Here is a 138018-nt window from a genome sequence, read left to right on the forward strand (position 1 = left end):
GAAATGGAGACGGTTTAATGAGACCAAACAGAGGAAAACACAAGGAGGGAGGGGGTTGTTCCTCGGTCTGATCTTCTCCAAATACAGCCAGCCATGCTATGCAGCATTTGCTGAAAGGGTACAGACACGGTTATGTGAGTCTTTCTCGGCGATCAAGACTCCACGAGAGTCATAGTGCCTCCTGAACTCGACTTTGCCCAAACTACCAGAGTCAGAAGGTCAGCTGTTGGCGTGTCAGGACCATGGATGGATGAGTGAACGGGCTCGTTGGCAAACAAACACTAAAAAATGCTAAAAAATAGGGATAGGATAAAAAAGGGATGCAAAACAACCGTGAAGGGATGCAGAACGGCCACCGAGAGAAGGAAAAAAGCCTCAAATGACACAAAAAAAATCACCTCGACGAGAAAGACCACGAACAGCTGGAAAAGAAAAGAAAAGAAATGACCACAAAGAGACGAGCAACGTCTGCGTTGAAGTGTTGACAATCTAATCTTATCATAATAATCCCCTCATGGCTATTTGGAGCGAAACAGCAGCTGCTTATCGGTATTATTTCATTAGTACATCTACAGTTGTTTATGTGGCATTCATCCATTCATTGGGATGAATGAACAATGTGGCTATTAATAATGTTCTGTTTATTATCACCAAGCCGCCGCCATCGCCATTGTAAAGTTCCTCCACGCGGCCCTGAGGGCGGCAGGGTGAATGTCCTCTAGAGTTACAGGACGCCGCGCGTCCGCTACGAGCTGTCGAGTCATCCCTCCAGAGAGGCAAAGTCACTGTTTCACCCCGCTGTGTTTTTTTCAAACCGTCTTGTTTTGCAACGCGCGGAACAAGAGCGACATTGTGGTGCGCGGCCGTCACATGGGGGCCGGACAGCGGCGGCCGCTCGGGGGCCCGCAGACACACACACACACACACACACACACACACACACACAGAGGACAGTTGTGTGAAAGTCTCGTCAGCTGATACCTCTAGTTGGGGCGGCTGAGTTAATCCCATTGTCTGGCTTACATAATTCACCCCGAGCGACCTGCGGCTGACCCACTTTCTTTTTGAAGCACCGAACGTCAGCTTTTGAACAGTCGGGCCTTTTTTTTTTTAGCCCCCCCCCCCCCCCCTGGGGTTGCGATCAGGTGGCCGTTGGCTCCGGCCGTGCAGCCGTGCATCAGAGGGAAGATTGACCTCTTTGTACCCAGAATGCACGGAGGAAAAGAGACGGGGAGCGCCACCGAGACACACTGGTGTGCGTCTCTTAATCACACGTACACACTTTACGCTTCACGGTCAGACTCCGGGGCTTTTAACGCTGGCAAGGCAGCATGCACATGGTTTTTGGCTGTACGCCTGATCCAGCATCTTGGCTCACCTTTCCATAGCTTCTGCTTTGTGTATACGCCTGTGTGTGTGCGTGTGTGTGCGTGTGTGTGTGTGTTTGCACTGCTGAAGATGGATTACTCAGTATGCTCAGCTAATCATTGCTTAGATATTGGGACAAATAAAAAACAGTGTCAACTAATATCTACCAACAGGTTTTTACTTACCAGATCTTTGTGTGTGTGTGTGTGTGTGTGTGTGTGTGTGTGTGTGTGTGTGTGTGTGTGTGTGTGCAGGATGCTCCTGTTGTTTTCAATACCTCATGTTCATGCTCAGTAAAGCCTTCACCTCCATGAGAGCAACAGTGTTGTGCGTGCAGCACGTTGAGCTTGTGACTCTGCACTCTTCAGTCAAACGAGTATTTTTGGTGACAAAGATGAAAACTGAAGTTTTCTCCGTCTTTAACCGACACGCACGCCTGACTGCGTCCTCTCTCTCTCTCTCTCTCTCTCTCTCTTCAGAGTCAATCGAGCACACCGGAGAGAAGGGTAAGCCTTGAACGCCGTTCGACATCAAACCACGGGGCGTCTCCGGCCGCTGGTGAATGTATTCAACCGAGTGGCAAACGACCTGTTTTCCTCTGTTTCCCTGCCTCCAGTGCTGTACCTGCTGGTGTATCATGTCATCTTCCTCATGTTCGTGTGGGCGTACTGGCAGACCATCTTCACCCGGCCCTCCAACCCCCTGAAGGAGGTGAGTGGTGTCCGTCAGGCTTTTCCTCCATCACGGGGAGGATGAGGCAGATGTAGGTTTGACTGAACGCTGCGTTTAGACTAAAGGCTGAGAGTAACATGGCGGCGCTCTGCCGCTTCGCCTGCTGGGGCAGAAAGGACCGAAACCAAATGGAAGATGCAGAAATTCGCTGCATTACTGATACCGACGCGGCTTGCGAGGGGAACAACTTGCACTCCATCAGGATCCGCTCGCAGGTTGATCTCCTGCTACGTCACGTTGTTGTTTGTCTTCCCCTCTGTGTTTCCTTTCGACATAGTTCCACCTGTCCTACTCTGACAAAGAGCTGCTGGAGCGTGAAGACCGGGGGGAGTCTCAGCAGGAGATCTTGAGGAGGATAGCCAGGGATCTACCCATCTACACTCGCACCAACTCTGGAGGTAAAGCACAACACACACCCTTACATTGTTACGTCTGTGGTCAAGTGTTGGAGCTGCTGCTGAGGGCCGTGTGATTGAAATGGCGGTGTCCGCCCCCCCTCTCTCTCCTCCAACAGCGATCCGTTTCTGTGACCGCTGCCAGCTGCTGAAGCCCGATCGATGCCACCATTGTTCCGTGTGTGATAAGTACGACTCTCTGCTCCTCTTCCTCGCGCCCCATACCTAGAGAGAACAGACTCGCACCATGCACTGACTTCTGGCAGGCCAGAGTAAGATTCAATGACACTGACGCCTTCACCCTGCTGCGTTACAGATGCATCCTGAAGATGGACCACCACTGCCCATGGTACGTAGCGGCAACGGGGCGCTAAATCACTCACACGGTGGCGTTAGTTTACTTTCCTTTTTCATGAAAAGGCCTCGCAGGCCTTCGGGGGTGTCATTATCATTCTCGTAAACACACATCACATTGAGGGCACAAAGAGCTCGTTCACTTTGTGACCTCGCGTTCCCCGTCAGATGACACACTTTGGCAAATATGGAGTCGGAGTCCAAGCGGCGACGTGATCGTCTGCGCCACGAGCTCATGACGCTCATCATCTCCCTGACAGGCTGAGAATAGCAGGTCCTCTGATAATATCACATGAAACGAAACCTGCTGATTAAAGGGTGTTCTTGCCAAACATTTGTGCTGCACTTCCCTGTTTTTCAGCCCCAAAAACAGGCTGGAAAATGGGTCATCTTATCGTGCACAAACACCCAAATGTTTACTGCTCTTCTGCTCCAATGTTTGAAACAATCTCCTCACCTCTTCAACGCGCACTAACGACGACGTTCCCCGCGCTGACCTTGTCGCAGGGTGAACAACTGCGTGGGGTTCTCCAACTACAAGTTCTTCATGCTGTTCTTGGCGTATTCGCTGCTCTACTGCCTTTTTATAACTGCGACGGATCTGCAGTACTTCATCAAGTTTTGGATGGTGAGTACACGGGTTCACCCGCACTTTTGCATTGTGTAATGCGTTGTCTTCACGTTTGAAGACAACGCATTCTGTCTTCAATACATATTTGATCTTGTATTTTTGTGTTCACAAGGCTGGAGGTAGAGCACATTTCCGTCTGAGGGAATATCTGGTACGCACCAAACCGACTGCTGTAGTTAGTGTCGCTGGGATAGATCCTGCTTCGTCAGCTCTAACCGTAGAACCCGAGCAGCGTCCCTCTCTCTCTTGGTTTCCTCTCTTGGTTTTTCGGTGGTGTTGATTGTCTGGTTGTGTTGATTGTCGAGCCGCTGTCTCCTCCTCCCTTTCAGAACGGCCTCCCGGACACTCAGGCCAAGTTCCACATCCTCTTCCTCTTCTTCTCGGCCTCCATGTTCTCAGTCAGCCTGGCGTCGCTTTTAACCTACCACTGCTGGCTGGTGTGCAAGAACAGATCCACCCTCGGTAGGTGGCGTGCGCTTCATGTGTGTGTGTGTGTGTGTGTGTGTGTGTGTGTGTGTGTGTGTTCTGTTCGCCTAAACATCCCTCTGTTCTGCAGCACAGTCTCACGACGCAGGCTGCATTTTTTTCCTCCCACCATCAGTCACCGGCATTCCTCATCATCATCATCATCATCATCATCATCATCATTTGATGAGCCGCTCCGGGGCCCGGTTATCAGACGGCAGCGGTTTCTCATTACGGTGGCACACTTTGTCCGAGCGGGATTATCCATAGGTAGTGTGTTACAGCGTAACGCAGAGACACAAGGGCTCAGAGTGGTAAGCAGCTTAGGAACAGACACCGCGAGGAAGAGGAAGTCACACACGGAGGCGCAGTCTCAGATCGGCGTCGCCCCCGTGCAACAAAGACACTTCAGAGTCGAACACGGACGCGGAAAAAGCTCCCGCTAATAGTCTGAATAATAGATCATGTCGAGACTGAGTGCTGCACTTATTCATCCTCCGTGTGTGTGTGTGTGTGTGTGTGTGTCCTCTCAGAGGCTGTGCGTGCTCCAGTGTTTCGCCACGGCACCGATAAGAGCGGCTTCAGTCTGGGCCTGAGTAAGAACTTCCGCCAGGTCTTTGGGGATGAAGTTAAATACTGGCCCGTTCCTGTGTTCTCCGGGTGAGTTCTCCCGTCCGCGCACGACTCGCAAACTTGAAGAGAGGCCGATGACACAAGTCGGAGCCTTCAGCAATGAGAATATTCCCTGTCAGCTCGTTCAGGAGACGATCACCTCTCACTTTGAGTCTAGACTGAAGGTCAAAGACCTCCGGCTCTGTTCCTCCAACCACAACTAAGTGCAACTGCAGTGCGACTAAAAGTGAGATCAGTCGAGCTTGTAAGTTATATATCATACATAGCATACATTAAAATGCAACGCTGAAGTGTTTAAAAGCCTTAATTGCATCTTCAACTCGGCGAGGGCTCGGCCAGGTGTGTCTGCTGTGTTACCTCACCGCCCATCCACACTACAGGACTGAAACGCACTTCATTCAAAGTCAAAAACAAGCTGCGACGGATGCAGACAGCCGGTTCTAAGTCGTAGTTTCAGACGCGTCGTACAATCTTTGCCACAAACTCAATGAACCAGGCCTTGTGGCGAGCTACTCAACTGTGCAAATCATCTGGTGAAACAGTCAGAGAAGTGCAGAATGAATGAAGTCACACAGGGATGAGAGAGCGCTGTCACTAATTTTGAAACAAAGTGGTTTCAGAAGAGGGGGAAGTCCCCGAGGAGACGAGCGAGCGTCGGCTCCAGTGAACAACAACATCGCCACAACAGTGAACTCAAGCAGAAGCTCTTGCTTCTCGTGTAATTCATGCCGACATGAGGAATACTATGATAAAGACACAGCTTTCAGGCTATCACAGTCCAATTATTAAAATATAAACGCACATTTTCTAATGTTGAAACAAAACGCTGCTGACGTGAAGAACACGTTTCAGACCCAGAAGCCTTTTGTTCCATTATTTGCTGGTTTCTATGACTTTATGTAGCTTTAAATAGTGACATTAAAGTGAGACTAACTTATACAAAATAAATAAAAAAAGAACACAATCCTAATTTAAATGAAAAGCTAAATTCATAAGCAATCGATCGCATCTTTGCTCAGTTGAAGGTCTCGCTGCTCCGGCCTTAATACTTAACACTTAAGACTGTTTATGACTCTTCTTTATATATTTAGTGCGTACGCTATGTTTTAGCATTTGCCACTATCTTATAATTGCCACCGGCAGGCTCACTTTAACATAATTTCCACATACAATTTAAACATCAAGCTCGTTCTTTAAAAATGTGTTTTTCTTTTCCAGTCTAGGTGACGGCTGCTCGTTCCCAACCTGCCTGGTGAACGCGGACCCGGAGCAGGCCTCCACATCGCCCACCGGCTGCAACGCCGCCAACAAGAGGTGAGTAAAGACACGCGGCTGTGAGTTTAAGGATGCAGGAGAATCCGTCTTTCATTCAAAGTATAAATGCTTGCTCATGAAGTGTACCTGTGTGTTTCCAGTGCAGCTGAGGGCCGCCAGTTCCCCTCCAAGCCACTGACGGAGTCTCAGAGTCGACTGCTCACCAGCACCCCCTCCTGGTCGGAGAACGACAGTGCAACGGACCGGAAGGGTGAAATAGCGTCGTCATACTGCTCATAACGCTTACATACACAGCTTTAAAGTATTATTCAGAGTTAAAACTGATTTATGATGCCTTAAGTGAGACATATTAGGCTCATTCATCCTTGTATTTGGGGGTTTCTTCGAGATTAGAGCATGTTTAGATGCTTTAATGGGAAAAAAAAAAATTCTCAAACTGAACAGAGCTGTTTTTTTCCTGAATATTATTAATAACAATACTTTTATATATATTTTCGAAGTACTCAAAGACGCTGAGCCACGAATACTTCCCCTGTATAGAACTTGAACCCACTATACACATGTATATAAACATCTTTTTTTCAATATACATGGGAACTGACATGTGTTTGTGTTTGTCCAGGTGCCAACAATCCGGGGCTGACCATTGAAAATGAGGCGTAATGGAACCAGAGACAGAGGTGACGTCTTCCACCCAGAGAAAGTGAGTCGACAGTCATGTAAGAAACTCTCCACATCTGGATACAAGTCAACATTACCATGTTTTCCTCCGTGCAGCTCCTCGCTGCTTCCGGGAGAGGCTTACCAAACATCGCCTACAAGGCAGAGGAAGAAAAAAACAATCATCATCGTCAGTGTTACTCTCGGAAACAACTCCCGCTGCCATCCGAGAGCATTTGGGCTTCAGGAGAAATGAGAATTGCATTCCGACGATCACGTTTCCTCTTGTTTGTGTAGGAAAAAGCAGCGATGGAAGAGACTGCACTTCACATACGAGGAGATGAACCTGAGTGTGTTACAGCTCATGTAACAGGAAGCTCTCTGAATTATTTACTTATTTCTTGTTTTTAAATTGTTTTCGCGGCTTTAGCACATTAATAACTGTTGTTACGAGGTTTGCCAAATGTTTTGCACATTCAGTATCGGTTAGTGGTGGCGATGATGTGATGTAACTGATGTTCCTTTAGCCATTTTCTTTTTCAGTGAAGGAGCTTTTATTTGTGCCGTTCTCCATCCTCCACGCTGAGTGATGCATGCTCTCACCTCAGGATGTCAACACACACACACACACACACACACACACACACACACACACACACACACACACACACACAGACACACACATACATCTTGGTGTAGTGAACTGTCCACAAGATGCTCTGTCCTTTGCTTGGTTAAAGAAAAGAAGAAACAAAAGTGTAGTGATTAGTAATGTCATTTGAATAAGGGCTCTTCTGATATAGCATGAGTGAGGATGTTGCTGTCACACTGAAACACCTGGTGGTGGTGGTGGTGGTGGTGGTGTTGGTGGGGGGGTGAGGAGGCGCATCAGACTCTGCGATGCTGTGGATCTGCTCCCCATCAGACAAGCAGACACAAGCGAGTGGTTTTCTAACTCGCAACACAAAAAAAAAACCCCAGAGAAAACGGCTCCAGCTGCTTCTGAACTGTATATTTTCAACCCGTCACTGACAACTACTTGGTACAGAATGTATGCTTGTTACAAGAAAAGAAAAAGCTTCTTTGTGACAGCTGGTGTCTATCTATATTTTTCTATTCCTCCGTCTGTGTGACTCCAGAGACACGATGGATGTGTGAGGCCATGTGCTGTACAGTTGTGCTGCCTTATGAGAATAAATGAGCTCATATTCAACTCTTAAAGGCCATTTTTTTTTTAATGGTAGAAAAGGTTCAAGCTTTTATTTACAAAATAATCTAAAAACAATCCTCTTGTATATTGCATATTCTTCCTCGACCCCCGTTACAGTGTGAAAGATGTGCCGCGGAAAGAAAAAGTGCTTTGGTTGTCGGTCCTTGCAGCTCCGGGCGAGGTCCAATAAATCTTGTCGCTACGATTCAACACACACCTATGGAAGTTCAGGATACTGCTATTAACAACACAGCATTTATTCACACAGTCTAGCACATGCTACGCAGCATGAATGACCTGTCGGGGAAGTACAAAAAATATATATATATATATGCACGTAGATATATGCATGTTGAGTCAAAGTTTAGTCATCTTTTATCACAACACTAAAACCCATAACCTCAATTTGAATTGAAGGAGTTTACTCTCAACAGGGTAACCACTGCACGTCTTACTGCAAGAGAGGTTTTAAACTTTTTAAATGTTTTTTTCAAGGTCCGGTGAAGTTGCCTGAATTCATTGCAAGACCATGTAGAAGTTTCTACGTGTGCTTGTGTCAACGACGGTGTTTACATGCACAAATAATCCATATTCCTAACAAACAATGCGTATGCATCGATACATGTTGTGTATATTTATATATATATCTATATCTATATATATATATATCCATGTATGTGAGCAATCTTAGCATTATTATGAATACAAACAGTAAAAAAAACAGTAACTAAAAGTGCTTTTTAGTGTCCCATACATACTGTATAAGCAGAAAACACCAGCGTCGTTAGTTTGGGGCTCATCGCAGCGGGATCAGAGCGCCTTCAGGGCGCTTACAAACATCTTTGTATGAACGAATGAGGAAAACAGAAGAAATATTCACGTGTGCGTGAAAACACACTGACTCGAGAGCTCGCTCTCTCGTTAGCAGACAGGAGCTCCAACGGGCAGACGGCGAGCGCGCCGACGCGCGGCGCCTCGATGTCAGATAGCCGGCGCAATAAATTAGAGGTTAAAAGAGAAGAAAGCAGCGAATATTAAGGCCGAGCGTGCAGATGTTCTTGTGCGACGTCCACAAAAAAAAGGTAAATGGGGGACGTGGAGAAGGCAACAAAGACAATGAAAACTTGTGTTCAGCTTTCCATATAAAAATCAGGTGAAGGGTTTTAAAGTGCAAAACATTTCTACAGAACATTGTTGGGAAACTAAAAAGGGGCGGGGTCGGGAGTGATGTCATGACGGCTGCTTGTTGGCCTCCTCTTCGTACGCGTTGCCGGTTCCGTTCTGGACGTAGGTGGAGCCGGAGCCCAGCCCGTACAGGTGACCGCAGTACTTTGCATCGTCGATGTGATCCTCGAAGAACATCTGCGGGAGAGGTTGAAGAACACAGGCGGCTGAGAACGGACCCGGGCAACATCAGACGCGTCAGCGCTTTTTAAAATCGTCTTTTCGTCTGCGAGCATCGTGTGAAAAACCGGCGTTGGTGCGTTTCTTCCCAGCTATTTAACGTTATATTAAGCTGACGCTTTTATCCAAAGCGACAATAAGTGAATTCAACCGTGAGAACAAAGTCAGAACAACAAGAATCAGGAAAGTACAGTTTCTTCAATAAAGTCAAACTACAAAGTGCTATCAGTAAGAGACATTTAAGTGCTAATAAAGTGCAACTACTGCTACATGAGCTATTGAATCTTTTAAATCTGTCAACTGTAATTAGGTTTTTTCATCTTTTTCAGCCTTACAAAGCATTTATAATGTAATTATGCATTAATTATGAGTAATGTAACATTTCAGTGCGTCGTTTTTACAAAAGAGAACAAAGAAACAAGAGAGAGGTCCATTAGTCTAATGCATCAATTTATCATGTTATCTATAAAAAATAAAAAAAAACAGTCAGCTGAATGTTTAGTTTGCTGATCTCAGAACGGGAGGATTTGCTGCAGAGTGTTTGGAGGTTTGACCTGTTGGCAGAACAATCGACAAATAAATTTAAATGGTTTCGCAAAGCAGATCGTTTGGACTCATCAGGTGGATGAGAGCTGATGAGAACCTGGTCCACTGAGGATGCTCCTTCCTCAAGAAACCACTCGTCCCTCCTCTCAGACGTTGCTTTCATCAGTGTAACATATTTCCATTCAGGCACCGGCGGCTTAATGTTTCTCACGGCTTCATTCAGACTCGAGAGCACACTTCTGGAAAGAGCCGCATGCTCATATTCGCAATAAGACAAGTGTGAAATGTTACAGCGGGGAAGAAGAACGTTTTCCCGTCTCTCTCTCTCTCCCTCAAAGTTATTTGGCTGTTGAAGCCCTAATGACCATCGTGAGCGTGAGGGAAGCTCGACGCCTCTCATGTTGAATCCACTCAAACTGTCTCGCATCACTTTCTTCATTTAACGTTGACGGAGTTCATTCTGCTGCCGGCACAAACACTGAATAACGACCCAAAGCTGGGACTCATTCATTCTTATTTGCTCACATCGAGTGTGTAAAACCCGTTGCTGCGTATTCGACAACGAGAACTGAGTCTGTGTGAGCGTTTTTGTTGTCGTCTTTATGCGTAAAACATCCTAACAAGCAGCGGTCCCCAACTTTTTTTTAAGCCACGCACCGGTTTCGTGTAAGACGATATTTTCACGGACCGGCCTTCACGTTGTGAGCAATAAATATGAAGTAATACAGTGATACGACCGGCATAAAGACAATGTCGAGTGCATAAAAATACCCTGAGCTTGTTTCTCTGCAACACACCGGTCCTATCTTTGGGCGATGGGAGACAATAACACCCAACGTTATGTCCAGTCTACTCTCTAACTTAAGACCTTCATGTCCAGTCTACTGCTCAACTTAAACCCTGCTTCACAAAGACAGGATGTTGCAAATGGAGGCAGTTTTAACAAGGTTTTTTTTGGCGATCTCAGGATATTCTTCCTTAATTTTAATCCAGAACACCGGCAGAGTTCAACGGACTTTTAAGTTTTGATTTGAGGGTCACCTATAGACGGATGTATCCGGTCATTTTTCAAAATAAAACATATTTCCGACCGGTTCCAGGCTGCGGACCGGTGGTTGGGAACAACTGCTCAAGAACTCTTTTACAGCAATGAGTCGATTGCTACGACAAATTTGCTGAAGTGAATCGCTCGCTGCACGTTTTACCTGAATCCACTGTCCCCTCGTAATGTGAAAGCGTGACCGCGGTGCTTATCCAGACATGAGTCCTGCACGTGAGGCCTCACCTCTCTCATCTTGAAGAAAGCCATGCCTGTGAGTAGAGAGTCAGAGCCGGCCTGATGCTGCGGGCCGATCCTCTCCAGCTCCAGCTGCTCGGCGACTTCCTGCAGCCCGCCCTGAACGCAGAAGAAACAGAAGAAAAACGCCGGCGTCAGTAACTGGAGACGCACGCTTCCAGTCAAAGTAAAACCTGAGGGCAGCACTCGCAGCAGACATCAAGGTGTGAGGCTTCACATTAATAAAACAGGAGATACTCCGTGCTACCTGCTGAAATATTTATTCAGGTACCTTCAGGTTTTTACAACTCTTCATGAGGTACTTGACATCATAAATGACTGGAAAGTACAAGCGAAGAATCTCAAAGAAGTCCACCTCCTCCTCAGGCAGGTTAGCGTTGGACAGAATCTTGATCAGGTATCCAAAGTCATAGCCGCTACAAAACACATATACACAAACACATGCACACCTTTTAACTAGGTTTCGTTGTTTTAAAAACAATACACAATCAGAACATAGCAGGAGGCTTCAGGAGATTTTGTCTCTTCCAATCTGCCGCGACACAAAGATAAATAATAGACGTTGTTCTTACGCCTGTATCTGCACATGCACCGGCAATTAAACTACACAGAACCACTGCTTGTTTGTGTACAACGGACCAATTATCCAGTGCGATTAATAGTTCATTCACGAGAAACAATTGAAAATTAGGTTGACAAAAAAACAGAAGAACCACAATAACAACAACAAAAAAAGGAACATAAATTAAAAACAACATGACATTGAAGCCTAAAGGTGTGTTCTAAATACCTGAAAGATGACAGTGGTGTTTCAAACCTAAGCTTTCTTTTATTTTCCAAAGCCTGGTTATCTTTAGCCTCAGTTTGCCATGGAGACACAGTGGGAAACTGAGTATGAAATGAAGATGTTAAGCAGCAGACTGCAGGGGAAAAAATGGTTAAAAAAAACAAAAACTGCTACTCACTAGAGATCAATATAAAAAGTGTTCATTGCACTTGAGCGGCAAATTTAAAAAGCATATTTCAACAGGATATTTACGTGTGTGTGTGTAGCAAAACGACCACAGTTCTGCGTAACATCTTACTTCGCACTAACACACAAAGAAAGACAAAAAACAAACCCAACATTTTTTTTTTAACGACAACATTAGTAAACATTTAAAAACACTTTGGGATGTCTGCGTGCAGACTTAACACAGTAACCCAAACAGAGAAACAACATGCATCCTGTCAGAAAAGAGCTCGTTTATCAAGCGACTGATGTGCAAAGTAGGAGATGTTGTACAAACTTGTGCTTTCTGTGCATACTGTGGCCAAAACGAATAGGATTCCTGTTGCTATTGCAGCCGTCTACAGCATGCAACTGACTGCACACCCTAAAAGAAAACCAAGCTACTGCTGCAAAATAGCTGAATACCTGTGAAAAGACAGCCACCTGACCCCATCGCAGAGCACCACCCCCGATGTCATCAGCAGCTCGGCGAAGTAGAGCGTCTCGATGCCTTCGTCCTCGTGCTTCTTGAACTGGATCCCTGAAGTGGTGAGGAGCTCGATGGAGTCCTGCGCGTACATGTCTTCTCTGGAGACAAGAGGACACGTCACGGGAATCACCGCCGCCCACGAGACAGACACGAGTCGGAGGAGGTGTACGAGACGGTTGAAAGATATCTAAACTTCGCCCTCGAGCACGTGCAACTCACTCCAGCGTCTCATCCGTGTGTGCTTCATTATAAACGTGCCGAGATACTCTTCCCTCCTCCCCGCCCCCAAAAAAGACGCACTTGAACGCCACACGAGAAGAAAAAGCCATCTTACGTGAGGTTAAACTTAAAATTGAACTGCCAAGTCGACGTCCCCGGGGGGTACTCCCCCTGCTCGTTCATAAAAGTGAGGCCCAGCTGGATTATCTTCAGCAAATCCACATTGCAGCGCAGCAGCTGGTACTGGTAGTCGGCGTTGCTCCTGAACTCTCCGATCGGTCTGGCCACCACGCCTGGAAACTCTGTGTCCTGCAGGAGGGGGAGAGAGGACAAGACAAGCGAGGCGCTTTAACGCCGGACAGACGGACATGAGGGCCGTCCGCAGAGCATCACTCACCATGGCGATGTAGTTGTATTTTCGGATGATATGGCGGATCCTCTTCAGCTCCTCCTCCAGGTTGTTGGCCCAAACCTCACATATCTTTTGGTTGTGATCCACAGTAGCAGCGGGCATAGTGCCACTTTGTGTGAGGAGATGGATGCAAGAAGACAAACAAACAAACAAAAGGACAGCTGGTTCACAGACTTACTGCAACCTGCTGACCTGTGACAGACCACATGATGAGCAACACAACTCATGAGGCCAATAAACACGTTATAAAATAAAACTGCACGAGAAGACAACCTGCTTTAAGGAGGGGGGGGGGGGGGTCAAATCACACATCTCAACATGAAGGAAGCCAGCCTGCGCCTCCACTCATCCGGGGTACTTCACATGCATGCGGACATACATGTTCACACGGTCATGGGGACGTGTGCAGGTAACATTAGCTCGTCGCAGGCAGCACTTTGAGCTAGCTAGGGGTGACTTGTAGCGGCTAGCTGAGCTAACGCGAGCCGGGCGGAGGAGGCGGCGCGCGGGGTCAGCGCACCTGCAGAGGAGCGTGTGCAAAACATGGAAGAGACGCGTGACCAGAGCCCCGCACACCAACACACACACATACTCTGTCACACACACGCTCACTCACCGCAGCTCGTGCACTCACCGTGTCCCCGGACCGGGCCGGTGTGTGTGTGTGTGTGTGTGCGTGTGTGTGCGCGTGTATGTGTGTGTGTTGCTATGTGAAAGCGGTTTGTTTTGTTCTACGTTATTGTGTCGGCTTTTCCGCGAACTTTTTAAAGAGTTTATATGCAGTAATGTGGCGATGTCAACCCACGGGTGCCATCGTAGTTGACGACTTGAGCCGACGACACGACGTCATCGCGTAAAACGGAAACGTCACGTGCGCGGGCATACAAGCGTGGCGGGCGCGCGCAGCGTCCTATTTGATCAACGGAAAAAAAAAAACCAACGTAATTTAGTACATTTCTAATGAAATGTACTAATGAAATGTACTAATGAATTATAACTAAAAAAATATTTTTTTAGACTTTAAAAAAATTAGACCAGCCGACAACCTCAATTCTACTTCTCATCAAATGGTCAAAATATTTTACTGGAACTACTTTCTATTAAAAAAGTAATCCTTATGAATTGTATGTATTCTGTAAATCATCCAGAAATCTCGGATATGGATTTTTCTGAGGACACAATCACGATGATCGTCAATAATGGATTTTTTTATTTATTTCAAATGACAATTGACACAAATTACACACACATTTGGCTCTTATTCCACATTGAACACAAACGCAGCAACACAAAGCTCTTTCTTTTACTCTGAATTCTTTACGCCTGGACATTTTCAGCCCCTCTCATACACATAAAAACAACATGCGCTGAAACAAAGTACTCAAAAACATACGTCATAGTACAAAAACATGCTTTTCTTGATACCCTTGGCATTGTTCAATTGCAGTTTTGGAGCACACCTATTGTGTTTTAATATTAATGCTACTTTTACAGTTGAGTTGGCGCCAATAGTCAAGAAGTCAGTGGTTAACCTGCCGCCCAAAGCAGCGGTGTGTTTGTGTTCACATGTTCTCTTCTGCTGGTCTTTTTTTTTTTTTTTAGGGTCGATTCCCTTTGGTAAGACTTTTGGTTCGATCACAGCAAATCTGGCGTTGAAATATTGTGGACAGAAATGTAATGAGTTGCTTGTTTGAGAACATTTCAAAGCAAAGACATTGCATATCAAGTTGAAAAACCCAGGCGTGTGTGTGTGTGTGTGCACCCCAAGGTGTCAATCAACTACACCCACTGGTCATTGTAGTGTAATGACTCCCTGTGGTTCAGTCCCTATAAATGCCCTTTGGGGGTCGAGGCAGCGCTACATTGCTAGTTTGACTCCAGACTGCCTGTGATTGAGAAGCAGTGATCATAAGGTGAGACAGCGTTTAAATTAGGTATTTTGAAATTCACCAAAACCCTTTACAGAAAAAGGAAAGAACACATTTTTTGCTATGGAGGAGAGTCATTCTGAATGCCAATTAAGCAATTTGAATTATGAGTCAAACAGCCTGTATTCTGTACATGTTTGTCATTTAGTTGTTGAGGCGCTACAACTTGAGTCTGCTGTTGTCATTGTCATCCCCCCCTTATTATTATCATCATCATGATTATCATTTTTGATCTTTAAGCACAAGCAATGCAACTAAAAGTGAGGATTATGTCTCTTTGGAGCTTGTTGTTGTTTCGTGTTGCTTTGAAAACTTAAAACATATGTTCATATGCTTACAAGGATTACAGCTACATGGCTCATTATTAACTTGATGTGATGACACTGAAGTGACTTGAATTGTTCGTAACTCACTCTTGACTTTGTTCAACAACAAAGAAATGGGTTCAAATCCTGAAACATCTCCAACATGAAACTGGTTATTGTGTATTATTGTATTATCTTGTCTCACTCTCTGTCTTCAACAACGGACGTGACCGTGAGCAATATCCAGTGTTGCTCATCACCAGGGAAAAAGAGGTGGAACGAGGTGGCTATAGTAAACGACGATCAACTCGTATGTGGAAACAGGGAGATGTAAACAAAAGTGCAAGCCACTCAAGTCACCCGAAATAACACTTTTCACTGGAGTTCAGCCAATAACTGAGTTGCACGGGGGGGTCGTAGAGGTCGCGTCGCTGCTACACCTTCCACCGACGGCTGCAACTGCGCCTCAGGCAGCGGAGTAGGCGGCCTCATCCGAGTCGGGGTCCCTGGCGCTGTCCTCGCTGAGAGGCGAGCGACAGCTCACGTCCGCGATGCCGGACTCCTGGTCGCTGCCGTTGGACAGGTTGGAGTCCAGGTCCGGTGCCTTCAGCTGACAGGGGCTGCTGGGCACGAAGCCCCCGGTGTAGTCCTGAGGCGTGTTGGCCAGACCCAGGTCCCTACCGAGAGCCCACGCTGTGGGGCTCTTATCAAAGCAGACGGCTTCCTGGGTAACACTCCCCTCCTGCTGCAGCTCCAGCTGAGCGATTTTCTATGGAAAATGCAAGACATGAAGACAGGATAGTACACCTTCTATAGCCATGAAAAAAAAAATAGATTGTGTTTTCTCACAAGACACGTAGAACGCATTTGTTTTATAGCCCTGTCGTACCTGTTTGTGTGAAGCCAGCTGCTCCTCCAGCTGCTGCGTCTCCTCCTGGATGGCACTCAGGTAATCCTCCACAGACTGCCGAGGATGCATCCCTTGGTCAAACCGGTTGTACAGCCCCCTCCAAGACCTGTGCCGAGCATTCACCAATAATATAGATCCATCACTAAACAGTCCAATAGCTCTGACTGTGTAACATACCAGGAAAACACATCGGAGGTATTTTAAAAAAACAAGTTTTGATGGGTTGATACTGTGTGTCAGGACCTACTTGAAGCAGTAGGGGGCAGTAGAGGGCCGCAGGAGCCCCTGAGTCTGGCTGTGGTCCGGTCGGTACAGAGGGTTGATGTAGTCGCTCTGGTTCTTCCACAGATAACTCCACAAAGAGTGAGTCCTCTCGCGCAACCTGCATGAAAGGCAACAGATAAAGACAAAGTGAAAACAAGATTGATGATGAAAGGAAACTCATTGATTTAGAATAGCCTGTTTTTTCCCGCACGGACTCCCCTCTATTTGCATAAAACGGGGCGATGCAATAAACTTCTAGCTGTCACTTCCCCCCGGCAAGATGTCTCTGCGCTGTGAAAAAAAAGAGTCTAAATCTCACCCCAGCTCCACCCTCTCGCGCTGGTTGTTGCCAATGAAGTTGCCGTACTGGCAGGAGTAGATGTGGCTGTGAATGGTGATGAGGAACCTGGCGTTGAACTCAAAGGCACAGGGGAACTGCTCCATGAGCTGCCAGACGCACTCCAGGAACTGATCGATGACTGGGGACACCTCCTTCGGGTCGCCGACCAGGTGGTTGCACCTGGAGGAGAGGAGAGGACGCGTTGGATCAACAGCAAGAGGGAGATCTGAACATCGAAAGCTGCTATAATTTAAAAAAAGTTGTCAAACCTGTGAGAGAACTTGTGTCCAAATGAGACCCAGTCTTTCTCAATGAGAACCTAAGAGCAGAAATATGAAGTAAAAATCATATTAGTTTGCCGAGGCAGCCAGCAGGAGGACCGCTGATTCTGTACAATTTCCGCATGCCATGATTAAAAGGTTCAGACGAAGAGCAGAGTTAATCCCTGCAGAATAACTGAGCCTCTTCACCCTCTGTGGGGGGGCATTTTCCTTTTGACTCGAGGGGACAATTCCCTAAAAAAGCAGGCTTATAATTATTTTCTATAGTGTTTTCTAAATCCTTACGATCAAAGAAACAAGCCTCATTGCCGACTGCTATCAGCGAAAGATGCTTAATATTTAGATATATAAATATGATAAGAGTGGAGGGGACTGTGACGTTCACAATTCTGCTGAAAACATGCAACTCTGCGACTTAAAGACACTCCAAAAAAAAAGGTAAAAGCTTGCTTATCTTACCATGAGTCCTCTGAGGGTCCTGTAGTGAGGATCCAGCAGCACAGAGGCCACCGAGCACACCTGGGCAGTGCGGTCCCAACCGTCTGAACAGTGAACCAGGACACTGACGCCCTCCTCTGCAACCGCCTGCACACACACACACACACACACACACACACACACACACACACACACACACACACACACAAATAAATAAATACAAAGTCTGTGCAGTCCCACAAAAATCCCTCTGCCGTCATCAAAGTGTAAATATTATCATTGATCGGTGCCAGAGTTGTAGCCAGGGAACTTCTGTTGCCAACAATGAAGTCGTGCGGACACATTTCTGAAGCCAGCAAACTTTTGGTGAACTTGCTTTTCTGCCAGTTATGCATTAAAATATACCAACAGAAGAATTAAACTCAGGGAGGCCGAGTAGCCACTAGCGCCATTGATTTGAGATGGAATTTACCTCAAAACCTCCAGACTGAAGTACAACAGGTACCCTGTGGAGGTTTAGACCAAGAACTAAGTCCATTACATGTCCTAAGGGTGCTACATTATCCAGCTTTACAAACAACTTTAAACACACATCACAGGGAGAGCAAACTCAGGATCAGACACTTCATTATATCCGGGCGATCATCCGATGTGCACATCACGAATTTCTGCCACCGGTTTCGTGCTTTTGCTACGGATCCGACGTCAAACAACTGGTTTCATCAAGTTCCTCTTTTCCTCCGTTTTAAGCAGATGAAGAAGAAGCTGCCTGAGCCATTTCATCAATAACTCAAAGCTCTCTGGTAAATGACAGTTTTGAGAAGGGAAACTGACAAGTCATCAGATCACTTATGTTCCTTCATCTGCACCTTTCAGACACTACTTCCTGTTTAACAGTGCAGATTGTTAAGAAGCTGTAAGAGCAAGTGTTGTCTCAAGTGCGATGTCAGAGGGAAGTGATCTGATTAACTCCTTTTGGGATGCAGTTGAATTGTTTTGCATTATACTGATGGGTGTTTCTATCATTTTGTCCAGCCCATGTACAGTATATAGTATATCTGTGAGGTCACACATACAGGATACAACAACACACACACACACCTAAGCTAATATTGAGTGGCGCGGTGAGGCAGACAGCAGGGATTAACCTCCAGACTGACCTTGGCGATGAAGATGCCTGCATCCAAAACAGCTTTGATGTGCTTCAGCCAGCCTGAGCTCTCCAGACCTTCCAGGAAGTCGGACATGGAGGGGGATCGCAGCTCACACACTGAAAGCACAACACAGCTGTCTCACTGGCAGGAAACACGGAGCATACCTGATCACTGGACTTTATTAAACCCCTCGCTCGCCTTCACATCACCGACAGCATCCGCGACAAGAGATTTCTAGGGAATCTGAGCTCGGCCTGAGAAAATATGGGTCACGTTGGTTCGTTTTTTGTTTTTTTGCACAAACAGATTTCCTTCAGCTTGGCTCGAGGAATGGCAATGTCCGGACATGAACAGTTGGACATAATGGATCGTCAACACATACTCATGTTCCCCAGAGGATGTATCAGACTGATTTTGGTGACCCCCGTTGACTTTTCCTCCAGACGCATTAGCCGGTCAAAGTTTTCACTTGTGAAATATCTACGACAGGGATTGGCACAACATTTTGTACATACATATATGTAGATATATATATATTCATAGTTCCCAGATGATGATCCTCAAGACTTTGGAGGTGCCAGACTTTTCTTTTTGCGCCACCTTTTGTGGTTTTGAGTGAAATGCCTCTTCAACTTCACAAAGAGTCGACGTGTTATTTAGCGCAGACGTCTACGTTCCTCTCAGGATGAACCTCAAAATCACTTCGGCGACTCCCTTGACTCAACAGGTAAACATGTGTACACCGATTTGTGTACATTTGGAAACATCTACTGTGGTTGTTGACCAGAATACCTGCAAACCACCATCTTGTGTCTAATACTAATTAGCAAACGTTAGCATGCTGAGTTCAGCCTCACATAGCCGCTAACATTGCTGGAGACTCTTCCTCTTGATAGTGTGTATTACAAAGTCATACTCAACCACAAATAACACAAAACAGACCATGACATATGGATCCATTTTTGTGCCATAAAGCTTCCTGTATTCTGTTTGTTTATCTTGTAAAACTGAAACCTAAAAATTCTCCTTTCCTCCCCCACCTCCCCGTCTTCAGGGTTCAACACAAATATTTGCAAGTTGACCGAGGGGCCGAGCGACTCGGACCCCGTTTCTCCTCAGCTGACATTCGATTGGCTCGGGGCGATTGTATCGCATCACCTCGGCGGTTCAGACACACTTTACCAGAGCTGTGTGCAAACATCTGCTCGCTCATTAAGCAGCGACGGAGGTGACGAAAGGACTTTTTTGCTGACAGCGCGTCAGTGTGTTGACCTGAGAGAGAGACCGCTCTGAGGCCACTGATAGCAGAGCAAGCAGGTGACTGGGTTCATTCAACCTTTTGTAACACTGGCTTTCCACTCGGAGGAAATGTTTGAGGTAATACAGCCGGGCGGGGAGCGGGGGGGGGGTCTCTGAGATCTCACTCAAGTGTGTAATCGGGTAGAGAGGGAGTCAGGCAGGCTCAGAAGGGCAGTTGCTGTCTCCGTTTTTCTTCTTCTTCTTCTTCTTCTTCTTCTTAAAGACTTCCCCTGTGCTGCCAGGGGGCAAAGAGTTATCACAACTTAGAACAGCTATAACTTTTTCGGACTTGAAATCACATCATTCTCACGCCCTGGGTCTCTCTTTGGGGGATAAGGTCCCGGATCGTCCGCTCCGGGAAACCAAAATAGCTCAGAAATAAAATCCAGATGGATTCAAAGTCTTTCCGAGGAGCACCCCTGCACAATACCCAGAAATTCTCCTGCGGGCTCATTTGAGGCCTGATTGTAGCACAGTACAGTCCGCATGAGTGCATATGAAAGCCACGAGGAGGGGGGGGGGGGTGAGGGAGAGGGAGGGCCAGGAGGGGGTCCCGCTCTGCTTCAGTAATGGGAAGAAGCAGCGGGCTTTAAAGCCGACGATGCCCGAAAACAATACGTCTCGTTATGCAAACACCGACGCGGTGGAAAGCTCTCCGACACTGCTGTGACCAGCAAACTGTTTCTGCGGTGAATAAGATCGAGAACCCCGGTACGAGAAACACGGTCGCGGGGGAAGCATCTACCTTCCAGCATCTTCTGCTGGCTGTTCCTCATGACGTGGATGTTCTCGATGCCGATGAACTGGAATTTGATGTTGGAGTAGTTGTCCTCGTTCTCGTAGCCTTTCCCTGCGGCTCGGTTCGCGATCGCGTTCAGCTGGAAAGAGACGCAAATGAATGCGAGACATGCAAAAAAAAAAAATACTCATCAAACATGCGAGTTACACAATATTGATCGTGATTCAACGGGAACGCGGTCTGGATGTTTTTTCAAGGCTTTCGCTGTGAGCGCGTCCAGCTGGTCGGAAGCGCAGCGTGGAAAATAAAGCCCACCTGAACACACAGCATCGGACCGTGACGCTCTGTATTTTTCGGGCTCTCACCTTGGGCCTGGTGTCCACCACATACATGAAGTCGCTGCGGGGATTGGACCTCAAGATGGCCTCCAGCATCTGTTCGTCCTCCAGGCAGCGAGCGCTGAAACCCGACAGCGGCTGGCTGCTGCGGCAGATGGCGGCCTGGGAGGAGGCAAGAGGCGCTCAGGCTTCACACGGGGACGTTCGCTCGTCTGGCATTTTTATTTTTTAAAAAGGAAATTAATGCACGCTCTCGGTCACATTTAGATTAAAAAAAAAAATCGGATATGTGAGAATGTGGGCGTTGACACATTCACAGTGCTTTCTCTTTTTTCCTGCATGTTCAATATCAATTTCTCATATCTCCTTTTTTTAAGTATCCACGAGGGAGATGGGCGGCTCGTGAGCCAGAGTGGAGGAACGTTGTAGGAACTGAGCTCCACACACTGGACCCTCAGGCCTGGGAAGATGACCTCACACACATAAAGCACTCCCAACTGTCCAGTCCAGGATTAATAGAAGAGATTATGATTCAGATGGAATCGTAATGACTCACGCTTTGATTTAAAGAGAGCATGGACCTCTCCTCGTGGGATTTTTTTTTTTTTTAAACTTGACAAAGTGTCGGTTTAAATGTCACTTCTACAAATCTCAGTGTCCTACTTTTGTGTTCCTTATTTTTATTGATCTATTTTCACTCTTTATATAAATATATATACATTTTAAAATCAGTAAAAAACTGAAATGGCAAACTGAATGAGCATCAGCTCGGCTGTGTTGTAGCAGACAAACAGACAATCAGACGAAATTACACCAAAATAAATAAAGAATCTGAAGGTTACTGTGCCGCCATCAGAGCATCATCAATTTCATGTATTTATTTAAAGGCACAGTACATATTATCAGGTGTAAAAATCCAGCAGCAGTGACTTAACGGTCACTTTGAGGTTTTGCGACATTTAAAACTTTCCGGCTCCGCCTTCTTTTGTGAAACAAACACTTTTGGCTGCTTGAAGAGAGAGAAGACGCTGCCAACGGTCAATTCGGCCAAACATAGCAAGTAAAAATACATTTTAAAAAAAGCACTGTGATAATTTTTCATCTTCACATATACGATCTCTTCTCGACATCGTGATGTCTGTGACCAAATATCTGCTCTGACATGCAGTAAGTCTAACAAGCTTGTGCAGGGCCTCAGTCAGGGATCGGATCCTTCAGTGTGTGCGTCACATGTCGCATGTGGAGGGAGAAAAGGGCACACGCCTGCAACTTACATGGTTCTCTTTGGAGTAGTACGATAGAGTGGGAAATCGGCCTCTGCTCCTGAACTTGGAGCTCCCCACGATGACGGGCGGTGAGGCGGACTGAGGCACGAACAGGTCAGCGGGGTACGTGTCGCTCACCTTTTGAAAAAAAAAAAAAGCAACAGAACAGGAGGCTTAAGCTCCTGCCATGCCCATATTCGGGAAAAAAACAGCCCAACTGATCGTAGATGTCGGCTCACTGACCTTATAGTGTTGGTTGACAGGGGAGAGTTTCCACAGGGAGTTCGGGAGTCCCATTCTGCTGTAGTCAGCCTTGGAGTCCAAAAAGGCCCATTCCTGCCGCCTCTCCGCCTCATCGACGTTGGGTTTGTAGGAGAAGCAATACAGCTCCTCGCAACGCTCTGCAAGACACGGCAGCGGCTAAAGTTTGACACAACACCGACAACGTGCAGGAGCTCGATAGACCAAAGTGCTGCGAAAGCAGAGGAAATAAACCGATAACCAACTTTGAAGCTGCCACATTTCTTTCACGAAATGTGTCAGATGTCATTTATTGTGTCTGTTCTTGCACACTTTGAGCGGTACAGCGTCACCAATATGATGCTTCACCTGGCTGGGAGAGACGCTGCAGGGACAGGTGAACATCCTGGCACTCCCGCTCCCGGGGTACGACGAAGTGAAGGACCTGGAAGTTCTTGCAGCGAACGAGCAGGGAGCACCCCGAGGCCGCGGCGGCTTGCTTCTCCACGCTGCACACCAAACTGTGAAGCACCTGGTAGGAATGATGGGAACACGTTGCAACCACAGCACTGGATGCATACAGTGACATGCCCCAACCTGACTGACGTGTGGCGCCTTACCCATGTTTCATTGCGCACTCCAGCCTCGTTCTCCACGAAGATGGTGTGCGTGGCCGTCAGATAGAGGGTGCCCACCCTGCTTCTTCTGGGGGAGACTCTGTCAAGCAGCCTGACGTTCTCCACCTGCAGCAGGAAGAGGAAGAGGAAGATCGACCTTCAAGCAGCCTCATCCTCAAACACTCGTGTGTTAACTGCAGTGATAAGCAAACACAGCTGATAGCGGCAGGAGGACCATGACCCGCAGACGTGGCCACGGTCCCGCGACACTAAACCTGTACATTTGTACACAATTCATTGTCTGCATTACATCTCTGCAGTCGCCGTGAGCGCGCATGACGGTTTTTTTTTTGTGTTGAGGTGACATGTTGGGGGGTGCACAGTGCGGAAACTGGAGCTAATCGCTGCAACCCGACCCTCGGTTTACCTTCGGTAGTCGGATGTGCTCCATCTGCAAGAGCTGAGCGACGCGCAGCCGCTTCCTGCGATCACTGGACGTGTCCCAATAGCAGCTAGCGGCTAGCAGCAGCTCAGCATGTGTGCAGGAGTGTTAATATATAGCTTAAGAGATCACGGCTGTGCGCTCAGTAGCGCGCAGGTAACCGCTGCCATAACATTGCGGCTGCCTAAAGGTCCACACACGAGCTGCGCCGCTGGGTCCTAACGCCCGCCGTGTACCGGGGGCCGAGGCGGCCCGAGTGAGACGTCAAAGGGCGTTTCAGGCCGCCGGTGACCAGACGTTACGTAACTGACGTGTTGACGTCATTCAAGACCTTTACTGACCTCAAGTCGTTTCAGACACACGCTTCAGACAGACGCAGTTAATGATATTGATGTGTAAAACGTGTTTAATGAAGTAGCTTAGTGGTTTATTGATGATGAGATTGCTTAAAATGGAGATAATTAACTAATGAGTGTCACATTAGCATTGTTCAGAAAAACGTTTTCGTAGCAAAACAGGATAATTAACAAAGTTAAAGGTGAAGGTGAATCAAATTTGCGATGGTGTATTAAAGATTTCTGTTGAGCGGTTTTCTCAACACGGCTCTCTACTCCCAACACTAACCTTGAATCCAAGTAATCTCTAAAAAAAAAACATGACTGACCAATAGATACAAATTAAAGCTGCATGTCCTGTTCTTTTCAGAACAGTGAGAACTTTGTTTCTGTAATTGAGGGCAAAGAAAGGTTGCTGGTTTTGTTTAAAAGCATTCCGTTCTGCGGTAACTTTGTGTCCGAGTGCGTTCTACGAAGTATCAAAACTCGCCGGTTAGATTCCAGCTGGGGATCTTTATTGCATGCCATACCTCCCCCTCGCTTCTTTGCTGTCACTGTACAATTAAGGCAACAAAAAATGACAAACTAAATCATTTTAAAAGCTTTCTCGTAAGCTGTAGGAGACATTCAGACACACAGCGCTTCGTTGTGAGATAAAGCTGCCCGTAAATGAGTCCCTCTGTGTTTTTTTTTTGTTTTTTTAAGAAACCTCCTTATTTGCTCGACACTATTCTGAGACGGATATCATTTGTGCAACCAACACTAAATGGTCACAAAGTAGGCACTTTAAAATGTTATTTAAAGATCACAGTGATACAATGTTGTACAATGTTGGCCCTAAAATATGTTATTGCGCCACTGTTGAACAAAGCGTGAAGCTATCTGAAGAAGCTCCCAGACTGATCCCATCTGATGTTTTCAGTTTATCAAGTTCTCCTGACGTCTTTCGTTTGGGCAAGTCGTCCCAAATTTCAAACGTCTTCTTATATTGGGCAGTATTTTGCACACCAGTGAGCAGAGCGGCCATCTGTTAGAGAACAGTAGGCAGAAAAAAAACAATAAAAGTAGTTAGTTAAACTAAGCAGAAGTGATGGACTTACTGACGCCTGACGGCCTCGCTGCTCACACACTCATCCTGCGCCGCGGTCCTGTTTGAGGAACCAAAAAAAGGCTTGATTGTCCAATGATTAAATACTTTTTTTTCTCTTCAGTGATTCAGTTGTGATAACATCACACGGATCAGATCGCTCGCCTGCGTTTAGATGAGCAATCGTGTTAATGTGCATTGAGCTAATTAGGACAATCCAAGCCTTGATGACTGAACTCATGTTCAATTTGTTCGTGGTTGGTGTCTGTTTTATGACTGGTGCACGAGGGACATCGCCTCGTATGAAAGGCCCAACAAGATATGGAATGATAAGGATATGACAGAGGGCGGGTTTGTAAAGTTTACGTTTTAGCCTTCTCACTGCAGATTCATATTTGGAAGTCGTTGTATCCTGAGGGACTCGGAGAAAAAGTCAGACATGGACATCGCAGATCACATCTAAAGGGATCTCTCACTGCGGCCAAATGTTTCAAGACAAAAGATTGACGGCATTAAACACAAACCTCCAAACCTTTGACTAGCGTGGTTTCCTTAATCATTTCAAAGATATTTTTTATTTGAATTTGATCAAATCTACTTTTTTTTGTTGTTCCACTACACAAAAACAAGTGCTGTGTGTAGGAGGCTTGTACTCTGACCTAGATAGAGACAGGAAATCACTTTTAGCAGAGAGAGGTAGTCTCCAGTGAGGATGAATACATCCATAGATAATACTCCGCCCTCCTACCTAATAAAAAGAGTATTAAGTCAAACTAAGACCAGGTAATGTCTCCGGGCTTCAGTCCCCAGACTGTTCTTAAAATGCAATATGAAGAGACTTTGTGCCCTTCCATTAGGTTCAACTTGTAAACCAGAGCTAATACTGGCCTCCTAAACAAACGTCTAACCTATTTTTACACTTTGATTTACATTTTTTCTCTCCCAGTGAGCTACACTGAAACCTGTGTTATCTGCGGTCCTGTGTCTTATTCGACTCTCATGGTAAACACACACCGGTAACATTCTCGTCACATCGAGGTCAGAGTATCTTTCTGCCTCCAAGATGCTGTTTTTCGGTCTGCAGGCCACTCTCCCTTGTCTTGCCTCTTCTCGTGGCCTTATCAGTAATTGTTCACTCTAACATTTCCTGGCGACACCAGTGTTAACTGGAGCGAACGACGCGCAGGGCAAACACCACTCAATCTGTTGACCATATCCACGTTTTTGAAGCTGGGTCACTCAGCCATCGGAGGGCAAGTGCATTCAATTGGCTTCACAGAATTAGCGCATGTCAACAGCGAGACACACGGCGGGCCGGTGACTCCTTTCCATCCTTTCCATGGTTACAGCGACCAGCTGCACGCACCAACGCATCACGCACACCCCGCCAGCGAGTCCTCCTGAGGACATCAGTCAGTGCAGCTTGTTTGTGGCTGTATTTGCGTTGAATGTGATGAATGCATTCAGGTTCACTTTGTACAACAGATCAATGTGTGTGTGTGTGTGTGTGTTTAAGACAGTAGTGTCTCCAGCCTGCCCACCAACCAAGGAAAACATTGACTTTCCCATCAGCATGCAGGTCAGATAATCAACCCCGCAGCCAGGGTTTGGTGGGCGCTGGGCCATGATATTTGACTGCTTGGCTGGATGGACAAACTCAAGGGAGTGTTGGCTGTTGTCATGCCGGATTGCGCGGCGTTCCTCGCTGCCAGCTGCCACCTTCCCACTGAGGTCTTGAGCTGGTTTGAGCCGGTCTTGGCAGAAACGATCACCGCTGCAAACTCAACCTTAGCGGGCAGTGTTTTGATGGAAAAAAATGTGCCTCTTTCTTCTTCTTCTTCTTCTTTGAATTCCTGCAAGAGCTCAAGTGAAGTTGCCTTGGAGATGCCAGGCTCCTGGTGGCGTACCACAGGGCGCTGTGTGCTATTGATTTTGTTATGTCCATGGGTCCAATAGCTCAGGGGACATTGAGCAATACCTGCCTTCCATTAGGAGGACTTAACCCCCCCCTCAGGTACTGTAGCTCCTCCACCCTTCATTGACCAATCAGCACCCATGCTTTTAGCAGCACTCCTGTGGACCGCACTGGGTAAACACAAGTGTCTGCCTCAATGTTTGTCCACGCCAGTTGCCTAACCATTTATCAGCAGCCTGTAAGCATCTGGGCAGCTTGGGCTCTCTAAGTGCGCTGGAAATTACAAATACTACCATCAAGACTCCTTCCTTTCTCTTCCCTGTCCCCGCTGTGTGTGTGTGTGTGTGTGTGTGCGAGCTGACACAGTTTTACTCCCCCAAAAACCTCATGCATGGAGGTGGAGCACCCCTCCCACCCTGACCATTCCCCAGGGCCCCCAACCTCCTCCTCCTCCTCCTCCTCCTCCCCTTCTTGCCTCCCCTTGCTCAGGGGACGTCACTCCACTGTCAGCGGTGGGACTGGAGGCTGGAGTGCAGAGAGGCAAGGCCAGGGCACAGCGTATGAAGGAGCACTGTGGCCAGAGGGGCGGCGTGAAAGCACCGCTGCACTCAGTGCACATGCCAGCGTATGAATAAGTGTCCAGAGCAGAGTTTCTGCAGCAGTCCACAGGGAGAGCAGTGGATCTAACGTGACATTTACCTGCGCTGAGCTGCCGTGCAAAGAAGGAGGAGGACGCAGCGACACTTCTGACTTTCTCTCAGACTCCACATCCACACACTGTCAGTCTAACGAGGTAGGTGCATGCGTCAAATTAAATACAGTGTCGGGTTTTAATAGTCAGACTGCTGCAAGAGCTGGAAATCTTTGCAGAGAAATTGAACATTATGTGTAAGATATGACCCGTTGGGGTTATTGTGCAATGTAAAACACACATGGAATAATAGTGCAGGGGATGTCTTACCTAGATTACTTTATTTTGTAGGTTTAAAAACAGAAATTTCACGTGCTTGAATCAGATTTTTTTTCTTTGCAAGCTTCACTTTTTTCATTCACTGCATCCTTGGAGATGCTGCATTGTAATGCTAATGAGCCGTCACATCCAAAACTCATGTCCCACCACACTTAAATGGAGATCAATGCATATCTGGACGGTCGTCAGTGTTCATTTATGGTCAAGAAAATAAAAGTGTTGGGTTCAAAGCTGAAAGCTTAATCTTCAAAAGCAAGCTGGACGCTATTGTTTTCATTCTTTTATCTTTTATCTTATTATATTCATGCGTGTACTGTATGTTTGGCAGGATCCCCGGCAAGCTCGCTGATGAAAAGAGACATCTTTAGAGAAAAGACAATGAAAAACAAAGGAAACTTTACAGTTTGTCTTTTTTTTTTCCCCCACGTAATTAGTAACGACAGATACTGGAACGGCTGCATTCACGGCCCCGTTTCATGAATGCAGCTCTTTGAGAGCTTAGATCTGCACGCTAATTCTAAACAATGAACTTTAATGAGACATTTACTGTACAAACCTCCCCACACTTGGCAGCGTTCCCATCATCCTCCATAGCTTTAGGGCTTAACGTCCCTCTCGACAGTCCCCATCCTGCGCTCGTGTCGCCCTGACGCGTTATGCAACTCGCTCTTCGGCGTTCTCGCCAGGAGAACGAGCCGTCGGCGCCGCTCCGGACGCAGAAGTTGCCGCAGTTCAAACTGCTCCCAGACCCGACCTTTGCTTTTCACAATACAAATATTGATGCTGAGATAAGGGAATGGGTGATCGGGTGAGAGGAAATCATCTTCTTCACGTGCGTCACCGTCGAGGGCCTTCATGCTGCGTGCACACCTTCTGGTTCACGCACATGATCTCACGCACGCTCATTGCATGTGAAATGTCTCCAGCTCAGACTGAGGCTGCACAGGTATTTTCAGTTTCCCCCCCCCCACCTCCCGCCCAGGCGCCAACATGCTGGAGCAGGTCCTGTCGTTCAGCCGCTCCCTGGTGCGCAGGAAAGTGGTCGACATGAGCCTGGAGGACTCCAAGCTGTGCCGCTGCCTGGGAACCGTGGACCTCATCGCCCTGGGAGTCGGCAGCACGCTGGGCGCCGGCGTCTACGTCCTGGCCGGCGAGGTGGCCAAAGGGAACTCGGGCCCCAGCATCGTCATCTCCTTCCTGATCGCCGCGCTGGCCTCCGTCATGGCCGGCCTGTGCTACGCCGAGTTCGGCGCGCGCGTCCCCAAGACCGGCTCGGCTTACCTGTACAGCTACGTGACCGTGGGGGAGATCTGGGCCTTCATCACCGGCTGGAACCTCATCCTCTCCTACGTGATAGGTGAGCTATAGGTGACTGTGTTTGAATCATGGGGTTGTTTTAAAGAAGATGCTCATTTCTCTCCACCCCCCCCCCCCCCCTCCAGGTACCTCCTCAGTCGCCCGGGCTTGGAGCGGCACATTTGATGAAATGATAGGAGGGCACATTGAGGTGTTCTGTAAGACCTACTTCAGCATGAACTCTCCCGGTCTGGCGCAGTATCCTGACTTCTTTGCCGTGTGTCTGATTCTGCTGCTTTCTGGTAAGGCAGCGAGTAAAGGCTGAAAACGATATGTTGCATCAGGGGCTGGTGAGAAAGAACAGAAACCAGGATTGGTACTTATCAACTTTCACGAGCCCCAGATGGCACAATCCAATAAAGAGATGGCACGACATAGTGCCTCATAGGCAGTGTGAGTACACTGGGAGACCACGACCCCCCCAACCCTCGCTCCCCTCCCTGAAACCCTGCTAGTCCTCAGCAGCACCCTGCTTCTCTTTCCCACAGTCACACACAATCACAATCTGGGATCTGCCCGTACGACTACGGTTTCTCCACAACCTCAGGTCACTGACGAGCTCCGCTGTCGCAGCCGAGGACACATCATGGCCAGTAGCTGTTGATGACTTCCTCCATTTTCATTTCCCGTGGTCAGATTCATGACAGTCCCGGGATTTAAATCGCACATGACGCACATGACACGCTAAGGCTGAAAGTGAAGACATAGTATGTGTTGTGCATTGGCCTGCCAGAGCAACAATTATGTCGACCACTAGTGTTTGGTTATTTTGAATAACCAGAGATGTGTAGACCTGATGCAATATATTTAATCCAAACCAGATGAATGCAAGATCGAGAATCCCATCGTGAATGTATTTATTTCCCGGCAAATTTGCCCTTTTTGCTCCTCGAAGGACTCCTGTCGTTTGGTGTGAAGGAGTCGGCCTGGGTGAATAAAGTCTTCACCTCCGTCAACGTGCTGGTGCTCTTGTTCGTCATCATCTCCGGCTTCGTCAAAGGAGACACGGACAACTGGAAGATAACCGAGGAATCCCTCATAAATGTCACCGTAGTAACAAGGTGACGAATGCAGATTGTAAAAAGGCCACGAGGTGTATTTCATGGGCTCATATTTCGTCATATTCTCATCCTCATTTCGTCCAATTGTTGCTGTGAATTGACAGTCGATACGTTTCAGGAACTTGTCGGCGACGGCCAACGTTAGCAGCGACTACGGAGTCGGGGGATTCATGCCCTTCGGCTTCAGCGGGACCCTGGCCGGCGCCGCCACCTGCTTCTACGCCTTCGTCGGCTTCGACTGCATCGCCACCACAGGTGAGCCGGTCGGTCGATCGGGCCGCGAAGGCGGCGCCATCGCGGTCGTAGAGACGCGGAAAAATGTCGTCGACACGTCGGGTGTGTTTGTGCGCGACAGGCGAGGAGGTGAGGAACCCCCAGAGGGCCATCCCCATCGGCATCGTGGTGTCGCTGACCGTGTGTTTCCTGGCGTACTTCGGCGTGTCCGCCGCGCTCACGCTGATGATGCCCTACTACCTGCTGGACGAGAAGAGCCCTCTGCCCATGGCCTTCGAGTACGTGGGCTGGAGCCCGGCCAAATACGTGGTCGCCGCTGGGTCACTGTGTGCTCTCTCCACCAGGTAAACACTGGATCTGCTTTCATCAAATAAGCTCAGGACACAGTGTCAGATTCCACTGGGGGACGAAAAGCGTTCAGATTGTGTTTACACTACGACGAGTATCGACGTGCATGCTTACACATGGGTGATAATGGTGAAGGAGAACGGGTCGAACGTTCTGACCACACGTCTCTGTCTGTCTGTCTTATGACCGGATTGATTCCTGGCGCTCAGTGGGACATAGCGGGTGCAGTGCTTAATTCTCTCTGCATGTTTTTGTCATGTACTAGTTTGCAGTATCACAACAAAAAAGATGGGCAGGTTTGTCTGTAAACAATATGTCGGTGTGACTTCTGTCTTTCTTCCCTGAGCGGTTTCTCTATCAGTAATGTGCTTTCAATTTGGTGTTCAGGCTGTTACTTTGGGGGATCCGCCCCTCTGGCAATTGTTGTTTTCACGATTGCGAAATCCCTCTGACACACATTTTAGTGCTCTCACATGTTTGAACTTACTCACGGTCACATGACATCCCTTGAAGTTCAACTCTAAACTCTTAAAACTAGAAACCAAACAAGGACAATCTACTCTCAAACATGACATCATAACATTTGGCATTAGTGACACAACTACAATAGATCTATTGTTTTCCATCGATTGAAGTTGATGGAAGTTAACGGCTGGTGTGAAACGCGCCAACAGGAAAGAAAGACACTTGTTTAACTTAAAAAAGTACAGTTCACCCCAAAATATAAAAACATATTGGTCCTCCGCAAGCCGACCGTCACACAGTCACAATTAAATTGACGATAAGGCCGACGTGCCTCTTTGATTTTGCGGTGAACTGTCCCTTTAATTTGAAGCAGCATGCTCTGGAGCTTCGACGATGTGATTGTTGGTGTAAATGTGTGTCTCTGTGTTTGGGGCTTTTGAACTAACGTGTTGGTCTTTGCATGTCTCTGCCGTCTCATGCAGCCTGCTGGGCTCCATTTTCCCCATGCCTCGCGTAATCTATGCTATGGCGCAGGATGGGGTGCTTTTCAAAGGCTTAGCCCGAATCAATCCAAAGACGAAGACCCCGCTTATTGCCACTATGACCTCCGGTGTAGTAGCAGGTGAGAGCCAGGGAGCGGTCAGTGAGATGACTCCTGCTAATCGTCCTCCACCAATCAAATGTGAAAGACAGACACAGACACAGATGATCATTTGGCTTTTTCTTCTTCTTCTGGAAACTCACCCACACTTCAACATGCTCCTTAAAAAAGTCAAGTTTTCAGGAGGTTCCCTCCTCCTGCGTTCACTCACACACATGCTCGTCTTTCACAGTTGTGCAGGTGTCATGTTGTTGCCTCAACTTTAACCATGAACCCTCTTCTCCCTAGCCTGTTGGGCTCCATGTTCCCTCTGCCGCGCATTCTCTTTGCCATGGCGCGAGACGGTATTCTGTTCAAATTTATGTCCAAAGTGAGTAAGCGCCAGTCTCCTGTGGCCGCCACCATGGCGGCGGGTACCACCGCGGGTAAGCTCCCGGGACCAGGACCCGTCCTGTGGTGGGGTTGTGTCGTGGACTTAGTTTGGGGATCTCATCAGTGCACGTGGTGGCGGTGGTGGTGGTGGTTGGTGGCTGCATGTTTAAACGTGGCGATGGTGTTTCCACAAGCATGAGAGGAAACATCACACACTTTGCAGAGGCTGTAAATTACTGGAAATCATTTTTGTTCACCACTTCAGTCCAGGAAATAACCCCACGTATGACCCCCAAAGTACATTAGCTTTGTTTCCATTCAGATGTTAAGCTAGTTTGACGCAAACGTTTGAAACGGTGCAAAAAGATAGGCGCGTTTTCCGTCAGCTGGTTTGGAGCTAACACACTTTGCTCCATAGTCCAATTGATGGGAGTCCTATCACATTTTTTCCTGTTTCCATACAGCTTTTCTAACGCATTCAACATGCACATGGAAACACGGCTAACACCACAGGCGGTTAGCTTATCTTAGCTCAACGTCCGCAAACCAAGCGGTCGCAGTCGTAAAAGAGCACAATTCTGACCGCACAGTGAAACTTTCTACCGGAGAGGACATTGAAACTCCTGATATGAGAGAATAAAGAAGAAATACAAACAGATGGGCCTTTTGGGGGATTGTTGTGGTGCTCATAGATTATTAAAAAAGGCTCTGCTGTGAGGTGTGGTGTGCGGTTGCATCGTGCTCACTGTGCTCAGGTGCTGGGGCTTTGACCTTTAAGCTGATGGACCTGGGGAAGTGACCGGCAGATGTGAACCCTGGGAAGGAACCCAAGCACCCAGGCCACGTCCAGAGCCACTGGTAGACCTGGGCGAGGGCGGGTGGGGGAGCTTCCTTTGTTTTCTTTTTTTATTTGCTTTAATACAATGTTCCGGGGAGCAGCTCCGTGTTTGTGCCGCGGCGCTGAGATCCGCTCCATGCAGGAGTCTGGTGCTGAGATACAAGAGAGCGGGCTGCACCGCGGTGCATCTCACATCAAACGGCACTCGGCACGGACGCGATCGCAGCTGCCGGTCCGGGGGAAAACATCTGCATGAAGTTTAATTTGCATCTGACGATGTGCACATCTGTGGGATGGGGCGGGGGCATCTGAAGAAAACTGCTTTTCAAACTATAATTGTGGGTGTAAATGTTTCCCTGTCATTTGAGATCCTGTTGAATGAATACATTTTCTCTGGAAGAGGAAAGTGTTGCCGTTAATTGCGTTGTTTTCTTGTGCCCGCCGTAGCCATCATGGCTTTCCTGTTTGACCTCAAAGCGCTGGTGGACATGATGTCCATCGGGACGCTGCTGGCGTACTCGCTGGTTGCCGCCTGCGTGCTGATTCTCAGGTGGGTACATTTGCAAAAAGAAACAACCAAGAAGTCTTAAATTTGTGTAACATTGTGAAACAGCTCCCCTTTTAGCTTTTCTAAAAAAGCCCCACAGGCACGATTACACACGCCTCGTGGTGTTGCATCACTCTGGTGATGTAAGAACCGTGAATGCATCCTTTGTGTGGCTGATGGAGTGAATGAAAGTGTTTACTCAGCCTCCTTGTACCTTTAAACTCTGGACACACTGTACACCTCTGCCGGTTGCGCCGAGGTGACTCATCACCACGGCGGCGTGAACACAAACCCAGTGTTTCCATCACCGGTTTCAACTGGATTCAGAGGCCGCGGTTGTAAAGTAAAACCGAGCACGTGTTTGACAATGAAAGTGCTTTTGTCGCCGCGTAAAAGGAGGCTGCATGCAAAAACAGGTCGCGAAATGCAAACGCAGACTCGTGACCTTTAAATCTTTGACTGGCTCAGATACCAGCCAGATGGCGCCATGGAGCGGCGGCCCGGCCCCGGTGAGAGCCACTACCTGTCCTCCGAGGTCGGGGAGTCTGACCTGACGGAGTCCGAGTCCCACCTGAACATGCTGAACGCCGGCGGCTCCGCCCTGCAGGCCGTCCTGCACCCTCCCGCCTCGCCCTCGGAGAATTCCTCCAGTGTGGTCAACATGACCATCTGCGTGCTCGGTAAGCAGGCCGGGTTCACATCTTATTGTTCTTTCTTTAATGATGTGAAAAAAAGACGTCAGATTTAATGCGTGTGTGTTTTCACACCGCAGTGCTGGTCGTGTGCGTGGTCAGCTACCTCACAACGTACCACATCTACGCCATCGTGTGCATGGAGGTGTGGATCCTGGTGCTCCTGACCGCGTGCCTGCTGGTCTTCAGCAGCTGCGTCTTCATGGTCTGCCGGCAGCCTCAGACCACCAAGAAGGTCTCCTTCATGGTGCGTGGCAGAGCGACAAGTGCACCGCTTTCACGACGCGGCAGCACAAACACACTGATGCTAGATTTTTTTGTTTGTTGCTTGTTTGCGTCGCAGGTTCCCCTTCTGCCTTTTCTGCCCATTCTGAGCATCTTCGTCAATATTTACCTCATGGTTCAGCTGAGTGGAGACACCTGGATACGTTTCTCCGTGTGGATGGCCGTGGGTGAGTGACGCCTCGTGGAAAATATGCTTATTCGCTTTGTTTTGGTCAAGAGTTCAAGCTCAGTACACCCTCTCAAGTGTATGTCAAGCATGAAGCTAGAGCGTCTACGGTTAGCTTAGCTTAGGGCCGCTAGTTAAATCAGCTTAAGTCACTGCTGCGAAATAGTTTGGCACACAATCCCTCACACTTTTAACCCTCAGTTAAACAAAGAAAATACATATATATCGTGTTAATGAGCTCTAGAGGTGATAGTAGACGGATTTTGTCATTCGTTCAAGCTAAGCTAAGCTAAGCTTAGCTAAGATGTAGCTTTGTATTTAGCAAACAGCTATCAAAGTGGTATTGATCTCATCCAACTCTCATCAAGACAGCAAACATTGCCCTTCACAATCAATTTTCTCTCAGGTTTCCTGATCTACTTCGGTTACGGCATTTGGCACAGCGAGGAGCGCCAGCGCAGGCTTCGCGGCGGCCCGGTCAAGGGCAGCGGCAGCGGCAGCGCCGCCCAGGAACACGGCGACACCGGCGGGGAGAAGCCATCCGGCGCAGGTGCGGCTGGAAAAGACCAAAAGGGTTTCACCTGCCCGGAGAAGACCAGCCAGTGTTAAAGCGACGGGACTCTGCGAATGCGACAGATGCACGGAAGCACAATGCAGCGCTGCCTTGATGCACCTGTTCACACGGGCGGCGTCAGATCTCTGGACCACGCGATGCGGACTCGCATCCCTGTAGGTCACACTGCGCTTTACGGACAGCACGGAGACTCACAAAAAAGGACAGGTAACACACTGGAGGGTGATGTTCCTTTAACACTGAAGCAGTCTACGCAAGACTGCATCAACGCCGTTCTCTCATTATTGACTTTTCCTTTTTCTGGTATTCTTTACACTTTAGGCAGGTTTGTACAAGTGTTTTTTTTTGTATATGTAATGTCTTGGGAATCTGTGCTTTCCATTTTATTCCTCCAGAGTATTATTAGTTTTGGATAAACCAATTATGTACTACTATAAAAAAAAGTAATATTAGCTTGTAGTAGAAGCACTCATTGTTCTTTCTTTAGGTTAGAGGGATGCTGTCGTTCGTCAAGTTGAAATATGTCTCATGGGAGGAAATAACCTGTCATTTTTTAGACCAATATTCAATATGTCCAATAGATTTGTAGGCGCTTAGCATGTCATGACTCAACTAATGGAAGTTCACTAAGTGCAGGTGGAGAAAGTCCGGCTTGAGGTATCTGGAGCTGTCGAGGTGGCGGCTTTAAAGTCAGCACAGGTTTACTTTTGTACTTTTGCTAGAGGGTGTGTTTTATCTATGAACTGTTACAATCTGAATATGCAGATCCTTATTTGTTACGGAGCTCTGCTCAAGAAGTATTTTTAGTGGTAGTGTTGTTTTATTCACCGTCAGATAAATGACTGTTGTAGTGTCACGCTGATATCTTGTGCTATTGTGATACAGACCTTCATGAAATGATATTCTCTCAACCAGAGCACGTTGACACCTAACAGGAAGCACAAAAATGCATTACAAGTCTTACTGCAGATACAGCACATGTATATATCTGTCTCGCCGCATCATTGAAGTCCTTTTCCAGCTTTCTTCTCTTGTGGTGGACGTCCTACTTTAAGCACTCGGTGTTGCTTCATCTCCGGGTTGAAGAGACATCTTGTGCTGAACGTAAAGATTCGGTGCTTTCAGGGGGATCCCTGTCCGTTTCAGTGAGCTCTAGGTAACAGTAGAAACTTCTGGATGTTGGTGATTCAGGGGGATTTAATGTGCGAGGCTCGACAGTAACATGGCCAGGTTGCCAGGTTGGGCGAGCATTTTAAGGAACTGGCAACCACGTCCTGGCCTCAGAGGCGAAAAAAACAGCAGCGTTTCATGTTTGTTGCATCGGCTGCATGCGTCAGGGCGTTGTGGTGTTTACTGTTTCACAGACAACGTGGAAGCAACTGTGGTTTGACTTTGAGGTGAAACGTTCAACCAACCTGTCGACTTCACAAAGAATGCACAAAATGATTCGTCTGACCGACAAAAAGCAGCTGAACCCGAACGAGAAACAGAAAAAAAGGGAAGCTCGACGTAAAAATGATGCTGCAGAGCTTTTGTTTGGTTTCCGTAATAAAGCTTTTACTCTTTTGTGTCACATTGTGTTTATCAAGCGGACGTGTAGCTGCGTAGCATCTTCATTACTGGCACTGCCTTTTAAAAAGAAGTTATGGTGTTGAGCCCCGACGTGTGCAGTGCAGCGGTTTGAATGAACGTGGAACAAAAGCTCAGAAGAAGCTCGTCTCAGAAGCAGATTGGAGGCACTGAGCCTCCACATGAACAGTGTGGAGTCCTCCAGTGAGGTCACAGGGTCGCAGCAAACACAGGGTCATGATACACGGTCACTTTTAACAGCTGCACAAGTACAATAAATGTATTTTCCAGTAAGACGGCGTTTGGTGTTTTCTTTTCTTTCTTTTTTTGTATGACCACTTCCTCAAGGTGGTTGTGTTTAAGTCGCTTTTTGTCTGTTTTAATGAAATCTGAAAGTTGTGCCATAAATGAAAGAACTTAATCATTTTATAATGTAGATGTCGCCCCCGTGTGGCCATTTATGCAAAGCTTTTGGTTCAGGACAAACATACAATCCTCACAGCGGTGGAACAAGTACTCAGATGTTTTACTGCAGTAATGTGAAAATACTCCACGACATGAAGTAAAAACCCTGCATTCAACACCCTATTGAAGCAAAAATACAGAAGTAATATCTGCAAAATATACAAAAAAGAAACCTATTCAACATAAACACAATCAAATACACGGCTCCTACACCCATACTCTCATATTATACTATGCCAGAACAATATTTAGTATAAACTACATCACCTGTTAAAGCAGTTTGCCAGAAAATAACAAGATGTTCTGCTACATTCGAAAACATGCTTTTCTGACTCGTCCACTCCTCTGCACAGCGAACATAAGCAAGAGGGGTCAAAGTTCAGGGTGCCATGTTATGAGGAAGTAGCTCGTCTTAAATTGTATGTATAAAATAAGATTATATAATCCTTTATTAGTCCCTCAGTGGGGAAATTACAGGATTACAGCAGCACTGCTCACAAGTAAATAAAAAAATCAATATAAACAGTAGAAGAGTAATAAAACAAAATAAAAAAATTAAACAGTAAGACAAACATTAAATGAACAGATGGAATAAAAAACACAAGTGTATAAAAGTACTTGCACGTAAACGTAGCATGCACGCTGCATTGTTGCGGCGGCTGCAGTGTGTGCAGACAGTACACATGACAAAGGATGGGGAACACACTGCGCGTGTTGAAACATCCCTTTGAGTGACATCACAGCCGGTGACAGTAATCTTCAAGATGTGAGGAAGAGCTTCAAGAGAAGCCTTGAAGGGGTTTTACACTGCGGTTCCAGCAGAGGGCCTCAGAGTTCGTGCTTCTGCTCCTGTGGTCTGAGGACAGAGGGGAGTAAACAGAAAGGGCTCGGAGCTTATTTTCCTCCCCATTCCTCTCATTCTGTGAGGAGGATGGAGCTGGAAATCTAGGCAGGGCAGCCGGAGCCTGCAGAGTTCCTACTGAAAAAACTCGTCCCGACTCTCTCCGTCCCAGCAGAGCTCGCCATCCCGTCGGCACACAGCAGCATGAAGCTCTGGGTCCTGCTTTGCCTGGCGCTGCTCGGGCTGGAGCTCCAAAACGGTGAGTGCAGTCTCCACGCGTCTGTCTCGTGGACTTAGCGGTTGAAGCTAAAGCAACTGTTGGTCCTGAGAACATTGAGTGCAAGCTGGAGGTAGAGAGGAGGATGAAATAATCTGAAGTTGTGTAGGTTGGCAGAGGGCACCCGGTCTTCTTTGACCGGGTGCAGAATGGGAGACAGATCTCCTTCACACTTGAGTCTTTTTTTCGTCTCTCACTGCAACTAATCTGCTCCGTCTGAATTGTATATAATGCATGTTAATTGTTCAAAGTTTGCATCAGAGTTGTGTGAAGTTTTTCTTCCTGCAAAGTACTTCTGCAAAGTACTTCTGCAGACCAACTCAAACCAGCTGCATCTGAGGCACGCAGCAGGCGTTTCTAATTAAACAAGCCTCCTCCGCTGACCTCTGCTCCAAGTTCTCATCAAGTCTGCTCGCAGGAATGGAACAACACCCTGGAAGTCCACACGGCGCTAAAGACGGATTTGTTTTTGGTCTTCAATGCTTCACGTGTCCAGAGGTCCTGGACATTGTGTGCCAGTAATAAGGAATCCACACTTCCTGCTCAACTGTTGTCACAGCTGGGAGGGAAGGGGGGGGGGGGGACACGAGAGCAGCTTAGATGGGCAAACTGAACACCGTGTCTGGGCTTATCTTCATCATCTCTTGGCTCTCACTCCCCCTCCTCCTCCTCCCTCTCCTCTGTGTACCCAGGGGCCTGCCAGCAGGTCAAGCGGAGAAAAGACGTAGGAGAGAACCGCATCCGCCCGGGCGGGAAGCGGGTGAAGGTGCGACTGCCCAAACCGAAAGACGGCGGCGGGAAAGGCCAGTCCCTGCTGACCCAGGTTTTAGACAAGGGCCGCTTCCTGCGCCTGGCACCGAGCACCAATCTCCCCCCCGGGAGGAACATGGAACTGCGCTGCAAGGGCAACTCCATCGGGTGGTCGTACCCGTCCTACCTGGACACCTTCAACGACTCGCGCCTCAGGTTTGAAACACTTGTAGCCGTCTTCTTGTCGCGCTACGAGCTGACGCCGAGTGTGAGAAAGTCTCATTTCTGTTTGTTTTTTGTGTGTGTTGGTTTCCCGCCTTTTCAGCATCAAGCCCAGCGACAAGTACAGCCAGCTGATCCTGACGTCGCCCTCTGCAGCCGACACGGGGCCCTACAGCTGCTGGGTGATCGTGTGCGACGGCGCCGAGTGCGAGAGGGACCATGAGCGCACCTACGTCTCATACATCTATTTCACAGGTGAGGCAAAGCAACCCCGCAAGCCCCACCGAGCACATGATGTCACTTTCATGACATGGATTCATTGTAGTGTGTGTCTAACATGAAGCAATGCTTTGGTATCATTCATATGAGCAGTAGAAACGACCCCTCGCTGCATCAAACACACCCATAAGAGTCAATGGTCTTCATTCAGGTGTGTGTTTTGGTCGCAGAGCCCAACCTCACACCTGTCCCCTCCTCCCCCTCTTAAAACAGACAAAGACAACCTCTTCGTCCCCTCCGCCATCCACTTCGAGATCGTGTACCTGCGCCCGGACCGGCCCGCCGTGGTGCCGTGCCGCGTGACCGACCCGCAGGCCAAGGTGTCCCTGCACAGAGAGGTGCCGCCGGAGGAGATCCCGGCCAACGGGACGCAGGTGACCTACGACCCCACCAAGGGGTTCGTCCTGCAGAGCCCCAGCCCGGAGCTGCAGGGGGTCTTCTACTGCAAGGCCGTGACCAAGGGCACCCCGCAGATCTCCACCAAGTACCAGCTGCTCTACGTGGAGGGTGAGGAGTCTCAGGGTGCGGGACCGGGCACCCTTTTTATTTTTTCTCCTGTGTGTTTAACTGCCAAACACAAACGCTTGAATTATGGTTTCATTGCATTTTTATTCAATAAAACTATAATTCAAGCGTTTGTGTGACAGTGAGAGGCGTTTTTTTTCAGCCTCCAGGTAGAGGTTGTATTTCTCAGCTGTTAAAAATCGCCCTCGCTCCTCTCTGCTGAGCTCAATTCATGTGGACGGTTTCCAACTGAAATGGAAACAGTCGAGCTTTTGCAAATGGGAGGAAGAGAGGTGAATTTATGGAATGGAAAGTGTGTGTGTGTATGTGTGTGTGTGTGCACGGAGGAGGGGGTTTTAGGTCAAATTAAGCTCCCGTGGCATGTTTGACTGGCAGGTGGAGAGAGAGAGAGAGAGAAACTGCACTGCTGGAGGTTTTAACGCTTCAGTCCATAAATGTGACACGTTTTTAACGTCGTTAACCCGTTCCTCGTCACCAGTTCCCAGTGGGCCGCCGTTCGTGGGCCTCGAAGTCTCTCCGGGGTCAGTCGGTGGAGGCGACAACGTCAACGTGACCTGCACCGTGTTGGGCGAGCCGGAGGCCGACGTGAGCTTCACCTGGTCTTATCCTGGTCAGGTGAGACGGCACGAAGCCCGACCTTGATGCAGGACCAAAGACATCAGCAACCTGAGTTCATCATGTCGGGTCGCTTTGATTAAACTGTCCACTCAGACATTTTTATATTGTGAACAGTGAATTTATTGTCAGTGGGTCATAATAACCCAATATGAGTCCTGTTTGTTCGTCAGGGTCGTCGCCCGGTTCACACGCAGACCTCCTGGAGGCTGGTCAACAGAGGAATGAGCCACACCACGAGGATCTCCCAGAGCGTCTTGACTTTAGAGGACATGGAGACCATCGACTTCGGAAAGTACATCTGCAAAGCCAAGAACCGGAACGGCGAGACCATCGTGACGACCGACGTCGTGTCCAACTAGCGGCGGGTTACCGAGCTGGAACGCAGCAACCGGGGGAAACCCGATGGAGTCGACGTGTATATACATGAAAATGGATGTATTTTTAGATTGCAGTTTGCGATGACATAATAAAAAGATTTGCTCCAGCTGCTGTTGACGAGTTCATTTCTTAAAACCGGACCCTTTACTGTACGTTTGCAGCTGGAGAGCTCGTGCGACCGCACATGCAAGGTTGACGCAAATGTGCATGAAGCCACCGGCCAAAACACAGAAGCCAAAAGTGTTTCACTCAACATGCGCCGCTCTGCATGGAGCGTTTCACATGTAGATTCTTAAACGACGCTCCGAAAACGAGAGCGGCGGCCGTCGGAGACTCGCTTCGGCTTTGCAGCATGTTGTCGATTGGAAAATCTGGTTTAAAGCGGAGCCGTGTGGCCGACTGACGTCCTTAATGCACTCCGTATGTGGAATGTGAGCTGCAAGGCCCAGAACTAAACTTCGATCCAACGCAACACTTGCTGCAGTTTCCACTTTGCTGAATAGCTATTTTGGCGATTATGATTTTTGGAATATGCTTCAGTTTAGGATATGCAGGTTTGTGGTTGAGAAAACATTTAAGGAGATTTGATACCCTGGACCGATACCTGCTGAGTTCAAAGGAAAACCTGAATTCCTTTCATGTAACCCTGAATCTGAACCCTGATATGCTGTATAACTCAGCTACATGTTTAATACAAGGCTTTATTATTTGCATATTTCAACAAACCAATATATATAAATTCCACACAATACTATTTGAGACATTGCAGTGACATGTACAAGCGGAGCCTCTTCAGGTCAACTCTTTGCAAAGACTCCATCTTTAAAGCTGCGTCAGGAGGGTTCAAAACGAGGAGATTACCAAGACGGGAACACATGCACAAAGACTCGGATTGGTCCCGTGGTCAAACAAACGCGTGTGGAAAAACAAAAACAATGTTCAAGGCAACAGATGATACTTAAAAACTGACAAACTAGGTGTAACCCCTCCAACCCCCTCATAACCTTTTAAAAAAACCTTCAAGAAATTCTGAACATAGAATGAGACTTGCGCAGCCCTGGTGTGATGACTAGCAGCGGTGTGTTAGTGGCGTGACAGTTAGCTGTGAGAAACGATGAGGAATCCAACACAAGCAATTCCACATTTCATATAAAATGTTCCCCGGAGGAGGGACGACGTCGTCTGTAGTCGCATCTATTCTCAAATCAGACTTTCCACGGCTGATCTCTAGAGACAGAAGGAACAAGTGCTGCATCTGCACGTGTTGACAAACGCATTTGTGTATCTCTTACTGCATGTACTGAGTGTGTGTGTGTGTGTGTGTGTGTGTGTGTGTGTGTGTGTGTGTATGTGTGTGTGTGAACAAAGAGCTTAGGGCAGACAAGTCTCAGTCAACAAATACCAAAAATAGTGTATCATAACATAGAAGTCCTGAGATTTCCTTCACCCCCCCCCCCCTCCCACCTCCATAGTACCAGACGTGAAAGGCAAGAAAACAAGGCGACCTTGCTTATTAAGTGCATCTGTGCAACTATATTTAAATGTTTTTTTACACAGCCTGCAGTGTCTGTACAGAAAAGTGTCAGAGTTCATCCAATCCCGAAGGCGCCATTGTCAGGCTGTTGCGTTGCCGAAAAAAGAACAGGGGAAACAAACATGGCTCTTAATTCCAGAGGGCTCTGACCTCCAAACAACAGGGTGCGCTTGCTGGAAGCGGGTCTCCGTCGTTATCTGGGCGAGACGGGGGGGCTGGAGATGGCGCCCGAGCTGCGAGGGGACTGGAGGCTGAAGGACCGGGACGGCGAGGTGGAGGTCGGGGACACCCTGCGGGGGCTGCTCGGGTCGCCGTTGTGGAGCTTCCACATCAGCTCCTCGTTCTCCATGGACAGACGCTTGTTCACCTTGGACTCCTTCTGAAGGGACTCCTGCAGCGCCGCCTGCTCGGTGGACAGCTGCCTGCGAGTCAGCGACACAACGGATTATGAACGACCATTGAGATATTTAACAAGTGGAACCGAAGCCAAATATAAGTACTGGTATGTAGTCGTTATGAGACGCTCACTTTGTCATCAATGAATACCAAAAGATGATAAATACATTCATCCGTCTCAATCCTTTCTGACTTCCTGCTTGTTTGTTGCTTTTCTACTGAAGATGTAAAGCAGACTTCATTTAAATTGTGTTGGGGACAACTGTCCCTCTCACACAATTAGGTCGCACTAAACTTATACAGGGTTCATACATTTTGACCAATGGATTTCCATGATCAAACATTTCGTGAAATCTTGGTGTAAACATGAAAAAGTGCTAAAATGTTGTATTTAAACTAACAATGAGGATTTACAGTAAACCTTAAATGACACAAATGGATGAGACAATCATTTTCTTTAAAGAATAAACATTTATATAGATGCCCGTATGTGTGCCTGCTTATATTATGAGCATCTTTATTTTAAAAGCATTTTAATTATTTAAAACTCAGCGTAAATGAATACAACACATTTACATGACCCGTTATATTGTAGGAACCAGTTCAACTGCGTGGCTCATTGATTAATGGTTTGTGTTGAATAATGAAGGTATAACAATATTAAATAAATGCAGAGACGCATCTAACCCCCGTCTCAGTTCAACGTCTGCTTTCTATCTCTATATAATAATAGGAGTTCATATGGGACCTCTTACCTCGACAGGGCATAATGTCTTTCCATGCGGGCTTTGAGGTCCTCATTCTCCTGCTGGACCTTCGTATGACTCTCATCCAGCTTCACCTTTTTCTCTGTCTGGAAACATTAAAAAAAAGAAGCAAACCAACGCATGAATCCCTCAGTGTTGCTCGTCTTGATGCCCAGCGATCGTGAGCTTCGGGTCTCACCAGTGCGTCTATCTCCATCAGCTTCTTCTCCTGCTGGTGGAGCTGTTTGTTTTTGATATCCAGCACCACCTTCAGGCTCTCCAGCTCCTGCTCCAGATACAGCGTGTGCGAGTCCTTCTGAAAAAGGGGGACAACACGAGGAGCGCCAAGATGTTCAGGGACCGTCAAAGACTTCCAAAAATGAGTTCATCCAGCCTCGTAAAAGTCACGTGGCCATGAATCCAGAACCACACGACAGAGGGCGCCGCGCATCACTAACACATCAACGCTAAGGAAACGCTGACGGCTCACAGGGGAAATTAAGCTCTGGATGTTTTATCCGTCACACACAATGACATAAACATAGTGTGCTCTGCTAAAGGTAGTGTTTTAAAGTCCTCCTGGTCCCTTTTTAACAGGTGGTTAGTACATTCTGAGCTTCTGCTGTTCTTATTATCCATCTATTCATAGTCGATGTGGAGCGAGGTAGTTACCTTAATGACTCTACTGAGCCAAGGCAGAATGCTGAGCACATGAGGAAGCCACTAAACACTGACAACAGCACTCAGGGAAAATTAAAAATCTACACTGTGGGCAGAGAGGGAGAGCAGAGTTTAACCCACTCAAACCAGTTCATGTGGTAAAGAACGGTTCTTATTTTCTTAAGATAACGTGAAATGTGTTTTGTTTCCGTTGGTAGTTTATCTCGTCTAATCATTGGCTTCAGGGTTGCCACCTTTTACACTTAAAAAAAAAGGCAAACACTAGAGTCACAAGACGATTCTCAAGTGGAGCGGCGCTATAAAAAGCACACAGATAAGAGTACCTGATTCTTTTCGGCCAGCTGTTTCCTCCTGTTCTCCACCGCGGTGAGCTTCTCAATCAGGGCATTGTTCTCCACTGTGAGCGCTTGGATCTGTTCCTGTGGATGTACGCAGCACAACAGAGTTACTGAGCACACACACACACACGTCCATCAATACAGAACTGATGACACGTTATAATTTGTGTGGATTTCTTTGATCAAAAGGAAGAAACAAAAGTCAAGCTTACAGACAGAGCGGCTCCCTCTTCTTTCAGAGTTTTTTCCAAAGACTGCAGCTCCTGAGTGTGGACTTTACTGACCTCTTAAGAGTTTTATGACAAAGAATTTTTTTCAGATAATTTCAACCGCACAACAAAAGTTCGAGGCCAAATCACAATTCTATGTTATGATGCAATACAAAAAATTCACACACTCATTTGGGAATAGACTCAGTTTGAAAGAAATTTATAAAATGCACCTCTAGATGTTTCATTAATTTGGTGAAATACTGTTCACTCACCTTCCAGTGACGCGTCATACTGCTGTTTAACGGACAGCAGCTGTTCTGCGTGGCTGCTCTCCAGCTCCAGCTTCATGGCCTCATGATTGGCTTTAAGCTCTGCCATCTTTAAAAAGAACAAAAGGAGACATTACAGATCACAAGCCATTAGGATGTTTTGTGTTTACCTCTGGATAATCAAGAGGCAATAGTGAATCTTCCTGTTTAAATGCTTATAGAAATCATTATTAAAAGGGGGAGTAGGGTGAACACCTGTTGTTGCATGAGAGTCTTGCACTTGTCAGTCTCCTCCTGGTAGGTGAGGTGGACCTTGTCCCACTCGGCCTGGTAGAAGACCTGAAGTCTCTGCTCCAGCTCGACCAGGTCGTCCTGGTGCTGCTCCTGCAGTTTGTGCAGCGCATCCTGCAGAACGACGCGCAACTCATCCTTCTCCTTCTCCAGACGTTCAGATGAATGTTCGGAGCAAACTGGAAACACAAGAACAGAAAAGCTAGCATCTTGTGTTTTGGGTTGAAAAGAAAAAAAGGTGACGGGACATTTGCCTGGCATTCAGTGACCATCTGCAGCTGTGTCGACTGCAATATTCATTAAACAGAGCAGAGGAAAACTTGCATTAGTAACTACTTGTGTCAGAAATACAATACGTCCACTGGAAGGAACTCTGCTTTGCAAAGTTCTCCCTTGGTGTAAATGTGCGACACTCAAAGCGCTCCAAAAAGGAATGGAAAAACTGACTTTCAATGGGAGGTTCCTCTTGCACTCGAGTGCATACGCCCACACTGCAGTTATTTATAGGCAGATGAAGATATGGTAACAACTTGTCTCTCAATTCTTTCACAATATCTAGAAATCAGTAACAGGAGTCACAGATTTCTTAAAATCAGTCTCGTCCCCTCCACAGCTGGTAATTTCCCATTTTTGAGTGCAATTGGTGGCTTTTGTTTTTTGTTCAGTAAACCAGGCTCACCCTATTCCAACCGTTTCCATCGGCATGTGTTTATATCTGCTCTAGAAGTGGGTGACAGTGACCGACTCCATGACCTGTCTCTGGTTTAAGTGCCTGTGCACAAAACACCGTTTTTGACCAGCGGGCCCACGAGAACTTCAAGTCAGTGGTGAAGTCACGCTGACAGCGTGCAATAAAGAAGACAGATGTGCAGAACAAGAACCTCTGCCGACGCGGTCAGCAGGTGATTCTCTTTCAAACATTTGGTATTGAATGCGGTGAAAGACAATAAACCACAACTATTCAGAACTCAAAACTGAACCCAGATGTCGCTCCGCTGTGCTACAACACCTTACAATTTATATCCTGTTCTAAAAAAAAACAGATTTGGCAGGATAATGCCACCTTAAAGGATTCATGAAAGGCCCATTTCAACATCTTTTGAACGTATGGAGATTTCTCTGTTAGCCAAGAGGGACATGTGCTGTATTTAAGGTTTTTTACTGGTTCACACATCTGTATTGAAGGTTGCAAATTCAGTCATGTTGAAAAACGTTGTCACAGACTAATAGTCTCAAATGATGTGTATTCCTGATGCCGTCTGGATGCATACAAAGTCCCAGAGTCTGTTTTTGCACAGTTACAACTGAGCTACAGTATAAACACTGCACTAATGTGAAGATTCACCTTACCAAGAGTGGAATAACAGCAGCGGCTCCAGGAACAGAGGCCAAGCTAACAGAGGGACTATCTATCAGGCTTTGGCATGGACAGCTCATCCAACAGAGCCAAGCACCCCACCACCATGTGCAATAGAGATCTGGTCATATGAGCCTTTCTTGTCCAAACCCACATCACAAAAAAAAAAAAAAGAAAACACCTCATGGCTCATACGACGGGAGGAGGGCCCAGTTGATCTAAAGTTAGCTGCATTCTGGCAAACAGACAGCAGGGTGACGGGTGTTTGGAAGTGTCACAGATCGTACAGATCCCTCTTAGATATCCTTTTACGTGGGCTGGATGATAAAAAGGGGTGTATCACAATTTTGGCTGCGGCCCAAGACTGTAATGCATTGCTGTGCGAGGAGTGAGATCACTGGACGCAGGCGGCGACACAGTCCGGGGAGGAATTTAACTCAAAGCAAACCTATAATAACGAGACAGGACTTAGAAACAGCTTTCACTACACACAATACAAAAAAAGAGATCAGTGTAGGTTTTACAGCCTCCATGACGCGAAGAATGTGGTAAAGCGCAGATATAACGGCGCTCAGCATATAAGAGCAGTCATGTGGAAGTCCCGAGGTTGTGAGGGAGGGGAGGAGCCCCGAAACTACTGCTGCCGCCTCGAGTAAAAGAGATGAAAGCTGGTGAGCGAGCGTCTGTACACACAAGGCTGTGTGACAGCACACAGGCTGGATAAAAAGCACGGGTCATTGTCCCCAAGCCCTCAGGTGGCGTGGCATTCCACCACTTGGAGACCTGCCTGTGTGGGGTCAGAGGTCATCCTGCCACTCCCTGGGGAACGGGCTGACCAGTCTACTCAGCAACACTTAAACACACATGCCTTGACAGATAGGCAGTGTGAGATTTTCAGCCGAGGACAAAGCAATCAACGAGTGGGGAAAGAACCCCTGGAGGCATCTATTTGTTGGGCAAAAGCAAACAAGACGTCCCCTTGCATGAAGAGATGGTAATATTTCATTCATGAATACTATTGTCATACTAGCTCCCTCAAATCAGAGTGCATTATTATTATGTAAAATAAAGATCACATTGAACTGCAGGAGTAAAAAGGAGTGGGCGATGCAGTGGATGGCGTAGAATAATGCCTATCGACTTTAAAGCACCATTAAAATCAGATCAATAACCGCATTAGATCACAGCTACAAAATAAGTGAACCAAGAACTAGATAGTCAGTGACATTTTTTTTTTAATTAAATGGAAAAACTTTATTGTCCCTAAGAACATGACCGTACATGTTTCCTTATCATCTAAACTGAACAATCAACCGGGATAAAAACACCAGAAAGGGGAACTAAAAGCAAACCCTGTACCAGACGTGTGCGCGCGTGCATGTGTGTGCTTTGGTGATAACAACTTTAAAACACAGCTGGTGTGTGACCAAGGTGACCCAACTTACCCAGCTCTCCTCGAAGGCTGACCAGCTCCTGGGACAGATCCCTGCACTGCCTTGTGGCTTCATCACGCTGCAGAGAGAAAACACATGTAGACAGTCACGCACGTGCTCGCGAAGACGCCACTGCAATGTTTTGAGCTGAAATCATCACAAATAACAAAATGTATTCGTCAGTTTGAATGTACATTAATCATGTTATAAGGCACTGCCAAGGCAACACCCTTGACACATACCCATCAGCTATCCTGTCCAGGATATTGTGTTTAACTGCATCAATAGCAGTCCATGAGTAAAGCAGGGAGATTAAGGAAAAATAGACATTCCTCTTGCACATGCATGCTGTCAGTCTAACTCTTCTACTTGTTCCTGTCTGACTCAGTTTTGCAGTAAAGAGGAGGCTGTCGCTGCAGTGCTCTGCAGCCGGCTCGTCCAAATCCCAAAAAGTGTTTACATCTTGTGTAACACCTTTCTGTGAATAAGCCGGTTTACATAAACATCCTGACACTAAACAGTACATCACACAGCCTGCGTGATTCAATTATGAACCCCGGAGACATTATGACCAAGTAATACAAGTCAAATTTTACTTCAATGATCAGTTCACAAAAGGAAATACAGTCCACCCTGTCCTGCTACATCCAAAATCTGCATCAATTCCTCACTGCAGAGTAGAACAATGTAGAAGCCAGTTACCCTCTCTGCAGCATAGGGAGCACTAAGGCACGCTCTGCTGCCAGAACAGCCCATGATCCAGCTTCAGCCCGGGGGCTCGCTAGCTGGAGTCTCCCCCTCCAGCTATGGAGACCCAGTACTCCAGGACAAACAGTGGTCCAGGTGGACGCACCACCTCCACGCACCTCCTCTCAGACTGCTCTGACAACATCTGAGGCAGCACTGAAAAAGCCGCTCTGCTGGCTGAGGAGAGTGACTGCAGAGTGCATTACCGTATTACACCTAAAAAAAAAACCCTAAAGGGGGCAGGCTACAGTGTGCATAAGAACTGCCTCCTCATCCGCGAGGCGAGGTCACTTTAAGACCGCACTAAAAAGGCAGCTGTAGAGGAGCAAACAGATAAATTGCACAGGGTTGCCTGACATCAGGCTGATGGAGAAGGACTTGTGCCGAGCAGTGACCTTCCCATGGGATACATGGAGAGGCTTCATTACCACCATCCCCCACCACTCATCCAAACCTACATTCAATCATCCCCCACCCCGCTGCACCACTACCTTACACTCCGCTGCAAGGCTTCACGGGTACACTCGACACAAAATGATAACATGCTGAGACGCGTCACATTTCCAGCTTCTCTGTGAGCACATCGGCTTTACAGTCGATGTATAGCGTTATAGAAAATGATGTCATTTTATCGACTTTGGTTATCACTCAGACTGCATTAGAAACCCTCTTACAAACTCGGCTATAAAGCCTCTGCAAGTCTAAAGGGACATCTATGGAGTTGGGTGCAAAAGAGTAGACATGTCCCCGGTGTGCATCAATATGATACCATGTCAGGCGTCGAATAACACTTGATGGCAGACTAAGATCAATAAATAATTGCTTCAGATCATGTTCCAAGAAATATCAGAAAGCAAATGAAATAGTCGGGACTCAAAATCCTTTATCTGTTTTTTTTTGTTGGGGGGGGGGGGGGGGGGGGGGGGCAATGTGCATGCAATCTACACTAAAACAGCATTTGCCCTCTGAAGAAAGGCATGTCAAACCAGGTCCAGTGCTCACACATTCCATCCAAACAGATGATAAGAGAGCTCGGGCCTCGCCCAGAGTTTGGCTGCTGTTCATAACCATATCAAGTCAACAGCTGGGACATTCTCACACCATGCTGGTGAAGACCTGTCTCCTATTCTTGGTCTGATAAATTGCCACCAAATTCCATTGCACACTGCATCAACACAGACCATTAACACACACATATGTTATTCTTGTCTACTGACTTGATGGTTTTCATATTAAATGCAAATTATGTGTGTGTGATGAACGTGCTCACTGGAATCACTAGTTTCAGTGCTGCTGCAGCTTTTGTACAACCACATACCTCCATCGGGCAATGCTCTCTACATGTCGCTGAAAAAAATATATAATACTGACTTTGTAATGACTGGAATGAGCACTCGTGTTAGAACATGCAAAAATGTTGAAGGTTCATGGCTGATGGTGTGGAAGGCTCATAAATATCCGTGGAGCAAATGTCAAAATAATTCAATACCTGTATTTTGTTAATGCAGTCAAATGTTTTGTGTTAATGCAGTCAACTAGTGGCAGTAATCTAGGCCAAAGAAGTGCACGAGTCACTATCACAACATATTACTTACACTGAAGGTTCGCTGGCTCAACACTTTGGTGGCGGAGAAAAACAAAAACTTTCTATGTGAGAAAAGATCCATTTCATCTGAATAAGTCTGTGCTGCAGTCATGCCAGAGGCCTGTTTACACACCTCTGCATCCGGATGTGCAGTCCACCTCAAACTAGTTTCTCAGTGGCCTCCGAGTCTCAGAGCTAAAGTCAACTGTTGCAGCCTTCAAAACAAACAGACACACACCTTACTGTACCATTGAAAATAATTTCAGAATGTTTTGGCCTCTAATGCTTTACTTTGGTGAACACTAATTTTCTGACGGAAATCGGGACGAAGATCATTCAAGAGCGGAAAAACTAATTTCCATCTCAATGTCTTGGCTGCACGCTTCAAACTAAAAACACCTGTATTTTGTTTTCAGATTTTTTGGCAGAAGCCTCAATGAAAAATTGGACTGACATGGACTCGCATGTCACAACTGCAACTACCCAGAGTGCTGCCAATTGGGATCCGTCTGGTGTTGAAATGTGGAGTAAAGAGAATTGCAGTAAATTAGGCCAAAGGAAATGCATGCGTGACTTTCTGTGTTAAGATTTGAGAGTAGCAGTGGTTTTATTTCAGCTGCAGAGAGCTCAAGTGCACAACCTCGTTAACACATTTGTTCAATTCTCGTCAACAAACATCCCCTTGTTCCTCGGCCACATGTTTCATGTGAGAAGCTAAGACACCTCTTAGCTTTCCTCCAGAGTCCCTTTCGCTTGTTAATACACAACTTCTGGAACACACCAATAAGCTCTGGTGCCCTGCAAACCTACTGCATCTGCAGGACAGAGATGATAAGCCGAATGAAGATGTGTTCCAGCAGGTTAACGTTTTTCACAACATACATGTGCGATTCATGCATTTGGCCTCAACTCCCTGTGCTGATGTGTCAAAGGAGCAGCAACAATGTCAGATAAGGTCCAGTGGATTGCAAAGGAATGATGGCAAGCTCCCAGCGGCCTCTAGAGGAAGGTCCTGGCAGACCTGATGTCTGCCCTTTGTGCCACTGAATCAGGCCTCAAGTATTTACACACACAAAAAACAGAAGAAAAGATATGATGTATGAAGGTTTGTAATTATAACTTAGAGGGTTGAGTGATTTAATCATATGAAGTAAAGACAGGGTTATACAAGTTAATGAGCCACTAAATATCATCTCGTCTTGAATAAATAACACATTGTGGGTCGGTGGTACATTCCATAAATCAACACATGTGCCGTCAAAACATTTGACAAGGACACTCGTAAAGTTAACCAGAGGGACTGAAATAGCTTGTGACATTTCATTAAACAGGGCAACAGATCAGATTTTATCCTCTAAGATTGATATCCATGTTGTCCTGTAAACATAACTGCGTCGGTCTAATTTAATTGAATAATTTACTCATATTAGACTGTAGAGTGAATAAATTTACTTAACACAGACACTGAATCATTTTGCTATGACAACTAGTAAATTAGGGAGTAGATGGTTGCGGTTGGGTGGAGAGTAGCTGAAAGGATAAGTCTGTTTACACTGACTGTGCGTAGATTAATCCCTTAGGGCATCCAGTTCCTGGAAGCTAATCACATGGCACCACTATTTAAACAGATCCAAAACCAACAGCAAGTTTAAAACTTCCATTTTTCTACCTGGATGACCTATGAACGACACAACTGAATGACGAACAAGCTTTAAGAGAGAAGCGACCATAAGTTCAGCTTTTCTCTTTGATCCAGGATAGCCTCAGTTGTTCAGTGGATGACAACAGGAGGGCTGTTTTGTGTTGGACAGCTTCCAAGTATGTCTGTGTGTGCAGCCCCGCACACCCTTACAATCACCCCCCCCCCCCACACCCAGCATGCTGTTTCTGTAAATAGCAATGCCATTTGGTTTGCCTTGTATCAACACAGGATTTGATGTTGCAACACTTGTTATGTCATGAAGATATATTCAGACTTGGCGTGTACTACTAAACCACAAACTAAAATTAAGAGATGGTATCTGAACACAGTCTGGGATAAAAGGAGATCTCAGCGTTCGATAAAATAAAGCAAAACGGGATGAATAATGCAGTGAAAATATCTGATAAAAGATCAGTGACACTTGAAAAATATAAAATAACTTAAAATATCCTTACCTCAGCCAAAGTTTGCTGCAAGACGATGGCGATGGCCTGAAACCTGCAGTTACTCGCTGCCAGGAGTCCACTCAGCTTCTGGACGCTCTGGTCCTTCGCCCCGCCCTCGGCGACGCTCGCTGGCACCACATCCGGAGGTCCGCTATGCTGGTTCGGTTGGGACGCAGTCCGCTGGTGGGAGTTGGCCTTGGGTTTGCTCTTGTCCACTGTGAAAGAACACGCGTTGAGTGTTGTGACAACGTTGATAGTCATCACGCCCCCTTCCATAGCCTTTTTACCGCTGTGCCCCGACAGCAGCGCCACCCACCCAGTACCGACCCGTCCGGGTCGCAGCGAGCTCCTGTGTCAAAGCCTTGTTCTGTCCAATGAGCCAGTGATGAGTCCCAGTGCTGCTCCTCCAACAGCCAGACATACAAATGCATCCCCTATGAATGCAATTAGTTTTCCATATCCTAATTCAATCTAGTGCTGTGCAGACAGTCGTGACCAAGGACAACTTATCTTAGCGAGGCCGTGCTACTGTAGCTTTGATTTACATCAGCTGTATAAATACATCACCACCGTAAAAAAAAAAAATGCTACCATCAATCCCGCTAATGAAGAACGCTTTTGTTTACTCCTCTACGACGGCGAGACATCACAACAGAGGGACACAAACCCGACAAACTCACTACCGCGAATGTTAAAGTCGACAAGAGGGAAAAAAAAGGACACCTGTGCGTTTCTTTTGAAAGCACTGTTTATTTATGAAACTGGAGTGAGCGTTATGCAAAACAGCAGTGAGAATGGCCTGATAGGGGATATCAGTGAGGGGACTCCATTGTACCGCCTGTGAGGAGACTCACTCGGCCTGCTGATTTATTTAAATATAAAAAACTAGACATTGCAAGTGAATTTGTAAAAAGTAAAAAAAAAAAAATTGTACGCAAGTAGACTAAGTGTGCTCCCGTAATACTATCAGGCACAACTCCAGTTTAAGTGTTTATTATAATCATGCTCTTTATGAACCACAAGGCCTGGAGTATATTCAAGCTAAATTTAGATGCACTCAGCAGCGTACCATTCTGAAGCATCATAACATCCCAGAATAACACCAGCATGTAACGGTGGGATGTGGATATATTTCAGAGCAAAGTAATGCTGCTTTTAGTGAGATGCCTTTTTAAAAATAAATGAGACTCCATCGTTTCTATTGGCAGTGAGGAGAAGGTGTTAAATCTAACCAGAGGAAATATCTTCCCTGCCTACAGTAGACAGCTGATCCAGGATCTAGTCAACATACAACTGCAGGAGAGAATAACACTGAAGGTCTGGTGGCTCAACACTTTGGTGATTGAGAAAAAGAAAAACCTTCCATGTGAGAAAAGGATAGATAGATCTATTTCATCTGAATAATTATTTTCTGCAGTCATGCCAGAAGCTTGTTTACACAGCTTTGCATCCGGATGTACAGTTTCAACCTGTTCAGCATAAAAGACAGGCGCAGCCTTCAAGACCCACACCGAACTGTACCCTTTAAATTCATTTCAGACTGTCCTGGCACCCAATGCTTTAATTTGGGGAACAGTTTTCACACGCTCTAAAACATGTGTAAATCTTCTGACTGAAATTGGGACGAAGATCATTCAAGAGCAGAAAAACTGATTTTAATCTCGGTATCCTGGCTGCATTCCCCCCCAAATATTTCTACAGCATGAGAAATGTAAAAAAAAGAAAATGCTTTTTCTGATCCAGATCCATGCGGACAGTAAACTGTGCAGCTCAGCTTCTGCTCAGCTTTCAATCATTTTGATGATGCTGCAGTTCACGAACAACCAGAAACCCTACAAGGGTTTCTTTAAATGAGAGTGCCCTCTGCTGGCTGAGCAAAGAGCACAGAGGAAAAGATTTGTTTATGTGATAATGTAAACCAGTAGTTAGTGAATGGCATGCGAGTCTCATATATTGTTGAAATGCGATGGTTGTTTGTAAGTGCTTTCTTTTTCTCTGGAAAACAACATGCAGATAAGACGCTTTTGCTTTCACTCCTGATAATCTTAAAATAAAAAAAATAGTGGGATTATAGCTAAATTAGCTGATGCCCATGTAAAGAGGAACTGGCAGTAAAATACTCCCATTTGAGTTTATTTTCCACAGGAAGTAAATTATGCTCGTTTCCAAGACTAGTGGACATTATGCAACACATTTCTGCAAATAAAAAAAAACAAACGCCCTCACCTCTTTGAATAATTCAAAATGGTAAAAAAAAAAGTAAAAAAAAAAGGGAGGAGTTTCAGAGAATCACATCAACAACATTATTCAGGTTGATTTTCAAGATCCAAACAAGAATCCTGTATTCGTCTTCCTCAAAAATACATTTCCTCTGAGGTCTGTCCAGTGTAATTCTCATATGTAGTCACAAAACAGAAAAAAATATATATATATTCACACATGAGCAAACATATAGTGTAGAGTTGGTATCATTTCAGGCTTTATCACTATAGTTATACGTTTGAGTTTTCTGATACAACAAAGATTCAATTTTAAAATTTGACACATAGGCCATCGCTCCTGACTGCTGCTCCATGGCAACAGAGGATCTGCAGCTATTTTCATCAAAGTGTCTGAACTCAGCTGATGACACATGTTGCCCTCATTTTTGTACCATTTCAACATGTACACTTCACATTAAATACCGAGGGATTTAGTGACTCCACAGCGCTGTGCTGCTGTATAGAGATAGCACAGCATAGCACAACGCATGATGGGTGACCCCTCACAATCAGGCTCTTGTCAAAGTGCTCTGTTGACACAACACAATAATGGTCAGTACAACATTCACTGGACAATTGCCCAAGATAAAATAAATCAGTGTGTTTTAACTGACTTGATTTATGGGATACCTTGTACATACCAAAACCTGTGATTTTGGAGTGAACTGATAATCATTTTCAATGTTTAATAATTAATAGTTGCTGTAATTGCAGTGAGTCATTAAAACCTTTGAGATTTTACCACTAAATTACCATATTTAGTCATAACGCAAAACGTGAGAAGAATACTTTAAATAATGTGGGAACCACAGGAAGCTACCGTTTCCCACCGACGTGTTCAACGGGGTTCAACCTAGAGACCAAGAACCAAAATAACTTTGGTAAATCTCAGGGTGAAAGAGGAGAACTCGATGTCTAAGTCAGCGAAACGAAGTGCATCGCGTAATAAGGTGGCCTCAAAAACAAAAGTAATTCTGAAAATAGAATATAAAAATTATGATATTTGTTGAAATACAATTACTAGTGAATTAAGATGCATATCCTATAACATTTCTGCTCAGGGCTGCATGTGTTTGTGACCAAGGTGGGTCACAGAAAGATGAACCTCTTGCTTTGCCAGCTAGTAAACAGCCATCTAAAAATAGATTCCAGCAACAGCCAACTGCACAGGTCTACATCTACGAGAAGCAAACACTGGTAGGATTGGAAAAATAATATAGTAAAGAGGCACAAAAACCACAACAACGTTGGTAGAAATATTCAATAACGGAATAAGTGACAAACCTGCTTGGAAAACCACAGTGTTCTTCCTACATCCTGACAGCAGCTGAATGTTTCGCAGTAAACCCTTGGCTGTCAGACGCACGTGGATGTTCGACAGGGAGAGCTTCGGCGACCATAACATCTCTCCAAAACAAGTAAGACAGCCAATGGTTTTAGCCAACAATTACTTCAAAAAAAAAAAAAAAAGAAGAAAAAACTGTTTCCAAATGCAGAAGCTTGATGCTGGCTATGAACCACATGCCATGGCGTGCCTCAGTGCATCACGCCTCAGGTAAAAGCAGACTTGACCGCCAAAAAATACATACAAAAACACTAGTAAGTGTTACACCGCTGAAAGAGCCATGGAAAACGGAAAAGGCACCCAGTTCAGCATGGCAGATCTCCCAACTCAAAATGTAATTCCAAGCTGGAAAATACAGAGCAGAGTAAATGGTGGCCAGTGGTTTGAGGTGCAGCCTAATAGATGAGATAGAGGGGAAAAAAATAAAAATCCCTTAATCCTCTTGGTAAAGCCAGGCTTCAGCTTTTTCACCAAACGCATGAATCTGTCACAGCAGAGCAAAGCAGCATCTCCAGGCTTAATGATGGCGGTGCTGTAGCAGAGCCAGGATGCTAGGAGGAGAGCAGAGGGGGTGGGGTGGGAGGAGCTAACGGCATACAAGCAGCCAATGGGAGTTTAAACCCGTTCCCCTCACTCTCTCTCATCTACGCTCTTGCCTTGTGTCATCGGCAGGAGGATGGCAACAGACTTCTCATGTCATGAGCTTGGCTGGCACAGCTCTGTGTAAACGTGTCCTCCATGGCGAAGGACACATTTACTGAAACATATTCAATCTAAGACTGAGCCAATTCATTTAGTGTTTAATTATCCTATCTAGTTTATGTAAAACTAAGCTTAATACTGGCGTGACACATGAATAGTATGAACGTGTGCATCCAGTATTGTGTCTGCGCTGCAAAGAACGAAACACACATTACTGCTTTAAAAATGTTTTTCATAGCACTGAGCAGCATTGAAATTTAAAATACTAGTTGCAACCACAATATCTAAATGAGTTGACAAAAATATTGATTTACTTCGATTGAGTCACATTATTATTTATATTACTATTATTAGTATCATCATCATCATGTTTTGTAAATTTTAACAAGCTTTTCTAACTTTTCAGCTTCCCCCCCATTCATGTAAAAAAAAAAAAAAAAAAAGAATGCATAATATTGTCTGAAAACAAACCCGCCTAAATATTTTTTGGCGACACTGACAAACATAAAGAACAAATCTGATGATACAGTTGAAATCTTACCAGTTCCACTTGAAGATGGACGAACAAGTCTTGCAGAAGCGGTCCTTTTCAGAGGACTGACTGTAGAATTGGAAGTTGCTTTGCTGGTGGAAGCGGCAGGTTTGCACGCGGTGGCCAAAGCTGTTACGAGCAGAAGATCCAGGTGAGACAAGCGGCCGGAGTTAGTCGACTCATAATAGAGCACAAACTGGCTACAGACTACAACCGCTGAGAGCGTTTTGGCTTAAAATAATTTACAAGGTTTGAACGAACAAACAAACAAACAAACAAACAAATATTCTGTTCAACTGAAAAGCAACGACACAGCTAATTTAATTAAATCAACATCAAAAAGGCCCTCATCAGATGGGATTACTACAAAAGATAAGTCAATAGCTTTTTGTGCTTTGGGAGGGTTTAATCTGTTCAACACAAATCAGACTAACAGGGCCGTTTTCTCATCATAGTGTGATAATTTGCCAGTGTTTAACATCACATTGTTTTAGTTTCAATGCATTTAATTCACATTAACTCCACAAATGGAAATTCTGAAACTTAAAATCAGACCAATATTCAAGCTCAATGGCTTCAACTTTAAATAAAAACCATTGGAAAGGAAAACAAGTTTGAAACGTAAGATAAAGTGTGTGTGTTTATCTAGAGATTTATTCTCACATGGTCCAGTGTTTTTCCTCTGGGTGGTGAAGAGTCTGGCTTTCAGCGCAGTTTTGAAAGGGGATGGTTTATGCGATGGTGCTCCTGAAACTTTAGAACGCTAGTTAATACGAATCAGCACATGTTTTTCCAAACTCATTTGAAATTCACAGCTCAATACCTCTTTGCTTTCAAATGTAGTGCTGATGTAATCACCACTAACATGCCAGTCAACTTAGAGGATGTGGATGGACCAAAATTATTCTTTGCTATTTTAAGGATGTGCTTATGGCCAAATATAATGAATCAGATAAACAATGTGTCATTTGAATCTGACCAATATGACAAAAATGTACCATAGCAGAGATAGATATGGAATGAAATTTATGAACAATGACATCTTGCGTGCAAAACAAAATATTTATTTCCTCTCTGAATACAACAATTAGGATTCAACTTCCAGTCTCACTTACTTCTCCAGAGCTTTCTATCTTTTCCATTAAACGCAGCTAACAAAGGGATGATGCAAAAACGATAGGATCCAATGAGCAGGCATGTCAAGAGGGTGAGATCGAAGTTGGATGCTGCGCTGTGCTGCGATATCAAAGATGTGCTATTGAAGACGCGGGATGGAAATTCAGTCCAAGTGCAGCTTCGAAGTCCCGTGTAACCAGCCATCGGTTTTTTAAGAAAAACAAGGAAACCTGCTGCTTTTCTTCACCTCAGACAACATCGGTTGTAGTGTGTCTGTCTGCTCTCTTTCCTCCAGGCAACACACTGTGTGTGTGAGAGAGTGTGTGTGTGTGTGTGTGTGAACTAGAGTGGAATAGAACCCGTTGCCTGACAACCACAAGGAAGGTGGAGGGGGGTCCCCCAGTGTGGAATACAGGTCCTCTCAGCCAATCATAGACCTGCATGCTGTTGAAGATGCTTGTAGTAAGAGAGCCTGCTGTCTAGCACCATCCTCTCTCCTAATACAACATAACCAGCAGGAATATAAAATGCCATCAGAGCCACTTGAAGCTCAGCAGCAACACATGAGGATGTGTGGCATTGGACTGGAGTTCACCCCTCCCATGTGCAAATTTTAAAATTAAGAAATCTAAATGAAAATCATGTTAAAATTAATGATTTAAGACGCCATGTTCCAGCATATTGGCAGATGTGGAGGTATTAAATCAGACGGATTTGCCCCAGGGAGATTTGCATCCAAACCCGATTCCTGAAGTGGGTCACCAATCAGAACAGAGGCTCCTCCCCCCGCCATGTCCAGATGTGTTAAAAAAGGCACAATGAACACCTGCATTAAACTGAATGTATACCTTGATGAAATAGCCTGTGGGGACTGAACACCCTCCATTTCTAAAAACTAATGTCAATCCTTGTTAGGTTTACCTTGTGTGCTCCCAGCACCGTCACTCGGCTCAGTGTGAACACCGGCCTCAGCGAGGGCCCCGGATGGCCCCGGGGTCCTGCGTGGTAATCTGGAAGTAGGAGTAGGGGGAGGGCCCATAAGAGAAGGCCGAGTGGGAGTATGAGGAGGTCGGGATCGGAGCAGTTGAGGCTTAATACTGGGTGTTGAGGCAGTTCCAAGGGACGGCTCTCCTGTTGCCTGCACTCCCTGACCGCCTGGGATGCAATGAGGCACAAATAAACATTAAGGTCAGCGGCATGAACCGCTTCATTCAGGACAAATGCACAGACTAAGCAACCAATGCGATGGTCAGGAGTACAAACATTGGCAGTAGAAATGTCCACAGAGCTTTCAGATTGGCCAAGTCTAGCAGCCAATATTTTTCTCATAATGGGTATTAACACAATAAGTCATTTTCATGAGAGAATTTAGAGACATTTGTCAATAAGTAAAACTAGTTACATTTTTTTTGGGTGAAAAATACATTTCTGAACAAATAAAATTCTCCCCAGCAGCTCACCTATATCTCGTTACATTTATCATAGAAATGGTACAAAACTTACCTGCATGTATCTTACTCACAACAGCAAGCATGTCGAACGTGATTTAATCAAAATTTAAAAAAAAGTATTGTTAAACAAATTAATGCATCTCAGTAAAGCGTCTGTTAAAGTTAATGCTTCGCTATGGTGCTCGTTTTAAACATTGTGTTCTCACTTTGAGACTATTGGTGAGCTCAAAACCTCCCTTTCCTTCCCCTGCTTTTTCCACGCATACAGATGGCTTCCCATCAGAGGAAGAGTCCCCCTCCTTCCCTAGAATTTTTACTATGATAAGCAAAAGGCCAGAGGGTGTTAGCCCCCCCCAAAGACTTGGACAAGAGACCGGAGGTGACATCTGTATCCAACACTGTTCCTGTGGAACATGGCTGAGCTCATGAGGACAACAGTAGGTGTATTAAAACAGCTCAATGTCACCCTCTGATGGAGAGAATGCTTTACTACAACCTAAATAATTTCAGGGCTCAGGATCTTTGCCGAGGGAGCGAAACAAGTAAAAACCTAAAAAAAAAAAACGAACAAATTGTTTTTGTCCAAACCATGTACCTCTAGTGCCGCCTTTAATCTCACATGACCCTTCAAGTACAGTCCAAGTCAACTTCTCTACGGTGAGCGTTTTAAGTACAAACAGGGTTTAACGGGCATGTTAAGAGAGTTCTCTTGGGTTACACAACAAAGGACATGGTTCAGATATCATTAGCTTAGTCAAAGCCAGGTCACAAGACTCATGGAGGGTTGATTGTGACCTACTGTCAATATTTATTTACTGACTGACAGGTCAACGTTTGCCATTTGTGAAACAAATGAAGGAAAACTCAATGACAGCATTGATTAGTTTCACACAGTAAAGTTAAGTTATCGTAGGCTCAGCTTAATGCAAAACGTGTATAATATTTAACATTGGTCAGTTTTTGAGAACCTTACCTGTGATGTTCTTCCGCTTGGACTGCGATGTCCCTACAGCGTTGGAAGTCTTGTTTTCATCACGCAATTGGGCTCCCTGCCACTGTCTGGTTGACAGAGTGGCTGATCTCGGACTGGCAGCTGGAGGTTGTGAAAAAGGTGCTCCTCTTGATTCTCTCGGAGATGGCCGTCCTCGAAATCTGTTCCTACTCTCATCCGAGGAGGCTCCCGCTGCTGTTGATTTGCTGGACTCCGCCTGCGAAGAGATCAATGTATCATTCATTTCCCAGTTCTGTGCAATTGGCCCCCAAAAGATTCATAAAAAAAACAAAAAAAACATTTTCCCTGCGAGCGCCAACCAAATTTGTGTCCAAAATATTTGGATTTAATATGGCTTACAGAATAAGCTGCAAGAGCATGAATATTAATAGTACTGAAAGTAAGTAAAAAAAATATTACTGATGTTTTTATTGATAACAAATAGACACAAGTCTATACTCACCACCAGGCTGATCCTCTTAACCTCTCTTGGGGAGATTTTAGCAGGAACGTTTGTGGCCTCAGTCTGTACGGCCTGTTTATTCAGGGAAGAGCAGTTCAGGTTCCCTGGTTTGTTCTGGCCCAGGTGGGCTTTTGGAACGGTAAAGCTAGTTGACAACCTTAAAGTTGTTCTCTTATCCTTGGACTGCCTGGATGACAATGATACACTGTCCGACGAGCAGCGGGCCCGCGACTTCAGCGCAGGAGGCTTGTCCTGGCCTAAAGCTGAGCCCGACCTGACCTCAATTTTATTCAACACGCCCTTTTTTGGAGTTTGTTTGGGATCTATTTGGCCACTTCCATTGGGTTTTTTTTCCGATGATGAGACGCAAAGGGTCTGGTTGCCAGAATGCAGCACTGCGGCGTCTGCTACTTGGCTCGAGGCTACTTGGCTCGAGGCTGCCTGTCCCTCGTCAGAGCTGACGCTGCTGCATTGGACTGTTGAAGCATGTTTATTTGCAGCTGGGAGTTGATCGAGTGGGGATGCGCTGCTCTTCCCTCGTCCATTCACAGCAGAATTCCCAGACAAATGTATATTTGTTTGGCCCGAATTAGCAGCCCCTGTATGCATTTGTCCTTGATCATCATTGACCATTTTAGGGGTGGTAGAGAGAACTGCAGCGCTACTCTTACAGTTAGCAGGACTACTCTTGATGATAGGTGCTTTGCTTTGTGCTTCAGTGTGTTTATTGTTCACTTGTTTGGGCAGTGAAACGGGGCCCGACACTGACTTTTGAGGCACAATTCTAGTCAAAACTTTAGATTTTACGCTGCTGAAATTTAACCTTGGAAACTTCTTAATTTCGATTTTCTTGGCTTTGCTGGCTGAAGGTGGCAGTCCTGCAACTAAACAGTTAGCAGTCGCAGAGATTTGCTGCTGTTTAACCGGGTGAAGCCCTGCGTTTCCAGTGCAGGGAGACTCAGAAAAGGAGGGGAGGCTGGGCATCAAGTTTCCAATGTTTTGCAGCGGAGTGGAAGTATGAATATCGATATCAGTGGGTTGTATTGCTAACGGAGTGGAAAAAAAGGTCTTGCCTTGTTCTGGTGTAAATTCTCCTTCTGCTTTAGCACAAGCATACGGAGCCTCTTCTCCACAACCTGCAGGAGATGATTGGCAGAGAAAAGTCATCAAAAGATCTCCTTCTTTCTCATTTGGTAGAGCTACAAGAGAGTTGGATGCTGCCATATCGTTTTCATCAGAGGAAAGGCCTGCCTGAGTGAAAGTCATGCCAAGACGCGGGGCATCCACATTCTCGTCAGTGACTCCTGTGGAGCTTTCAAGGACATCTGGTAAAGTATTTGATAGCAGGTTAGATTCAGCAGGGAATGCTGGATGGCCTGCAACCAGCGAGATAAAAGACTCCTCCAGGGAAGAGACTACCAAGACCGAGTGATCATCTTGACAAAAACTGTTGCTCCTCATTACCATTTCCGCAGAGCTCAGGGAGCAGCAGTCGTTCTCAGTGGATCCTCGACGGGAAATCTCACTTGAACTCAGTTGGCTTTGCCTCCCGGCAGAGTCTGGAGACATCACTGCACTGCTACTTCCAGTCTCTGCGTCTTTACTGAAAGACTGGTACTCATCTAATCCCATCTCATGGTTGCTCATCAGACTTAAGGTTTCATTCCAGAAATTCACACTGCCATCAACAGGTGTGGCGATAAAAGTTTGGTTCAAGTTCAGGCCACAGAATTCGTCATCCCGTGGGAAGGTGGCCTTGTAGGAAATATCCACAAAGGAGCCGTCGGTGGGGCAACAGTCCAGTATGTTGACGTCAGGGGAGCGGTTGGCTTCTCTGTCACTCAGGTTTGAAACACTACTGTTGAAGTCGGGTGAAGGCGACAGTGACAAGTTGCTGTACTGACTCTCAGGGGAAAGGGCATCTCTGTGGGGCAGATGAACTGTGCCCTCAACTTGGTCGGTGGACATGTTGAATGTCGTGTGAGACATTTTGGAGTTCAGACAGGAGTTTTGCCTACTTCTGTAGCTTTAAATACCTTCACAGTCGGTTAGCAGCGCAGTAATCCATCAATTGTGTTGATCAGGAATGAATATCTGTAAAGAGAAGGAAAAGGTATTTTTTTATAGCAATATTACTATGCACAGTTTGTGCTGACGTCTTTTTTAAATTTCACTGAACGTTAACAGAAGCCCCTCAAACTGATATCCCAGTGTAACGTTTTGCTCAGGACTCTCAAAAAGGCCTTGGTTGGCTTGCCCTGGTGAGTCTTTGAAGTCGTCGGTCATTGTAACAGTATCTAGATACTCAAATTATTCATGACTTAGCTCAATGAAAAATGCAAAACTCATTAGGATCACGCTTAGGGCATACTGTAGTGCAGGTTTGTTGAAACAATGTCCTCGTTGTGCCAAGTGATGCACATGACCTGAGCATCTAGACTTTCTGAAGAAATGTTTTACCAGACACATGCAGTCTCTCCTGAAGCATAGTTTCATTAAAATATCAAATGTGAGGCTGGCCAAGCGGTTACAAGACAGACATCTTCTAAAACAAGCCAGCATGAGTTTGGTATGAGAAGTAAACAGCAGTCTTAACTTCTTTTTTGAGGTACTGTTGTGTTTATTTAAGCCGACTGACCGCTTGCCTGCTACTACGACAACAAAAGCACCATTGTGGTATGTACAACCGGAGAGTGAGATATCAAGTCACCAACAGCCTGAACGTGTTCCAGTATGCAGAGCCCAGACATCCTGGTGCATAGAAGAAAATTCCTGAGGTAAACTTAAGCACGATAAGAAATAATCAGATTCATGTTTTGTCCTAATGTTGCAAAAAGTTGACCGAGACCATCTTTCCAGGTGGTAATCACCCACTAATAGGGAATGAAACGGTAGTCAAAGAGGGAAGAGAGAATACTGGTTGAGGAAGAAAGGGCAGAGTGAGTGAGGCTGCATGACTTTCCCCAGGAAGCGCACACCAACATGCAGAAAACATACACACAACTTAGTTTAACCTCATGCTTTTAGTTTAAAGTGGCAGCCTGCTTGCCTTTGGCTCATCTGTTTGAAATTATGCTATGGAAGTTTCCAGTTCCAGTTTCTTTTTTTCTAGTAGCAATATCAAAATGTACTCCAGCAGGTCAATGTTAATTCACTGTGTATAGAGGGACAAACAAGGCTCTAAAAGAGCGAGAGAGAGTGATGCAACTAAAAAGTTAAAGAGTCAATGGCACCTGTAGTCACTATGTACCTGCTATACTCCAACCTGCAGCAAAGCTTGAGGACGGGTGTCATTGACAGTTCAGCAAAGGTATCGATATGATTTTCATTTTTAACGAGACACTGTTAGAAATCAAGAATGCATAGTCAAGCATAATTTTGATATACACTTGTCTACAAAAATGTTATTCGAAAAACATTTGACCTTAAAAGCAACCTTAAAGTCTGTAAAGACGACAACCACACCATAAATAAAAGTCCCCCGCTGAATATCTGAGTGCTGCTCACTTCCTTAAAGTAATCATTAGCCTAACCATTTTGGGGAAATCACAAAAGATATACACTTGCCACAATACAACTCAGTGTTAATTTTTTTTATTTTTAATCTGCCTTACTGCTAATAAGATATATCAAAGCAGCTCTGCTTTTATCAATACAACCAACAGTCCAAATCTGGATGATTACGATGTTTGTTTAACAGGCAAAGAAACAACACACCTTACATCAAATACAACATACAGCCATGGCAAACTGCTGTGCACATTGAACCTTGGCAAGAACAGCACCTCTTCGCCCACAATATAACAATGCAGAAGTGATTTTGCCTGTTAAAAACCATGACTAAGCATGACATTGTTACTATGTTAAGTAAAACTGCACCTGAGACAAACCATGAACTGAACCACCAAAATAGGTGACATAATAGAGAGCAAACAAATAGAAATAAACAATGAGGAAACAGATTTTATGTCAACACTTACCGCAGACAAAATAAAAATTGATTAACGATTGTATGAACTAAGTCGACAACATTCTTGTCGTCTCCATTTAATGATAACAGTGGAAAGAAAATGCCTCCACAGTCAGCTGCATCAGATCTCTGGGTTTTTGCAGGTTCATCCGGCTCATTTTACTCACTCAGAGACAATCCCGTTACTGCTTTCCTTGCAAAGCGTTAAATCCAGCCGACTGGGCAGGCAGTGGTGTGCGAGTGTGCTTCCACTAGATACGAACAGCCCCTGTCCCACAACTCCTCCTTCCTCGTGTTCAGCAGAGTCAACCGTGCATCAGTAACATCACAGCGTGAATGAGGGTGCTCCCTCTGCAGGGATTAGATTCTGCCTTTTCCTCCCCTCCCTGAGGTAACATGACCAGTCCGGCAGGCCTACTGCAGCAGTGGATCAGCGATCTCTCCGACAAGCCAATCTGTGTCAGACAAATCATTGACTTCCCTTCACACTGCGCCCCGGTGCAGGCAAGTCAAGGTCCAGCTAAGGACTGTGCTCAGTGAAGTGTTCCACTCTCGAGTTTACAGAGGGAGCAAGCAAGGAAGAAAGCATAAACATGTTACTTTATCCACACAGTGCTGGGGGAGTGGCCATGGCTAGCCAGACTGAGTTGGCATTCAATGTTGCTAAGCAGCCAAAGTCCTTTTATGAGGGAATGGATCAGGCTGCTTTTTAGCACGGGACAAGTGAAAAAGGGGAGGTCCGTGTTCCTCGAGGAATGTTTCCCCTCGTACAATTCCCAATCAGAATTTGCATAGAAACTTACTTACACCAAGATGGCAAGGCGCATTACAAAGTCGGTTATTATGGCTGGTTAAGTTCTTCAAAGTTCCACACTGATAATCTGATGACACAGACTCATGTTGTACACAACTGACCAGACACTTGATCCTGACACCACAGCAGTGGTGTGACAGAGTCCAAGACCAAAGCTATTTCTACCTAATCTATACAAGCCCACAGTCTAATCTTAACTAGAGACATGTAAATCATGTTCTATGGTTGGTTTATTATCTCCTCAGAGTTCTCAGAATTAAACTTGTATCTGGTTAAGTGGTTAACCAGAGGTTCTAGTTATGAAATCTAGGGCTTTTGACATTGGTCCTCAAGTGTTGTAAACAAGAATGCAAGTAATGTAGTAATGATCATTTTTAAATATAATTTAAAAATACATTTAGACTCTCCAGTCAAAGATTTAAACATAGAACCTCAGTTATGCATATTGCCAACCTAAACCATACACATTCTGATAGCGGAATTTTTTTTTTTTTAAACCAATAGGAACACTCACATTACACTATCAACTACTGTCTGGTCTCCACATACATTTTGAGAGTCAATTCAATCCAAGTTACAGCCTAAAAAACAGTGATATGAAGAGAACAATGATTTTCAATGTCTGAAGCCTCTAAGGCACTGTGCAGAAAGACTCAAATGGCCTTTCCTTGCATTGCATGGGTGGCTGGACACATCAGTATAATACAGTGAGCAGTTATGAGGAGCAGAGACAGCCATCAAAAACCCAGGCGCAGAGCCGCACCACACTACAGCAGGGCAGCAGGTCAAGCTGGGGGATTCCTGTCAGCATACCACAGGGACAACGCTGTCCTCTGTCAAGCGGGGAACAAAACCACACCAACGGGCCTGGTTAGGCGCATAGCGTGGCACTGTCTTTCAACAGCCAGAATATTAGTCAGTCTGCTCCAGCAAAAAAAGGAAAACAAAAACACTCATGTTGAAGCTGTCGGCCTGTGCCATCTAGTGACAAACAGATACAAGTCAAATGTCTCAGCAGCCGTGCAACTGCATCTTGGTTAGCTCTTCATTCAGTCAGCCTAAACTGTGATGCTTGTACCAACTACCCATGACCTTTTCAAGGGGTGGACAACAACAACAACCAATACAAACAAACATTAAGTTAAACATTGTATTAAGATTTTTTTTCACAAGTTGCAGGTAAAGAATGAACATTCACGCTCAAGCTAAGATATTGTGTAAGATATTAAACTATATGCTGCACTGTTCTATTACTTGTCCCTGCTGAGCAAAATCATGTCACCTTAAATTGCTCTTAAAGTTATCACAGTTTAATCAATGTGCAGATACACATAAGAAGTACAATAATCAGAGGTGAGCATTTAAAGCAAACATAACCTAAAATATAAACTAAATGTACTGCATGCGTTAGGAATAGTGTTACCTCATTCCTCTCTGGCTCCTGTACTGTTTATGATCAAAACAACTGCCCCTTGCCCCCGCATCTGATTGACAGATTATCCTGTGCGAGTGGTCTTCCAGCAGCCAAGTCTATAATTAGACCAGGAGTAAACATAGTATCCGTCTACGAATAGCAAGGAAAATACTCTTTCAAGTCCATAAATGGTTTAAAACACTGCACGTCTGAGGCTCATGTACAATATAATTGGGAAGGAGCTAACGTTAGCGAGTAGCTAACTAATACGTTAGCAGGCTTGAACATAGCTACAAACATGGCGCCATAGAATTAATTAACGTTAACTAAAGTTATCAGCGCTACCGTTAATTTCGGTTGACCGGTTAGGAACAGTTAAGCTAATTTATGCAACTGAAAGTAGTTTAAGAAACATAAAAAAAACGACTTACCACTTGGCCAGCAATTAAGACAAACAGTTGTCAATTAAGTAGATATTTAAACATTTAAAAAAACAAACCACTGTATCAGATATTTAACTTCTGACGTTCCCTGGTTCGGGCACGAGCAGCACCAGCGGGAGCGCGCCGCTAACGAGGTCTTAATTACAAATTATGTTCACCTGGTCGCTTCCCTTTTTCTAGAGTATCCTAAAACCAACAAACGTCTTTAGCTATTAGTAGCTTTGTTTAATTCTTATTTTTTGTTTTGTTCGTTAGATAGAATAGTTATTCAGAAATCTGCACAGTAGGTGTGCAGAAGAACAAACGTCTCACCGTCATCTGTCATCCAGAAATACAGGCAGCTCGGACCAGAGGTCAGCTCCTTGTGTCCAGCAGGTAAACAAGGGGCGTTTGCATGACCTTTGACACAGTGTGATGAGTTGCCAGACTTTTAACAAGTTCAAGAATCAGTTAATCTCTTATCAATGTAATTAGGTCAGGTGTCAATGATGAAAGCCACAAATGTCCAAACATTTCTTTTTGGTTTTCCATCTGAAGAGATCACCAACTTTAACAGGTTTTATTATTTAAAATCTGGATGTACAATAATTAAATAATTACATGATTATAAACCACATAATGCTAATAAGCAAACCTATGTACAATGTAAAAAGTGCACTGTGTTAACAGAAAGAACATGTGGGCATACTGAACATCCTTGCCAAGGTAAACAGGTGAAAGGGAGCCTCCTGTAAAAGGTGGGGAAAGACATCAGGATTTGCTCAAACGTCAGGCTTGATTTAAAAGAACCGTTACATCTTTTGAGTCAGTAATATTAATACAATTTACAATATTTATTTGTGTGATCATATCTGCTATTTTACAACATCCATTTTAGAATATATGTCTGTGCTTGGCGATAAAACACGAAGGAAATCAGGAAATCTGTGATTCCTAGCAAATTCATGAGACACCAACATGTTTCAATAGACACTTGCCACTTAAGACATACTACTAACCGTGTTTGGTTTATGTCAAAGATTAGTTTTCCACTGTATAGTGGAATTCCTTCTCGATGGATCTGCAACATGCTACTTATACTTGCAGGTCCCATATGTCACTTTCAAAGGAAAAGCAGGACGATAAGAAAGCTATCTCTGCTATCTGTATGGTTCAATACGGTATCAGCCTGAATGGATGAAATACATAGACGTGAAGGGCAGTATCACAAACTGATACATCAGGCCACTAAGTGCATGAGACAGAATGAATGTACCAGACTAGAATAAGACAAGATTGTGGTTCCACATTAGTTTTAGGCCACATGGCTGCTGTCCGTTAGTGCGGGTATGAGGTGGGACTCCCTGTCCAGAAGGCAAGTCATTGTGCACACTATCAAAGAAGGGCAGAGGAAGAAGGCAGGAGGAGGAGGAGCAGCGTGTGTCTGCCGGCGATGTTTTAAGCTCGAGGAGTAGGGGAACGAAGCTTTCCTTTTGTGTCCACTGCCAGGCGGGGATGAACAGGTGGATCCCCACCCCATTCCTTCCCCTCCTTTCTCCTCTCATTTGACACATGTGGGCCAGCTGAGGCCTCCACATGAAGCAGAAATGATAATGTAAAGCACCACCTGAAAGTAGGGCAGAAACCAAGTTTAGTTCCTTTTGATTAATCCCACTGTGAGCCAGGCATTTGCAACACACATGAGGAAATCTCTCAGTCGATGTTGAACCATGCTAAAAGGGCAAAATTAATCTTAAACTCAAATTTCTTAGAAAATCAGAGTTTTTCCCGTTGGAAAAACAGCTGTAGTAGCTAAGTAATCTGGGTCATTTTCCATGTTAATGGAACAAAACAAATTGAATATATTATCATAACCCACTAAATTGGCTCGAGAACAATTACATTGCTTCCCAAGAAAAACTCAAAGTACTCACCAGGCACACCAGCACAATGACAACAGTCAGCTTGAGGTTCTTCATACACATGGCTCGTGCCAGGTTACGACTCGTGGTTTTGAATGTGACCGACTGAATGGAGTGAAGAGAGAAAGTAACAACATTCGTGGATAAGTAGCTTGATAGATTATTGTCAAACGATAAAAAATGTACACTGACATTTGCCAAAGATCATGTGCTAAAAAACAAGTATGATAAATAGGGGGGAAAGCAAAACAAAACAATGGGCTTTAAACTCACAGAATCAACCAGATTTTCTGTCTTGTCAATCAGCAACTCCAGCTTCTCTCCTCTCTGAGCTACCAAGTCTGTAAAAAGACACAAAGAGAGCCAGAGTTAAATCGGGAGACCTAAAAGGTCCATTGTAATGAGATTCAAACCAAACGTTTGGTGAAAGAAAAAGTAAAGAAACAACACTTTGTAATTATTATTATTCTCTTATAGATAATATATAGATACATGAAGTCCTTTCAGGGCCTCTCTGCTGTGGGGAAACTCATGAAAAGCTCACCTATGTCGCGGACCATAATGCCTTTCAGGTCATCCACCTGCATCTGAGTCTCAGTGACACGATCTGATCCTCGTGGGTCAGAGTGGTGTTTCTACAAAGACAAAACGTAGAGGGAATGGAGCAGAGATCCAAGCGTATATTTATTGATCACTAAATCTGCATGTGTGCCTGCAGAAGTAAAAAGCCGCCACAGAGCCGTCACAAGAAGACGTTGCTCTGTGGGGCTCCCGTTCATTTCATACTCACCATCTGAGCGGCCAGTGTTGAGGAGAACTCACTGTTCATGGCATAAGGCAGGGCCGTTTGTGCTCGCGATCCGTACGTTGTCTGGAAGCGCTTCTTGACTTCACTGAGAAAGCTGAATGCACGCGACCTCTCAAAATCCTTCAGTACAAAAAAATTAAATTTAGGTGTTGTTACTGTCAAACTCAGTACATTAAATCAAAGACGTCGGTTGAAGATGCATTTGGGCACAATACCGTTACTTTCTCTTTCTGCTTTATATTCAACTATTTACATGAAGTGCATTTTAAGGGACTTTAAATAGCTATCCCTTAACATTCCACTCACCCCCACACAAATAACTACACAGATAGATGAGCCAATTCTATACTTACGTCATCGGTGATACACAGGTATATGATTCTGTCATGGCAGATGTAATGAAAGAGATAGCTAAAAAAGAAAAAATACAAATAATGTTCACGTTACATGTACACAATTGAAAGCACACAGCTTAATACAGTACACTACGTGCTCTGTAAAATATGTGTCAGAAAACATTAACGACACATAAAGCGCATTAAAGGGGCTGTAACTCGAAATTACATTTCCCAACCATTCACATTGCACTGCATGTGACACCACTTTTGATTCAGGTTGGGGTTTCCTGGTGTGTCACTTTCTGTATCTTTAGAGGTTGTCACATGCTGAAATTATCAAAGTCCACACTGAGCATACAAAATATTACATTACTTATACTGTAAGAAAACACTTTAATTCTGTAGGCATTACATTTAAACAAAGCTGTATTTCTGCTTTAAAATCCTGATTACTTGTCTGCTTTCCTTTTCTATAGTGTGCCAATGTGCATAAAAATGACCCTTAGCAATGAAGGCATAGTGATATAGATGATGGTGTACAGTATAGTAAGAATAATGATGTTGGGTGGAGTTCATCATGTTCAGCTCCTGTTGGCAACAACACATTGCCAGACCCAAGTTGCTGCTGAAGATGTGATGTGCATGGACAATTAGTTATACATGACTGCTGTCATTTTCAACAAGTGCATGGCTGCCTTTTTACATTTGTCTTTAACTAATGACAAGTATAGCCTGTTTTGTGTATGTGCATATTAATAGTTGACGAACGTGTACACCATACTTCACAACTTGTCTGTCCAATAATAGTCATTTATTACAGCCCTCAAGACAAGTGTGCCACTGTTTAGTTTCGGTCCATCACGTCTACCACGTGTAGATATGAGTAGGATGAGACGTGCAGAGCGATGTAGCCACACAGCAGAGAGCCGGTGCCTGCTGTGAGACAAGAGGCAGGAGCAAGTGTGTCAATCCTACCTGCCGTGGCTGTAGGTCAATTTGTTATTCTCCGAAGGGATTTTGGCTAAAATCTGTTCAGTCACTTCCAGGAAGTTGCCACCGCACCAGGCGTGCTTGGCCAGGATGGTGGTCCCACGAGCCACCACTGCAAACAGGATCGCCATGGCAACAGCTGGGGTTTTAGCTCTATCAGCCAGCTAGCTGCAACACACGAAACCAGAACACATGACAGTGACAGTGTGTTTAGTGTCACAGTACAGATAATACAGAAAGAGAGGCGTGTGTGTGTCACTACCGTTAATGATAACGTCAGCCTAAACGAGCTCACGAGCGTTGCGTGATCCAGTTGTCACGAGAAATGAAAGAGAAAGCCAGCTTAATGCTTAATGGTGGCAGGAAAACAACAGGCTCGCTAGCTCATAACGTTGTTGACCAAAGTATTATGACGGCGGTTGGCGGCTGACGTTAGCGTTACTCGTCTCCGGCAACAGCGCAGACGCAATGGACGGTGTCTTATATGAACGAACCCGTTACCTCTGTGTGTCGTTCAAAGTGGCCAAGTGTGGCGCAAATCCCAACATCTAAAGGAAGTTCATCTGCTAGCAAGCGAGCTAGCTAATCCCTTTCGAGTGACTTCTGCTTTGCAAACCGCCCGGACCTTACAGACAGGAAAACAAATCCACTCCTATGTTATGTTGTTAATGTAGTTCTTACCACATCACGGAGGCCACGCACTCAATTGAATCGTTTGGTTTTAAGAACTACATTCTTAACTTCCGGTTATGCAATGAATCGTCACATGACGTAAAGATCTTGCGACAGGCTAGCGGTTCACGCGGTTCCTAAGCCTTTGTCGAAGTCTTACAGGCAACTTAACTGCTGCTGCAAAGTATACACCACACTATTGCTATTCTTTAATATAACATGTAACATAACAAAGCAGGTAGGATATCTTGGTAAAAATAAGTAAATGCACTATATACATACCATATACACTACATTAAGATGCCCACTAAATGCAGCGCGACAAACCCTGAATCTTCTTACTTGCCTGTCAGACGGAGTTCAGGGCTCAAACATCACATGGCGCTGTATTGACGTCCAGAACCGGAATGTGAAGCATGGCTGTTGAAAGCGAAAAGAAACCTGTGCTGGAGATGGTATGATGCTTAAACTCTGTATGATTTCTGACATCGTTAATAACTACATGTATCTGTCATCGTAAAACTCTGTTTGTAAGAAGATATTAAAACGCATAAGTGTATTACAGCGCTTGGACCGTCCGTAAACGCCTCACGTGGGTAGTAGCCGCGGAAGCTAGCAGTGAGAAACAATGATTTTACCCGAAACACAAACTACATTAAACTCTGTTCTGTTTAGTGCAACATAGGTTGTTTAGTGGACCGTAATTGAGAGTGGCGTTGTGTAAAGCTAAGCGAAGGTTACCTGAACGTAATTAACTCTACCGACTTTACATCTCGCAGTCCTTAGCTGAGTCTGGGTTTCTCCACTGGGGGGCAGTAGAGATAGATAGTTAGTTACTTTATGCATCCTGCAAGGCAGCATTTATACATTCATGTATCTTCATATAAAAAGCAGAGTACATACACAAATAGCATAATAAGAAAAATGCACAATGTAGAGAAAAAGGAAACATAATACTAAATGAAAGTAACTAACAAAGCAAACACAACTATAGTGCAAAGATGTCGACAAACAAACAGTGCAACTGTGTTATAGTTATTTGGCCAAATATAAAGAAACAGAACCAAGTGTTCCTCACTTTCACGTACAATATGTTGAACTCATGCTTGTCAATGTGATAATAGCTAATGGATGTATTGGAAAAGCACAATAGTCCCATCTCTGTGTTTCTGATTGCGCCATTCTGAAAACTTCAAGGAGGTAATGTTTCTGTTTTGTGTCTGTATGTGTGCCTGTGTGTGATGTTGGGGGTATTCCAGAAAGCAGGTTGTGTGGAAACTCAGAGTAAGTTAACGATGAGATAAGGGAAAATCTGAGTTATCCGTTCCAGAAAGAGAGGTAACTGAAACTCTGAGTCAATCACCATCTCACATAGTGTGTGAACATAACCTGCTCGCTGGCAGGTTTTCTACAAGAAACCAGAGTTTCTACCTGTCTCCTCCCACATGAAGAAAGCTGGTAGACATGGATTGGCCATTCCTACCAAATCCGATTGACATTGATGCCTTCGTGATTTAAAATGCTTTACGTCACGAGAGAGTCTTCCGACCAGATGAGACGTGTTATCATTTCCAGAGGAAGATCTGTTAGAAAGCTACGGCTGTTCCTCTGGACGTGCACTGACATCAGAGCACATTTTATGCATCGCACTAGGTTTTTTTTGCAAACGGTAGTTTTCTTTACAACATCGGAGATGCAGAGCACTTCGGATAGGCAACAGTTTGTAGAGCTGTGAGGAAAAGTAACCTCAACACTTTAATTAATATTTTAAAGTGTGTTGGTGTCGGCGACAGCGTCACATTTTAAATGACTTCAATAGGTATGAAATAAAATGTGGAAGTGTCTCCTATGTGGGGTATTAAGTGAGACGACGTGTAAAAACAACATTTTATTAGGGGATTAATTTACTATTTCACGTAGCCACTGAATTAATATTAACTTTGTTTAATAGCCTCAGTCAATTATAAAAAATTGAATTAAAATTAAAGTCAGGCGCAATCATAGCCGAGCAATATATGCCTTACCTTTTTGAAGTATGTTTTTAGATTTCAATTTTAGCTGCTTCCAGGTCCTTTTTACCCTGTTGGATTGCACCTACATGAAAATCAGATTTCATTGCTACTTGTATTCATAACTATAGGCTGCTACGATCTTACGGTTAATTGTTACGTCAGTGGAATAGTACATTCAAACTTCCTCGTTGACTCGGGCAGCAGTCTTTCCGCATGCCGTCTCTCTCTCCTTCGGTGCTGCAACTGTTTTGCCTTTGTGGTGAAATACCTGCTCATATTCACCGTGGGCCTGCAGGAGCACCTCCAACTCCATCGCTGTGAAATATGTTGATGTGTTATTTACTATTGTCATGGTGACTCGCGATATCGGGGCTCCATTGATGATGCTTTTCATAACACTAATGCACGCGCTTAACTCTGGGTGAACATACTCACAGTTGATTGAACTAACGCAGATCAGCTGTTCTGGAGGCGGAGACTCAGAGTTTCTTATATCAGAGTAAGTCAACTCAGAGTTCAGGGATGGACTCAGAGTTTGTTGAACCTCCTTTCTGGAATACCCCCCGTTGTAATAAATACTTATTATTATTTTGTTCTAGGTCCAGACAGATGGGGCTGATGAGGGGTGTGTGACGTTTGTGCTGCATGAGGAAGACCATACGCTGGGCAATTCCCTCAGATATATGATCATGAAGACGTACGTCGTGTTTTACCGCTTTCAACTCAGCATGTCGTCAAGGGTTTGACCTTTTTGTATTAAAACAGATTTGACCTCTCTACTCCCATGGGGCATGTTTGAAGAACAAAGATTATGACGGATGGTTCATTTGTGTCATTTTTTTCCTTACAACTCATACAAGCCATTCTGGCAATTATGTGCGATCACAATCAAGTTGATGTTCCAAAGGGACTCTTCTTGGTGCGTATGTGTTTTTGTTCCCAGTGTTTTTGGGTGTCAGCTGGGATGAGTCAATGGTAGAGAAATTGTAATAACACTGACAGGCCTCCACCCATTTTAAGCAAAAACATCGATAACAACCACAAATATTGCTTCCACTTCCCTGTTTTCCATCAGCGTGGACGTGGACTTTTGCGGCTACACCATCACCCATCCGTCTGAGAGCAAGATCAACTTTCGCATTCAAACCCAAGGTGAGAGGCTTCAGCCCCACGGCACCCCAGCTTCAGTTTCTTCTTCTTCTTGTAATCTATGTTAATTTCCGTGTGCAAACATGCGTAGGAAAACAAGAGAGGAAATGTTTTGCGGCTGTGTTGTAGAGTAAACACATTGATTGAAGTCTGGTGCATTCACTTGTGTGTGTTTACACACACACACACACACACTCTTGTCTACACAAAGTGCCTACAGATAACAGGAGCCTGCCCATCACAGGAAAGGACTCTGTGAGACATAGGAAACAACGTAGTTTTTGTTGTCGAGCAAAGTATCAGGTTCTTTCCTCTACGGCACAGCACACATTCACCTCTCAGGCATCAGGGGAAAAACTAGTTTCCATTGCGCTTATTTCTATTCTTGTTTTTTTTAATTATTATTTCTCCACAATGTAAACCTCACATCAATCCTGGAGAAGAGGACCGCCACGGGGCCGCAAACCAAACGATTCTTTCCATTATTTTTGTCTTCAGTAAAAATCAAATAGATAACCACAACAAGACACTCGAGTATAGACTCATGTTTGAAGAAAAAAAAAAATCCAATTAAAACAAACATACTCAGTTTATAAAGATGAGAAACATGTCAAAGCTGGGAACATTGTTTCATTGTGTTTCATAAATGGAACACGCTGTGAGAGATTTACTAAATTTAATCGTGGCTGCAGTCACCGTCGGCAAAATCATGTTATCATGTAAAAAACAATCGGTCCAACTTTCGCCAGACGATTGACTCCCAAAATGTGTTGTTTATTTCTACTGGTTGTAGTGTTCTTGTTTTTCACGGCGTCCTCCGTCTGTTTCAGGAGGGATCCCGGCCACGGAGCCGCTGCGGAGAGGCCTGAACGAGCTCACCGACGTTTGTCAACATGTCCTCAACACCTTCCAGGTGAGCCGGGGGTTCAGCGTTGATCCGCTTACGTGGGTGCAAGTGGAATACAGTCCAAACTCAAAAATTTGGCCGGCTCACGGATAACAAATAACTCACATGTGCACATTTCCTGTCGACTGGTTCCCAAAACTCGGATGTCAGCTGATTTATATTGAAAGCGTGTGCACTGAGCAAGGGAGCGTTGTACGTCACCTTCCTGTCAGCTGCTCGACCTGCTGAAGCGTCGCTGGAGCCTGTACCGAAGCCGACCCGGTGTTGTGACTCCTCTCTACGGGGAGCCTTACAGAGTCCACACATGGAATGATAATATTTACATGTGTGCTGATAGAATAAGAAGAAACCTCCGGGCTGTGTGTTTGTCTCTCTACGTTAGTGAAAAGGAAAGCCATACCCTGCGCTGCGTTAACTCCAATCCTGACGACGTTTTCTTTCATTTTGTTCCAGGCCAGAGTCAACGAGTTCAAAGAGAGTCAGGAGCAGCCGATGGAATGAAGAGCTTCATCGTATGTTTGACTGTGAAGCTGCCAGACCCAGTTCCCACAAACAAGCTAAAGATGTGTGATCTAGATTTGCCTCTTTTTTTAAATTATATTTCGAAGGCTAACTTACACACACACACACACACACACACACACACAGGTGTGTCTATAAGTTAGCTTTCAAAATAAGTTGATCAAGTCGCATTCAAGCACTTGTACAGTTTTCTTTTCCCCCATTATGTTTGGAATAAATGTGCCGCATGTGTTCATGCATTTTTGAAACAATTGGTGGAATAAATTAAAGACATCAATCTTTGTCAAACTATATAATTTTCCTTTTTTTTCGTTGGTGTATTCTGACACAAACCCTAAATTGCTCTCGTCTGTCCTTTGAGGCCGTGTTTGTCAAGTGAAGGACGGAAGTGGGAAATATATGTGCTTATTAGTAGAGGAATGTGTGTGTAGCGTCAGGTCAGCTGTTTCTCCTTGCTTCCATTTTTTTCATGCTAAGCTAACGGTGTTCTGGGCTCAGCTTCAATTTTTGTGTCACTCAATGAGAAGACGAGTAAAGAAAAGCTGGTGAAAGCCAAGTGTAACATAAGCACAAGTAGACGGCCCATAAAGGTTAGCTGACCGTATCCTGAGGGGCCTTTTCATTGCAAACAAATTACACTATAATTGTGAAATAGAAGGAATGTGTTTCACTGTGGCCCCGTAGATGTTGACAGGACTCAAACTGCCAACGCTAATCTCACAGAGTGAGTTCAATTTCAACTTTTTGCAACGGCGCAGCACAATTTAATGCGCACGCTGTGGAAGGGGAAATTCCCCCTAAAACCTCACATGTCACATGTTCAAGACCACATCAAGGCCGAGCGCAAGGCTTGAAATATTGTTTGTGCAGAAAACAATTGGCCGACGGGGACACTGGGAGACTGAATAAACGTTTCTCTAGGCACTGTTTATTTATTCGCTTTTGTCCGATAGACAGGATGAGGGCGGGGGGGGGGTTAATGTGGTTTTGGTAAAAAATCCTCACTCATACCGAGTTTCATCTGAAACACATTCTGACATTTTTGATTCACAATTAATAAGAATTTTTTTGTTATGCATTCTTGTTTTTTAAATATCTATTAATGCAACGCTTATAAAGTTGTCATTATGAGATTTGTTGCATTCATGATTAAATTTCATGCAGTTATTTTCGCTTAGTGTTTATCCTTCATTGAGGAGTTTGTGTGTGTGTGTGTGTGTGTGTGTGTGTGTGTGTGTGTGTGTGTGTGTGTGTGCGGGCGGGTCCTCAGTGTTTGTTGACTGCAACCAGGCCTGTGTGGTTTCTGAGATGTCAAGGAAATAGAATAAAATGAAATAAACACACAATGATTTTCTTCGGTATTGTTTTATTAGTTTTTTCTCTCAAACGTGGGCATTGAAACCTTTAAAGCAAAACCTTTTTTTTAGATCACTCCGAGGCAAAATTGGAAAAAATAAAGTAACGGTTGAGATACGCTGCCTTGTGGAACTTGCGGCCGATTCCAAGAAATGGTTTTGCCACATGAGAAGAAACCCTGAAGAAGATCTGGCTAATGTGAAAGATCCTGGTCTAGTCTTCAAAAGCAATCTGCTCAAACCAGCGACAGTTTGAAGATGTAATGTCTAACACATTTGACATGGTTTCCTTTGACGTCCCTTTCTTAAATGAGATGTAAACAAAATGGAACCTGCCCTTAAGAAACACAGCCAAAGACACGGAGCGCGTGACGAGATATGTTACCTCTGAGGCGCCGTTGTAACAGAGATGATTGTTTATGTTAACTCCTGTCAAGAGCGCACCGCTGTGTCATACCACAGCTGTGGCGAGGAATCGTAAAAAAAAAAAGGATTTTGTGGAAGCGCTCCCATGGTCAAGCAGCATGATACATGGATCAAAACACAGTCGAGTTTCATATGACACTCAATGTGCGACAAAAGAAAGGAAAGTATTTCTATCATGGAGTTCAGTAAAATCTTGAGAACAGAAAGGCAAAAATTTAGCTGGCTAACTGAAATGATTGACCGACTCTTCCCCCTCGAAGTCAAGGAAGACAAATTAAATCAGAATGTGACCAGGGGCAGCGAACACATGGAGCGTCTTGTGACTCGCTTTAATCCGGGAACGCGTCCGGTCATCCGAGCGTCACGGAACACAAATATGAAAATGTTCTGCCGACATCCAGAGTGGCCTTTGGAGTCATCCTGGATCAAAGCCTTCAGAAAGACACATGCCAAGAGTGTGATTATTACGAGGAGGCCCGGACGTGCAGAGGTTCACAGTGTTAAGAACAAAAGTCCTGGCGGGTCGGCAGAGTGCAGAAGAATCCCCTCTCTGCAAGGCGAATGACTCCTGTCCTCGTCCTTGGCAGTGGCTGCAGCGTACCAGTTGGTGATCAATGATGGCAACCATTGTTTTCTTGGGCAGGTTGAACTTCTTCTGCAGGAAGTACATCCTCTGTTTGTGATTATTCGTGCTCGTGGCCCTCATGATGGACGCCAGGAAGTGGAAGAACTTGACTGAGTCACCGAGGCCGACGGGAACGAGCGCGGGGTGAGCTTCCTCCTTAAAATCCACAACCACCTCCGCTGTCTTCTGCAGCGTCGAACTCCCAAGTTGATCTGACTGCACCCCGGTCACCAGATGGTCAGATGAGTCCAGACAGGGCGGTGTCGTCCGCGAACTTCAGGAGCTCGAGCTGGTGCCTCGTGGCGCACAGGGAGTAGAGCAACATGAGCTTCAGATGAAAAATCCCCAAAAAGAAGATAAGAAGCCTTGGAGCACGGTGAACTGTGAGCACTCGTCAGGGAGATACTAATCGGATTATTCTGAAGTAGTGGAAGAACCAAAACAAGACGCTTTTACATGACAACATATCCGGAGAACACCCTTCTTCTTTGAGCCGGTACAAATTACACGGAAAAGCTTCAATCAGTTCTTGGCAGAAAGCTCGGTCGGTGCCCGTCGGCGTCTGATTCCAACGCCAAATTTTCAGCGATGTACGCATGGGTCAAACTAACCAGGTGCGTCGTTTGTCACTCGGTGGCCACGCTCTTTTTTTACCCAACCTTGACCAAGTAGCTTTGTTCCCTGAACCGATTCTCTTCTGGAGACTTTTATTTTGAAAAGACACTGTGCGCACTGTGAGCGTACATCGGCACGCCGCCAAAGTCAAGAGTCAAAAGCTGTAAACTTGGATGGGTTAACTCTTCTGTTTCCTGTCTATTCGGACGCACACGCCGTCGGCTGTGTCCACGGTTGATTAGTCCAAACGTAAAGTTTCAGATGAGGTCATATCCTGCAGCAGAACACAAGTTTTTCTTAACCAGCGGAGAGAACAAATGCGGTGGATTAATTTCCTTCCCCATAAAAAAACATTTTCGAATGAACTGTAAGGATTCAGAGTCCATCAACGTTTACGCCCTCGTTAACTTTCTGGCAATCTTCTTGTTCCGCGGATTGGAGCTTGAGTTGATGCGTGACAGTCACTTGTCAATAAGTGGAATAATAACAAGCCCCATATCTCAACTAGAGGTCGACAACTCCATGAACCTTCAGTGTGTTCAGTTGAATCGCCTCTGAGACGCTGCATCACTACTGACCCGGAAATGACCCGAAATACATGCATGCCGCTCCGGTAAATAACTCAAACAACACAAATGCTATAAAATTATATTTATTACAGCGTACTCTCAACAAATAAGTATAAAGTATAAATGTCATTTGAAAAACACCAGGGCCAATATTCACATTGCATTTGATCTTCAACCTCAAATTACTTATAAAAGTCGTAGCTTAGTCGCACTTTCCGGTACACAGTCGCCTCCAGATGCAGCTGAAAACAGGGAGAACTATAAATCCATATGAATTCATGACCACTTGGTCGGTAACGTCCGGCATCCTCAGTCAATTGGATCACTCTCTGGCAGCGGAAATGAAAAATACTCTGACTGAACATGAATCAAATCCATTTCAACTTGTCCGGTTCCTCAGCACAGATTATCTTTGCAAGAGGACACATTTACCTGGATTACATTTAAAAAGGAAGCGACTAATACATCTAAATATTTCCGAAGACCATCACACGGTTAATAAAATGTCATCGCCGCTAAAACAACTCGCATCATGTTCACTTTCTGGAGAGTTTTTGTTTTTCCGCCAGCTGCTCTCGGAAGTCATTTTTCCGGCCAGATGGAAAAACCGCTGCAACATGACCGCTCACTGGAAGGGGGAAATATTTTGAAAATAATAAATGGACACCTCATGCGAGGAGATTAAATAGGCCTCACATCCTTTGTGCTATACTTCTTAGAAAAAAATAGAAACGCATCATTGAAGGAGAGGTTAAGACCGACAGCTACACGCGTACGACAGCGCCGCCGCCGCGAGAATAAAAGCGCTCGTAGACGATCTCCTCAGCGTCGCATGACAGGAATCATCTGGTGTTTTCCAGCGGACAACAGCTGGCCTCCACATGACTCAGAGAGGCGATGATTTCCAGATAAAAAGATATCCGATGATTGGTTATCAACATGACAGTGGGGCCCCCTTCCCCCCTCCCCCCCCTCCCTCTGGTATGATGTCACCGGGCACATGGGTGTTGCACAGCATGTAACGGATCGTCAGATTATTAGCTTTCGTCGTGGATTTTTATTTTAAAAAAGAGGAAGAAAAAGAGTCACAGTTTCCTCTCTCTCTCTCCTCTTCCCCTGTGAGCTATCAAAGCCTCAACAGGAGCAGGTTTAATGCGCCGGCTCGGCATGATCATCATCGGCCTGCTCGTAAATATCCCTGTACATATATTTACATGCGGCTTTAATAAACATTCTTTTATAAATGTGTCGACCACGTTGGTCCACCGAGGAAGCGTCCAGTCCTCTGCGTAGAGGAGCCTGATCCCGTTCATCACACGTTGCTTTTTGCAGTCAGTGTGACGGCCTGCAGGCCCGGAGGTTTCTCTCTCTGGCAGTTGGCTGCTGTTTGTCGTTGGTGTGTGTGTGTGTGCGTGTGTGTGTGTGTGTGTGTGTGTGTGTGTTTCTTATGAAGAGCTAGTGTATTTCTGACTGGAGCGGGAGCTGGACCGGTCCAGTCCGTTCCCGTGACAAGAGCCCTTCCAGCGTCCTCCTGAGCCCCGTTCGTCCAGTGGAGACGTTCTGTAGCACCAGCAGCACAGGCAGGACTGAGAGACAACACACACACACACACACACACACACACACACACGCACAGAGTTGTTTCCTTTTTGCTGACTGCGTTTCCTGGTAGCTCCATATTTTTAGAGCCAGTGTGTCCCCTCTTACCTGGAAGCAGTTTTTAAACTTCTGGCTGACAAAGTAGAGAGCGATCGGGTTGATGCAGGAGTTTAAGGAGGCCATGTTGATGCCGATGTAATCCATCACGAGCAGGAAGCTGGGGGGGGGGGGAGGAAAGGACAGTGCAAAGTTTACGGACCACAGGAAGTCGCAGGGCGGAGGACAATGCTCTCGTTGACGTTTTGGATCTGCAGTACCTGAGCAGCTCGCAGCGGTTGGGGTCGTTCTGGTCGTACATTGTCTTCTTCAAGATGCGGCTGAGATGAAGCGGCAGCCAGCAGAGAGCGAAAATCAACACCAGGCAGAACACCGTCTTCGCGACTTCCCTCCGCTACACACACACACACACACACACACACACACACACACACACACACACAAAAGACAGATGTTGGTGCCTTTCGTCTTCGAGGACGACGGCGGACTGGAGTGAGTCGTCGGCGCGCGTTACCTGCTTCATGTGGTCGTTGAGGGCGATGCGCATGCCCTTTTTGCGACTGAGCATCTCGCAGGACATCAGCGTGTAGAAGACGGCGGTGCAGGCCAGCGGGAGGCAGAAGTAGAAGCCAAACAGCCACCAGTCCTTCACGTCCTGGTAGAACTGGAAGGAGAGAAATGAAGGAAGCTCGTCAAAAGAAAGCGGCAACAAGAAATACAGAGTTATGGCAATTCATGGGATGCATTTTATAGAGACACAAGATTCAACAAATCTCTGCCGTGGCAGAAATGAACAAGGCCGCCAGTGTTCCTTACAGCGAAAAGAGATTAACCGTTGAATGTTTAAATTGTTAATTTTTCTTTGAACTGCTTTACTACTTATAGTGCTTATGTCACAGATGTTTTTAACTGGATTATTCTGTTCACTAGAAGGTCAATTAGTCAATCATTATTTGGTATTTATTTAAAAATGCATGACCCAATAAGCAAAAAATACACACGCGCACACATATATATGCATGTTTGCTCTGTTAACGTTTTTGTAATCATTTTTTCAGTCTCCACTGAAGACTTTCCTTTTAATTGTCATGTGACCTGTTCAAACGCACGATGATGAAAGCTTGACAAACCGCGACCAGATCGACGTTGGCTCACGTCCAGAACTTGAAATTAGGAACAAATATGTTAAATAACTTCCAGACTTGTTTTGGTTCGACGCAAATTCTTCCACTTTTCTCCTCGTGCAGCGCGGCCTAAATTATGTCTTTTGGACTCGAGCTTGAGTTACAATCCACAAATGTTGAGTGGCACATGAAACGACGTCGCAGCTTCATGCTTTATTTCCGCCGTTTCCTGCAATCCGGACCCGTCTGTTTCAAATAATGAAAAATCACGTTGTAATGTGCGTCCTGCGGTGCGCCTCCATGGACGCTGAGCCCCGTTCGGAGGGATTTTACCTTCATGAAGCTGCTCGTCTGTTCCGGATGCAGCAGACACACGCGCAGCTTGTGGCCTCTGTACGGCATCTCCAGCATGTCGAAGGCCAGCGCCTCGGGCACGGCGAGCATCACGGCGACCAGCCAGATCAGAGTCACCTCCACGGCTTTCCACAGCGGCACGCCCATCCCCTTCACCCGGCTCCACGAGGTCACCGCGTGGTAGCTGGCAGACGGCACGGACGTGTTCATTGGCAGCATTTAGCACCGACAATCGTGTGTGTGTGTGTGTGTGTGTGTGTGTGTGTGTGTGTGTGTGTGTGTGTGCGTGGGAAGAGCAGAAGTACACATACCGGTCAATGCTGAGAGCGCACAGGCTGAGCACGGTGATTCCCACCGAAGCTTTCTGGATGAACGGCAGCAGCTTACAGATGTACACGCCGAACGGCCAGTCCTCGGCTATCAGCTGAGAGGAAACAATGGAGGCCGAGAGGAGACACAGTTCATAAAGACGTCTTAGCAGTGCACAAAATTTAAATTTTTTAGAAATCAAAAGTTATAGCTATGTACATGTATTATGTTTTTTCCCCCTATTATCTTATTTTCTCATTGCACAGCTCCCGTCTTCCTCTGTTGCTCTGCTTCAGGCTGCTGCACGGCCAGCTCGTCCAATCACGTTTTAACACCTCTGTTTCTCTGGTCGATAGCGGCTTAAACTACATTAAGATGCCTGCTAGAGTTACGGCGTGAACATTATTAACGTGCGCTGGGATTGGTCAGTAGGTGGCGGTAATGCACCGTTTGTTGGATGCAAGAAGAAGAAGCTAGAAGCTCGGCTTCGCACAGCGGTCTACAGCTGATCGAGACTCAAACGGCACTGAAGGTGCAGGTAGAAGATCCACGGCCCGGTTTAGGTATAGAGGTCCAGTCTGAGGTTATTTTTAGGCTACACACACGCGATCAGTCACTGATAGAAATATACAGTTTGGTTTTGGTGTCTTTGAAATCTTCCAGTTTTCGAAAAAACAAAAAAAACAAAAACACTCCTGTTCCCAATTAAGCAAGTCCTGTGCATCATTATAATTACCATAATCTCTCAATGTCTCAAATACCTGAAATGCGCGGCCCTTAACGGGAAAGTAAACACAAATCAATTTAAATGCCGCACAGCGTTCCAGCTTCGTTCACTCGAAGCGAATCCTATCAGATTTTGAACATGCAACAAGTCTCACATGTGGTTCGCTGGCGCACAGTCGCGGTCGTGTGAGTTTGACAGTTTGGCATTAACACCCAAACCCACTGGGTATTTTTTTCACATCACACATGCATCGCGAGCGAGGACAACAAAAGCATAGTTTCTCCCCAGACGTTGGGTCTCGACTTGTGCCCAGCTGTTCGCATGCATCTGCGGCCATTACATGTTTTCTTTTTTGGGCTCTTAAATAGAGGCGCATGACATGTCGGGACGAAACCGAACACATCAACAAGGATGTGCCGGAAGCTCAGTGCAGGGAAATCGCCCCAATAAATTAGACACAAACCCAGGGACAGGTAACTCATGACATTTAGAGTCGTGATATTTGCGTCTTTGATTGACAACAATACCCCGAAAGTCAAATCCAGAGGAAACACCAGACGGACGCACACGAGGGATAACCGCGGTCACCTTAAACACGTTGATGGGGATGGCGATGATGATGTAAAGCAGGTCCCCCAGAGCCAGGCTGCCGATCAGGACGTTGGGCCCGTTCCTCATGCACTTGTTCTTGTAGATGATCCGGAGCAGCGTGGAGTTGCCGATGATGCCCACCACGAAGATCAGGCAGGACACGATGGTGTTGACGTACTTGAAGGCGTGCTTGATCTCCGTGGGTTTGATGCACATGGGCGGGGGGGAGCCCCGCGGCCGGCCCGGCGGCGGCGGTGCCGGCGGCAGCGGGAGGGAGCCGTTGCCCCCGGACGGCTCCGACGCTGCGGGGCCTCCCTGGGCGTCGCGGGCGAACCGAGAGGCTCCGCCCTCGGCGACCATCAGGAGGCAGAGCAGAGCGGTGACGGCCCTCATCCTCGCGCCAGCCTCGTACTCACTCTGCTCAAAAAAAACAAACAAACACTCACACGATCTAAAAAAACACACTCACACACACATCCACACAGCCGGGGCCCCGCGCCGGGGGTCTGAGTCCCAGCTGAGTCCTGCGGAGAGAACAGAGGCGAACCGTCAGCGTATGAAAAGTGTTTAGTTGTGTTCACACGGATCCTTCATCGTTGAGGGAATTGGTTCCGAGTGAATATGCGTTTTAAAACCATTTTTAATCTCATGTTCTTTAAATTCCATCAACAAAACCACAAAATATGTTTTGTGTGTTCTCAGATGAAGGCGAGAGGGGGAAACGAACAAAGCAGTAAAAGATACAAGTGAAACAGTGATAACTGAGGTTTCATGAGGAACAGCGTTTCAGTGTGTGTGTGTGTGTGTGTGTGTGTGTGTGTGTGATACTGTCTTTCTCTCACGACCCTCGCTGGGCCCTGAACCTCTCAATAATCATGTGTACCCCTGGAGTGCCCTGGGGCATCTCTCGGGATGGTTTACAATGTTGGCAATATCTTTATAGACACGCTATCAGGGCACACAGTGTCTCTCTCACACACACACACACACACACACACACACACACAAAGCAGATGTGCAAACCTCTTGATACAGCAGTTTGCAGAGGCGCTTTGCATTTTAATGTTCATATCTAGGAAAATGCTTGCACTCACAAAACCTTACACACACACACACGCACACACACACACACACACATTCATGGCTGCATGCGGCTCAGAAACACAGAGGTTCGTTCTGTTCATGCACACAAAGACACAAAGTCACATGGATGAACTCACACACATATCACAAGAAATCTGTTTTACTTTTCTTCTTTTCAGCGCCCCGGTCCTCCGTAACGTCTCAATTATGCTTTTGTGTTGTGTAACATGCGGCCTCATTAGGCCATGTCAGAGCAGCCTTGTCTGATCTCATTGGAGAGCTGGATGGTAAGCGGTCTGATCTTCTGGATCTAATAGATTTGTCTTTAGAAAGCCTCTCTGACCTTGAGCTCTGCTGGCTTCACTTCTTAAAAAGACCGAGGTGGAAAGTTGGCAACCAGCAAGGTGAAATAAAGGGGCAATTAGTGGTTTAAAAAAAAAAAAGTGGGTTTAGGGAGAGGAGAGGAGCAAGAGAAACTCGAACAAGGTGCTTTAAAAAGTCTGAAAAGAGAAACGCATAAATACAGGAAAAGAACGTTTAAAATAAAGAGGTCGAGAATGAGAGGAATGACAGCGCGATGCTTCGAGCCCTTTTCGAAGAACAATAGGCGGAAAAAGGAAAGCGCAGGAAAGGAAAAATTAGAAGAGGGGGAAGCCTGAGAGCCTCGGTACGACTGTCTGAGTCACGAGAGCGACCTGGAGGCAGTAGGAGACAGCGATGTGGGGGATGAAAGGACAAAGAGCTCCATTTAAATGGAACAATTAGAAGAAGAAGTCCTAAATGTGACTTTGAGCCGGAGCTTGTGAGAAGGAATGACTTCATGCTTTTCCATCGGGTCGGTGGCTTGATGAATGGATGAAGATAAAGAAGAACCAGATATGCAAACCAGACCATCATTTACAGACATCTGACAAGAGAGCAGGCCCCATAACCGCACGCCATGCGGCGAATAAACTACTGGCTTCATGTTGTTAACGTCTAAATACTCCAAAGTAAAATACAAATATCTTGAAAATTGTACTTCAGAAAAGTGGCTGAGTAAATGTACGTAGTGCTACAGGTGCTGAAATGTCTGGAGCGTCATTATTTACAACTTAAATTACAAATATCTTAGAGCTGTGTCTCTAATCCAGGATGCCTTTGCATGTTCCTTCTGGGTCACAGGACTCCTGAGACATGAAGGGCCAGTCCTGATCTCACATGAGATCAGGATCAAGACATGAGATCAGGTCCTGATCCTGATCTCAGGTCCTGGTCCTGATCTCAGGTCCTAACACTGATCTTAGGTCCTGATCTCAGGTCCTAATACTGATCTCAGGTCCTGATCCCGATCTGAGGTCCTGATCTCAGGTTCTAATACTGATCTCAGGTCCTGATCTCAGGTCCTAATACTGATCTGAGGTCCTGATCTCAGGTCCTAATACTGATCTCAGGTCCTGATCTCAGCCAAGGGTTGCATGTGAAAGCATATTTGAAGCTCCATAAGGGACAAACTGGTGTTTAAAAGATGCTTCTCAACCCCTTGACTGCCATAGCTTACACGGGGACACAATTAAAAACTCAAATGTTCAACACTAATACTTCATGATTCCTGCAAGCTCGAGGCATCTGATCAATTCGGCTCGCTTCGGCCCACATCTTGTGGTTATGACTTTTACAAGATGTAATCTTTTTGACGGCTGCTGGAGCGCCACCGTCAGGACGACGAGCCCACGAAGCCGGTGGAGGATGTGAAACATTTTGTTTAGTTGGGAAGGAAAATGTCCTCAGAAGAAGAAGAGGAAGAAGAAGAAGAAGAAGAAGAAGAAGAAGAAGAAGAAGAAGAAGAAGAAGAAGAAGAAGAAGAAGGAGGGTTACAGAGGAGAAATGCGAAAACTCAGCATCAGATTGTTCTGTCAAAAGGAAAGGATGATGATTGGAAAAGAAAACATACCAGCTGAGTTTCAGCGCCACTGAACCTAATTGTTGTTAATTAAAAGTTTATAGCCTCACTTTGGATTATTTTAGTAGATTCACAAGCGTGAAATCGTTTTATTTTATGCCAGTTCCCTCTGAGGACGGCTGCACGAAACACCTTCAGTTTCCTCCTTAGGTAGAATCACTTTTAATCTATCCTTATAGCGGGGAGTCACTTCAGGGTGTTGCACAGAAGCCCATAAGAGGTTTCCTTGGTTAAGGCTGGAAAAAACTAAGTGGTCAAAGGAAGTAAAGATTCTACTTCTGGAGGAGTACAGTACAAGAAGTACAAGAACACATTGAACCCAAACACAGGAAAGATCCTGTAGCATGAAGCCAGAGAGCCATCTCTACCTGCAGGGCTGCAGGAGCACAGCGGTTATGCAAAAGTCAAGGTGGGACCTTGAATTGACAGCATGTCAAACCTCTGGTTTTAAATCAGTTCACAACACCTTTAAAGCATTCATTTTCACCCAAAATAGAGCTATTTCATATCTTAATAAGCATATATAACCACGATAGAGCATGTATAGATCAATAAATAGAGCTCTACTTTCTCGTTTAGTCAAGAAATTAATCCAAATATCTGAGAACGTTAGTATGAATTTAGCTGGCATAATTGTGCATCCTGATATCTCGCCATAAGATTTCATCACAATGTGACACCATTGAAAGACAATAAGTTATCATGAATTATGACCCAGATATAAACTCTGCTTTTTGGAGTTATGATGAGTTTTTTTCCTGACTTTAGTAAACATTTAAAGGAGGAGTTTTGGGGGTATTTTAAGGAAACATTAGTAAACATTTTAAGGAGGAATCTTAAGGTTTTTTTTGGGCAACTGATTGTTTTTGAAGGAAACTTTCACCCGAGCTCTTCTGTGAAAAGCCAACACAGAAGCTGCAGATCACATGCTGCAGCAGGTATCAGCTGTGTGAGAGCATCAACACCACGGAGTCACGAGAGCATCTGAGGGTTGAAACCACAAAACATCCAACAAGTCCAACAGACGCAGGGAGTTTCATGGGGAAAAAGGAAACGCTTCATAATAAGGGAACACATCATATAAAGCAAGGCCTATATGACACGATGATATTTAATACATGAAGTAACGAGGGATGAAAACCTCCCCTCTGACTTGATTAGTTCACACTTATAGATCATCAGGTATTAAGGAATGTTCATTCACAATTTCATACATTCATGTGTGTCCGTCCAATTCAGCTGAATTGCAGTTATAAAAGTTATTTTAATACCTACACTCTGAAAGCAGAACAAGATTCACTATCATATCGGATGCTGTTTTTTCAACTTCGACACACACACATATATAATAATAATAATGTTCCACCCAATAATGTCATAAGTGTGGCAGACATATGGTGCCATGCAGTAACATGTGAACGTCCAGTTTGAATAAATGACGTGTAACGTTCACGGTCTGAATTGAAACTGTATAAGTAACTTGAATATTGTATGTATGTAAGTGGGAATTAACAAACCTTAATTGGTGGTTTATATGCGCACATAAAGTGTGATAATTGATCATTCACCCTGCATTCATTCATGCATGAGTCGTGCATCAGTTACACGTTACTTAACCGCATGTGTATAGTCCTGAACTGCGACAGATTGAATTCACGTCGTGTCACTAAAATAACACAACAAAAAAGGCGTATTTGACGTGCACAAACAAAAACAAAATATGAAAAAAAGTTGAAATGATTCAAGCAGACAAAAGGATCGCAGTCAATATGAAGCCCAAGCCCTGAGACTTAGAGGAATAAACAGAGAGAAGAATAAAGAGGTCCATGAAAACAAAATAAAAGTTCTCTCCATCGCTGCGCAGTCCAGGCCTCGTCAAAAGAGGCGCAGTATTTGGTCATGTGTCTCCTTCTGCGGCGAAGTCAAAACACTCAAACCCGCTCAGAGAAACACTTCAAACTCAGCTAAATGACGTAATCAGTCCGCACTTACCGGACCGCGGAGTCGCTGCTGTGTCTCCAAAGTGTCCGGATCAATAATCCCAGCAGCAGAGTTCCGCTAATTGTCCCTGCGCGTGGTTGAGTACTGACGGTGTGTTTCCCTCCCGCGGTGGACGCCACTAAAGTGTCCGCTGCGCTGCTCCGGCTGCGTTGTGACGCACGGAGCGACGGGCGCAGGCTTTTATAGCCGCGAAGCCAGGAGGCTGCAGAGATGAACCAATCACATCGCAGACGCGAGCATCCCTCTGCATCCGCGGCCCCGGACGCCACCGCGCCGAACAAAGACGCATTATCACTCTGGCTTTTACAACCCTGCGCCACAGCAACCTGTCGAGGCCCTTTAACATCCGTTAAAATGCTCGTTTTGGGATATTGGGGCTGATGACGTGGAGGCCTGTGGAGATGAAAGGGGAGTTATCGGAGGTGCTTTATGTCCGATGTCATGGGAAGGGTTCAGCCTCCGGGGCTCTTCCCTGCAGGATCCTTCCTAACACGAGACACCCACAAGTCCCTGACGTCTGCCTCCCTCTCTCCCTCTTACGAAGTCTGCTCAGGTGATCGCTGAGATGATCATTTCATTTGTCGCTTCTGACAACATCTCAAGATACTTTGATGTACAAGACGTTTTACTTAATCTGACAGATGCATTGCTGATGATCTGTCAGAGTAGCAACTGGTGCTTCATTTGAAGAAGAGAGCGTTCTTCACACTTTGCTTTTTAAATGTGTAGTTTTTTTGATTTCCCTGCGTTAAAGAAAAGTTGCTTTCAGAGCTGCATTGCTGCTGATTACACAACGTGGTGCTGACAACGACGTGTGTGCCCAAGACTGTTGCAAGCACTTGCAGCTGACTTCACTCTTGTTGCAACTTTTTAAAAGTTCTGCCACACAAGTGTTAAAAAAGTGTCAACGCACTCGCAGTCACACAAACCGGCAGCAGTTGTCGAGCAACTCACAACAGTTCTCTTTTCCCTTCTTGTGGCACACTCACTGCCTCGTGTTTTGCAAATTAAGACACAAACACACACATCAAAAAACAGGAACAAGCACTTAAATCTCCCACTCCTCACACCAACACCATCGTCACTACTGCCAGCAGGCACACACACACACACACACGCACACACGCACACACACACACACACACACACACACACACACACACACACATGCTCTCACACCAAACAAAGGGCCTTTCTGTCGAGTGTGTTTAATGACACCCGTCCCCTGTTCTATTTCTGGAGGTCGACTATTCCTGGCGCATCATTTATGTCATTATCACGGTCTCGTATTATTAAATCATTAAGAGACATTATCCCTATTATACTCATGGTTACACGCATTATGTCTCCACAACACTCAGTACTGCATTGTTCTGCATCTGTGTGTGTGTCTGTGTGTGTGTGGAAAGGACGTGCCGATGTCCCTGTTGCTCTTTAGTCTTAGTGGCCTTGGCAGTGGGAAACACTTGGATGGTATCGGTAAACACTTCTAGGCCGAGCTATTAGACGCCACACATCCATCGGGGCGGCCCAGATGAGGGGAGGAAATTTGTAATTTATCATTTTTGCTATTCTTTGCAAACGCTGTTCTATTAACATTACAATGCATTGCAAACGCTTGAGTTACTCCCACCCTACATTTAGTGGAGGAAGTTGGAAAGACTGTTCAGACGTTTGGGGAAAAACCCACAACATCGAAAACTGAAACCATGGAAGCCCATTTTCGCCACAAAAAAAAAAAATGAATCAACTTTTTTTTCTTCTTTTTTTTGTTGACTTGTTGTCTCGAGTGCGTTTGCTTAGTTCAATCCCATGTGAATTAGAAAGCATTTGAAGTATTTCATCAGTCTTCAATGTCCTCACAATCCATTTCTGTGTAAAATGGAGGGTAACCTGTGTCAAAAGAGCTGCTTCACACTGTGGTGGTTTTGTCCTAATTAAAAATAAATAAAAAATTTGGACAAAATATTTTTTTAAAGTTTTTATTAGTCATATATATATATATATATATATATATGTATATATATATATATATATATATATATATATATATATATATATATACATATATATATATATATATATATATATATGTATATATATATATATATATATATTGTCGTGATTTTTTGTATTTCTCCTATTTTTTGTTTTGGACAAAAAATATTATATTATTTTTATTTTGTGTCATAATTTTTTTTTGTCCTATTTTATTATTATTATTATTCCTAATTTTTTTTTTTTGGGTCATAATTTTATTTATTTTTTGTGCCGGCACTGGGCTTCCATAGAAACACAGAGAACTTCCAGACCGTACAACGTCATGGTCTCGACCTGTCAATCACAAGGCAGCCACCTCTGGAAACAAACCCTGCTTCATGGACTATTGTCTCGATGGGACCACCGCGTACCAAACCAACATCAGAAGAATAAACTCAATGTTTACTGAGGTAATCCATGAAGTAAGAAGTCGAGTGATTGCTATTACAGACAATGCAAGTTTAGGGCACTTCTGGCTTGGCAATCGCAGAGATACAAAGCTTCTCTGCGCAGACGTCGACCTCGAACTTGAGAGAAAAATGTACATGGCATGAAATTTAATCAGCTCCTCAATGATTTACCCGCGGCTGTTTTTGCAGAGAACCGCACAACCACACAATTAATTCTCCCTCCTGGTTGTGTTGTCAATGAAATCTCAGTGCGCATTTCCATTTACAGGAATAATCTTCCTTGTTTCATTATTATCTGCTTCTGAGTTTGCTTTAAGTGAACTTGAAAGAGCATTCTTTTTGCGTTCATAAACTTTCTTTCAGCAACTTCAAATCGTGGCATCTTCGCGCAATTTTCACTCTTGAAAAGACTTTGAGATCGTTATCTGATGGGTTTGCACAATGTTCAGTCACACAACACAGGCTTTTAACAATTGACCCACTACAGGGCGCTTCATTAAAACATAAGGAATCATTTACAGTCGGGTAAAATTAAATAATACGAATATGATGGGGTAAGGCACCATCGCTAATCCCATTAGGCCTTATGTCTGTTATAATAATGTAACTCCAGTTTTGCCCATTTTTCAAGTTTGCTCTTCATGTAAAGGATTACGTGCTCATCCATGCGTCAAAAAACTCTTAAGAGGCTTAAACAAAACGTTGAGATCCACAGGAGATGATCAACAGACATGAATCTACAAAGACAGCGGGGTTTTATTTCAGTCTACATCCTTAAAAAATGGATTTATGAACAGATTTCTTAAAGGATTTTTAGCTGGCCTGTTGATATGAATAGTGGGGTGAAATTCAAGAAGACACACCAATTTTGTCTGCTGACGTAAGCCAATGAGTCACACTAAATCAAGCACTCGAGGTTTAGAGATGACCTTTGACATGAGCAGCCCGAGGCCGAGTGTAAGCCGACTGTAAATGTATGTCTGAAACTAATAACTCACTGCAACCCATTTACAACGCCACCGATATTTATAGGTGGACTCAGTTGTAACGTCACCGTTAATGGTCTGGCCAGGGAAAAAATAAATTGAGAACATGAAGGATGTTTGTTTTAACATGTGCATGATCATAGCGAGTAAGGAGAGACGCCAAACCCAAAGATCCCTCCCGGCCAGTAAGACGCTCTAGTGGTAATAAACAAGACCAGCTCACACTGGCTCATGATTTTTCTTGCAGAAATCGAACACTTAAATCAAAGGGATGGACACAGCGGGGAAGAGTGTATTCAGAGGTCAAGGCCCAGATAACATCTCCAACTTTGTCTGTCATTAAGTTTTGAATAAAAGACAAGAAAAGGCAAATAAACATAAGAAAAACATTCGGTATTGGGCATTAGAAGATCTGCTTCGTCTGACCCGAAGCCAACATCCCGCCGACGCGGCCTTGCAACGCACACAGAGACAAACACACACACGGTGTTGCAAGCTTCCACAGCTGTGTGGGTGTTTTATTCGTGCATCTGATGTCAGACCGAAGCCCTTAAAGCTCACAAAGTACGACTAAAAATCCATGTTTGTGTGTGATTCTGTGAGATTATTAAAGCCTCACTTTTTTTTTTCTCTAAACATTTCAGCATCAACTTATTTAGAGTTGTTGAAAGGGCGACATTGGCCTTCCACAACCATGACATTGACGGTCGGTTTGCTGCTGTCAACTCCCCGAAAATGAGGACATCACGCACTGCCTGCTTCCTGCCTCGGCTGGTAATTCACAACAGCCGGCCTTTTTTTTTTTTAAAGGATTTTTTTCATCCGTTGATCTACTGTGAGGAGTAGCATCATCCCTTCTGATCCTTCTGAGACATTTATTTCATGCCGCACAGCTGGGAAGATGACGTCCCGCCGCACTAAACAATGATTGATGCACGGCTCTCGCTCATGTTGGACGTTTCCACCGATCTGTCAACGGAGAGAATGCTGATGTCTGTCGACCCAGACATCAAGTTTGCTGAGCGGTTTTTACCTTAAGCTAGTCAGTAGTGAGGTAACAGAAAGAATAAGGGGAAAACCAGAGCAAACTACTCTGGAATCAAACCAGAGATATCACAGTCGCCAACAACACAACAACAATTGTGAGCATGAAACCTCTTCTGGATCCGTTCTCAGGAAATGTACAAATTGCACAGGGACCATTTTGGACACGTCAATTGCAAGACATATTGAAACTGGTTCGATTATCCAGGGTTGAAGAAGTATGTTTGGGGTTACATCTGGTTTGTGCTCGGCTTTCAGTGCCTATAAAGTCCTGGCAGAGGGACCTTCTCCGGGGAGGAAAACCACAGAAACATTGCCACATCAGGCTACTGGAAATGAAAGCAGTATCGTTAAATCGGCAGAGCTTCAACTGGACTGTGTTGGCCTATCAACAAGTGGGCTAACGTTCAACCATCACTGAAAAGCATGTGTCGACCCATTCTCTGAGGACGGATTACAATTTTATGGGTCGAGGCCGCGCATGTGCTGTACGCGCTTCTCTTCCTCGCCTCATTGGTGGTCGAACAGCGCCAAGACGATGATATGATGGGCATGGTGCCCAGAGAGCAGTGATTACATCCTGAGAGAAACAGGTTGGTACATGCGGGACTCCTGCACACACTGGCGTAGGAGACCTGTGCCCTGATAAGAGTCTGTAGCATGGTGAGCTGTTTTAATACAAAGGTAAAGTTCTTACACAGTGTGTGGGACTTAGGGGGGATTAATTTATAGATATTTCAATATTCCTAACTTCATTTTCATCCGTGTGTTGTCCCCTGAAATGAAGAATCGTTGTGTTTTTCGTTAGCTTAGATTGAGCGGCGCGTGTTTTCTTCACAGAGTCCGCCATGTTTCTACGGTAGCCCGGAGTGGACAAACCAAACACGGGCTCCAGAGAGAGACGTTAATGTTTCTACGTTACCTAAAGGTCACCGTTGTTCTCTGACACACTTGTTTTTTTTTAATAAACACCTATAGTTGTGGTTTTTAGATTTAGCGCAGGACTATTTAGTTGGATGCAATCTGCAGCCTCACTGTTAGATGACATGACATCCCACTGCTCCTTTAATCTGACAAGCACACTACAGCCAACTATGCTGGTTTGGTGTGGACCCAAGCAGATGGCATTAGTTTGGCTCGCGTCTGGCAGCACTACTGACGTCCCTTTGCCTGCGTTGCAGCTGGGATTGTCGGATCTTAGCCCAGAGCTAACCAAATACACTGCTTCACACTACGCTGTTGTTTCACTGCGCAATTTTTTGGCTTCGTCCTAGATTGAGAGATCGTAAGATAGATATCTTCCCTGTCAACATAAACAGTAGTTTGAATATGTAACAATCATTCTGAGATCATACTTTTCCCAGTCTTCCTGCCCGCTATTTGAGCTTATAGCTCATTCATCAATGTCTTTCGAAGTTTGTTCTTAATTTTGTTCTTGGGAAAGGAATTATTTGTACATGTGTGATGGATCCCGTTGTCTTCGGAAATTGAAGGCATGTGCCTGCGGATGTTAAATAGTAGGTAATCGCACTGCCAATCCCCACAAAGAGGCATGTGACTGCAGGGCCGTGTGCGCACACAGGAACTGGAAAGAATGTCCAAGCAGGAGTCTAAATTTATTGATTAAGTAACTGGCCATTCAATAGTCAAGGTCTGAAACAATTACGATGTTATAAAAAACTAAACATACCTTGAATCAGAACTATATAATATATTGTTCTCCCATAGCTCCATACATAATCTGCGTTGTGGACGTTACAGGGAAACACATTCAAAACCAAAACTCATACAAATGTGTAAGTCAATTGGGTTATTATGAATTAATCACTGCACTATTTATTAATTTGCATGTGGTAATGAACTCACAAAACTGAAGCAATATTTACTATGAAATGTTTTGTTTTATAAAACATACTGGGTAGGTATTATAAGCTTAAACTTCAGCCAACATCTTCTTTTTTTTTAATAAGTATTTTTGTTGCGTTTCCTTCATCTTAAAGCCTTATTTGTAACGGCAGGTGAAACCCACAAGAAACTGGACTCAAAAGCCTGCCACCAAGAGCGGGGGTGAGATCTAAAGTGTTTCTTTGACAGAAACGTGTACAGTACACGGGGAGTCAGTCCAGTAACATGATCCAAAATCGAAGGGCAAAGGCAGAATATTACCACTTAAGGAGAGGCTGATAACGAGGGACAGGTGAAAACAATCAGGGCGGGGCAGATAATCACACGGGCAGGAAGTGAAGGATCCAAAACGAGAGACAAAGGTGAGTGGACCAAATTAAACAGGACACTATTAACCAAAAAACTGGAAACAAGGGAAAAAGTTTTTGGGAAAACTCAAAAAGTAAAAAAAGAAAAAGTGGAGCTACTTCTGTGGGATTGTTGTCGATTTGGTTTTCATTTAAGAACAAATCACAAATAAAAACACTGTGTAATTGAGTTTTAGAGGAAACATTCTGGCCAGCAATTATGAAGTATTATGATAATGAACCTTTAAATTCATGATGCAATGCTCATAACGTGCTGCTATGGGCATTGTTATTTTAAAGCATTATCACTATCATTAAGTGCTTGAATCAAATGACACAGTGCTAGAGGCGTTTTTTTTTTTTTTTAAGGCATTATACAGACATGGGCAAAGAATGTGTTAATGAAATAAATGTCCTCTTAAGACCTTTTAGTGGATGAAACCCATGTACTTGGCAGCAGGCAGAGACAACATCGGGGGGCATTGCAAAGGAAGGTTCACATGCATGAAGCGTCAAAGTGTGTGGGAGTTATTTGAGTCGCTGCCAACAATATTTTGCTGTACACATGGAAGCATCCAATTGTATGATTGATGGGGTGGATTTTGGTTTGGGTCAAATGAGGAAAATACTGTTCGTTTTCCAGGTCCAGTTCTTATAATATTCGTGATTTGGATTTTTTCTTTTTTTTTAAGTCATGATGTGTTGCATTTACTTGTGACTGATGAGGTGTTTACCAGGAATCTACAATTTAGGATAATGGAATAATGTTGGAAATTATCCTTCTGTTGGTATGGAGCAAGGGCGACATCTGGTAGCGATCTGTCCCCAGGCCCAGTCTGCAATACATTAGAGGTGCAACATGTAATGACACCTGCTGCAAAGAAATAAGGGAGCAGCACTTCACCGCAACTACTGGGTCCATACAATATGAATTTACCAGTAACCAGTTATTACAAAAAAAACAACAACCGCTAACTCAAAGCAGCTTCTTTTATCACTTGTGGCGTCAGACTATAGTTTACGTTAGCTAGTTGTGTTTACTGTGCCACCAACCAAAGGCGTGTGTGTGGTATGTGTACGCTTTGTGGTTTGTGTGATAGTTTGTTTATTGGATTAAATCCAAAGTGAAATGATAAAGCAACCCGTAACCTTCATCTCGTCCTCCCCGCGGCCAGAAGACCACCCCGCCGGTCAGAGAGAAGCTAGCACTGGGGGGGCGATTGTCTATGCAGGCTGAATTGGAGCTAAGTGCTAACCGCTAACGGAGGTTACGTGTCCCGGAGCTCCCGGGGGAAGAAGCAGCTTCTCAGAGGGTGCGAGACGATTTGTCTTTTCTGCCACTAATCCAATGAAGAAGCTATCAAAACACACCCATCTATTTGTTCTCTGAGGGCGGACTAAGCACCACAGTAACTCACTATCGCCTCTGAGGAACACATTTTATAACAAGACAGGACGGGCCAGATGTTGCAGCACAATACATTGACGAATGAGTCATAGCGTAAAGTCTCTTACTTCCTCACAATTCTTCTCTGAAAATTGCTGGTTGCTTATTTTCAATGATTTCAACTAAAATGTCATATCTTAAATGCTGCACCTTAACATTATTAGTCCAGGCGTGGGTGTATTTGCTGTCAGTTTTATTGGCTACATGATACATTACAGTTGAAAATAATTAGTTGGCTCAGGGGTTATCGTGAAAGACGGTGCTTTAATGAAGGAAACCCATTCCCCTGCTTCGTCAAACACTGCCTCAGCTTCGTATGGAGCATGTCTAAGTATATGTCGACATCGACTTAGTCATACTCTCCTCCTCCTCGCACAATCTAGTCCTGTAGCGTAACGCAAATGCAGGTCATATTTAAGTCATGACAACAAGGGCCCCTATTGTTTTACCAACCTCCCTGTGCATGAAGGTATGAAACCAGTTCGGTCGAGGAACCGGAGGGACTGCAAGGTTGTCATGCATGTACACACACGTGCATTGTAGCCGTCACTCTGTCCACACTTGTCTGAGGTAATTTAAAAGAAAAGAGGTTCAGGTTTGATGGATGCAGTGTGAGGGGCGCTCGCTGAGCATTCAGTGGCACCGGGAGAAAGCGACCTTGCATTGTGTGGCGGTTTTTCTATCATTGGGGGTTTGTTTGACACGCTTTCCTCCGGAGCAGTGCCACGATAACCCCTCTCGTCCCCCTCCGCACTGTAACAATTCCCATCCGTCCTGACCACGGCTCTACCCTGGGAACAGGAACCGTGACTCCCGGCTGACATCAGCAACTGGGAGACCTGCTGCACACATCCGGTTTATTATTGGCCCAGCGACGTTTGCCAGGACCACAATCTTAGCGTCACAAGTTTTTTTTTTTTTTTTTCCTGTTTAGCAACAATATGAAAGTAAAAGACAGCCAGTGTCAGAGTCCAGGATAGGTGGGTACTTCCTCTATTCCCTTGGGCAGGAAACTGCTGATAAACCAAGTCCGCATCAGGGGTGGACACAGGGAGATAAATTCAAGGACTTTTTTTGTGTTTGTTCAGCAGTTTGCAGACGAATATGTAGCCAAACCTCAACAAACGCTCAAATGAAACATGTTTTTTCATACATTGGAGATTGTGTGTCCTGCCGCTGCTTTGGTGCATAGTCACATTTTATTAGTTTGCGCGTAGCGCTGACCACACACGCACATATCATTGTCTGACCGATGATCTGTTACCCGAAAAGTCAAAGGTCGGCGGCTGCTGACAAAGAGGGAGAATCTAAGGAGGTCGAGGCTAAAATGGATGGAGAAAGAAGGACAGAATGACAGACTGGAAACGGATGAGACCGTAAAGTGAAACAGACTATGTTATTCCTGTAGTTGGTGCAGGTGCTGTAAGCCCTTCTGTCTGTTTCGGGGTTCGCTGTATTCCCTTGACGGAAGATTTCATGCTGATCCGCATCTGACAAAACTCCCTCATGTGCTTTCCATTTTATTAATGCTCCTCCAGCTTTAGAGGACCCAGCATCGTAAAAACGCTGCGTGTGCCAGTTGGGCTTTTTCTGGCTTTCCACTTTCATCTGTTATAGTCTGCTTTGGGGTTTTAGGGTTTCCATGTGGAAAATTTGAAATATGTTCTCTGTAATAAAACGCTAGGCAGCCTCTTCCTAAATGATCAACTTGATATGGATGGATTATAAATCTGATACATTCGGTTTTGTAGATGAGAGCAAGATTTTTATACAAATAATATATTGGGTATTGGTAATAGGAATTACTTGGAAATGCATTTTTTTATTCCCTGAAAAGGAAATTCCAGCATTTTTTCTTAACCTGGGCCATAACTTATCAATGAATTGGGTCCAACATTGGGCATTAGCCTCCTGAAACTTTCCTAATAAACTTCAACTTGACACCAACAGCCTCTCTCTTTGTCCCTGTAGGTTTGCGTGGCGGCTGCTTGTGCTTTGTGTCTCCTTCCTGGTGGGCGGGGAGTGTGTTAGTGCGACTGGTTGCATCTGGCCAGGCCATCCAGAAATATCAGCCAACCCCATTTCGTCCATCTCTCCCTCCATTGTTGGCTCCCTCCTCCTCCCCCTCGCTCCACATGGTTCCTTTTGTTTCGTTCTGTTACGCCAATCTGTATTTATTAACCATACGAGACGGCGCGTTCACGCTGACTTGCTAACCATGTGGTGCATTTAGTTTGTGTATTTTACACACTCGTCTTCTCTGTGTGTCTTTAGAAAAAGAGAGTGGTTGAGCCTGACTCTACTTCAACAGTTTGACAGTGACTACAAAACTGTGTGGTTTTTGAGAGACGACCGTTTGGTCCAGTTTTTTTTCTCCATCTCCATTTCTTCTTGTTTACTTTTTCATTGGTGCAGACCTTTCTCTAAGTTCTTTGTATTTCCTCTTCCATTCGATTTAACTCCAAATCTTCCATTGCAAGCGACACACACGTCGACAGAAACTGCTTCAATTGTTGATGGGTCTTCTTTCATTGTTTTCTGTCGTTTTGGAGTGTTAGGAGGCTTCTGCTCATCGCCCCAAAACACATTGTTTTACCAAAGTGATGGCTCCTGACTACAACAGAGATGGAGAGTAACTTTAGTTTAAACCCGTCCAAACTACTTCTGCATTGAGGGATCCTTTCTGACAGTAGCTATACGTGTGGAGGCTAAGGTGTAGTTGACAACATGAGGACAACATCATGGAAGTTTAAGAAATATACTATCTGCTTTTCAGGAACGCATCAACACGGAGACTCATGCGTCTGACGTCAGGTTTGAATTAACAATTAGTAGCCCAATCATCATAAAAGTAGCCCAATTTGTAAACTTCATTGAGGGAAAGAAGATTTGGACAAACTCAAAACCAATGTTAGAATAAAATGTGAACTTCAAGTCCGAACAAACAAAGTCGCTCAGATATACACCCAACGTGTTCACTCCGTTGACCAGATGGAAGCATTCACAGGCGGTTTAGTGTCGACTGAACAAAAATTGCAAAAGGTTTTGCCTCTCATCCTTTTTAGAGCTGAGCCCATTCAGCTTAGTGTCCAGTCAATACAATATAAATCATAAGATCAGTGTCCAGTTCACCGGACTCAAAGCTGACTATGTTGAACCCCTCCTCACCCCTCATATAAAGCAGCCCACATTTGCACAAAGTGGAAACGCCAGCAACACTGATCAGTGACATCAGGAGACAAGGTGAAACACAAGTCACCAGAATGTTCCTCCAATTATAGAAGTATGTGCGTAGCGAAATGAAACCAAGTCAGAAACGTCTTGTGTTGTGATCAACAAGTGAAATCCAACTAACGACTAGACTCCCATTCAAGCTTGGCTCAAATAATCTCTTTTTTAAAAGGGGTTAATGTGTGAGAAATATCTTTTTTTTAAAAACTTTTTCTGCCCTCCTTCAGGAAGGTCAGGGCACGAGACCGGCTATCAAAGCATCAACTAGAGGAGGACAGATGTCTTGCTCAAGGACATATTCAGCAGATGCTCGCAGACAAAGATGTCGCTCTCTTCTCCAGTTGAAAGGTCGCCCCCGTGTGTGTGTGTGTGGGTGTGTGTGTGTGTGTGTGTGTGTGTGGTCATTCCCGAGGAATGCAGGGTATTCGTCCGGCCCAAGTGTCGTTTGTCCGCTGCAGCTTCTTGTGTGTTTGCAGTGTGTGCACAAATCTCCGGGTCACCGTCCGTCTTGTGCGTCTCTGGATTGACACGACACTGCCGGTTGTCTTCCGGTACATCTGCTGCACAGACATTAAACAGTGACAATTAGGTTTGACGGCTCGAGGAAGGAGAGGAAAAGAAGGAAGTCGGATTTAAACTTGACGTGATTTCACGTTCACCCAAAGCGCCGTGCAGGAATTTCACCTTTATTTGCACAAAACAAATATTCAAGCTCCGAAAATTTGGTCTCGTTGATCTCAAAGCCACCTGATGTTCGTGTAGGTCAACAAGGCCGGTGAAAAAAGCAACGGCGCCTGTTGCGAAATCTTAAACCTTGGCTGCCGGCGCAACAGCCCCGACAGAATTTATGTTCTCGCTTCTCAACATGGATGCCACGGCGGGGTTTTTGGCTGTGCTTACGAACACAGCTGGACATCTGCTTCACATTTCTCTTTCCTCCGCTCCGCCGACTGGATCTCCCCTTAAAAAAAACAAAAACAGCACGCACCATCATCGCCATCGTCGGGGACGGAGAAGGCGGAGCGGGAGGATGAGACATTTTGAGTTAGGCGACCCCCGGCCATATTTCAAATGCCCTCTTTAAACAGTGGAGGGGTTAAAATTCCTTTCCAAACCACTGATCCTATTCACGAGGAGGCGCTGGAGCCGCTCGTCTCTACTTCCTCATGCTGACATGGATCGTGGTCCATGCCTACGACTCATTGCATGAATCATTTCTGTCATATTCATTGAACGTGCACTCCCTTACGTCGTTCATTCTGGTCACATCTATTGCTTCTGTCTATCCGGGGAGAGGGATCCTGTAATGAATTCACGGGGGAGGCGCTGAAGCTGATCCGGGCTGTCATTGGGCGAAGGCGGTCCATCTCAACCAATCACACTCACACCTACAGGCAATCCAGTGTCTCTAATTAACCTGCGCTGCATGTCTTTGGACTGTGGGAGGAAGCCGGAGACCCACACTGACACGGGGAGAACATGCAAGCTCCACCCAGAAGGACCACTCAGGATCCAGGATCGAACCCGCCGCCCCTCTTGCTGTGAGACGACAGTGGTAGCCCTTTTGTCTGTGTGTTTTTGAATGTTTGTTTAGTCGCGTGACATTAATTACACCCCTTTTTGTCTGAAGCTCTTGTCCCCTGTTCAATACTAAATCGAGTTTTGCTCCAGAACGGACTCAAGGGACAAAACTCTTTTGAAACGAGTAAGATACCATCAAACTGTCAGACTCAGTGTCTCCGATGTCAATTACCGAACTTCCGCAAATCCAGTATTTCCTTCGGGTTGCACAAACCTGCATGGAAAAGCGTGACCATTTCATTCGACAATTATTCATTTGGAGATGTCAGAGTTTTACTGTGGAAACAAAATTATCTGTAAATGTCAAAAGTGAGTGCAGGGTCATGCGTTTTCTGTTTTCAGTCGCTTACAAAGATATTCACCAATTACACAGATTGTACCACATTAAAGCGACCGATTAGTGCGAGCCCATTTCCTCTGTTGCAGCGTTGACGGGACGAGAGCTTGGCAGCGGGGACGAGAGGTGCCGTTGCCGGTTAATTGGGGAAAAATTAGCGCGTATCAATGGCTGGTATTGATGAGTATTTGGAGTCGGCGTGGGGCGCATGAGGCACCGCGCCAACGTCATGATTTGAGCCCTCTTACGGAGGGCGAGGCCGCCTGCTCACTCGCCGGGGACAACAAGCGGCCCATTGTGCGCCTCTCGAGTGCGTGTTTGTGTGCGTCCGTGTTTGTGTGCGTCTTTGTGATGCAAGCGGAGGGTTGAAGAAGACCCTGATGGGGAGGCTGTGACCAGGTGTCATGTGATGGGTGCGAGCGGACACAATGGCCACTTGAAGGGGAAAGTAAACAACATTAAGCCCCGTCGGTATCTCCTCCTGACCCCTCACCCACAGTCTCACATGCCTCCTGCAGCTTCCAATGACCCGCAGCTTCAGCCCGGCCCGTGTTTGTGTGTCCTTTAAATCCCACTGAGCATGTAGGACCCCACCCTGGCACTCCACACACACACACAAAAAGCAGGATTACCCACATACCTGTCAGTGAAATCTGTCAAAGGCTTCTCCTAAACATATAGAAATAACAACCCTCTGTTTGTAAATCATCAGTGTGCACACTTTTACTTTTGCTTTATGTGGGTTTTAACTATGTTGAGCTCTATGGAGGATTGTTTTGCACCTATTCTCATTTGTGTCACAGAAGAATGGAGCTCAAATTTAATCAGAAGCAAACACTCGGTATTCCTTGAAAAATCCCAGAATTTAACAACGCTGCCGTTCTGGAGGATTTTGAAGACTTCTCGCCACCTGGAGGAAAACAAAATATTTCTCATGTGAGTTTTCTGACTGTTTCCTAAACCCGGAAACTCAACATTACACATGTTTTTACTGTTTTTGTGGGAGAAAAAAAAATGCAAACAAAATATTACAATTGTATTTTGTATGAAAATATTAAATATTGGAAAATAACACACAGACGCACGTTTAGCGTGTGGGAGGAAATGTTTCAAGTGAGATCGTCCTCTGGATGTGAGAAACAAACACAGGACTTTCACCCAGGAGACCGATGTTCATGTGAAACTAAAAGTAAACCTTGATATGAGGTCACGAGAGTCACGAGTCAGCAGAGACGGTGACTCAAGTCTGCGACTTGGACTCGAGTCACACTTTTAACCCTTTGATACGCAAGGTATGCAAACCTTGAGACTTAAGACTTGACTTGAGACTTGAGATTTGACTTGAAACTTGAGATTTGACTTGAAACTTGACTTGAGACTTGAAACTTGACTTGAGATTTGACTTGAGACTTGAAACTTGACTTGAGACTTGACTTGAAACTTGACTTGAGACTTAAGACTTGACTTGAAACTTGACGTGTGACTTGACTTTAGACTTGACTTAAGAGTTAACTTGAGACTTGACTGGAGACTTGACTTTAGACTTGACTTAAGAGTTAACTTGAGACTTGACTGGAGACTTGACTTTAGACTTGACTTAAGAGTTAACTTGAGACTTGACTTTAGACTTGAAACTTGACTTGAGACTTGAAACTTGACTTGAGACTTGAATTGAGACTTGACTTGAGACTTGACTTGAGACTTGAGACTTGGCTTGAGACTTGACTTGAGACTTGACTTGAGACTTGAATTGAGACTTGACTTGAGACTTGAATTGAGACTTGACTTGAGACTTGGCTTGAGACTTGAGACTTGAATTGAGACTTGAGACTTGAATTGAGACTTAAAACTTGACGTGAGACTTGAGACTTGACTTGAGACTTGACGTGAGACTTGAGACTTGACTTGAGACTTGACTTGAGACTTGAATTGAGACTTGACTTGAGACTTGGCTTGAGACTTGAGACTTGAATTGAGACTTGAGACTTGAATTGAGACTTAAAACTTGACGTGAGACTTGAGACTTGACTTGAGACTTGACGTGAGACTTGAATTGAGACTTGACTTGAGACTTGAATTGAGACTTGACTTGAGACTTGAATTGAGACTTGACTTGAGACTTGGCTTGAGACTTGAGACTTGAATTGAGACTTGAGACTTGAATTGAGACTTAAAACTTGACGTGAGACTTGAGACTTGACTTGAGACTTGACGTGAGACTTAAGACTTGACTTGAGACTTGACTTGAGACTTGTCCTCAATAGACTAGACTCCCGTCAGGTCTGTGAACAGCGTTATTTGGGCGATGCGTTGCTGGTTCTCTGACACGCCATCGGAGGAGCGGTGAGATTCAGTCGGTTTTTTTTTTTTTTCATTGAGCGGCGAACAGATTAACCAGAAGATCGGACGCTTAATCCTGCGCAACACGTTTAAATGAAATGATATCGGGCGGGAAGCTGGAGTTTGTATTGACTGTCACACTGACAGGATTAAAGACGTCAACAGAACTTATCAGATGTTCATTGTAAGATAAATATAAATAAAAACAAAAGTTTATTTTACTAAAAAAAACAGAACCGGGTATTACCCAATGCATTGTTTGGTGTTGTGGAACTGATGTTCTGTTGAGTTGTTGTACATTTTAGTTTGGTCAACTCGTCTTCCCCAACTGTGGAAATGCATGAATGATTATTGTGTTTATCGAGTCATAGTTCATGAGACTGTTTGTGTGATTTTGCTGTGACTCCGTCTCAAAAGAAGGCTTCAGGAGCCCGGACTGGAGAACAAACTGAAATAGTTTCGGCTTCATTCCAGACTCCATAAATCCTGTCAGGAATAAACGCAGCAGGGACGGACATTTTAAAGACTTTAGGGCTCCTGTACCTGTGTCTGAGGACAGTCGTATTGTGGATGTTTTTACATTGAGCATCTTAAACTGGTTACATCTTATTTTTTATTCCTTTATTCCCTTTTAGTTCTGGTTTCCCTCTCTGCAGAGAGACTCGCCTTGAGCTGTTCAACAAGCACTGAAGTGACTTCCGTTGAATTAAAGGGAACATTGGCCTTCTTCATAGTGTGTTTAAGCCATCCTTTGTTTCCAGCTGAGACTGCAGTTAACCTCGCACTGAATGCAGAGCTTTGTGGTTATTGCACACAAGCTTTAAAAAATACAAAACTTGAGAATTGAGATGAACTGGAAGACATGGGATCTCAATTGGATTATACTGCCTCAATAATGGTGAATAATAATATTTTTTAGCTGCATTTTGTTGGTTTTCTTGCATTAAATTTGTCTTCATGAGTTCAAAAAGGTCCACTTGTGCCTTTGGCTACTAAACACATGAAAGGACCCATTAAACGGACCAAATTTGCGTCCACGAGACAACAAAGCTGTTTTTATCTTTTCTTGAAAGGTTTCCATTTGGAGACTCCGGTTTTGGTTGGACGCTGATGAATCAAGCAGGTAATTCATTACAATCACTTGTTGAAATACGATCAGAACGAATAATTGTGTTTTCCAGTGTTTATACATTGTTTTGCCAGATTGGATTTGACACCACGTGGTGATGCGTCCCGAGCCAAAACCTCAGCCGTAACTCACTCTCAAGTCAATATTTGTTGACCGTGGTCTATTTGGTGTGGATGCACTGTGACAGCCCGCTTAGACACTGCGCATATGTTAAGTTCTTAACCAATTCATCATGGGACAAGAAGAGCCTTCAAACCGCCCGATACAGGTCACTGCAGGCGGTGAAGAATGCGTAGCGAACCTGACTGGGAGGCTAATGGGCTATTACCAGTGTGACCCAGTTTCACTGCATGCCACCAGACTTGTTACTGTGTGTCGGTGAATCCTGCATCGCCTCTTTTCCCGGCTTTAATTCCCGTCCTCGCTGCTTCTGAATGCTCTTCATTTCCCTGCTTTGATTTACAAAGATGTTTTCTGCCTGTGCTGTCAGAGGAAGACTCAAACTGTGAGCTCCCAAAGCGAATGTTTCCTTTGACCCGGAACAAAGAGCTTTTCTGTTTGAATGATCTTCTATCTCTTTTTTCAAGAGGTTTGATCTAAGCCTGGAAGAGTATCAGACCTCGCTACAGACTTGTCTGCGGAGCTTCAACGTTTTATGCAAATTGCCATGAAGTTTATATTCAGCTCTCCTGAGGAGTCTTGTCCGTTTCAGTTAGAGAAGAAAAGCTTTTGTAAATTGTGCCTCTGGCAACATGGTGGAGGAGAGGAATGACCACTCTGTGGCCAACTGGGGATTTGGGACTTTTCCTTTCAGAAGTTTCTTTTGCATTAGCAGGTTTATTATATATATATATATATATATATATATATATATATATATATATATATATATATATATATATATATATGTATATGTGTATGTATGTATGTATGTATGTGTATATATATATATATATATGTATGTATGTATGTGTATATATATATATATATATAAATATATATATATATGTGTATGTATATATGTATGTGTATATATATGTATGTATATATATATGTATATATATATGTATATATATATATATATATATATATATATATATATATATATATATATATATATGTATATGGCTCGGGACACATCACCACATGGTGTCATATATATATATATATATATATATATATATATATATATATATATATAATTTAATAAATATTTAAATTTAAACATACATTTAATAAATATATATAAATATATAAAATAAATATATATATAAAATATATAGGTGCATTTCTGCACATTTATTTTTTATATACATATATATATATATATATATATATATATATATATATATATATATATATATATATATATATATATATATATATATAGTGATGAGGACATTTCTGCACCTGTACAGGTCAAGAAAAATATGATGAACAATATTTCTAAGATATGTAGTGCTGTTGTCCTGAACGCTTTGTATATCTATGGCATAAAACATGTGCTTTTTCAATTTTCTGAATAATGAAACATGAAACTTAGAAAAATATTTGAAGTCTGAAGCATCATTCGTTCAGAGACAAATAACTTTTTCATGAAGCTTTTTTTTTTACGAAGAAGGGACAACATTTCAAAAGTCAAGCAAACCAAGCGGCCTTTCTCTCCGCGAGTGCGTCACAGCGCCGGCCCAAAAATAAACCGGTGGCTGAACTGACTTTCAGCAGAATACACAATGACTGTTGCGCCGCTAGCAAAGCTTCCTGTTGCAGCGAGGCGCATGGGGCGGGTCTGCAGGGCGGAGGGGGGGGGGTGTCCGCTCAGAATAAAACAAAAGGGGAGGGGCGACGGGGGGGCTGGCGTGTTTGGCAACGCACAAAGTGATGAAGCAGGCAGTCCCAAGTGTTTTTAATATGTAGTGAACGGATGATTGAGTGGCGTCTGAGTAACAGCTTGACTCTAAAAGCTCCAGACGGCCATTAACTCATCGATGAGCTGCTTGTCTGCCTCGCTCTCCTCCGACCTGAACTCAACAGCGACCGAAAACACTTCAGCTTGACCTTTAACCCTTCACTGTGGGGGCAAAGAACTTACTTTCTGCATGTGGCCTTTGATGTTTGCTTGAGTGGTCATTATAAAAGCATGGATTTAGCGCGACCATGCACACACACACACACGTGTGCACACACAGTACTGTATGCACTGCACTCATCAGAAACAGTGTTTAAAAGAAATGCAAGCTTCGGTGGGTCATGTGATTGGATGTCGGTCATGTTTACTGACCTGCATTGGACCTCAGGATGCTCAGCAGACAAAGGATCTAATGACGGACACTCTGCTCTCTCTCTCTCTCTCTCTCTCTCTCTCTCTCTCTCTCTCTCTCTCTCTCTCTCTCTCTGTCTCTCTCTCTGCAGCGATGAGCAGACGGGTCTGGATCCATGCTGTGTCCACATACCAACAGAGTTGCAGGCCTCGCTATAGGGACTCTGGCTCCGCTTGCTTCTTCTTCCATCCAACGTGCCTCTCGAGGTGGACGGGCCAGACCGTGCGGTAAATCAAGTCTGGTTGCGTCAGACATCGGGCTGTATAGCAGAGGCCGCCACGATCTGTGACAAGCGTGAAGAAACAGGCGATTTTCTGCACTTTTCCCACGTCTGCGCCGTTTCCTTTAGGGAGGACATTCTCTCTCTTTGCATCGACAGTAGTTTATGAGAGCGTGATAATAGCCGGGGACTCGAACTGTATTCATGTTTAAAACTGCTCTCGTCCATATTTAAAGGTGGACGACTTTACAAATACTGAGAGAGAGAGAATTCCTCTCCATTATTTCTGTCAGAGTTTTTTAGCACCTTTCAGCTTTTTATTGTAGTTTTATGATCCAGAACTTTAATGTTTTGGTTTACTCTCATTAGTGTTTCATGTTTGGAGCAGCAGGCAGCTGTTTTCAGTGAAAAAGCTCTAAAAACCTACTTAACCCAGCGGCCCAGCACCAAACAGCAGAGGAGGGGGGTATTCTGGCACAACTTCACCCACTTACATTGGAAAGAGTTATCTGGAGGACAAATATCAAGCAACACTTTATCGTCGTTATCAGGCAGCCAATAGCTGATGAGCACATATGGAGACATTTCTGACAGCTGTTGATGGAGGAGACAAACTGCTCTGAAAGGAGGATGAATAGCGGACTCTCTGAATAAATGCTAATGCTGCTGTTTCAGCTGGACGTACCCACACGGTTGCGATGTCCTTCTGCTTTACAAGGTGATTATCTGCTGTTGTTTAACGGCCTGTTGTGCCGCTTTTAAGTGGCCGAAGATGTTATTCGAACCCTTCCTGATGTGTTGAATCAGAGGAGGCGCGTGTCATGTCATCGAGGACATCTTAAGACCTGATGGGTGCCTTTCAAGGTATTTGCTGTTGGAGTCCCACATGTACAGGAAGTCCAGAGAAACGACTGAGGGTAAAAGAAGCGCTCCGGGAGAGCTCCTCTGACTGTTTCTGTACCATATGGTGGACATTAACACATGTTGTAAAGCTCAGGCTGCTCCGCGCCCCGGGGCAATCAAGTTTTAATTTTAACTCCCCCCGCCCCCCTCCAAAAAAAAACAATCAAGGCTTCAGCCAAATCACTTTTGGAGTACAGCAAACCTGGAGCGCAGATGAAAGGGAGCAGCGTTTTCCTGCACCCTCTCTAGAAACGAGCGAGTTGGGACGAAAGCGGGGACTTTCCTCACTTCCTGCATGGCGAGTATGTCCGTCGAGCGGTACGGACGACTGCAGCGACATGACTCCCATCTCGGAGACGGTCCTGCTTTTGCAAGAACTGAAACAAACATCTTTTTGTGCGGGCTGCAGGAGGGAGCCGATCATGTGCTCGATATTATCTGTTTATGAAGTTGTGACACAAAGCCCTCTATGTTCTCATCAGCAGGGTCGGCCTCAGCAGCCTGGTCTCTCTCTCTGTGTTGTTTTGTGTCTCTAATTGACCGGGGAAGATGGGTTCTGGTCTGGCTTTTGGATTTGCTGTGTAGAAGGACGCTCTTACCCTTTTTCTATAAATGAAGCATGTTTTTTAATAGCGTTTATGTGCCATACTGACAGCTTTAAGACTTTTTTGTTGTGCACAAATTGAATTAGTCACAGTGGAGCAGCTCCTCTTGCACTGATGCAGCTCGTTGGTTTCTCATCTCAGAGAAACCAAGACGATCAGTAGAAAAGAAGCACTGGGGAAGACGCTCATATCAGCCTTGAATCCTGTGGCGGAGGGCGACACGGAGCCGTGCTGGTGCGACACCCAGTGGACGGAGGCGGGAACTTCCATCACAGTGAGGGTTTTTAACGGGACCGTACTGGACTGACATGCATTGGATGATTTATTGATGCAGTTATCATACATGAAACATCATTTGCACACGACAGGATTACAGCAGCAGCGTTTCTCAGTCTCACTTCTGCACAGAAACATATGAAACTCCAGCCAGCAGCTGGTTATCTAAGCTCGGCATAAAGAGTGCAGACACACATCAAATCTACATCATCTAAGCTAGGCTTAGGTAAGCTTGAGTTGGCTGAAGTTTCATCTTTACTGCACAGTTATGAGAGTGTTGTCGTACTTCTCATGTGAAGTACGACAAATTAAACTACTCCCTTGAAGTTAAAACATCATAATCATCAATATTATTGTCATAAAACTTGCATAGAAATAGAAAAAAAAATAGAGAAGCACAGAAACAAGATTTGTTCATCCAACTTGAGTCGAAGTAATTATAACAAGCATGAAAAATCATAATCACTCAATAAAAAAAAGGTTATGATCATAACAACTTAACAAAAATGCTAAAACAAACTATGATAGAGTAATTAATTAGTTTAGCCCTTCTTATCGTGATATAAGACTCCATAAAAAATAAAAAAAACATTACAAAAGTATCTACAATACATTCATACGTTTATATACTGTGAATTAATATGTGTAATTCCACAGTTTGAGTAGCTTTTGGGACACAATAGGCTAATAGTCACTGTCACAATGATAATGCTGAACAACGTCACAACAATACTGACCACTTTTCATTCTTTAGAAACATAAATGAGACGAAATGAGATGTTTGAAGGTTCTCTTCATGAACCCTCACTAGTAAAACCTTTTTTTCCTGCCATCCATCTCCTGATGTTTCTCTCAGAACAGGAACACACACGTCATCCTGAGCTCTTTAAAGGCTTACCACACCCACGAGAAGAACGTTTGTCTATCGGTTACACGCGTTACCTTGAAATTCAGAAGATTTATTTTAGTTTGGCACAAAAGAAATCTAAAAAAAGGCCTCGATGAATTGAGGTAAGCAACGACAGCGAAACGACATCTAATCATCTGCTCCTGAACCCTCGCGCATGCCGTGCAGTATCGTTGTGCGGCACGCTCCCACAGTGGAAGTCATGGTCTCCTTCCGCTGGGGGAGCGTGCCAGAAAACGCTTTCTTTGAGAATTAAAGGTGAGTGAAACACAAAATGGTACTAATGTGGGTGACGTATTTCCTTCAATCAAATCCCGAGATGCTCGTTTCCTTGGAGTAAAATTAACTGGCCTGGCCGGGCTGCCGGTTGTCCGCACACTCCGAGACAGAGACGGGCTTTATTCTGGCGACGCGGTTCAGCGGGCTGCCCTGCGCCGTCTTGCGCATGGAGGACAAGCGAGTGCGGAAACCCTCCCCGGAGAAGAAATAGAGCAGCGGATCGAAGCAGGAGTTGGAAGCGGCCAGGCAGAGCGTCACCACGACCGACTTCTGCATGGCCTCCTGCTCCGAGCAGGTGGTGTCCGTCCGCGACAGGAAGTTCAGGTGGATGGTGCGCTGCACGTGGTACGGCGCGAAGCTGATCAGGAAGGTCAGCAGGACGATGACGATCATTCGGATGGCCCTGGCGCTCGTGCCGCACTGCCGCCGGGCGGAGTTGCTGCGCGACAACAGGGCGCGGATGATGCCGGCGTAGCAGAGCAGGATGACCAGGAAGGGCAGGGAGAAGCCCACCACCATAGACACACAGTTCAGCATCACCAGTCTCGGCACGCCCGCGCCGTTGACGCTCGGAGGCTCGAAGCACTTGGTTTTGTTAGTGACGGGGTCGTACTCCTCGCCGGACATCAGGAAGGGCGAGGAGATGAGACAGATGAACACCCAGATCCCACAGCACACCAGGCGAGCGCGGGTCTGCGTCGCCAGCCGCATGTTCTGCACGGGAAAGACGATGGCCACGAAGCGTGTGACGGACATGGCGGCCATGAAGTAGATGCCGCAGTAGAGGTTTACATAGAGGGAGTAGGAAACAATGCGGCAAAGGAAATCGCCCTGGTTCCACTGGCCCTTGTTGACGTAGTAGAGAACTCTCAGCGGCAGCGAAGCGACGCCCAGCAGGTCGGACACGGCCAGGTTCAGCATGTAGATGTGAAAGGGGGAGCTCTGGTGGTTCGTTTTGATCAGCACCACCAGGGCGAAGCCGTTCCCGAGCAGGCCCAACACGGTGATGAGGGAGTAGGACGTGGAGTAAACCCGGTTGCGGAAGTCATCGATGCCCAGGCATTCGGTAGAGTTGCTCCCGTCGCCGCCGGTCAGATTTGACATTTTAAGGTCACACCTGCAGCTGCGGAGACAACGGAAGAACGGCAGGGTGAATGCGTGCAGGAAGAGAGCAAGCGAAGGAACGGACAAAAGTTTAAAAAAAACACACAGGCAGCTGAGTGTGGTGACTTTGATGTGGCAGATTGTTGTCAGATACTTTCTGTACTTTCTGCTGGTGAGACAGAAACTCAGAGGCAAGCTGCTTCATGTCCGGGCGAAAAAAGATAAACATGCGTGACACACTCTTCTATTTATCTGTGTATCAATCAGGTGGTAAACTTGCATGCTTTTGCAGCCTCGATTGAAAATACAAATGCAATTAAATAAATACAACTTTTTCTCCCTTCCTTGAATAATTTAAAATGCATCCAGTGATCCAGAATGTCGCCGCAAACTTTTGCATCTGTGTTCATCCTGCTGGATGCCTGCCCACGTTGCCTCTCCGTGTTTTGTCTTTTCATTGAAAATGTGCCCGAATATTTGATGTGACGTGTTGCATTATAACTACAATTAGCCGTAATAATCGTGCATGCCCAAAAGTGAGAAACATCTCTGATTTCTAAAACCCTCCCTCCCTCCTTACCTCTGTATTCCCGTCGGTGTCGTTGCTCTGCTCTCTTGGTCGTCTCTGCCTCGTCTGCCAGACGTCGCAGCAGCACTGGGAGGAGACTGCAGCAGTTTACTACTTACTCACAGCCTCCGTTGTCTTCTTTTTATCTTCTACCCTCTCGCACTCATGACATCATCAACCATTTACGGGACACACATTCACTGTAAACTAAAAAGAACTGAGAGTGAAAAGACAAAGAAGAGGGCATCAACACGGAAAGTTGTGCTTACTTGCTGTTAGTTGGTTGCGCTGAAATTGAATTGACTTAATTTTTTGACTCAATAATTTAATATACGACATTTAGATGAACCCCATTTGCATCAGCTTTGTCAATACAAAACACACTGCAGCCCGAGAGCTGGTTTACTTTGTGGTCATCGCTGAACGCCTCTTTTCTAAACATCGCAATCTGCCAAATTGTGTATCATCTCCTCCTTCTGCTTCATTTCCTTTTATTAGCCGAGCTGTTACACTGAAACTGAGGCCGATCACACGGAGGAACGTCCGAGTCCTTCGGCCGCGCTTCAGAACAATTAATATTATCTGGTATTATTATAGCACCTTATTGATCCTGAGGTGTGGCTTTACTGCGCATGTGTCCATGAAGTTCACCCCTGTTCAACGATGATGGAAGTTATTTAGTTATGAGCCAGCATTTCCTTTCAAAGCTCCTAATGAGTGTGATTTGTAATGAGTAAATGGACTGCGGATGCTGCAGTGGAAATGGGCAAACTTTTTTTTTTTGCAGCTGAGAGGCCGTTGTGGCGGAGGGGCAGGGTAATTCATGTGTAACTCATTTAGCGGTTCGGGACGAGCAAAGACAAACATCCAGCACCCACTTGCACTCAGGACCAACGCCACTTACTTTATCAGAGTTATTACTCCATGAGCTCCACAGTGCAGGAGGATATTTTAGCTTTGATCTCCAATATCCAATAATGTGGACGGGAAGTCAAAAGGCTTAATAGACTAAGTGCCTTGTGAAATATGCATTTGTTTGTGGCGTTAAGATGTGGCAGGAGCGGGTTTTGTTATTAGCAAGAATCCAAATATAAATAAAAACAAGTATGAGCATCAATTGTATTATGAATGTAGATGAATATTATCTCAAAATAAAAAATTGTGACAAGTCAAAGTATTATTTCACCTTGATAGAGTGAAAAGTGTTGAATCTGAGCGCTGTTATCAAAGAAAACTGCTCTTTAAAACTATAACAACTATAACCATTAACTGTTAATAATGTTTTTTTAAGTCAATAATATTACAAGCTTGTGGTGTGTGTGTGTGTGTGTGTGTGTGAGTTCAACTCATGGTTCAATGCACTTATTGGAAGTCACTTTGGGTAAAAGCGTTAGCTAAATGAATTGTAATGTGTGTGTGAGTGAAAGGACAGCTCTCAAAGCAAAGTAAGCCCTCACCGCAGGACTAAAATTCACTCACTGAAACTTTATCACACAGGAAACAGAAAAATGTAAAATTTGCTGATTTAATTGATGAAATACAGTCTCAACCTTTACTTTTTTCATGGTTTAACCCCCTAAAAAAAAACCTGAAGCTACAAAAACACACTATGATCCATCTCTGCCAGACAATAGGGTTTGACGTTTGAATTAAAGGGCGCATGGTTCCTCTGACATGGTCCAGTAAGATGTTCAGACACCAGGAGATGTGGTTTGCTCGCTATCTCAACTTCAGATTCTTCTAAACATGAACATGATTTTCTCTGAACTCAATCGTGACCACGATCTTCTGCCTAATCTTCACCAAGCTTTTTTCAGTTGCCTCAGCTTAGCTTGAGTCTGCTTTTTTTCTTTGGCTACTTGGGGTTAGCGGAAACACGCTGTAAATGCAACATTGACATACTAACACCGTTTAAGTGGTGAAAAGTTGCCTAATAACTCACCCGGCAAAGAAAGAGCAACATGAGCACTTACCGTTTAGCTGTTTGCTCTGTTTTTGGCTTCTTTTTCCCCCTTGAGGGGAACTAACAAGCTAGCAGCTAAAAGCTCCGGTTTGTTCACTAGCTAACTCGCTAGCTGTGTCTGAAACTGTGTTTTAATGGATCCTAAGCTGTAAGAAGTGTCAGAAAGCACTCGTTTGAGTCCTTTAGGCACTTAGAAAGCTGCCTCTTGCTGTCGTTGAGGTCTTAACACATGTCAGCTTCTGTTTACTGGATACAGATACCTCGCATATTTGCGGCGGGCCTAGCAGCCCCTCTCCTTTCATGGAAGTGGGAGCATCTATTTTATCGCCAAACATCCCATAATCGCCGTGTGAGTCAGTAAACTAAGTACAGTTGCATTCATTTATCATGCTTGAACAGGGAGATTTTAATAGAGCAGGCTTATTAAAGTCAAAAGACTGATAGTACCTGGGTGTTCGGCTTACACTGAGATCTTTTGTGATTTAAGTGGCCTGTTTGTTGCTCTCAGACCAGGATGTTCTCGTGTACACTTCATCGCCGAGACGTATCGTTCATCTCAGCAGTTTGGTGCGAGGAGATAAGACGGGAACAGAACAACTGGAAGGGAAACAACATAGACGGCTGCGGTTTCCTCTATGCTGACATAGTTTGTGCAGTTCACAATGTTTGTTGGCTGATGTGCAGATATTGTTTTATACATCCTGGAGGCTTCAGGTCAGTGTGAAGAAGAAGAAGAAGAAGAAGAAGAAGAAGAAGAAGAAGAAGAAGAAGAAGAAGAAGAAGAAGAAGAAGAAGAAGGAATAAAAGCCACAGTTCATGCATGGCACAGCATGTTAAAATGGAACGATGGAACAATATAGTTTATTAAATTAGCCTTTTTAACATGTGGTTTCAAGGCGATTGCTGTAAAGTTTATTCTTTCCTTGCTTACAAAACCTTCCACACCCATCCAGCATGGATGACAGAAATAGTTGAGCCTGTGCACACACACACACACACACACACACACACACACACACACACACACACACACACACACCTATGAATCAATGCGCTAGTGTGTACAGAGTAACAGGGAGAAATGCACTTCACATCACGAGGAAGCTTCCATGTTATTGTGTACATCTGTTGATGAGCGCTGGACGTTTTACGACAGCGCTCTGGTTGAAGTCACAGGTCGTGTCGGGTCGCCTGTCATACGGCAGTCTTTAAATCTCTCAACGGTTGCGTGAAGTCGTCTGTTTCGTCCGTGCGGTTCTTTGAGGCGCCTCACGATTTCACTCATCACACGGGGAAGTTGAGCTCGTCATCTGTCAATAATATCCGTAACCTAAGCTGTGGAAAACGCTCTCCAATCAAGTTGTCTTTATCGCTCACCAACTGGTTGGACTGTACGCACACGAATACTCACGTGTCGCGTGACGCACACTTACTCACACACACACACACACACACACACACACCTGCCTATTGAGCACAACACTAAAAACCAAAACCACCTGTTCCAAGTCAACCATCAGAGAGCTGCTGGGACCAATTCATTAAGCGACGCACGACGTATAGTGACAGAATGAGTCCAGTGCTGAGTCAGCGAGAGGAAGATTGTTTGCAGCAATAACAAGGGCCAGTTATCATGGAGATCACGCACTATTTGCTGTGGTTACGGTTGTGTGTTTTGCGCGAAAACAGCATCCTTGCTGCCAACACACGTGGGGTCACTACCCTCACGCTGGTCGCCAGCTGCAGGGAACACGCGTTATAACAGTGGTTCTCAAACTGTGAGGCGCGACCCTCTAGTGGGGCGCGGAGGTATTACAGGTGGGGCGCGGGGGGGAGATGCAGAATTATAATCTGCATTTGACCCATCATCCTTAGTAATGAAGGAGCTTTGTGCTGCTGCTTCAGTGTCTTGCTCAAGGACACTTCAACATGAAACTATGGGGAGAAAACAGGGACCCAACCGGCTTCCTTGGTCATCTTTTTTTGCCAAATATTAGTGTTTTTTTGCACATGTAAAACTTTATTTGCATTGTTTTAACAAAGTGATTGCACATGTTATTAGTTTTTGTCAGAAGGAGCGATCTGGTTTACTCGAACGGGATTTCAATTTTCTTTAATCTATGAATTAAAAAAGCACGAATGGAGGAGTCTCAAGAAGTTGGACCGTTTTGTTCCCATGTTGTTGGGCCGGTGGGGCCCGAACATTTTGTTTTGTGACAGAAAAAGTTTGAGAACCGCTGCGTTATAATGAGCTGCAGTTTCTTGACCGTCTGTGTGTAAAACATCTTGGTCAACTCCCTTCCTGGCACCAACTCACCCATGCAAAGCTCCTTTTTTGGCTACGCGTCGGACGCAATAACGCAGCGCAGGTTTACACTGGTGTCAGTCGGTCATGCGCGGAAAGCCCTCGGGCACATATTCTTCTGCAGCGTGAGTCAGACGCAGTCTGGCTCTCCTCCAGACGTAGACATGATGACATTTGCGAACAGAACCGGTTGAGGTGAAGCAACCGGAGTTGATAAAGAGAAGAGAGACTCACACGCTCTCATTCAGCCTCTTGTCAGAAGAGGTGCGGGCATGGAGGGGGTGGGAAAACCGCTCATATCAGCTCACATCAGCTCATCTCCAGGTAAAACAGGGCGCCCGATCTCCACTTCCTGCCAACACACAGGTGAGTCTCTTACAAACAAGGTTACATTCTTTGTTTTGGGGTAAATACATATGAAGTGATTTAGAAGTGACGTGATGTGAAGATCACCTTTAGATGTTTAAAGGTCCTGAGGTCGCTGGGCGGAGAGAGCGGAGGCATCTCTTTAGGAAGATGATACGTTTAAATACATAAAGTATACATCATGTCATCTTATCTTAAATACACTGAATGATCTGACTTTTTTTTTTTTTATTGTTGCCATCCATAAACGGATGTATGTATATTTACATTCCCTTCATGAAGTGGTTTAATTTGTCAGGTGCATTTTATGAGGCTCTTTTATCCTTTAAGTAAACGCATGCCACACGGACGTTCTCTCAATGGCACTCGGCCAAGACGAGCGGTGATGTGAAACCTCGGCAATGTTCGACGCTGCGTGCCAATCAAGTCGAGGAATTCATTGATGGCTTGTTTGCTTGCCCGGGCCTCTGCCTGCTTACACAACCCGGCGCCGCTTAGTCATGAAGGGAAAAAAAGGAGCGTTGTAAAGCTGGAGATAAATCACCAGTGTGTGTTTCTTCTCCGCCTTTTTGAACGGGTATGAACAAAGCTCCAAACCAAAGTAGCAGGAGCATCCCACTGACCTCCAACTCTCTGCAGGTCAAAGCACGTTTTCAAGGCCTTCTGGGAGATGAGCTCTTGGCGCTGGTCCGGTTCGGCCCCGGCGGGCGCGCTCTCGACTCCTAAAGGATGGCTGCGTGGGTTCCTGCTGCTGAAGCTGGCGACGGTGCTGCTGCTGCCGGACGCGGCCGGCCTCGCCCTGCTGGCGGGCTGCGCGTTCAGCCTGCGGGCGCTGTCGCTGCTCCGCTCCCCTCGCACCTCCACCAAGCCCTCCACCGTGCTCCTGGCCCGGCTGGCTCTCACGGACGCCCTGGTGCCGCTGCACTGGGCGCTCCGGCTGGCCCGGTGGACGGAGGAGCTGTGCCGCGGCCCGGCGGAGGGAGGGGAGGCGGCTCGGCGGAGGGAGGCGGCGGGCGCGCTCTCTCAGCGGCTGCTGGACGCGCACCACCTGGCCTCTCTGCTCCTGCTGGGGCTGCTGGGGCTGGAGGCCACGCTGGTGTCGCGCTGGCCTCGGCAGACTCTGAGGTTCAGGACTTCCCACTGGGCTCAGCTCGGCTGCAACCTGGTCGGGATACTCGTGCTGCTGGAGCTGTGGTCCTCGCTGCAGCCGAACCTTTCGCAGGACTCCGGGCATCAGACCCGTTTCTCAACACTTGAAACCTCTCAGAGTTCCTCTCCTCCATCCCTTCCAGCTGCCTCCACCTACCTGAGGAGGACGTTGTGGCTGGTGAACTTATGGATGCATTACGCTGTCCTCTTCAGAAGACCGCAGAAGAGGAAGAGCCTATTTCATTAAAAGACTTGGCTAAATATTCCTTTTTTTAAATTATATTTAATTTATACAGTAAAACTATTTTATATGTAGATATTCTGAGTAAAATGTATTTATTTAGGTCTTAAATTGAGATGTAACTTGAACAGAACAATGGCCCCGAGTGGCAATTACACATCTTGAATTGACTGTTTGTGTGTGTGTGCACTTTTTACTTTCGTGGTAAAAACACTCAAATGTGATTTTTTTTTTTCTTCAAATAAACAACAATATAGCTCGAGCATATTTCTACTAAACTGCGTACACACGTGACACATGTATGACGTGGACCACGGTGAATACGTTACAGTAAACACCGTGCAATGTGGCCTCAAAAGTAGGATTTTCTATCAAAGGTTTCCTCAGTTTACGTCTGAACTTCTCGTGAAGGAAGCTGATCTCACGGGAGATTATGATCGGGTTCATTTGGTAAACATGCTCTCATCCTGCAGTCTCAACTGTTTGATCTGGCAGACGCGTATTAGAAAGAAATATGACCCGCGACTAAAAGGCGCGCAGTATTAAACAGCCTGCTGCGGTGGGATTGCATCTCATGCTGCTCTCCACGGTCTCTGATGTGGGTTTTTTTTCTTTCAAGATGTGTTCTTGAACACTATTTCAGTTTATAATTTGCACAGTAAAACTGATTGAGAGCAGTTAATACTATTTCTAGATCTATTTCCCCCCCCCAAATAATGAAAACAGCTCCGGCTTAACTTGTGTCAATGGCTGCCATCCACAGTTACTCAGCTGGCTACCGATCAGATAATACACACAGACAGACACACACAATCATTTTCCGCAAAATCATCACTCAAGCTGATGAAACCGAGGCCACAAACCCGGGTTTACAGGCGTGAAGGTGTAACCCGGGCATTGCACTCATCTGAGGGCACGAAAGGTCACACATGAAGATCATGCAGGTCAACAGTTTGCATGTTGTGAGCGACATCATCATCACATCGCAACAGAGAAACGTATTGTACACCTACGCACAGGACATGAGTGAGGAAGAGGAGGAGTGGCGCTCAGGTGAGTGACAGCGTCCCTCTCCTTCGAGGTTTCATTGAAGTGTGAGTCGTGTCCAGCAGAGGGAGGCACAGCGGTCTCTTTGGTAAACGTCTTTTGTCACAAAAGAGCAAAAACACTAAAGAGAGGATGGAGGGACTCCTCCTCTACACAACAAGCTCATTAACATGACCGCTCCAGTGTGTGTCAGCTTGTGTGAGTGTGTAGCCGCAACTTTAAGTGTTCCTGGAACTCATCAATTAGAGCTGGAAACCGAGGAACAACGGGAAAGGGAGACGGCGGCGTCTTCCTTTGGCGGTGTCTTCCTTCGGTGGCGTCTTCCTTCCCATGATGCTCCCTGTTTGGCAGAGTGCACTGGGGCTGTCAGTCAGGGGTAAACAGTGTGGGGGATCAGACTTTTAAATATAAAGACAGATCCTGTTGTCAGGTCGAGGTTCATTTGGGCCCGACAGGCTGTGAAAGAGCAGAGGAGTGAGAGAGGCTTCCTTCATCCAGTAACAAGTGCTTTAAAAATATTCACGAGAGGATGTTGCTCGCCATGAACGGAGCTCTGCAGCCCATCTTTTTGGCCAATCGTTAACATGCCGTACAGTGCTTGCATGGTGCAGTTGCATGCAGTCCTAGCACCCCCTTTCTGCCATTTTGAATTACTTCAAAACAGCAGTGTTGGTTTAGCTCACGGGGCAGCCCACCGCTCCTTAATCAAGGATGGGTTGAATGCAGAGAAGAATTTCCCCAAAGGGATTAATAAAGTGCATGTTTCTTTCTTTCTTTCTTTAAAGCGCAGAGTGATTTAGAGGCAGAGGGACATCTCTGATCTACTACGAACCGCCCAGAGCTCCCAGGTCTCCTGGGAGGACAGGCCTGCTTTCTGTCGCCAGAGTGAAAACTCCCAGAAGCAGCCTTCAGTTTTTATGCACCACATTATCTGGAACAAAACTCCCACAATTCTTCTAGAGGTTTGGTCCAGCTCTCAGTTCCTTTAACTGTTTGCCGCTACGTGTTTATAATAAAATGTGGGACTATTCATTCATATCTATGGAAGCCCATTTCCGCCACACACACACAAAAAAAATGATGACCAAAAATAAAAAAATAGTACATTAAAATAAATATAAGGACCAAAAAAAAATAAAAAATTGAGGACAATAAAATCGAAAAAAAATTATCGACTTCTTTTTTTTTCGTTGTTTTTTTTGTTGACTTGAAAAAAGGTAAAGAAAAAAAAAAAAATTTCCCGTTTCATTCCAAGAGAGAAATGAGAACTTGACTACTGACTACAATTGTCAAAATTACAGTTACAGCGTAAATATAATTGTAGCTAATATATGTACACACAAAGTACATAGTTGTTGTTGTCATTGTTGTTGCATTGACCATTTTAAAGAACTGAGTAAAATGCATATATTAAATGAATTATTTACTTTAAACTAACCCATCAATAGGCTTACAGGTGGTTGACATCGCCTAAATAACAAGAGCACTTGCACATAAAACAATGCTTGCAATGTTAAATTAAAAGAATACGTGAATTGAAACACGATTGGACTATTTTGTGACTTGTACTTGTTTTGTTATATGAACAATACGTGTTTAAATTTAAATGAAGGTATTGTGAAACCAAAGTGATGAAATAACATATTGCTTAGATGTTTTTTATTTTCGTCAACGAAAAAAAAAAGTTGATTTATTTTTTTATTATCTTTCTCATTTTTTTTGAGGGGGGAGGGGTCCTAATTTTTTTATTAATTTTTTTTTTTGGTCCTAATTTTTTTTTTTTTGGTGTGGCGGAAATGGGCTTCCATACATATCTGATGTTGCACTGTGAATGAATTCTCTATTTTTTATCTGCTTTGTTCTGTTTGTATCTTACCGTCTTTTTTTTTTTTTGGATACGTCGCCTTATGTTTCTTTTATTAAACACTTCCCCATCTCATGTGAAGCACTTTGAATTGCCTTGCTGCTGTTGTACAACAACAACGTAGCTGACAAAGAGGACCGTGTGTGTGGAAATGAACCGCTCAAACCTTTGACAGACGACTCTTCGCTGTACACACAAAGGCAAAGTACACCAGCTCATTATATCACGGAGACAAACAGGCCGGGGTCAGCACTGGTCAGCCGGTCTGTCTGGTCTCTCGCACTGGGAGAACAGGCGCTCGCTCATGGCTGCTCATGCTGCACCTTTTCACTATCGGCGCTGTGGGGTAAACAAAACCGGCCGAGGCCTCTCGCAGCGCCTGCGGTCTCTCTACGCCGCCGCGGGCCGAGGTCACGGCCTGGTCGCATTGATCCGGTTGCTGCAGACGAGCTGGTCTCTAATCAGGTCAACCGCTGACACACATACACACTCGGGACGCCGCACACAGCAGTCACGTTCATATCAATCCATAAAAGAAAAAACAACAACCCACGGAGCTCTGGACTCCTGCGTTTTACTGCCTCGCTTGCCTTTTGTCCGGCTCTGTTGTCGGGGCAGAGGTATGTGCGGCACGACGGGGCTGCCCCCTTAAAGCCCTCCTGAAGCCAATGAATGAGAGGATGGACGGAGGCGAGAGGAGGAGAGCAAAGGAAACACACTCATCATCGCATTAAAAAGAGAGCAGGACAGAAGGGGTCGAGGAAGAGAGGCGATGGAGGGAGGGAGACAGAGAGAGAGAGAGAGCAGTAATGGGGTCTTTGTTCTGGTTGGTGTGACTCACAAAGCCTCGGCCGGAGCGGCACAGCTTGGTTACCGTTACCAAACACGGAGAATCAGGTGGGCGGAGTGTGTTGTGTGTGTGTGTGTGTGTGTGTGTGTGTGTGTGTGTGTCAGAACTGGGGGGATGTCTTCTCGACCCAAACAGGACACGTCTTCTCGGTTCATCCAGTCGTGACATTTTCATCCATTGGATTTGTTTCTCGGACGCTTCGACCGGCGGTTCCTCTCGGGCGACCCCCGCGTCACGCTGTCGTCGCACAATCAGCTCGTCGGACCACGTTATGTGGGAGGTACACAACATATACCTTTGAGAGTAACTGACAGGTGACATCATTCTTTAAGGCATCGCGGCCTTCGATTACACAGGAGGTTTGTTTGCAGAAGTTTGGGGAGGGATAAGGTGTTTCACCAAACGTTCATTTGGCAAAGCAGGCAGGCAAGCGTATATATTCTAGCACACAAAGAGTTATACGTTAGCAGCCAACCAGCACAGACACAAAATAACTTGAGTGAACACTTCAAGCGGCCTCAGACACGACACTAACTCAGTAGCTGAGACGAAGAGCCGGCCGGTGTGTGAGCTGAGAGAAGCGACGAGGCAATCGCAGCTCTGAAGGTGGACTTGGTCCAGGTTGATGACAGGACACACACACACACACACACCTGTACACACACACCTGTACACACACACAGAGGAAGCCGGGGACATGGAAGTCAACAGGACCGGGGGACTCTGGGAAGCACAATGTTGTTCAGAGGGTCGATCCAGACTTGATAAAGACCTTAATGTTCCCCCTTAGGATAAAAAGTATAGGCGTATGAAATGAACATATCGTCTCATCTGATTGATTACATTAATATGAATAAAGTTTTTATCGACGTTTGCCTCATAGTGGTCGATACTCGAGTGGGTCAGCGCAGCCAACATTGTTACAGTTTCAAATTCCAGTAACAGGAAAGTCTTTGAAAAAGATTTTGAAAGGATTTTGAAGCATATTTCGAGCCGGTCAAAGGAAGGGAAGTACTGGAATCAAGCTGTGAAACATCATTAAAGAAACATGTTGTTATCACGGCGTACAACCTATTTAAACACATGCACTTCAACACCAACAATCCAAAGGTTAAAGACATCTGGTGGTGTGTGTCTGATGGATTGTGTGTGTGTGTGTGTGTGTGTGTGTGTGTGTGTGTGTGTGTGTAGGGGCAGTGTATGCAGTAAGCAGGATGTCCTGTCCTCCCTGCTGCTATTGTGGAGTGTTCAGCCTGCCAGACGCTACCCCTAAAGTTCACTTCCTCTCTGTCAAGTACCTCTCTCTGTTGCACACACACACACACACACACACACACACACACACACACACTGCCCCATGCCAGCTTGAACACAATGGGAACCTGTCCAACACGCCCCATCACCTGGCTAAAAATAACTCTTCTGGTAGCCTCAGACAAGAAGATTGTATTGTAACGACGGGGTGGCAGGACTTTGATCCGCCAAAATAGCATCGCGCTCATCGCACATTGCTGCTAACGGTATCTTGGGCTGATGTGAGAATCCGAAGACGTCATCCCCATTTTGAACTTTAATCATACACGCGCTCCAGTGATATGCGTGTGCAAGGACAGTCTCTCACCATGGGAAGCTCAGTTATTCTCTGGCATAAACAAGCCCTTAATCTCAGTTGAAACTATTTGAATTTGTCAAAAAGAGTTTATGAACCCTTCAAGATCCTTTACCTAAAGTATATATAGTGCAAAACCATGTTACATTGCAGCAACTGGTTGAGGTGCAACTGCTTCTTCGTTTATCTACAACAATACACAACCTTCACGGTAGCACATGGGGGTGGAACCAAACCAGGACGCTGGAGGTTGTTTTTCGCTTTGAGAAGGTTTACTAGAAGGTTTATTTGCGCGGGGATGAGTGATCTGGGCAGGCTGCGGTAGCACGAGGGAGGCAGACAGGCGTCCTGCTGCACGGACACGGACAAGGGATTAGTTCAGGTACAAGAAAACAAGGAAAACATAAGTGAAGAAGAAGAAGCTGGGCCTGCGTGCTGCTGCTGCCACAGTAGCTAAGTTCAGATCATGAACTGTAGCTGACCTGCCTGCTGGTCGATATATGAGAGGATGATTAGCTGATTGCAGACAGGTGTGGACGATCCAGGAGGACCACGCCCACACAGACAGACAACTGCCCGTATCATGTCATTTTTTACTGTATATCAAACATGAATCTGCAGAGAAACGAGTAACTGAAGATGTATGAATTCACACAGCTTTAATGGAAACACTCACGCAAGTGTCTCAACGTGTATTGAGTTGTTACTTTCGACCACACAACTGAAAGGCCTGTTATCACACGAGCAGACCGTGTTACAGTGGCGCTAACGCAAACAGCGAGAGGCCTGCGTGTGTATGTATGAATGTGTGTGTGTGTGTGTGTGTGTGTGTGTGTGTGTGTGTGTGTGTGTGTGTATACATGACAGCAGCCAGTCTCCCTCTCTGTCCTTCCCTGCTTCTCCACAATCCCCTATTCACCCTCCCCTCCTCCTCCTCCTCCCCTATACTGCCCAGCCGAGGTGCCATTGTCTCGTTTCCTGTAGCCTCGCGAGCAGCCCTCGCGCACAAACGCCCCTGTGCCCCCCCCCCCCCCCCCCTCCCCCTTCAACTCCAAGCGCACGGACGGACGGAGCGAGTCGTCTGGATTAATTGAGGAAACTCACACCCGCAGTGTTTTTTTTGCGCTCGATAACTGCAAAAAGAGGCCCCGTGACTCCCCTCTGCAGTAGTCTGGTCCAGAGGGTGTGTGGGTGTGTGTGTGTGTGTGTGTGTGTGTGTGGTTGTGTGTGTGTGAGGGGGAGACGTCGAGCCGAGCGGCACCGAAACATTCAGGAGAGAAAGACGAGCAACAAGTGTGGAGTTTTTGTCCTTTTGACAGCTGCGCCGCCGCCAGACCGACAAACCCCAGCGAGCAGGAGGTGAGCTGTCATCCTTCCAGCTGTAAGTCCAGTCCGCTTTGTCTTCACACAGTGATATCTTGCTTTTTGTTGTGCGGGGTGGAAGTTGACAAAACCAACATGTTTTGTCTGTAGTTGAAGGGAAACTTGTGAGTGGCTGCTTTCCACATGAGAGAACTGATGTAGCTGCAAAATCCAATTATATGTGTAGAGCAGTTACAACGCAGCTACTGGGCTGTGAGCTGCTGTGTTTAAGTGTTGCTCATCCTTTAATGCAGGCTAATGCAATTTTAAGAAGTGAACTTTGTATTTGTTGCAAAGAATTGTTTATCATATGCAGGAAATAGATAAAATGGTTCATTTGATGCGTTCAGGGCCACAGAACAACACCCTTTATGGACTCATGCAAATGCAGCGGTAGTGGAAGAAGTACTCAGACCTTTAACTTCAAAAAAATGTCAAAATGTTTCCTAATTAAAAGTACACACGTGTCAGCATCAACATGTACTTAATGTACAAAACGTAAAAGTACTTTATTTAGCCTTGCCCATTTCAGATTGTACCACCAGACTGTAAGTAGTGATGTGTTAATGTGTACAAGTTGCTGCTGGAAAAGACTCATTTCAGAGACTTATTACATATTTATATGAATTATCTGAAAGTATGTAGTCAAATGAATGTAGTGGAGTTACTTACACATGTAATAGTCTTCTTAAATACATTGGAATAAAAGTGTAAAGTTGCTTGAATTGGAGATACTCCAAAGTACCTCGACATTGTATTTATTATACTTAGTGAATACACTCCACCTCTGAATAACAGTGGGCCTCAAGTCTTAGCTGCTGATTAAATCTCAATCCAGGCAGCACCTAACTTTTCTCCACAGTCTCAACAAAAATGATTGTGTGTGTGTGTGTGTGTCTGTGCGTGATAACAGTTTCAGCACATTGCAAACCATATAAAGCAGTATCTGGAGGACTTCGTATTCATGTATTCATCATCTGGCTGACTGTGATGCAACTCGGGACGCAGTTCGAGCGAGAGCTTTCTGATTGCGAGCACGCTCTGTGTCGCTCTGCTGGCTGTGAGGAAGATGTGCTCTCCAAACACCGCACGGCCTGCTTGTCCTCCACCTTCAACGCTCCCCGCCTCCGCCTTCCTCCTAGCGTGTGAGAGAAAGGAACAGCTGGATGTGAGCTGAGCCTGAACTCGATCCGATCAGATCAGCGGGTCCCAGGGGCCCGTTTCTGTCGCTGAGGAGGAGGAGGGGGGGCTTTTTAAATGTGCAGCTGTCCTCGACCTGTGCATGAAAATCCAGGTCTGAGAATCCCCCCAGTGGGACTCCTAGAAATCCTGAACATGCGTTCAATGTGCCTCTCCAGGTCCGAAGTGGAGGCGGTTCTGGTTTCCTTACATTTAAACTGTCCAGCAGCCAAATCCCATCTTCTATGGAGTCGGCTCCCTGAGAAACTACATCGGCTGAATTTGAAGCCGGCACTGTCAGAGGTCCTGGGACCGAGCCACAGTATACAGAACCCTACAACAGTGTGTGTGTGCGTGTGCATGTGTGTGTGTGTGTGCGTGTGTGTGTGTGTGTGTGTGTGGTGCAGACGGGTACAGTGAGGGCATTATTGTGAGGGGTCCGGACCAGCCAAAGCTTTTCTGAGGAGGCGTGTGAAAACGCAGTAAAGATGTCACACCGCAGCTGGCACGGGACAGGGCTGATGGACTGCTCACACACACACACACACACACACACACACACACACACACACACACACACACACACACACACACACACACACGTCCTCTTTGTGCATCTGTGTGTGTGTGTGTGAGGTGAAAAGAGCGATACGAGTGACTCTTTCCAGAGACTCCCTGGATTTATCCATTTTTTTACACTCCACGCCAAAAGGCCGACCTCCTCACTGCTGCTTCGGCTTCAAACCGGCCACTGCGAGCGTTTAGAAACGGCGCTTTGCATGAAGATGGAGGAGATCTTCTAGCTCACGATGTTGGTAAATCTTCAGAAACGCACAGAAAACGACGTGAACCAGATTAGAGTCTTTCATTCGGGCTGCGCTCCTTGAGTCTCAGTCTGTTGTTCTGACTCGGCCACGCAGATCCAGACGACTCCAACTCCACTTTGTTCTCGCACAAATATTTTCGCTTCGAGTAAAATGGCTGGAAAATGAATTTTACTTTCAATTGTTCATGTTTAACAACCAAACTATTGTGTGTGTCATGGCAACGCCACCATGCTGACTCGTGTACTTCCTGCAGTTGCAGCTCGGCCTCGCATGCTTTCTGTACTTCTGCGGCTGGGAGTGGAAGCGAGTGAATGCAGATGAACGGTGTTTTAATCTTTTTTATCTGCAGTACAGACGTTTCACCTCTCGCACCACCAATCAGACTTTATTTATGCGGACAGACCCGCTGTACAAAGCCACACACGCTCTGACAAACATGCACACAAACTGAACGTCACACAGCTATGCCAACGCTGGAGGCTTGACTGAATAAAAGTCACAAAGTTGATTGTGAAGTGTGTATTTGGAGGGTTTGCATGTTGCTCAGAGGTCTTACCTGAAAATATACGACACCTCTGACTCGCTCATGGTAACAATCGTTCAAATTCAAGTAACAAATGTCTGCCATCTACACATAAAACACACTATGGGTGAACCATTGTGGAGTGCTGGAGTTGTTTGCTTCTCTTTCTGTAACTTTTATCGTGAGGAAGTGACCGTCTGTCTTTCCTTCTCCCTCCACAGGATGACTGAGCATCCTGACTGCCTCCGCCTCCGTTTGTGCGTCTGAGCGTCCACGATGACTTGGAGGAGACCTGACTGGTGGAGCCCCTGCTGCTGACACCTCCAGTCCCCCAGACATCCGCCTCGACCCCCGACCCCACCCCCTCCGCCCGCCCACCTTACACCCTTTCCTGGCGGCTTTGGCGAACCCTTTTTTCGCCTCGTCCCCTTTGAATCCGTCGCCATGGCCAGCCTGGTGCTCAACGAGACCGGCATGGAGGACTGCGGCATCGACGACTCCTTCAAGTACAACTTGTACTCGGTGGTCTACAGCGTGGTCTTCGTCTTAGGCCTGATCACCAACTGCGCCGCCCTCTTCGTGTTCTGCTTCCGGATGAAGATGCGCAACGAGACCACCATGTTCATGACTAACTTGGCGCTGTCCGACCTGGTGTTTGTCTTCACGCTGCCGTTCAAGGTCTTCTACAACGTGAACCGCCACTGGCCTTTCGGGGACAGGCTGTGCAAGGTGTCCGGCACGGCCTTCATCACCAACATCTACGGCAGCATGCTCTTCCTCACCTGCATCAGCGTGGACCGCTTCCTGGCGATAGTCTACCCTTTCCGCTCCCGCTCCGTCCGCACGCGCAGGAACGCGGCGCTGGTGTGCGCCGCCGTGTGGCTGACCATCGTAGGCGGAGGAATATCCGTGACCTTCTTCTCCACCATCAACAACAAGCACAGAGCCACCACGTGCTTCGAGGGCTTCTCCAAGAGCACCTGGAGGACCTACCTGTCCAAAATCACCATCTTCATCGAGGTGAGTGAGGAGAGTCGGGCTCTGACAGTCAAACATATTAACGAAGACACCGTTTGTACAGTTTTATAAGCAAACCAGAGACACGGCGGTGATTGTCATGCATCTATCTCATCCCCAGATTGTGGGCTTCCTCCTCCCCCTCCTGGCCAACTTGGTCTGCTCCTCGCTCGTCCTGCGGACGCTGCGGCGTCCCATGACCGTCGGTCACGGCTGCAACAGCAAGAAACGAGTCCTCCGGATGATTCTGGTCCATCTGGGCATCTTCATCATCTGCTTCGTCCCCTACAACTCCATCCTCTTCCTGTACGCCCTGGTGCGGACCCAGGCGCTGGCCAACTGCGCCGTGGAGCGCTTCGCCCGGACTCTTTACCCCATCACGCTGTGCCTGGCCAGCCTCAACTGCTGCCTGGACCCCGTGGTCTACTACTTCACCTCGGAGAGCTTCCAGAAGAGCCTGACCATGGGCGGCAAAGGGTCGGGCTCCCGGGCCGAGAGTCTCCCCCGCAGCGAGGCCGACACCCAGGACACGGCCAACACGGCCAACACGGCCAACACGGCCAACACACTCCCCAAAGACACGCACAGCCCGGCCAGCAACGGAAAAGAGTCCGAGAGTCAGTTCTGAGCGAGGCCGACGAAGGAGGACGGTGTTGGTCGTCGATGGGGGAAGAATTTACAAAAACAAAAACAAAAAAGCAAATCAGCTGTTTGTTCCTGGAAGTGACAAATACATAACTCAGCAGATTAGTTAAGTCCTGAGGTAAACCCTGAGGTATGGCCTGGGCTTTACGGATTACTCCACCGCTGGAGAGCAGAGGAATGTATCTGTGTGTGTGTGTGTGTGTGTTTGTTATGAGAGAACACTACGGGGATCAGAGCGCCGGCCACACCGCGACTATTGTCCAGAGACACGCAGAGACCGCAACACACACACACCATCACTCAACGCACAAACACTCACAAATGCACTGCTGGATCGTGGGTAGAATGGACATTTCCATCTGCATTGTTGGATCATGCTGTTAAGTACTTTTGTAAACTCGCTGAGCCCTTTTTAAAGTTGTATTCAAGCTTTCGCAGCACATTGTATCATGTTAGACTTTAATGTTATGACACTCGTTAGCGCGGTGAGACCCACCGCAATTATACCACAGGAGCTAAATGTGTCTCGTGTTGACATTTGAGGCCATTAAATGTCTGTTTTCAACTGCTATCGTGGCTGCGTTTGTTATTTATCCCGTTGATTCGGTCAAACTAATCTGAACTGGTCTTTGTCAGCATGTCAGTAGGTTTGAACCCACGAGGGAGTTTTTTCTACTCTTCATGTCCGTCAAGCAGTCCGGAGCGATCTGCGGCTCCGATCCAGCGGAGGACCTTGGCCTGTGTGCCGTGTCACTGGCCAAATGCTCATAATGACTGGAGCAATGGTCCATTGTTTGCCCCTGAATGAGGTCTCTCTGTCTTAATCTGGCCTTACACTGCAGATCGGCTCAAAGTCTCTTATGCACGGCAAAGTACGGGTGAACACTTGTTGAGCAAACCCCCCCGACTCATTGTGTTACGGTTACGCTGCTGCACGAACAGCCAAACAGTGATATCAGCCGAGTCCAGCGGTCTGCGTGCATGAATTTGTGGTGAACACTTTCAACCCGAAAGGCCTTGAGCGTGCCGTCAGGATGTGATTAATGACAGCTAGCCAGCTAGCCGAGAGAGCTTTAATCAATCTTTAACTTTCCTTAAAAACAAAAACCTCACCGTAGAGAGAAAGTACAGATCCACAGTGAGCTGCTGTAGCTGTCCCGGTCCAGCGTGTTCCCGGCTTCATAGTGCGTTTGTCGCGGCAAAGACCTGCAGCTGGGGTCGTCTGTAGGTTTCTTTGTGCACGCGACAGGATCCTGCTGCTGGAGGGTGGAGGGGACGGGGGGGACGGACATGTCTGTCTGGGACGTTGTATAAGACGTTAGCACAAGTTGCTTATTCATTCTCCCTCCATGCGGAGTCTGAGATTCATGGCCTTACTTGGGAATGTCATACGCCTCTATAACTGCAGTATGTACAGTAGGTGAGAGAGAGGAGGGGGGGTATAGTAAGTCTAGCGGTGTGACCATGTGCATCCAGCAGTGGAGACGGAGGGACAACAGACGATGGACTCCTCTGGGATTTGGGTCAAGGGTGAAGCAGGGAGAAGGGAGAGGAGGACGGGTGGAGAGGGAAGGAGCCGGAAATAAGAAGTGGGAGTGTAGAAAAATATGCAAGAGCTGTCTTCTGCCGGTCCGTGTCAAGATTGTGCTGCAATATTGCAGCAGAAGAACACTCAATGTGTACTTTTTTTTCCAATGCAGCAATCTGCTCAGAGAGGACACCGAGTACTGAGAGCGTTGGCCTGCTCTGACCTCTAGTGGCCACGAGCCGGGACAAAACCTTTGAGTGAAAACACCGGCACTGACTCCACCGACCGTTAACTGCCATGTTTTCCGTTGCTTTCTGCATGTGTGTGTGTGTGTGTGTGTGTGTGTGTGTGTGCGTGTGTGTGTGTGCGTGTGTGTCAGTAAGTCTCTGGGTGTGACTCCGCAGGTGCAGAGTGGTGTGAAACTAACAGGATGGATAACACAACGCCGCTGCCATCTTTTCTCGATGCCACGCAACCGAAGCCTTGTCACCGTGACTCAAAGGACACACATCGACACTCCTCGCTGTCGGCAACCTGAGAAAAACTACTGAAACCTACTGGCGCAGGACTGAAACACAAACGTGGGACATTCACACGTACGTCTGCCTCTTAATATGATGCATTGATAAACATCTTTGAAAAAAAGGAAGCGTCGCATCCCGATTGAGGAAGTGCATGATTGCAGTTTTATCTCCAAAACACTGCAGGATGCAAATGTGACTTTGCAAAACAGCAGAGTCGTGTAGAAACAACAGGCGTGCGCTCGGACTCGGCTGACCAGATTCAAAATATAAAGAGGTGAGAGGAACTAACTTCTTCATCCCCCCCACGCCTGTCTGTCTTCTTTCAGATCGTGGCCTGTTGTTTAGTGTTTATAAACCACACGCTCACACAACACTGTGTTTTGAGTTTGTTGCTGGAGCTCAGTGACGTCACAAACGGTAGAAAAACCCTCGCGAGGGCAGCGTTTCCCCTTCCTGTCGTCACCATATCTAAGAAGCAGCCCGCAGCAGACGACACACACACTCTCGTGCAAAGACATCGACGCAGAAACCACAGCCAGCCGCGGCTTTTTAATGCAGACGGGTCTGCGCCGCTCGAGTGGCGCAGGGGCGCGGCGCCGTTGACCTTGTTTTTTGCCGCCGCACAGCTGCAGGAGGAGAGTTTGTGCGTCAGTCTGCGGGAGCATGTGGGCGCCGGTGGTCACTTCCAGGCTCTGACCTCTTCACTCCATCCACAACCAGGTAATCGTGTCGTTTAGTCGCTTGTGGAGACGGCGTCACGCCGCTGTGCTTTGTCTGAACATTTGCGGTCGAGGTCACGCTTCTCACTTTTACTGATGATTTTTGGGGTTTTTAAAAAAAATCCTCTTTCACTTAGTGGATCATCACAATTTATCAAATGTAATGTTACAGGAGTTAGACGTATGTTTCCTTCTTTTTAAAAGATTTTGGTCTCTGTTGTTGTCGTGCAGGAACAATTCGATCACTTCTGCGCTGTTTGATGATTTTAAAACGTCACTAGAGATTTCATTTGAAGAGCGAAGTTTGAAAACAAACTCAAACTTGGCTTTCGATATTGACAAATTACTAAACAGCAACGCTGAGAAAATATCCTCTCAAGTTTCCACAAGTCTGCGCTCTACTTCCTTAAATTGAAGTCTAAGGACAAGCTGTTGTGCAACTCTGCTGCACCTGCAGACCGATCGGCCCTCATGGGAGGCCGGGAGGTTTTCAGTAAAGCAGCATGAGCGGCTCTCTCTTCGGCGCAGAGGAAGGGCGTGTCCTCGTCTTGATGGCAAAAGGAAGGGCGATGCTTCAGAGATAAGTTGACTAAATGCTGTCTTTCTTCCACGTGTTTCCTGCTGCAATCTTTGGCCGGACAGAAACTCTTGTGATTTCATTTGGCACCCAAACTTTGTCGTTCTTTCAGAAAGCCACTGAAAGCTACTGATAAAACAGCAACGCACTGCAGTGCAACAAGAATTTGCTGTAATATTACAGTAGTGGTCCCTTGGAAGTCTTCTGCATTAAGGAGAAAAGCTAAAAGAAACTTACATGATTCTGCTTTAGGAGGATGACCACGAGCCAAAGATGAGACTGAAAGAAATTGTTCTGCAATAGAAAAAATGTGCAATTGAACATTTTGTAGTTTCAGTTTCAGCAGCTGAAGAAGATCATGCTGCACAACCAAAAGCTCCAGAACGGCTGCTGGTTTGAGAGATTGTCTTCCCAACCTGGCAACCCAAGTGCTGTCCACAATAATAGCTCATAGCAGATGAGCTGTGAACCATTTTTAAATCACGTTAAAGCGTCATTAATTATGATTTCCGAAGTCTCAATAAAAGGCTCTTTTTAGTGATTGTGCCGTGAATTGAGCTCCTTTCACCATTGCAGCTGTTCGGTGTGTCAGTGACGAGATGAAGGACTGAGAAAGGCGCGAAACATGACTGCGAACGCGTCCGGCGCCGTGAGGGAGTCCCTCCTCAACTCGTCCTCGCAGTGCGGACACAACATGACCAGCTGGGACGAGCGCATGGACACCATGTACACCTACTTCTACCTGCTGCTCTTCATCCCCGGCCTGCTGCTCAACACCACCGCTCTCTGGGTCCTCTGCAGGCACATGAGGTACCCACACACACAAATACACACACATATGTATATTTATATATATGTGTGTGTGTGTGTGTGAGCGTGTAAAAACCTCAAACACGGTCTGAGTCACTTCTGCATGTCGCTCCGCAGTAAGAAGACCAAGGCGGTGATCTTCATGATAAACCTGGCGTTAGCAGACTTGGCCCACATCCTCTCTCTGCCCCTCCGGATCTATTATTACTTCACACACACCTGGCCCTTTGGACGAGGCCTCTGCTTGTGCTGCTTCTACCTCAAGTACCTCAACATGTACGCCGCCATCGTGTTCCTGGTGAGCGGAAATAATGCCAAGACGGCGTTCAACAAATTCACTTCAAAATCGGGCCTGTAAATTTCATGTCGCTGTTAAATTCATGTCTTTTCCGTCCCCAGGTGTGTATCAGCGTGCAGAGGTGCGTCTTCCTGCTCAACCCGTTCTCCGCACGCCGGTGGAGGCGGCGCTACGACCTGGCGATCAGCATCACGGTCTGGGTGGTGGCCGGCCTGGCGTGCTCGCCTTTCATCCTGATGCGGAGCAGCAGCAGCAGCAGCAGCAGCAGCAGCAGCAGCAGCAGCAGCATCAGCAGCAGCATCAGCAGCATCAGCAGCATCTCCACCAGTCCACCTGCAGCCTACAAAGCGTCCCATCCTCTGGATGCCCCTTCTACCCAGCATCCTTTAGGTTACGCCGAGCTTTACACGTCGCCGGCGAGCCCCGGCGGCGGCTGTTTTAAGGACCTGCCCATGCGCCGCCTGTCGGTCTCTGTGGCGGTCACCATGATGGCTCTCGCCGAGCTGTTTGGTTTCCTCCTCCCTTTGGCCTGCATCAGCTACAGCTCCGTCCGCATCGCCCGCTCCCTCCGCCAAACGCAGACGCAGGAGCCGCCGCACAGCCCGACGGCGTTCGGCTCCTCGACGGCGGCGGCGGCGGCGCGCGGCCGGCTCCAGTCGGTCACCAGCAACTGTCAGGCGGACAAGTGCCAGGAGAGGCAGACCAACGCCGAGAAGCGCCGCGCCCTGCGCATGGTGCTCGGCTGCTTCGCCCTCTTCTTGCTCTGCTTCGCCCCGTACCACATCAACTTCCTGCTCTACCTGATGGTGTCGCAGGACATCGTGTCCCACTGCGCCACCAAGCTGGCCGTGCGTCAGTTCCACCCGGTGTCGCTGTGCCTGGCGAGCACGAGCTGCTGCCTCAACCCTCTGCTTTACTACTTCCTGACGGCCGAGTTCAGGCTGCACCTCACCAGGCGCACCTCCTCCTTCACCGCCTCGCTGCTCTCCTCGCCGGTCGTTTCCCAGACGCAGCGCCCGGCGCCGCACAGACTGACGAGCATGGAGAGCAGCTGCTCGGACAGGGAGTAGCGTCGTTAGCGGGAAGCGCCGGTGCTGTTGTCACGATTATTAAGGGTCACGATGAGGTTAGTTAGTGTTTTCCTCATCAAATGAAACAGAAACAGCAATTATAAATCGACTGACAGGATTCAAGTCGAAGCCGTCCCAACGGAAAGACCTTGACCTCAATGTGAAGGACCTGACACGACTTGGGAAGCAGCAGATCTTCAATCTGCGACAGAAAAATTGACGTCCGCGTTCGCACAAT

At 45.6% G+C, this 138018-nt stretch overlaps 12 protein-coding genes across 23 annotated transcripts in view; 6 read left to right on the top strand and 6 right to left on the bottom strand.

The window, feature by feature from the left end:
• Positions 1–7709, top strand: part of zdhhc2 (zinc finger DHHC-type palmitoyltransferase 2) — a 9038-nt gene extending 1329 nt beyond the window's left edge. Inside the window, exons 2-13 of the mRNA XM_068583177.1 lie at positions 1848–1874; positions 1985–2079; positions 2378–2498; positions 2615–2684; positions 2812–2844; positions 3357–3477; positions 3810–3942; positions 4479–4605; positions 5797–5892; positions 5994–6103; positions 6476–6556; positions 6631–7709. Of these exons, the coding sequence (XP_068439278.1) occupies positions 1848–1874; positions 1985–2079; positions 2378–2498; positions 2615–2684; positions 2812–2844; positions 3357–3477; positions 3810–3942; positions 4479–4605; positions 5797–5892; positions 5994–6103; positions 6476–6516 (974 nt within the window). The 3' untranslated portion in view covers positions 6517–6556; positions 6631–7709. The remainder of the gene's footprint in view (positions 1–1847; positions 1875–1984; positions 2080–2377; positions 2499–2614; positions 2685–2811; positions 2845–3356; positions 3478–3809; positions 3943–4478; positions 4606–5796; positions 5893–5993; positions 6104–6475; positions 6557–6630) is intronic.
• Positions 7710–8128: 419 nt separating this feature from the next.
• On the bottom strand, positions 8129–13921 carry cnot7 (CCR4-NOT transcription complex, subunit 7). Of its 4 annotated transcripts, none has more exons than XM_068583205.1 (7): positions 13717–13921; positions 13068–13191; positions 12786–12979; positions 12388–12549; positions 11242–11386; positions 10959–11069; positions 8129–9085 (listed from the first exon to the last, which is right to left on the bottom strand). In XM_068583205.1, exons 2-7 carry the CDS (start codon positions 13182–13184, stop codon positions 8954–8956), a joined length of 861 nt encoding a protein of 286 aa, XP_068439306.1. In that variant the 5' UTR covers positions 13185–13191; positions 13717–13921; the 3' UTR covers positions 8129–8953. The 4 variants fall into 4 exon arrangements, with proteins under 4 accessions (XP_068439306.1, XP_068439297.1, XP_068439314.1 ...); XM_068583196.1 differs by having other exon boundaries at positions 13068–13274; XM_068583213.1 differs by having other exon boundaries at positions 13699–13921.
• Positions 13922–14300: 379 nt separating this feature from the next.
• On the bottom strand, positions 14301–23844 carry mtmr7a (myotubularin related protein 7a). Its single transcript, XM_068593222.1, has 14 exons — positions 23628–23844; positions 23204–23326; positions 22953–23115; positions 22587–22744; positions 22353–22481; positions 21106–21240; positions 20747–20879; positions 18709–18818; positions 17570–17695; positions 17099–17148; positions 16809–17009; positions 16473–16607; positions 16205–16331; positions 14301–16084 (listed from the first exon to the last, which is right to left on the bottom strand). Exons 1-14 carry the CDS (start codon positions 23649–23651, stop codon positions 15782–15784), a joined length of 1917 nt encoding a protein of 638 aa, XP_068449323.1. The 5' UTR covers positions 23652–23844; the 3' UTR covers positions 14301–15781.
• Positions 23845–27488: 3644 nt separating this feature from the next.
• slc7a2 (solute carrier family 7 member 2) lies at positions 27489–37351 on the top strand. Of its 2 annotated transcripts, none has more exons than XM_068583225.1 (12): positions 27489–27772; positions 28932–29306; positions 29392–29547; positions 30201–30366; positions 30485–30621; positions 30722–30944; positions 31896–32035; positions 33672–33774; positions 34240–34451; positions 34544–34710; positions 34807–34915; positions 35321–37351. In XM_068583225.1, the coding sequence occupies exons 2-12, from the start codon at positions 28940–28942 to the stop codon at positions 35521–35523; spliced, it is 1983 nt and encodes a 660-aa protein (XP_068439326.1). In that variant the 5' UTR covers positions 27489–27772; positions 28932–28939; the 3' UTR covers positions 35524–37351. The 2 variants fall into 2 exon arrangements, with proteins under 2 accessions (XP_068439326.1, XP_068439335.1); XM_068583234.1 differs by lacking the exon at positions 31896–32035 and adding an exon at positions 32303–32439.
• A 1094-nt stretch (positions 37352–38445) lies between these two features.
• pdgfrl (platelet-derived growth factor receptor-like) lies at positions 38446–41519 on the top strand. Its single transcript, XM_068586615.1, has 6 exons — positions 38446–38622; positions 39333–39606; positions 39716–39867; positions 40105–40398; positions 40895–41031; positions 41205–41519. Exons 1-6 carry the CDS (start codon positions 38568–38570, stop codon positions 41391–41393), a joined length of 1101 nt encoding a protein of 366 aa, XP_068442716.1. The 5' UTR covers positions 38446–38567; the 3' UTR covers positions 41394–41519.
• A 576-nt stretch (positions 41520–42095) lies between these two features.
• mtus1a (microtubule associated tumor suppressor 1a) lies at positions 42096–68777 on the bottom strand. 6 transcript variants are annotated; one of them, XM_068583274.1, is made up of 16 exons: positions 68640–68748; positions 68218–68324; positions 62011–64104; positions 61530–61764; positions 60027–60260; positions 58653–58736; positions 57999–58118; positions 53159–53364; positions 48682–48748; positions 45844–46058; positions 45592–45697; positions 45320–45393; positions 45093–45188; positions 44288–44404; positions 44098–44195; positions 42096–43368 (listed from the first exon to the last, which is right to left on the bottom strand). In XM_068583274.1, the coding sequence occupies exons 3-16, from the start codon at positions 63997–63999 to the stop codon at positions 43140–43142; spliced, it is 3870 nt and encodes a 1289-aa protein (XP_068439375.1). In that variant the 5' UTR covers positions 64000–64104; positions 68218–68324; positions 68640–68748; the 3' UTR covers positions 42096–43139. The 6 variants fall into 6 exon arrangements, with proteins under 6 accessions (XP_068439375.1, XP_068439366.1, XP_068439349.1 ...); XM_068583265.1 differs by having other exon boundaries at positions 44288–44401; positions 58653–58742; XM_068583248.1 differs by having other exon boundaries at positions 58653–58742.
• A 692-nt stretch (positions 68778–69469) lies between these two features.
• On the bottom strand, positions 69470–73485 carry sybl1 (synaptobrevin-like 1). 3 transcript variants are annotated; one of them, XM_068595346.1, is made up of 8 exons: positions 73370–73485; positions 72674–72856; positions 71714–71771; positions 71343–71480; positions 71097–71187; positions 70826–70893; positions 70565–70657; positions 69470–70257 (listed from the first exon to the last, which is right to left on the bottom strand). In XM_068595346.1, exons 2-8 carry the CDS (start codon positions 72817–72819, stop codon positions 70192–70194), a joined length of 660 nt encoding a protein of 219 aa, XP_068451447.1. In that variant the 5' UTR covers positions 72820–72856; positions 73370–73485; the 3' UTR covers positions 69470–70191. The 3 variants fall into 3 exon arrangements, with proteins under 3 accessions (XP_068451447.1, XP_068451446.1, XP_068451448.1); XM_068595345.1 differs by lacking the exon at positions 73370–73485 and adding an exon at positions 73190–73314; XM_068595347.1 differs by lacking the exon at positions 73370–73485 and adding an exon at positions 72951–73169.
• A 235-nt stretch (positions 73486–73720) lies between these two features.
• polr1d (RNA polymerase I and III subunit D) lies at positions 73721–78868 on the top strand. The gene is made up of 5 exons (XM_068595348.1): positions 73721–73815; positions 75972–76069; positions 76448–76524; positions 77352–77434; positions 77882–78868. The coding sequence occupies exons 1-5, from the start codon at positions 73777–73779 to the stop codon at positions 77927–77929; spliced, it is 345 nt and encodes a 114-aa protein (XP_068451449.1). The 5' UTR covers positions 73721–73776; the 3' UTR covers positions 77930–78868.
• Positions 78869–82505: 3637 nt separating this feature from the next.
• LOC137788612 (endothelin receptor type B-like) lies at positions 82506–91454 on the bottom strand. Its single transcript, XM_068581534.1, has 8 exons — positions 91319–91454; positions 86299–86825; positions 84986–85098; positions 84654–84858; positions 83711–83860; positions 83457–83590; positions 83248–83356; positions 82506–83126 (listed from the first exon to the last, which is right to left on the bottom strand). The coding sequence occupies exons 2-8, from the start codon at positions 86692–86694 to the stop codon at positions 82986–82988; spliced, it is 1248 nt and encodes a 415-aa protein (XP_068437635.1). The 5' UTR covers positions 86695–86825; positions 91319–91454; the 3' UTR covers positions 82506–82985.
• A 22216-nt stretch (positions 91455–113670) lies between these two features.
• cysltr1 (cysteinyl leukotriene receptor 1) lies at positions 113671–115361 on the bottom strand. The gene is made up of 2 exons (XM_068592559.1): positions 115320–115361; positions 113671–114758 (listed from the first exon to the last, which is right to left on the bottom strand). Exon 2 carries the CDS (start codon positions 114737–114739, stop codon positions 113699–113701), a length of 1041 nt encoding a protein of 346 aa, XP_068448660.1. The 5' UTR covers positions 114740–114758; positions 115320–115361; the 3' UTR covers positions 113671–113698.
• A 12425-nt stretch (positions 115362–127786) lies between these two features.
• lpar4 (lysophosphatidic acid receptor 4) lies at positions 127787–132825 on the top strand. The gene is made up of 3 exons (XM_068595433.1): positions 127787–128082; positions 130814–131612; positions 131731–132825. Exons 2-3 carry the CDS (start codon positions 131037–131039, stop codon positions 132235–132237), a joined length of 1083 nt encoding a protein of 360 aa, XP_068451534.1. The 5' UTR covers positions 127787–128082; positions 130814–131036; the 3' UTR covers positions 132238–132825.
• A 2071-nt stretch (positions 132826–134896) lies between these two features.
• p2ry10 (P2Y receptor family member 10) overlaps positions 134897–138018 on the top strand; it is a 3197-nt gene continuing 75 nt past the window's right edge. Inside the window, exons 1-4 of the mRNA XM_068581698.1 lie at positions 134897–135026; positions 136179–136412; positions 136530–136710; positions 136812–138018. The exon at positions 136812–138018 is cut by the window's right edge and continues 75 nt beyond it. Coding sequence (XP_068437799.1) covers positions 136228–136412; positions 136530–136710; positions 136812–137780 — 1335 coding nt within the window. The 5' untranslated portion in view covers positions 134897–135026; positions 136179–136227 and the 3' untranslated portion in view covers positions 137781–138018. The remainder of the gene's footprint in view (positions 135027–136178; positions 136413–136529; positions 136711–136811) is intronic.

The sequence above is a fragment of the Clinocottus analis genome, unplaced genomic scaffold (assembly GCF_023055335.1).
Source record: "Clinocottus analis isolate CAN_PGR_092001 unplaced genomic scaffold, fCliAna1.0.p SCAF_10, whole genome shotgun sequence".
Classification (NCBI taxonomy): Eukaryota; Metazoa; Chordata; class Actinopteri; order Perciformes; family Cottidae; genus Clinocottus; species Clinocottus analis.

Coding starts and splice junctions, on each gene's coding strand:
- cnot7 (XM_068583205.1), bottom strand. CDS start 13,184: ATGCCCGCTGCTACTGTGGATCACAACCAAAAGATATGTGAGGTTTGG. Junction 12,550..12,785: donor AATTTTAAGTTTAACCTCAC/GTAAGATGGCTT, acceptor TCTTGTCTCCAG/AGAAGACATGTACGCGCAGG. Junction 9,086..10,958: donor CTTTCTTCAAGATGAGAGAG/GTGAGGCCTCAC, acceptor CCTCTCCCGCAG/ATGTTCTTCGAGGATCACAT.
- mtus1a (XM_068583257.1), bottom strand. CDS start 63,999: ATGTCTCACACGACATTCAACATGTCCACCGACCAAGTTGAGGGCACA. Junction 61,765..62,010: donor TTAAGAGGATCAGCCTGGTG/GTGAGTATAGAC, acceptor ATCTCTTCGCAG/GCGGAGTCCAGCAAATCAAC. Junction 46,059..48,681: donor CAGCCTTCGAGGAGAGCTGG/GTAAGTTGGGTC, acceptor TTGTGTTTCCAG/TTTGCTCCGAACATTCATCT.
- polr1d (XM_068595348.1), top strand. CDS start 73,777: ATGGCTGTTGAAAGCGAAAAGAAACCTGTGCTGGAGATG. Junction 76,070..76,447: donor AGATATATGATCATGAAGAC/GTACGTCGTGTT, acceptor GTTTTCCATCAG/CGTGGACGTGGACTTTTGCG. Junction 76,525..77,351: donor CTTTCGCATTCAAACCCAAG/GTGAGAGGCTTC, acceptor CGTCTGTTTCAG/GAGGGATCCCGGCCACGGAG.
- slc7a2 (XM_068583225.1), top strand. CDS start 28,940: ATGCTGGAGCAGGTCCTGTCGTTCAGCCGCTCCCTGGTGCGCAGGAAA. Junction 29,307..29,391: donor CATCCTCTCCTACGTGATAG/GTGAGCTATAGG, acceptor CCCCCCCTCCAG/GTACCTCCTCAGTCGCCCGG. Junction 34,916..35,320: donor CTCCGTGTGGATGGCCGTGG/GTGAGTGACGCC, acceptor ATTTTCTCTCAG/GTTTCCTGATCTACTTCGGT.
- cysltr1 (XM_068592559.1), bottom strand. CDS start 114,739: ATGTCAAATCTGACCGGCGGCGACGGGAGCAACTCTACCGAATGCCTG.
- mtmr7a (XM_068593222.1), bottom strand. CDS start 23,651: ATGGAGCACATCCGACTACCGAAG. Junction 16,332..16,472: donor ACTGCCCCCTACTGCTTCAA/GTAGGTCCTGAC, acceptor TGCTCGGCACAG/GTCTTGGAGGGGGCTGTACA. Junction 16,085..16,204: donor AGCTGGCTTCACACAAACAG/GTACGACAGGGC, acceptor CATTTTCCATAG/AAAATCGCTCAGCTGGAGCT.
- lpar4 (XM_068595433.1), top strand. CDS start 131,037: ATGGCCAGCCTGGTGCTCAACGAGACCGGCATGGAGGACTGCGGCATC. Junction 131,613..131,730: donor AAATCACCATCTTCATCGAG/GTGAGTGAGGAG, acceptor TCTCATCCCCAG/ATTGTGGGCTTCCTCCTCCC.
- LOC137788612 (XM_068581534.1), bottom strand. CDS start 86,694: ATGAGGGCCGTCACCGCTCTGCTCTGCCTCCTGATGGTCGCCGAGGGC. Junction 83,591..83,710: donor TCAACGACCACATGAAGCAG/GTAACGCGCGCC, acceptor GTGTGTGTGTAG/CGGAGGGAAGTCGCGAAGAC. Junction 83,357..83,456: donor AACCGCTGCGAGCTGCTCAG/GTACTGCAGATC, acceptor CCCCCCCCCCAG/CTTCCTGCTCGTGATGGATT.
- pdgfrl (XM_068586615.1), top strand. CDS start 38,568: ATGAAGCTCTGGGTCCTGCTTTGCCTGGCGCTGCTCGGGCTGGAGCTC. Junction 38,623..39,332: donor CGGGCTGGAGCTCCAAAACG/GTGAGTGCAGTC, acceptor CTGTGTACCCAG/GGGCCTGCCAGCAGGTCAAG. Junction 41,032..41,204: donor CCTGGTCTTATCCTGGTCAG/GTGAGACGGCAC, acceptor TTTGTTCGTCAG/GGTCGTCGCCCGGTTCACAC.
- sybl1 (XM_068595346.1), bottom strand. CDS start 72,819: ATGGCGATCCTGTTTGCAGTGGTGGCTCGTGGGACCACCATCCTGGCC. Junction 71,481..71,713: donor ACCTGTGTATCACCGATGAC/GTAAGTATAGAA, acceptor TTTGTACTGAAG/GATTTTGAGAGGTCGCGTGC. Junction 70,258..70,564: donor TCATTGTGCTGGTGTGCCTG/GTGAGTACTTTG, acceptor CCCTACTTTCAG/GTGGTGCTTTACATTATCAT.